We start from the raw sequence: 144,179 nt of genomic DNA on the forward strand, positions 1-144,179 counted from the left end.
TCAAAGGTGGCACACTTGTAACTTCGAGGGGGCGTGGCACCTTTCGCGTCGCCCGCAGCATCAGGCGGCGGCGTCGCGTCAAAGGTGGCACACTTGTAACTTCGAGGGGGCGTGGCACCTTTCGCGTCGCCCGCAGCATCAGGCGGCGGCGTCGCGTCAAAGGCGGCCCACGTGACAGTCCAGAGGGGCGTGGCACCATTCGCGTCGCGCGCAGCAGCTGGCGGCGGCGTCGCGTCAAAGGCGGCCCACGTGACAGGTGGTGGGGGCGTGGCACCTTTCGCGGCGCGCGCGGCAACAGGCGGCGGCGTCGCGTCAAAGGCGGCCCGCTTGACAGTCCGAGGGGGCGTGGCACCTTTCGCGTCGCGCGCGGCAACTGGCGGCGGCGTCGCGTCAAAGGTGGCCCACGTGCCAGTCCGAAGGGGCGTGGCACCTTTCGCGTCGCCCGCAGCAACAGGCGGCGGCGTCGCGTCAAAGGTGGCCCACTTGATAGTCCGAAGGGGCGTGGCACCTTTCGCGTCGCGCGCGGCAGCAGGCGGCGGCGTCGCGTCAAAGGCGGCCCACGTGATAGTCCGAAGGGGCGTGGCACCTTCCGCGTCGCACGCGGCAGATGGCGGCGGCGTCGCGTCAAAGGTGGCACACTTGACAGTCCGAGGGGGCGTGGCACCTTTCGCGTCGTCCGCAGCAACAGGCGGCGGCGTCGCGTCAAAGGTGGCACACTTGACAGTCCGAGGATGCGTGGCACCTTCCGCGTCGCACGCGGCAGTTGGCGGCGGCGTCGCGTCAAAGGCGGCCCACGTGACAGTCCAGAGGGGCGTGGCACCATTCGCGTCGCGCGCAGCAGCTGGCGGCGGCGTCGCGTCAAAGGCGGCCCACGTGACAGGTGGTGGGGGCGTGGCACCTTTCGCGGCGCGCGCGGCAACAGGCGGCGGCGTCGCGTCAAAGGCGGCCCGCTTGACAGTCCGAGGGGGCGTGGCACCTTTCGCGTCGCGCGCGGCAACTGGCGGCGGCGTCGCGTCAAAGGTGGCCCACGTGCCAGTCCGAAGGGGCGTGGCACCTTTCGCGTCGCCCGCAGCAACAGGCGGCGGCGTCGCGTCAAAGGTGGCCCACATGACGGTCCGAAGGGGCCTGGCACCTTTCGCGTCGCGCGCGGCAGATGGCGGCGGCGTCGCGTCAAAGGTGGCCCACGTGACAGTGGTCGCGGCACGCCCTTGTGTGTGCAGAGCGGTTGTGTCAGCACAGCCGGTTCGCACCGCGTAGGCTCCTCGTGAGCCCCTACGGCAGTTGGGGGCGGCGGCGTCAGGGGCGGCGTGTCTGAGTCGGCCTGCCGTATCCACCCGGACGTCGCGTGCCAGTCGTACCACAGGGGCTGGACGGGCGCGGCTTCCTCCGTCTTCAGCGATGTCCTGCTCGGCGTCTCCACCCCATAGGGCGGGGGCTGTGTTGGAGGCGGTGTCGGAGGCAGCGTCGGCGGCGGTGTCGTGGGCAGCGTCGGCGGCGGCGTCGGTTGCAGTGGCGTTGGGAGTATCGCCGACTCCTGCAGCGTGATGGCGCCCGCCCAGTGTGACCACTCGACCTTCGCGGTCGAGACACTTGCGGCACCACCCACGCCCAGTTTCGCTTGGCACTGGTCACACGTAAAGCAGGACGTCCATTCCTCTTCTCGCGCGACCAGTTGTGAACACTCCCTGTGCCACAGATTCCCGCACGTCCCGCAGATCCGCCCATCCGATGTCCCGCCGGGGCACGAGTCCGCACCGCACATTGTCCTACCATACGCCCGGTACTCAAAGCAGAAACCGCACTCGTAATCTGCGAAGTGCTCGCAGCACTCGCCGGGCTCCGGAAAGTCTGTTTCCGCCCATGTCTCGTACGCTTCCTGGAAGTCGTCCATGTTTATCGGGAGTGTCTCTGTTCGGTAATTCAGTCCGTGTCTTCCTCTCGCGGCGTTATCTTGAACCGAAGATCCCTGCTGCGTCGCGATCTCAGGTTCGTGGCGCTCCCACGACACGTTATCTGTCGCGCCACCGATCCCTGTCGCGTCGCCCGCCGTCTCCGGTTCACACCGCTCCCACGTCGCGTTATCTTACGCCGAACGTCTCGAGTTCGCGTCGCTCTCACGCCACGGTATCTCTCGCCGAAACGTCTCGTGTTCGCGCCGTTCCCGCGCTGCGTTATCTCCCGCCGGCGCGCCGGCGCGCCGTCTCGAGTTCGCGCCGCTCCCACGCCGCGCGGTCGCACCTGCTTCCGTCCTGTCCTGCATCTGCGCGCTTGCGTGCGCTTGCGTGCGCTTGCGTATGCTTACGGCCCCACGTTGGGCGCCAAATGACGTCCCTCGGCTTCAGGTCCCCGTTTTCCCGTTGAAATAAATGTCCTGTTATGCCCGTACTGCCCTCGTCGGAGAGGTGTGGGTCCAGGCCAACGTGGCCGGGACCGGGAAAGGCGGGACCTGGAGGGAGAGTGAAGTGATTGCGAGGAATGTTGGTAGGTTGTCGCAAGCAGAACACGGCATTAACGAATTTCACGAGCCGTCTTTTATTAACGCTTATAAAGTCCTGCCGCAGCCTGGCGGAACCGTCGCGGAACAAGTGCCCTACCACGGCGACACGGACTCCCTGATGACGGGGCGGTTCTCAAATACGTTTCGGCGCGAATCGTAAAGTTTATTAATGCTAGGCTGACCCAGTGAGAAAGGGCCCGAAGACGGAACGCTGTACATACGCGGCCCGTTACGTAATGTTCCGTGGACGGCGAAAAGTTCAGAGACTCGTAGCACCACGTTCGCGTTGTAGAAACTGCCCGCTAGACACGTCTCCCGATGACTCGTAAGTTAACAATGCTAAGCTGATTCGCGGTGGCAGCTCAGCTGCCGTGACCGACTGCGGACTGAGCGAACGTTCAATCCCGAGCGCAACGTGCGCGGCTCGCGGAGCAACGAACACGTCTGTCTCCGCCCGAGACCAGGACGCGACTGCCTCTCCCCGCTCGCCCGCGGGCCGGCGCCCGCGGGTGGCGGGGAGGGAGGGGAAAATCGGCCGGCGTGGGAGAGAGCTCCGTCCCGCGGCGCGCCAGGCTGCGATTACATACTACGGCGAAACCCTTCAGAAAGTTATTGAATTATTTACAAAGACATACACGAGACATTAATGAATAAATAAGTTATTTACATTTAAGACCCTTGATCGTTTGCAAATATATATACACAGACATAACCCTCACTGGCATGCTAGGGCGCACGCGGGTGCGTCCCTGGCCGTCGCACTCCACTGGGGACACACAGGGAGGACGTTGACGAGGCATAACGGCCTGAGGGAGCCGAGGAGACACTTGGGTCGACGTCAAAATATATATATATATATATATATATATATATATATATATATACATATATATATTTTTTTTTTGGTATGAATTATGTGGCCTACAGCTCTACGCCAAATGGCCAAAGGGTCAATTTGTTCCAGTTCAAACACCAATTTCAATTCGTTATCAAATATCAGCATGTACATGTTACACCCATGCTTTACCCGGGACCCCTCGCACCGTAAGCCGGTTTGCATCCGATTACGCTACGGAGGCCGGCGTGTACTAAATAATTCTTAATGAAACAGCAGATTCTTTCGTAACAGTGAAACCACCTCAATTGAAGTGGTACAAAAATTTCCTACCTAAATATTTTAAATAGTAACATAATGGGAAAGAAGTCTAACAAATGTTGAACCTGTTAATTTGAAAAACATTTGTAAAACAAAAAAATCAATCTTTTTTCTCTGTGCGGGACAAAGTTGACCTCAAGGGCCAAAGTTGGCCCAGTTTAAAGTATATTTAATTTATGTAGGTAATAAATTGTTTAGTATTAGAAAAATAAAAAAAAATAAAAACAAGTTGGTACTACTTTGTATTGAACTAGAGCCGGCAAATTGTTAGACCATGCTTATAACAATTTAACCATGCCAATTCCTGAACAGAACAATAAAAAAAATAGTTTTCAAGCTGTACTTTAATTTTTTTCCTTTTAACCAGATTGTTAGTTAGGAATAAAACCGAAGAAAAAAAAAACTAGACTGCTTTAAGCCATAACCTTCATTACAGCCATGCGCAATACAAGTGCGAGGAATTCTCTTCTACATTATCAATTTAAATAATGACGTCGTCCCGACCATGGCCTCTGAGCCCGTGATCCGCACTGCTAGTACCCGATCCCATTTTCGGAGCGCACCCCTAGCCCAGCGGGAATGAGTCAGGCGAGCGCCTCGGGTGTGACCCCAATAGACTCAAAGAAGCTTAAGGGCATGGAACCCTGGGGGCTCGAACCCATAAAACAATTATGGGAAAAGACACTAGGACATAATTATTAATCCGCAGACATTAAACAAGTGTGTCGTAGCCACTCCATGCGAGCACCGCACGCCCAGAGCGGACAATGAACCTCATTGAGATTCACCGCGGCCACTGGCCTTAATTAAAGCGCCCGTGACAATGATCAAGTCGGATTAGGAGAAATCCCACTAAAACAATTCACAGTGAGGCAATATGTGAATAAATTTAAAGTCGCAAACTTGATGCCACAATTCAAATAATTAAATTCTCTAAAACCATTGTTAAGCCTTAAGCACCCAATTACCAGGTGCTACCTTTTAATTGGGCACCTGGAACGTGTTTTTAGCTTATAATAGAGAAAATTAAGTTAATATAAGTTTTTGGTGCTGATTCACAAAGGAAGTGAAATTTTACCTCCTTTGCGAGGCGTACATGTTCAGCAGTTTCCAACCACTCCGCGCCGGGTCAAGACGTGTGTCCGTGAGCAGCCTTTCACTTTGTTACACTGATCGATCATTCTGTAGACACTTCAATATCTAACGCTTTTCTTTTTACTTCATTGCTGCTCACGTCGACTCGGCGTGTATTTTGCGGACCCGGGCTTATCTCGACCATTTTCCTGAGTGGTTCCACACCGCGTCGCGGACCGCGCAACTTACGGCACTGGCCGACTCCAGCCAACACGCTTTCGCCAAAACCACCGCACATACGCCTGCCGGCTGCAACCACAAGTAAGGGTAAGGTGTAATTTAGAATCACGCTCACTGAGCCCCCTTAAGACAGTTAACGTTCGGTACTGGCCGTCTCCAGAGCACCAGTAACTGCGCCCCGCGAGACTGCCGCGGCAATTTCATTGTGTTATATTAGTGTCGTGTTTTGTTCTGTAATCAGCGTGTGTTAATTTAACTGTACAACAGCTCAGACACCGCATAGCACATTCGCATAGTGTTTGTAGTGTTTCTGCCACAGCGTAGAGTATGCATAGGGAGTACCTAGTACCAATGCGTACCACCTGAGAAGTCCATTAATTAAACGCAAATCAACATAACTGGTGTTACTTACGATTATTTCGCGCCACCCCGTCCTCCACACGGCCGAGCGGCCTCAGAGAAGTTCAGGTTAGATTTCAAGCCGCGTACCTGGCGGGCCACGCGGGGGCAGAGCACCCACGACCCACCACCAACGGCCTAGTGTTCCACTAGCCTGGCGCCCCCCAGACAACAGCAGTACCGCGACGCCTGTAGCGCCCATCAGGTACTTCCCGGGCCTTCCACAGAGGCCGTGTGACGGCAATAACAATTGTGAAAACATGTTATGGCTTTGGTACATGTTTGGTATTTACCAAGCACCCAAAATAATGCAGAAGAAAATAGTAATCTGGGAAATTATTTCAATAATTGAGGCAGAATTAAAATTAATATCAAATTTTATACGAAACTACTATTTAACACAATGTTAATGGTGGGCCCGCCTACTACTAGTGCCGTTAGTTAACAACCTGTTCTGTGGTTAGCAGGCCGTCGCGAGTTTCACTAATATGTTCATGGCCGGTTTCACCAATGTCCCCTAACTTTTAAGGGCAGCTTAAGGCATGTGTAAGGTCTGCCTAGTTGCAGGATCTATTTAAACCATGCATTTATACTCAACATCTCTTCTCTGGTTCTGGCCGTTTACGTACCCCAATTAGTCATTGTCCACAAAAAGGAAAAACGTCACTAGTAGATAAAATCACAAGGTTAGAAAAAATGATAATATTTTAAAGTTAGATATCGTGTGCGAGTATTTATTTAGAGTCCTGTGATATGGAGAAGGTTAGTCATTTTTACAATTTAATTTCTTTAACATTTTAGTGGAAGTACGAGATATCTAATAAACCTTAACCAATAAACGTAAACATTGGTATAAAGCAAGGAATAGGTAGGCGCCCCCCCCCCCCCTAACCGTGGATACGTGAACCATATGCTAAGCCCCCAATCATAACCAAAACATTGATTATGTCGCTTATTTGTGTAGTAAAGAATGTATTGTAAATGCAGGTCTGTTATTTTTATTAAAATACGTAAATTAGCCAAGTTATGTGGTGCTTGCATTTACATTTTATAAATTACATTAAGTACAGTATTTATATTTGAAAAAATACAATTGCTAATGTTTGTGACGAACGTGACCAGAAATTGGCAGTACGTGATTTCGTTAAAATGTGTTTTACCGCAGTTAAATATTTTTACTGGTTTCCTTTGGATGACTTTCAATAGACGATGGATATGAGGGGTCTGGAAGGAAAATTGCAATTGAATCAGCTATTATATTGTGTTTTGTTAATTTTTAACCTGATTTGATTGCGAGGTAAAAGTTTCTTAATGCTTTATCCGAATGGCATGATCCTGAATACATTAATCCGGTGGTACATGATGTTTGCTGTTTTAATTTAGTACATAGAGAGGTCCTGGCTACAACAAAACTTGTGATGTAACAATGAATAATGATTGTAATATTAGATCAAATAGAAATCTAAAAATGAATTTTTTTAAATTCGTAACATTGTTTGTATTGCAATATTTTGGTTATGTCCAGGATCTTTTGACATACTAAATTAAACCAGCAAGCATCATGTATCACAGGATTAATCATACAGCATTTGTCCGTACAGTAATGAGACTGGCCACTCCACAGAGCTCTAGTCGCCCGTAGGGTGGTTCCCAGTGGGGGGATTGGTGGTGGGGGTCTAAACTAAGCAATGGACCTAGTGGTAGTCGCGTCCAAGCTCTGGCGCAATGAGGATCACGTGTGGCTTACAAGCTGTATTTGAGTTTTTGTCATAGCAGAAACCGTCCAAAATGGAGCGTTCGCTGGAGCAGCACTACGTGATAAATTTTGCTTTCGCCTGAGCAAAACCGCTTCCTTGCCGTGGTTAAGGAAGCTTACAAAGACGACACCCTGTCAAGGGCTCAGGTTTTCCGGTGGTTCAGTGAGTTCAAGAATGGACAGGAGACAGTTGAAGACATGGAGTGATCTGGACACCCTTCAACGAGTGGTTTGGATGAAAATGTGGCCAAGGTAAAAAATCCCTTGTACTCAGATTGTTGTTTGAGTATAAGATTAATTGCCGAAGATCTAAACATGTGCCAAACAAGTTCCCAAAATTATTTCTGAAAATTTGAACATAGGGAAGGTTTGTGTGAAATTGGTGCCAAAAGTGGTAAGTCATGAATAAAAACGATGAGTTGAAGTTTCCTGTGATGATGTTGGTGCCTTTAGAAAGTGAATTGGACTTTCTAGACAACGTAATAACAGACGATGAATCATGGGTGTTCCAGTATGACCCTGAAACCAAGCGCCAAAGTTGGGAGTGGCACACCTCAAACTCCCCGCGCCGCAAGAAAGCAAGAATGTCGAAGTCCAAGGTAAAGACAATGATCAGTGTCTTTTTGTGACAAGCGTGGGGTGGTCCACAAAGAATTTGTACCTCCGGGACAAACAGTCAACTGCATTTTCTATAAAGAAGTCCTTGCACTCCTGCACAGAGCCGTCAAACGGAAACGACCTGAGATGGCAGTTTGCTGGAAGCTCCACCACGACAATGCTCCAGCCCACACCGCCTTCGTTATGAGCGCGTACCTGGCCCGGATAGGGGTTGCAACCATGCCACAGCCACCGTACATCCCGGCTGTGAGCCCCCCAGACTTTTTCCTGTTCCCAAAGCTCAAAAGAATCATGATTAGTCACAGTTTCGAATATGTTCCCACCATCCAACGGGCTGTCATAGAGTCTCTGAAAGAGGTTACAGCAGCTGACTTCCAGGGAGCCTTTGCAGCACGGGAATCACGTTGGCAATGGAGTACTGACGCCCAAGGAGACTATTTTGAAGAATTTTAACAATATGTACCGATCGGATCAATAAATTCTTTTTACCATACCTAGTATCATTACTTTACAGTTCACAGACAAACCCTGTACAGGATCATGCCATCAGTATCAAGGGATAAATTTTGATATGTGATACGGAACAATTACCGATTGCTAGTAGTATCAAACAAGTCATATTAAAAAACAACACAGTTCCTAAGGTTTTTCCTGCATTTCTGGGGCACTTGCAGGATGTAGATTTTTTGCAGAAAAATATTTCTTGATTGTAGTGTAGCCTATATTTAAATTGTCAAGCACATTGTTCAAAACTAGTCACTCGAGAGATATGTGATATTACAAGTTATAAGTAGTCGTTAAACTACTTATAGCTTGTAGTATTGCATTTTTTTCACTCCTTAAATATAAATTTTACATTATTGTTTTCTTAAAATTCAAGAAATTCATTGTAATGCACCAAATTTGTATCTTCTCTCCATCTGTTGTTTGGCAAAAATCAGGTCCATTGTAGATCATTCCCTTCTCTTAACTCATGCTGCTTCTCATGTCATCCTACCATGTCCTTCATACACCTTTGCACATTGGCACATCAAAGTGATCCCCCTATAGTTCTCACATCTTTTCCTGTCTCCTTTGTTAAAAACTGGCAGCATTATCCCATTTACTCCATTTTTCTGGTATGCATTTTTCTCTCCAAATACTTCTCATTACTAGATACAGCCAATGAATTCTTACTTCTCCTTTTGCTCTTATCATTTCTTCTGTTAAGCTCATACATCCTGCAGCTTTGCCATTCTTCATCCTTTTCAGTTATTCCTCTACTGAAAAAATTTCCTGCTTCTGTTTCTTCTTCATTGTCACAGTTTTTTTCCCTCTTTTTCCATTTCCACCATTTTTCTTTATTTATCATTCTGTCTTCTCTTTGCTCCTTCTCCATGCTTGGCTGTATAATGGTTTCTTACTTTCTTCTGCATCCTTTTGTACCATCTCTGTCCATTTTTACATCCATTTCTTTTTCTTCTCTTATCCCCTTTCTTTGCTTCTTTCTTGTTTTCCTTATACATATTCTCTTTTCCTATATTTTAACAGGCCATCTGTGATGTTGAAAGAGCTTGAGTGGGGCACTCTGCTAAGGAGAAGGACAGTAGAAAGACTGGGGAAAGTGTTTAAGGTGATTAGTGGCGAGAGGGGCTGGGGAAAGCTGGGAGATAGGTTGAACATAGGGCGCTGTAGAGGAGGTAGGGATCATATGAGGAAGATTCAGAGGGAGTGATGATGAATGGAAAGAGGAAGGCAAGTATTCGTAGTGAGGACAGGGCGGGAGTGGAATGGGTTTTAGAGGTACTAGATATGAGGGGAGGGAAGAACTAGGAGAGAAGACTTCAGGAATTAGCATAAGATAGTTGGGAGAGGGGGGAACTCCTTGCCATTGGGCAGAATCCCAATTGCAAATGTATCAAACAAATCAAATCTTCTGAAGGCTTTGTTCTTCTCCTTTAATTATGGTATAAACCATAAAGCTATTGAACAATTCAGTTTTAAATAGAACAAAAATACCATAATAAGTAAGACTTTAAGAAACTAAGCAAAATATTTGGGTAAAAAAATAACATTTATCCTACATACATTACAAAAGGTAACCAGGTTATGCAATTGTTACATTAAGTTTGTATTGTTTTAGAATCATAATTCTTTCTATGATACAATTTTTTTTTTTAATTTTATAAATGGTTTGTAATACAAAGTGTATACGATCATAAAACTAAAACTTTTCAGGTCGTATCCTAATCACAAATTAATTTAGAATTATGTATATTGAGTAGGGCTGAGGATGTTGATACTATCACAAGAAACAAGGTAAACTGTTCACAAAAGAAACCTCATCAGTCATCGAATAGTTTTGGTGAAGCAAATAAATCTTAAGCCCATCTAGCCTACCCATGGCCATGGCTTTGATCTCCATATTACCAGAGCATAGCAGGGGACGGGGACTCCCAGAATGTAGCTCAAGCCTGCATTTTGGAGCAACCAGTGAACATATTTTTGTCCATATCTTTGCCAACTGTTTCTGAAATCCAAAATGTCCCATAGTCATAGTACCAATAATTGGGGTTTTACTTTACCTAAGCCTTCGACGAAAACAGGGGCCTAAGTAGTGATCGTCTCTCTACTCTAAGTGTATCGTCAGACACCCCATAACGTCATCATTTTTTATTTGACAGTTTTAAAACTTGGTCCACTGCATGTTTAACCATTATGGTTATGTTTCAGATGGGTGCGCAAGGAGTGATTCCGGATCTAGTGAAACTTATCAGAGTAAAGGAGGAGACAGCCGAGGTACGGTAGATGGTCTTGTCATGTTGTGTTTCTATGTAAGGGACTGTGTGAGAGGTGAATGTATGTAATGGATGTTAGCCACTCCTGACTAGTTTTCCTGTTGCTTATTTTTGTGTTTTGTTATTGGTTAGTTGATAGTGCACTATATTTCAAATAGCTGTTTGAAAACCCAGCCTCACCTGCTGTGATGGTTGTTTAACTCCAGTAAATTTATCTTAATAGCTCTCTTACATGTGTGGTTTGGTTGTAATTGTTTTTACCAGACATTTGCTAAAATTTTTTTGCAAGTTGTAAGATGTCACGTTGTCGGTGATTTTGATCATTTGCATGAAAAATCAGTCGGAAAAACTGAGGACCTCATCTCTCTAGGTGGGATGAAGAGAGGCTGGAAAGGGACAGAATCTAATGTCCCGGCATCCAGCGAATCTTTGTGTAAGCAGCTCGCTTATCATTGGTGCAAGTAGTTTACGCTATTGCTATAGTCGCATGCCACAGTGGCCCCTGGACACTCTCTCTCTTTGCAATATGAGTACACGTGGCAGCATGCATATATATGTCAGCTCCAGCTGTGGATAGTCTTACAAGAGTTGATTTTGGTTTTGAGGTCTAGGTACCAGGAAACGAAAAACTATGCTTAAATTTTTAGGAATTTGAACCTTGGTAATGACTGCAATAAGTATTCTTTATTCAAGAATAAAGCAGCCAATTAGTTAACGTGCATCTCGTCTTGCGGTAGGAAGTGACTGGATACACACGTCACGACCAGGGGGTGAAATATGTGAGAAAACTGATACTGTGTAGGGTGCAGTACTCACCATGCCCATATTTATGGCAAGTACACTATGACATAGTCATTATCGCCAATGCTTTTGGGGCATTCCATGTCATCATCCAGGGGTGTCCATCTCACCATCTCAGATTTGGATGAAATTTGGTACATGGTATCTTCAGACAAATATAAGAACCCATATTTTTTTCATTTTTGGAATATTGGCTCTAGTTTGGATTTTAAATCCCTTCAAAGTCGAGTGACACATCTTGCTTCAACTTACATTTTTAATAACAGTTATTAATGTGGAATAGTGAAATTCACCATACCTACACTTAATTGAGAATTTTACGTAGATTTCAAATAGCACTCGTAAAATATAATTAAATCTCCAGAATTACTTGCAATTTATGTTAGAAGTGGAGAAAATGAATTACCAAAAATTGTATACATCAGTTCAATAATCATATTATAAAGTTTTTCTGTTAATCTGTACAATCTTGGGCTTGGTACCATTAGAAAGAGCACAAAATGGTGAAATAAAATTTATGGATATTTACCTTCTTTCTATATAAAATCAAGTTCTTTGAGAAAGAAGTGGTCAAGATGATTATAAATCAGTTTGAAGGTTACAAAATAATTTTTTACAATTTTATTGCAAAATAATATATATTAGTGATTGCATGTTAAGAATATGTCCTACCTGTCCAAATTCTGAAAAAGTACAAGACGACATAAGAAATATTTTTACTGACTTTGATGATGAAGATGAAATTCAGTTTTCACAATGGGTAACTACTGATCACAGCAATTTACAAACTTTGGTCCTTACTTTATGTGAGACTATTGATCCGATTTTGAAGAAACTTGCGGCTTTAATACCACACTCATTTGTCTCTAAACAGCAGTTAAACTATATGAAACAGAGGAAAGAAAACATTCAGCCATATGAAATACTAGTTTTCATGGACTTTGCAGAAAAATATTCTGTAGTCATGATATAATTTGTTTGATATTGTTTATTTGGCCAAAATCTTTCGACATACAAAATTAAAACAGTAAACCTTATGAACCACAGGATCAGTATCTAGGGATGAAATTGGATATGTTATATGGCACAATACTGTTTTACAATGACTGATTTCAAATTTATTGCAGTATTTCGTAAGAAATCATGATTTTTGTTGAAAATGTTTTTCTAGATTTTGAGTAACAGTGTTGCTGATAATGGGGAAGCTTTGAATTACCAAGTGAAAACAGAAAAAGATTATCCAGCAGACGATTCAACGTCTGGTACTTGCTACGGTGCAAGTAATATTAAGGTTGGTTAGTTTGCTGTGTGACTTAATAAGTAGTGATAAACTGATTGCTTGCTATTGAACGTAATTAAATATTTTGTTGCTAAATTGCATTTCTTTTGAGCAGTGTGGACAAATATTATGTTGTTAATTTTCAGGTATGTATGTTTACAATTCACTTGTCACTGTGGTCAAATGATGAAATGAAATGCATAAGTACGCCGTTGGTGTTCGTGTAAGACAGGCTCAGGCGTGACGGGTTGGTTTGCTACCCCTCCTTTCCCACCGTGGTAGGGGAAGTCTGTGGATGCGCAGAGGAAAATCTGAGAATGCTCTTTTGTTCGTTGTCGCATTATACCTATAACTATTTATACTTTATTTTATTTTTGACCGTAAACACAGAAAACAAAATTTCCTATTACGAAAATAACTTATTTACATTTATTCAATTTTATATGAACCTAAATTATATTTAAGAACCTAAATGAATTAGTATTCAACTACTTTTATTGACCAAAATAAACAAAACCTCTATACTATAACTTTTTACACTTAACTTAGAACAAAATCAAAGCACAATAAACTTAATTAATTTTTTTTAAGAACATAAAGAATGCAAAAGATTATGAAAACTACATATTAAGAAATTACACACGCAAACCAACTACAAAATTAATGACAACAATGTATTTTATGTATGATTCGCAAAAACAAACAAAAATCTTATGAAAAAAAATTGTACTGAGATTGTTCGTTATTACAAAATAAACAAAAGGAGTTACCGTTCTCAGGTACCTAGCTAATATCCAAATTTACAGCAAATAATAATGACGTAATAACATCTAACTAAATTCGAAAGTAGGTAATCTACTTTTGACGAATGAAATAAACAAAACAATGACCCAACTAAAGAAAAATATATTAAATAACCTAACCCAAAAACTTAAAGTTATTTGTATTTCCCGAAGAACATTAATTAAATAAACAAAAAATCTTGTAAGAAAATCGAATTGGAATCAATTTGCAGTGAATAATAATGAATTTGCAGCGGAAAATATCAGTATTCGCATGCGTGTGGCACAGTCGTCTGCCAAAATTTTAGCTGTAAAATTTATACATAATAATATTATAAAGAGAAAGTGCAAGTTAGTTTGTTTATGAGAATAATACTGAACTTATTTCAAAAAAATTTTCACTGAAAGCTACTTCATTCCAGATGTGGAGGTAAGATATGTTTTATTTTTAAAGAAATTTATATTTTAATAAATAGTTATATTTTCTAACTAAAATCTGAGAAAAACATCCGAACTGACAGCATTTAGCTTATGCAAAATAAATTGTTACAGGTACATCAAAATAACCATGTTGTGTTGGCATTGCCGTACGAGCCTGCACGTAGGTTCGAAATATGCAATCTTATGTATTTCATATATAGTTGATGTATCTGAAACATAGTATCTAGCAAATGATTGTAATTTTTGGATCTTAATGCAGTCATTCTGTAATTACCTTTTCCATGATTAAATAAACTTGAATGTGAAGGCTTGATATGAAAAAAATGTTGTAGGTAGAACTTAACCTTTATTTAGATATCAGTTCTTGAAAGTGATTGGCAAAAAAATTACACTGTTAAAAATCTTTATGTATTTGTGAAGCCGGTTACCATTCCAGCTAGTATTTTATATTTTCAGACTGAAGTGAACCACAACTATATGTTTTACAACGACCAAATAAGTAGTGAGGGAGAAGAGTTTCTAGACATAAATGATGTTAAAAATCCGCTCAGAACAAATACAAATGGAGCATTTCAGCAGGTATGTAATATTTGTGCTGATCCATGTAAATGTCGGAAGCTGGCATCATTCTCAGTTGTGATCAACTTTCTAAATCTACAAACAAAAGAAAAGTGCATTCACGTGCATTACATCTCTTATCTTTAGTAATATTGGCTTAAACCTCTTCTGATATGCTCAATCTGGGCTAACTTTGGTGGTTGTTAGTGATGTGTGGGGTAGTTTGTTGATACAAAAAATGTGCGTGTTGTTTTAACTGGCATTAGTTTATTAAATAAAACACAAACTTCATTGACTCTGTTCGTTCAGATAAAAATGAAAATTTATATATTTTTTAAAATTATTCCTACATGTTCAAGATAAATTTTTTTAGGAAAGGTAGATTCAACATCTTGCCTTATCCTTTCCTCTAGCATTTCGATCTAGTGACATGGTCTTGGTCTTCTGATGTTGACAGATATGTTGCTAGACTGCAAATACAGGGAGGGAATGGATAAATAATGCACGACGAGGGTGGACCCAAAAACAACCTGAATCAAAATGTTGTGCATCACGTACGTGTAGCACCAGTTTTTGCCTCTAGGGAGCTGTTATAGGACCTCTCCTGAGACAGTCTGCCAAGTGGAGTCACCCAAAAATGAAAAGTGTGATTTCTATGGCATTTCTGTGTGTGTGTGTGTGTGTCTTTAGTGCACTCGTGACACTAGAAATGGCTTTTTTTATATAGGTATATACTTGGCAAAAACACAGCAGAAACTTCACAGCCGCACGTTGTTCGTGAGAATCAGCCATTTTTCCGTGTCACGAGTGCACACAGAACTGCCAGAGACTGCGGCGGACGCCACTTGGCAGACTCACTCATGAGAGGTCCTACAATGGTTCCCTAGTGGCGAAAACTGATGCTACAAGTACATGAAGCGCAACATTACGATTCCGGTTACCGTCATAGCAAATCTTCTGCCGTAATTTTTTGCATAAGGAGGAGAAATAATGAACTAAATAAGCAATTTTGCTTCCTTTCTCTTCCCCCTTCACAGTAAGTGCTTACAAATACATATTTATGTAATTTACACGTGGTTTTTGTGTGTTAATGCAATTTGTACTGTATATAATTATTGCAATTGTTCATTTGCTCAATTTTTTTATTATTATAAAAGTTAAGTGTAAGGGTAAATTTTATGACAGCAAATTTTTTTTTTCTTTTTCTTTCAGTTTCAGAACCATCCAAACAGAGGCTTTGCACCAGAAAATATTAGCTTTCTGAATGGCAGGTCGTCACACGTAACTAGCGTTCAAGAAGAGCGACAGAGTTCCCAAAGTCGTGGTGACTTTTGCGAGTGTGACGTGTGCGGTTCATTTTTCCGTGACACAGCGGGGAAGAACAGTAGTGACAGGTCACGTGGTTCTGCTAACATGTGTCCATTGTGCAGGATACAAGAAAGCAATCAAACTATTCCAAAATTGGTAACCCTTTATGTTTTTCCTTTACTGTATGTACATAGACTGCAGTGCTCAAGTGATCCATGAGAAACTGTGTGCTACCAAGTCGTAAAATGTTGTTTATATTTGCCAGAACTAAACAAGGATATCAGTTAAGATATGGTAGTTAATCTTTTCTCATGTTACGGTTTTGGTGACTTTGTGATAATAATATGATTGCAAAAGCAAATTCATGTTTAACTATTCATGTATCTCTGAATTTGTAAATTATTAAAAAAATCTTCATGTTTTGATTATGATAGTTTAACTTTTATGCCGAAATAAGTGCAGCCCTATAAATCATTTTGGGAAAAGGAGAGGGTTGTTGATACTGTCAAATAATACTTATACTGCAACATACATATACAATATGCCATTGTTGCTGTACACTTCTTCACCTGACCCGCAGAACTCGTTCCTTTAATTTGTAAAGAAAAATGTCCAGCTTATGTATAAACGCTGTGGTTTAATTTTGCATTGATTTTTGATATTACAAGCCATTTTACACTGTGTTAAAAAATCCAAAATTGTTTCATTGTTTTTTGATCTAAAGATTGTTCATAAAATTTGACTAGTTAAAATGAAATAATTTAAATTTAAAAGCATCATTATTGTGTGTGTGTTTGTGTGTTTTTTGTTTGTTGTTATTTTACATGCTTGAAGTTTGTTGTAGATTTAAGATTTTAAATGTTTTTGTGTTAATTTTTACAGCTAAGCACTAGTACGTTCTCACCAACATGCAGACATCCATGTGTTAAGAAATGGTTTGGGCAGTATGACTTCAATGTTTGTTTATGTACAACAAATCAAAAAATGGGTTGCACGGTAAGTGATAATAAAGTATACCTTAGTACATCTGCAGCAGTGGCTTAATGAAAATGAGAAAATTGACATATTTTGTTTCGTAATTTTTATTTAAATACTAATATTTGATAAAGCACTATAAATGTAATTTGATAAAAATTCCTCTCATTTCAATTGTCTTGTTAATTACTCTTATTTATGTATTTACACTTCTTTTTTGTGTGCTTTAGATCCTTTTTTTTAATCCTGGAAAGGAGCTTTATTTTTTGAAACTACATATTTTTAGGATTGTTTTCTTAAGGAGTGCCATTTTCTGCCATGTTGGATTTTTAAAATGTGTTTGCTATTATTTAAATTTTGACCTATTTATCCAAATGTTAAATTTATGGGCATGATAAGGCATAAACCATGTATTACTGTAGATTCTCAACTAACTGAGCTTTGATTAACTGAGGTTCTGTATTGTCAGAGCCGATCTAAACCACCATTACTGGCAAAAACTGTTGAAATATTTGTTTGAGGACTTAAAAAATGATCTAACTGTTGTCGAAAGCTTAAAGAAAATTAACCTGAAAGATGCAATTTGCTGGTTGGGCAAATGTGGAGTGACATGAAAGAATCTACACTGAATAAAAGTTGGGGATAGCAACACCCCGAAAAATTATACCACAGGGCCAACTGAAAACTAAGACAATTTTCTTATTCCATCAGTGTTATTTGATATTTTGCTTATCCGAGGTTCCCGTGGTGCTCATTAATGTAGTTATTTAAAACTCAACTGTATTCCCAAACTATCATTTATTGTTTCAATCTGTTGTCCACTGACATGCACCAGCTGTAAGTTCTAAGGAGAACAACTGGTTATATATTTGCACGACTACAATCACATTGTTACACTGATTGCACCGTTTACAATTGTTGCCTTTGACAAGGGTCCAAAGCTGGTGCTATGCTATTTGAGCCAAAAACTCTGTCACCACTCACCACCTCCGGCTAGCTCAAATTAGGTGATGAGTGGAACATACAGGTTAGAAGGTCACAAAGAAAGAAGAAATTTATAAACAATTTTCGATGTATTACCTGTTTTATTTATTTATGTAAAAATCACACTATATTCCGTACAATAGAGCACTCAACAAAAAATTAAATGGTACCTCCATAAAGGAGAAAAACACGTAGACTTATTACAAATTACATTATATTGCCCGAATAAGTTCCGGGCAGCGACGGCTGGACAAAACCCTTTGTCGCCTCGCTGTGGGCTTTGCCTACGACTACGGTCAAAAAATTCAAATTAATTAAAATGTCCGAAAGAAAAAAAAAAGTTCTTAGGCGTCGCCCGGATCGTAGCCGCAAAGTTGTACTTCAAAATAACATTGCTAAATGATGCGAGCCATCGCCCAACCACGACCTCTCGTCACGGTGCTCGGACAATGACTAAATTACAGCCTTCCTTCCCTTTGTGCGGGCAGTGTCCTGGGCTCGCTGACGTAATTTTCAGCCAATCACGGCGCATGGTAACAGAGGCTTCCACGAAATGCTTACTTCTGTTCCCACAACGCAGCAATTTTGTATCTTTCTCGCACTCCCATGACCATGACTCACACGCCTAGTGTGTGAAACAAAGCCTCTGTCGTGGAAAAAATGAAGGAAAATCATGTCAGCATGCCTTCCCACACAAAGAAGCCAGCAAAAAAATACTTGAAATATAAATTTATGAATTTTAAAAATTAAAAACAATAAACCTGGAGAATTAGGTTTAAAATAACTTTTAAAAGGAAAAAACTTTGCATCCAACCCGAAATATGACAAAAAATTTATAACATACTATTACTAAGGGATTGCATGAGGAAGGATATAATATGGGTTGTTACAGCTTTATTATGCAAACTATTTTGGATGCTAGGGTGAAATATTTGTAAATCCAAGATGGTGTTAACTGAACATTCTAAAGAAAGCCATTTGTAGAATTCTTAAAGTGTCACTATGGAAGCAGAGAGTCTCATTAGTGTCTGCAACTGAACCCTGGTGGGTGAACACTCATGTCTGTTTTAATATGTATTTGGTTCACATGTTCAAGAAACGATCTGACCGTTGTCTCTGTTGGTTCCAGTTCTCGCCACTGTTGAATAAGCTGTTCACCGTCATGAACTACCCCATTGGCATTCAGTTCAAGTGCAGTTGGGCCAGACCGGACCTCTACGTGCGGGCTGTTCCCGTCTTCCTGAACGACGTCGCTGAGCCCGTGGTTCGATGCCTCCACCACATGCGGCCTTCAGAAGAAACGAACACTGGTGAGTTCATCGGCGAGTTTAGCCATCTGGAACTTCATACACTGACATTTTCAGAAATCTGAATTCAGGAACAACTACAATTTTTTTTTATAGGGCTGTGAGGTTCTGGTTTTCAAACTCAATTTTAGCATAAAATGTACAACGATTATGAGATAAAACACAGTATTGTATTAGAGGATAAGCAATAGCTACAGCCTAAAAACTGTTTGGAACCAGGATGGATGTGTTCCGGTTCCTATCTCTTCCCCTTAAGGGCTCTTATCACTGTCCTCCAAAAGGAAAGCTTAACTTTTAGGGGTTCCTTATGAGTAGGAACCTGAAAAAGAGGTGGTTATTTGTTTCTTAAATATGGTTTAAGTGTTTACAGATTCGCACAAAAATCAAGTTTTTTTTAATGTTTTGTGGACTTTTATTTGTCTGCATAAAATTAAAAAAAAAAAAAAATTATTGCTGTACTGCAACATGTTTGTTTTGACAGTTTATTTATTTATTATTATTTACGATTTATTTTATTTTGTTTGCTCTATGTATAATATTATTTATTTTCAGAAACGGCAATATTTTGTTATGTATGTCTATGGAAAAGTGATTCTTTGGATTTTTACCGGACTATTTAAACGAGGTATTGTTGATACCCCTCTAAGGACTAATGGACTTGGAAACTGTAAACGGTAAAATTGACGCCGTAATTTTATTATGGAAATTATGATTCTAATATTTATGTATTTAAAATATAAGTGAAATTTTGTTATCCGCGCAATTGTTGCGTTCGGAGTTCACGTTTTCGGTAAGAAATTAAGTAACAGAATTGGTTCTTTTGGCCAATCACGGGCCACCATTTAAAAGTTGAGTCTTACTGGTTTATTTGAGAAATTAGTAAGAAAGAGAGTTCTTAATGGCCAGCTGAATGAGCGGCAACTTCGTGACGTCGGCGATTTTAAATCCTGAAAATTAGCTATTTAGCATCAGGCATCCCGGATAGAGGATGATAATTATGAACCATTAGGGAGTTCTAAATATTGAAATAGGATTTATCTAAAAAGATAAATAATATAGGAGTGAATAACGTGAGTAATAAAAGTGCCCAGATTTTTGTGTCTCTAATCTTATGCACGAATCACGCAACTCCCGTTTTTATGTCGCATCGTCGCCGAAACTTAATATAAACATTGATTTCATGAATTAAATTGACTTTATAGATGATTTAAATAATACTTGGAGATAGATTTTACGAATTTACACATTTATTAACAGACTCAGTGGTCCTATAGATGAGAGGCTCTGAGCTCTGCCGATGACTTTTGAACCTAACTAGCCGAGGTAAATTGATTTTAAGTTCCCTAAAACATTAATTAAAAACTGTGTAGTGTCAACGAACCCGAATAAAGACTCTTGAAAATATTTTAAATGTGCGCAACATAACTCCTGGTAATTGAACTTTTATTGAATTCCTATGATGTCAATGTTAAGTTAGGTTATTGTTTGAATATGAATAGAAATTAAATTAAATATATTAATAAGATTGAAATCTTTTAAATCATTTTTACATTGGGAATAAAATAATTCTATATTTAATATTCAAAGTGTTGTGTTATGTCATTTGTAATTTCACCTACTCCAGTGTGTATTTATGTATGTTCCTAACCAATCAAGTAACACCTAACTGTGACCTACATTATATCAACACTACCAGTGGAGAGTCACACTATTAAGAAATAAAATTTATTACACAGTTTTAATTCAGCCCAACGTTTTTCTTTAGTGTGTGGGGCCTAAACTCCTACAGTAGCTCTACATAATTAATTGGCGACCCAAGTGGAGCCTATCAAGTAGTAAGGAAGTTTCCCCACATAACAATTTGGCGCCCAACGTGGGGCCTATACATATATCAGCTTGGTAAGTGTGTGCGTGAGGGCAAAAAGGGCTCGCACAGACTAATTTGGAGCCCATACGGTGGGGCCGATTTTGAGGTTAAGGGACACCTCAACATTTTTTTCTGTGTGTAAATTCTGTACCATCTAAGTATTGTGTGCAAGTGCACTATTTGTGTAACATATTATCTTGCTGATTATTTCATTGCACACCATTATGGCCGACGAGCAAAACACTTATTTTCTGAGGGACAGATCACGAAGTGTAGGTGAGGAGTATGCTACTGCACAAACTTCCAGTAGTGAATCACATCCTACATCATCTGCAGGGAATTCGCCTGTAGTCACCTGTGAGGAGAGGTTAGGGCGGCCCACATCTCCCCTAATCATGGAGCAGGAAAATATGAATGACACTGTCCTACACACAATTGCACCCCAGGACAGTACTCCCACAACACCACCAGTGACCCTAGAGGCATTAATGCAGATTCTGCTGCAGAACAACACAGAAATGAATCAGAGTAACACAATCCTTAGTGAGAAATTGGAACAAAACAACACCGTTCTCAGTGAGAAACTGGAGCAGAACAGTACTGCCATGGAGCTGAACAACACTGTGCTCACTGCAAAGTTAGATGAGGCCAGCAACAGTATAAAGAATCTCGAACACAGCATCGAGGTCAGACTCTCACAACAACACGAGGAGATTCAACAGATAGCAGAACAGGTCTCCCAGTACAACAGCAGGGTAGATGGGTTGGAATCCCATGTCACTTCACTCCGAAACATGATGGCCAACGAGCACCGAGGGCAGGCCAATGCCAGGGAAGAGGTGCGCGAGCACATCCAGCACCTGGAGAGCAGGCTCAGCGATATTGAGGTGGCCACAGCTACGCTGAGGGACAGGTTTGAAAATCTGTCTGTCCAACCGAGCCCTACAGCTGAATCAGCTGGTAGTATAGGCCAGGCCCAGGCAAGCGAGTGCCATGGACCTACCGTCCCAACACTGCCCACCACAGGCAAGCGACAGGGCGGCACCGAGTGCTACACTGAGCACCAGCCCCAGGAACAGTCACATGTCACCCCCACCACTCATTGGCCATGTAGCAGGACGTTCGTGAACACGTCAAGTATGGACCCCGCTACTCTGATCCACCACCCGGCCAAGCATTGGGCAGAGGCCATGCCCACGTTTTCAGGAAGGGTTACCGAGAACCCTATACGGTTCCTGAAACGCTTCGAGGAATATGCGGCCACGTTCAATCTCAGCGAGACTGAGGTACTAAAGTGCCTCAACAGTGCATTGAAAGGGCAGGCTTTCTACTGGTGGGAAATGCTGAGTGCAACCACCAGTAGCTACAACCACTTCCAGGCCATGTTCCGCCAGCAGTATTGGAGTCTGCGAATCCAGAGCAATCTGCGTGCCCAGCTCCATACTGAGAGGTATGACCCCAGGAAGGGCACAACGCTGGAGGCCCACCTCTCCACAATGTTTGAGAAAACTAGATACCTCGACTTGCCCATGACGGACGAGGAGTTCGTAGCGGCAATACTGACTCAGCTGCCGCTGCGCTACCAAAAACAGTTGTCCGGCCTGACGTACCGAGACATCACAGAGTTCAGAGAGAGGCTCCTGAACTACGACAAACTGGAGAAAATGGACAGGACGCCAGCACCCAAGGAGGACCACGACAGGGTACCTCAACAGAACCGCCAGCCACCTCTGAACAACTACTGGCAGAACCGAGACAACAAGCCAAGGGACAACCGTCAGGCAGCTGTCCACACTATGACGTGGCAACCCAAGGGCAGGGAGCAAAGTTCATATGGCCGTTACGCTGCGGGTCAACGCAAAGGCCCTTACAACAAGAAAAAGACAGGGTGGTCAAACGCAAGAAACTACCATAGCGATGAAGAAATGTACCAGCGCAAGAGGAAGGACGACCGCAATGACAACCGCCGCCGCTCCTACTCGCCTGAAGTACGGCCTCCCAGGGAGTCCCGTGACCGACGCCCAAGATCCTCGTCTGAAGACGAGAGAGAGTACGCGAGGAAGTACCGCAAGACGGAGGAACCTCGATACCAGGGCCGGCACGAAGAAACCCGAATGCCACCCCACCATTATTCCCCCCAGACGACAGAGAATCATGGCGGCCAAGCCCATAATAGCCAGTTCTCTGGAAACAAACGCTACCAGAACGCGACGTTTCCACCACCATTCCAGGCGCAGCATTCAGGACATCAGGCCGCATACTACCAACGAGGGGAAGTGAACCCGGTAGCAGCCGAGTTCAAGGCTGCAGTGTCCAGCGTCGCAGGACCCAGTAATTGGAACCACAACGAACAACAACAACGTGTTCCAGGTGGACGTGCCAACCAGGGCACGTTAAACTAGAACGGGTTTCAGTTGGATCGCCCCGAACAGAAACCCACTATTCAGGTTCAGGGGTACAAAAACTAAAAAACTCCAGTATCTAGTGGCATCAGTATCAACTGAAATATGTAAAACCAACCCTAAAATCCGAGATATCCTGAAGGATATAAAATGTAAACAACAAGCAGATGAGTACTGCAAAAACACCATCAACCAGCTGCAGAAGCAGTCAGCTGATAATAAAATTCACCAACATTTCTGTTTGTCAGCAGAAAATGTTTTGTTTGCCCAGTCAAGGAAGAGAGGCATTTTCGAAGATCACTGGAAACCAGTGATACCAGCTGATTTGAGGCAACCAATCACCTGGGAACTACATGTAGCCTTGGGACATGTAGGGAGCAAGAAGCTCATTGAAGCACTAAAGAGGCAAGTGTATTGGCCTAACATATCACGCTATGTAAGTAAGGTCACAAGTGCCTGTGACCTATGTCAGAAGGTGAAACCACCTGGACAACACCTGCATAGAGAGTTGCAGCCCATCATTCCAACAGCACCATTGGAATTATTATCAGTTGATTTATTTGGCCCCCTACCACAGTCAAAGGGAGGTGTTAAGTATGTTTTTGTGATGCAAGATGTTTTCACAAAATTCACAAAATTGTATGCAATTGTGAACCCAACTGCAAAAGCAGTTATGCAAAAATTAAAAACTTTCGTTGAAGAAATTGGTTTACCTAAAGTGGTATTGTCAGACAGAGGTACCCAGTTTACCAGTGATTTGTGGCAAACAGGAGTCAGGAAATTAGGTGCAATACCTACAACCATCAGTGTACGACATCCACAAAGTAACCCTGTGGAGAGACTCATGAGGTCGATAGGGAGTCTTTTACGTACGCTATGCCATAACTCGCAGCAATCATGGCGAGATAAGTTGCCATATGTAGAGTGCGTTATTAACCATACTGTACATGGTTCTATTGGAGTTACCCCTGGAGAAGCTATGAGCCTGAATAGATCGGTGGCGATCAACCCGAAGTATTTACCCCGATGTGAACACACCCCTAATGAAGAGGAAAAACTACCTACAGGAGAAGAGGTAGAAGCTCTAGTGAAGAGGAAGTTGACAGCAGAAGCTGACATCAGACGCAAGAGGAAACCAGCATCAAAATTAGCAAAATTTAAAATTGGAGACCAGGTACTGAAGAAAACAACTCCAGTAAGCAAGGCCTGGGAACATGTAACCAAGAAATTGTTTTTGTTATTTGAAGGTCCTTATGTCATCACAGACATAGTGCAAGAGAATTGCTATTGTGCTGTTACTATTTTCATAATGCACAGAAAGTTATGACTTATTTTAATGATACTATTATTTATAAAGTCTTATTATTTTGATTGTTATTATTATTATTATTATGAAATTTTATTATTTAATTTGTATATTGTTCGCCCGCAAAAGTTATTTAAATATATTTTTTATTAATTATGTATATCTACGAGAGCTATGCTCTATGACCTGAAATGGACTTATATGGACAGCCAATTGAGTATACCCCTCTAAGGACTAATGAACTTAACGAATAAACGATGATTTTATTCGGGGTATTACTTAAAGAAATTTTCATTGTTGGAAATTTTCGTTTTAAATTTACTGCATTTTTGTGTTTTCAATTGTATTAATAAGTGTTATTTACGGTATTTATATTGTAAATTACGCTAACCGATTTTGGTTTCGGCCAATGAGAGGCCGTGTTTTAGATGTGAGGCGTCTAGAACGTATTAATTAAGAGGTTGGTTGTATGAAGGCGTCTGATGCCGACGCAAAGGCGCGAGGCCTATTTTAAATTTGAAATATAGCTAGCTAGATTATGCCATCCGACACTCAGGATGAGCTTAAACGACGTATAAATAAATAATGTATAAGATTATAAGGGCATATTCTGACGGATATGTTATTAGGAGTGAAAATCTGTAAGTAAAGATCTTGCATTTTGTATCGCCCATAGACATACCCAGCTGTATGTAATTTCGTCGTAAATAACTCCGATTTGACTACAAACTGATTAGTTTTCACGTAAAAGGTGTCAATTATCCTGAACTACGTCATGAATTATTAGTTCCAAGATTTAAATTATTATTTTATTTTGTGATACCCAGAGGTGAAATGGGAGTACAAGTTTCGTGTCTCTACCATATAAACTGAGTTAAGCCAAGGCAAATACGAACCCAAATATAAACATAAACAGTAATCATACTAATTATTAATTGTGCTATGATTTCAAACATTTTCTGGTATGTAAGAATGCGTCCGTAAAAACATCATTTGATTTATTTTCTGAACATACACTAACGAACTTTTCTGAACGATTCATGTGTGCTACGTATTTTCCTGATGTTTTAATTTACATAAGCGCATATCCACGAGTCATGTTCAGTATCGTTAGGATTGTTTTTCTGTGATTTTTTTTATCTAATTATATTAATATTGATTTTTATCTCTACACATATGTTAGTTGTCCCTGATGAATAGCAATTTTTATTATTAATAAAAACCTGAATTCTATCCCTATGTGTTGATATATGTTACCTAGCTACCTGTGTCCAAGAGTGTGTGTTTTATGATAAATAACATTTTTTTTTTGCATGTTTCTAAGGGTCAGAGTACAAGAGCATAACAGTACCATTGACACATATATATATGTCTATATATATATTTTGAAAAATAGATGACAGCCAGTGTATATCGTCCCGACAACACACACACAACAAAAGGGTCTATATATAAATAAACGAGTACTATTAATGGTACTGGCACCAGCAGTAAGAACACACCGAAGAAGTTTAGCAGCAGTATAGTATAGAAAGTGGCGCACATAAACGTGGGGCCCGAGTGTGTTGACACTGAGTTGTCGCACCTTAATTCAAGTTGTCATTTGATCCTGCATTGTGTATCTAATCCATTATAATAACATGGCACACAACCACCCCACATACTCGCTCAGGAGTAGGCATGACAGTATGTGTGAAGACTGCGATAACACAGGGAATTCAGGAAGTGACACGGCGACATCATCAGCAGGGGGTTCACCAGGGAACACTTGTGTGGAGGGACCTAGTGATCACTCTACCACCGTGGCTGAGAGGTTAGGGCGGCCCACGTCACCAGCAACAGGGGAGCAGGAGGAAAGGGAGGCCACTGTCCCTAACATCACACCATTGCCAGATAATACTTCTACATCACCTGTGACACTGGAAGCACTCATGCAATTATTACGGCAGAGTAATACTCAACTAAATGCGAAATTAGAACAGAACAATACTCAAATGGAGCAGCATAATGCATCCCTAAATGCAAAATTAGAACAGAACAATACTCAAATGGGGAGGCTTACGACTGAGTTGGGAGCGCTGAGGGATCAGACCAACTCAGGATTAAAGAGCCTGGAACACAGCATTGAGGTTAGGCTGGCCCAGCAACACGAACAGGTCCAGCAGATATCTGAGCAGGTATCACAGAACAGTAGTCGTGTGGACAGTCTGGAGACTCATGTAACATCCATACGAAATATGATCTCAAATGAACACCAGGGACAAGCTAGTGCTAGGGAGGAGGTGCGAGGACATCTCCAGCATCTCGAACATAGACTGGAGGACATGGAGGTGGCTACTGCCACACTACGAGATAGAATCGAGCACCTTAGTGTACACCCCAGTCCCAGGAGTGAGTCAGCTGACCGCCAAGCTCATGTACCGTCACACACAGCCCCTGTGTCAACTGTACCGACTGCCCCAGTAGACAGGCAACCGTACCCCAGTGAGATGTACACAATTCCACTGCTACCCATCCACAATCATCCTACCGTTCAAATGGATCTGCCCAGAGAAACCCCTGTATTGAGCCCATCCAACATTGATGCGGCCACGCTCATGCACCATCCAGCTAAGCATTGGGCAGAAGCTATGCCCACGTTTGCTGGCAGAGCTACAGAGAACCCCATCCGTTTTCTGAAAAGATTTGAGGAATACACCTCAACCTTTCATTTGAGGGATACAGAGATACTGAAGTGTCTCAACAGCGCCCTGAAAGGACCGGCATTTTACTGGTGGGAGATGCTGAGTGCATCAACGCATAGTTACGCCCAGTTCCAGTCCCTGTTCCACAACCAGTATTGGAACATCCGAATACAGAGTCACCTCCGTGCACAGCTTCACACGGAGAAGTATGACCCAAGGAAGTGCGCGTCCTTGGAAGCGCATCTATCAGCAATGTTTGAGAAGACACGCTACTTGGATCAGCCCATGACGGATGATGAATTCATCGCGGCCATCCTCACGCAGCTTCCACTCAAGTATCAGAAGCAGTTGTCAGGCCTGCCGTACCGTGATGTGACAGAGTTCCGCGAGCGCCTTCTCAATTATGATAAACTTGAGAAAATGGACAGAGCACCCAATACCAAGGAGGAGAGTGAGAGGGTATCACAGCCCCACCGACAACAGCCAGTCCACAACTACTGGCAGAATCGCGAGGGAAAACCCAAGGAGCTCAGACAGGCAGCGGTAAACACAATGAACTGGCAGCCAAGAGGAGGAGGACCTAGCCGGAACGATCAATACCAGACAGGCTACAGGAAGACCCCCTATTACAAGAGAAAGACGTGGTGGTCCAACTCCAGGAATTACCACAGCGATGACGAAGCAAACCACCGCCGGAGGCAGGGGGACTACCGACACAACAAGCGAAGATCATTCTCGCCAGAGTCACGGCCACCCAGGGAGTCAGCAGACCGCCGCCGGAGAGCATCGTCAGAAGACGAGCTGGAGTACTGCAAGAAGTACCGCCGTACCGACGAGCCCCGCTACAACGGCAAACCTGAGGACTACCGCCCGCCATATCACTATGCCCCCAGGACTCACGAGACAAGTGGCGGCCATGCCCAGAACAGCCACCTCTCATACAACCGGAACACACAGATGACAACATTCCCACCACCATTTGCTGCACCGTCTACATCTCAGCAGACGACGTACTACAACCAGGGACCAGCAAATCAGGTGGCAGCAGAATTCAAAGCTGCTGTGTCTGAAGCAGCAGGGAACCGACAGTGGAATCGTCAAGAAGGAGCCAGATCACCAGCTCCAGGTGGACGTGCCAACACTGGCACGTTAAACTATTAAGGATCTCTGTACGATCAACCCTGAATTTATACCCCATTGTGACAAGGAGCCCGAAAGGACAAGACTACCCACAGGAGAAGAAGTGGAAGCATTCGTAAGGATGAAGCTCACAGCAGAAGCTGATGTACGAAGAAGAAGGAAACCAGCATCCAAATTGTCTAAATTTAATCTCGGCGACCTTGTGCTCAAGAAAACATCTCCTGTCAGCAAGGCATGGGAGAATGTCACCAGGAAATTATTTTTGCTTTTCGACGGACCATATGTCATAACTGACATAGTTCAAGAGAACTGTTATGCTCTGGAAGACCCATCTACAGGCCGACCAGTAGGCCGGTATAATATTTCGCAGTTGAGAGCCTACAAGAAACCTGTGTCCCAGTGAACAAGTTCGGCACAAGCTAGTGAAACACCTGTATAGTACGAGTATAGGTACTATAACAGCTGAGCGCAATCGGAATGTCTAGGTCAGAGCCAGGACCAGACCAGTATAAATGTGAAAGGTATTAAATGGTTACTGTGTAATTTGATACGCCATGTGAGGCGTATTGCAACCACTGACAGGTACCTAATGTGTAGCGGAAGTGTGATACCCGCTTGGTACATTATCGTCGCGTCGATGCGGAAGTGCAATTCCCGCTTATTATTGCCTGTAGTGAGGTGAAGTGAAATGCCACCCACACAGATGTAATGAATCTTCGAATTTAATAGTGTATTATGTGTATAATATTGTTTGTCAGTTGGTCTGCATTATTCTTCGTGTGAGTATAAGTTCACTAACAGTAATATCTGAATCTATGTAATGAGATGCGCCTATCTGTAAGTACTATCATACTAACTAGCAAAAAGAAATGTCAAGCTTATGTGTTGTCGACTAACTTGTGTGAGAGAAGTATGGCCTAGCTGTGTAAACATGGGTGAGCACTGTTCTACAAAGCATCTAAGAAGCACATGAACACTTTGCAACTACTAGCATAACAATAATAATAATAAGGTTACCTTGAATTACTGATGTGGTTACTCCATTTTTTCCGAAGCACAACACACCACTGAATTTATTAAGAATCGCCGAGATTTATCATTTTCTGTTATTAAACACTGCTGCAGAAGAAGATAAAAAAAAATATTCTTTTTTTTGCAAATGTAATACTTTTGTTTTACACGAATTCTATGATTGAAGTAGGGCTTTGCAAACGATCTCATAGGGTTGCATTCTGCCCTGAATGCAGAGTAGAAAAGTATGCATTCCTTTCGCATACAAATCCACTCAGTATTAGAAAGCTATTTCTTTAAATTAATTTGATTGGTTATTTTAAATAATGATATTTATGAAATGATAACAAGATATATACGAGCGACTTTGTGTTATTTATTGTGAAAAAAAAAAACTATACAAAAGACTTGTAATTTCATTCAACGTGGCACTTGAGATTTTGTTTGTTTATGTTTGTAATCGTCGAGTAGGCGAATATGATGTCAAACGAAGACCTGAAAAACTCAATGTCTAACAACTATGTCGCGGACTTAGTACACTGTTGCAATAAATGTCAGCAGGCTGTATTATAAACAAGTACTAAGTTACTGCAAAATTGAGCCAGCCAGAAAAGAAAAAAAAAAGAAAAAATAAAAAATTTGCAAGCTATCATGAAAGCATTTTTTTTTGTTTCACTTGGCTTTGTCAGGATAGAATTATCCTTTTCATCGAGATCATGAATCTCAAGTGATTTTAACAAGAAACAATTCCTATCAGAGAAATTTCTGAATGATATGAATACACAGTCAGGATCCTGCGAAGCCTGCATCGGATGCCTGAAAACGAAACTAATGGTTGAGATGAGAGGGAGACTGCTATACACTTTCCAAACAGCTGTTTGCGTTATATGAGAACCCAGCTGATTACAGAAAAAAAATACTACCTTGCGAGAAATGGTAGAAATAAAAGTTCACCAGACACTCGAGTAAAATAAAAGAAAAAGAAAGGCCGCCTTCGCCGAGCGAAAAGCTGCGATAAAAGAGAGATAAAAAAAAAGGAAACACTGTGCGTTCCCTTTCCAAGCACAAGTTACACATGATGCGTGTACTTAAACGAAATCCAAACTATTGTTGATTTGTTTGCTAACATAAACAAATGCTTTTAATGATGTAATATATTAAATGTTCCTTGAAGTGATATTGTAAATATGATTTTATGTATATGATATGAGATGTTAGTGAGAATTATTAATTTTATCAATTGTTGATATTATGAAGTTATGAAAGATTGTGAGATGATGCTTATGGAAATGTACGAGATGCATAATGAAATTGTACATAGAATAAAACAGGTACAACCTGAAGGCATAAGGATGCTTAACAATGATGTAAACAAACCATTTCATTAACATGAAAATCAGTTTAGTTAGTTATGCTTGAATGTTATCTAGCTAATGATACCTATTGTTAAGATGTAACAATTTCACTTTGAAAGTTATTGAATGTTTAGCCTAAGTTACTATACTTATTATTTAATATCTGATGTTATTTGATCCCATTAGTTACTATTTGTTTTAATAGATTTAGTTTATACTGAACTGGCTTGTGGATAGGCTACGTTAAGCACAGAAGATGTCTTAGCCTGCCGACATTTGTGCGTTACAAGTGCACGATTCACACATGAGTGAAGAGTTTTAAGACTGTTTAATGACCGGGACACTTGTTAGTTAAAATGTACACAATACGGTTCGCAACGGCTGTGTACCTATCAGTGATGGGACCCGACGAGTGCGTCCTTGTGAGATGGCGGTTCCGCCGACACGAGCAGCACCGCAGACGTCCCGACGCCGCCTCTCACGTGTTCGTGGGGTAGGGCGGCAGCTGCAGCCGCAGTTCGCCGCGGAGCTAGGAGCCGTGGTGTCCGGTGCTGCGAGCCGCCACACGCCAAACCCGCCGACGTCTGGTGTGGAGCAGGTGTTGGTGTTGGCCGCTTTGAGGTCGGGCGCTGTCCCGATGCCTCCTCAGCCGCCGCCGGGGATGTCGTTTGCACCGCGGGTGGACGTTGATCCACTGCCGTGACGTGTCCTGGAGAACGTCACATTGTTGACTCACATGTACATACACCCGTTACAGCCATATGAGATTGCTACTTACAGTAAGTATGTCCTCCCACGTCCCTCTCAACAGGAGCGGCTAAAGGGAGTAGACGCCGTCGGAGAGCTGCAGCAGGTCCAGCAGAGAAGATTTTGCGCGGGAAAACCCGTGGACCATTCGAGCGCAGGTCTGCTAGCGGCGACGACCCGTTGCAAAGTGATTAAAATTGCGCGAATTGTCTGGTGTAACGGGCGAAATGACGATAGAAAAAAAAAATAAAAAGGAGGAGAAGAAGAAACTCAGTCGCTCCAAGTTTTTTTTTTTATGTGTGGTGCGCGCGCCGCTAGGCGACAAGGCTATTCGTTGTACACAGTGCGAGAGAGACGGTAAACTGCCAATCACATTGTACTGTTTTGAACAGGTCAACGATTGCAGTTCAATATGATTGACAAGGGCGGCAATTCTGTGCTGTTACTATTTTCATAATGCACAGAAAGTTATGACTTATTTTAATGATACTATTATTTATAAAGTCTTATTATTTTGATTGTTATTATTATTATTATGAAATTTTATTATTTAATTTGTATATTGTTCGCCCGCAAAAGTTATTTAAATATATTTTTTATTAATTATGTATATCTACGAGAGCTATGCTCTATGACCTGAAATGGACTTATATGGACAGCCAATTGAGTATACCCCTCTAAGGACTAATGAACTTAACGAATAAACGATGATTTTATTCGGGGTATTACTTAAAGAAATTTTCATTGTTGGAAATTTTCGTTTTAAATTTACTGCATTTTTGTGTTTTCAATTGTATTAATAAGTGTTATTTACGGTATTTATATTGTAAATTACGCTAACCGATTTTGGTTTCGGCCAATGAGAGGCCGTGTTTTAGATGTGAGGCGTCTAGAACGTATTAATTAAGAGGTTGGTTGTATGAAGGCGTCTGATGCCGACGCAAAGGCGCGAGGCCTATTTTAAATTTGAAATATAGCTAGCTAGATTATGCCATCCGACACTCAGGATGAGCTTAAACGACGTATAAATAAATAATGTATAAGATTATAAGGGCATATTCTGACGGATATGTTATTAGGAGTGAAAATCTGTAAGTAAAGATCTTGCATTTTGTATCGCCCATAGACATACCCAGCTGTATGTAATTTCGTCGTAAATAACTCCGATTTGACTACAAACTGATTAGTTTTCACGTAAAAGGTGTCAATTATCCTGAACTACGTCATGAATTATTAGTTCCAAGATTTAAATTATTATTTTATTTTGTGATACCCAGAGGTGAAATGGGAGTACAAGTTTCGTGTCTCTACCATATAAACTGAGTTAAGCCAAGGCAAATACGAACCCAAATATAAACATAAACAGTAATCATACTAATTATTAATTGTGCTATGATTTCAAACATTTTCTGGTATGTAAGAATGCGTCCGTAAAAACATCATTTGATTTATTTTCTGAACATACACTAACGAACTTTTCTGAACGATTCATGTGTGCTACGTATTTTCCTGATGTTTTAATTTACATAAGCGCATATCCACGAGTCATGTTCAGTATCGTTAGGATTGTTTTTCTGTGATTTTTTTTATCTAATTATATTAATATTGATTTTTATCTCTACACATATGTTAGTTGTCCCTGATGAATAGCAATTTTTATTATTAATAAAAACCTGAATTCTATCCCTATGTGTTGATATATGTTACCTAGCTACCTGTGTCCAAGAGTGTGTGTTTTATGATAAATAACATTTTTTTTTTGCATGTTTCTAAGGGTCAGAGTACAAGAGCATAACAGTACCATTGACACATATATATATGTCTATATATATATTTTGAAAAATAGATGACAGCCAGTGTATATCGTCCCGACAACACACACACAACAAAAGGGTCTATATATAAATAAACGAGTACTATTAATGGTACTGGCACCAGCAGTAAGAACACACCGAAGAAGTTTAGCAGCAGTATAGTATACTATGCACTAGCAGAGCCAGCAACAGGCCGACCAGTAGGCCGTTATAATATAACGCAGCTAAGGGAATACAAGAGCCCTACTACTATGTAAGCAGTACCGACCTAAGCTGTGAATGCCTCGTGATGGTACAAGGTATAGTACCATAAACAGCTGAGAGCAGTCTAAGTGTAAGTTTCAGACCAAGGATTTGAACTGTACAGAGGAGTAAGTGTATGTCACTGTGATTATGTGATCTAGTACGCCATGTGAGGCGTAGTGCAGCCACTGTAATTTGTAATGTTAAGCGGAGGTGTAATTCCCGCTTGTTTCTGTGTAAAGGTGAAGTGAAATGCCACCTATGCAGATATTTACCCTGTGGTTATGCGGAAGTGTAATTCCCGCTATATTGCTGTATTTGAGGTGAAGTGAAATGCCACCCATACAGATGTTATTGTAGCCTGTGAAGCTACCAGTGTACAATGTATATTGTATTTATGTATCAGTTGGCTTGCACAATTCCTCGTATGAGTATGAACTCAAATTTCACTAAGATATATATTTAACGCTAGACTAGCCTATACCTATGTGAAGCTGTATGTACTGTGTACTGACAAACGAGAAGAAATTAAGCTTATTTAGTGTCGATGTAACTATGTGGTATGATACCCCATCCTGCTGTGTAAACATAGATAAACACTGGCATGCAAAGCATCTCTAAAAGCACATAACACTTCGCAACTACAAGCAGAATAATATATTATGCAGGTTACCTTGATTTATTGATGATGCTGAGTAATCCAATAGGCGTAGTGATGTTGATGATGAAAAATAGAAAATCACTAATTTTTCTAATATTTATAGAAGAACTCACTAAGATTTTAAAACTTCACTATTTTTTTTTTTCACCATTTCTGGGATGAATTTAGGGAAAAGAATGATCTTTAGGATTGCATTCTACCCAGAATGCAGATCAGAAAAGTATGCACTCATTTCGCATACAAATCCAATCAGATTTAGCTGAAACTTTTAGTTTATTAAACTTTGGATGTCAAGGTATTGAAATTTTATGAAATGAAAACACGAAAATTTGGAATCGATGATTTTTAAGGATTTATTGGGAGAAGCCCCTATACAAGAAAATTACGTCGTTTCAACACTATTCACTCGCAGCACTGTTATAGTTGCTTGAGTAGTATTCTTCGAATGATGTGAAGAATAGCGAAGGATGTGGATCTGAAAAAGTCAGGATCTAAGCCCTTTGTCGCGAGAAGTGAAGGTACTCCGGCAAACAAGTGTCCACAAGCAACTTCGCCTAACAGAAGTTATAAAATTGAAAAAGCAAGAAAACTTTCCTTAAAAAGAAATGAAAAAAAAATATTAAACAGGTTATACCATATGTTGAAAGCTATCCTGATACAGCATGTTTGTGAAACAGCTGATTGGTAAAAGGAACCTTAGCTACACTGAAGCCAGGAGCCTCAGTAGGTTACAAGACTCATGTTACTGATAGTAACTAAGATGAGATGAAATGTGAACACTTATTCAACCCAGCGAGACCGCTACGGGAGGGAAAAAACAAGTAATGAAAGATGAGAAGAGGAAGATAAAGCCTCTACAGCTGTTGAGCTGATCACAGCAAACTGAAGTTGGAAAAGTTACTAAGTTGGTAATTATGTAAACCAACGATTTCTCTGTATAGGAGATGATAATGTAAACAATGTGTAAAAACACTATGAAATTTTGATTGTACAACCTGTAAACATAATGAAATGTAAATGTTATGATTTGTAAATGTTATTATATATATAGTTATATATAAATGTTATGTTTTATGGTCAATTGCTAATATGTACTATACAAACATAATAATGAACTATTAATTGTCAGTATGTACATGATCTGATATATATTCATTAATGAAATGTTAACAAGTGTTGTGAAATGCAAATGTAAATTGCAAGCTAAATATGCTATAGTTAAATGCAAATATTTTTGATAATGAAATGTAAACATGTGAGTTACAAACATAGAATGATGAATAACAATCATGTTAGCTATCAATATGTTATTATGAAAAGTAAAACTTGTGATGTTTAATATCCAATAATGATATGCTATAATGATATGTTTTGTGAAATGTATAAAATCTCATGAAATGAGAACACAAACAAGCAAATGCACTGTGATGCATATTAATCAAGTACGAACTAACAATGTGAAATGTTAGTAGCAAGCAAAGTCCTAATATTGAATTTATTGGTTATTGATAACCATGCATTGTTATGCAAGAATTGAGCTTTAATAATTAATTGTATTTATTTTTTTTTCTAACAATGATGTTAATAATGTGTAGGAATGTTAAGGTTAATTTAAGATATTTTTGTTTTAACACTGACATCATAGGGTTCCGCGGCAAGTACACAAGTTGTATTGCCTGCAGACACTTGTATTTGCAAGAGTACAAGTACGCACATAGTGATTAAGTTATCGATTAAGACCCGGACACCTATACTTAAGTCAGGTGCGAAGGTTACACCAGAGTGAGCTAGACATAGTGCGGTTCGCAACGATTGTGTACCTAACAGTGATGGGAATAGACGAGTGCTTCCTTGTGGGAAGTGGTGACCTCGCCCCACGCAATCAGCACCGCAGACGCCACGACGCCGTCTCGCGCGTAGTCGTGAGGCAGGGCGGCTGGACGCCGCCACATCAGCAGTTGATGACGTCAGCTGCAGTGCCAGATGCCGTGCTGTCTGGTACAGCATCATCGCCCCACGCCAGACCCCGTCGACGCGTGGTGAACCAGGCCAGGTTTGTTGGTCGTTTTGAGGACAGGCGCCGTCTCGACGCCGCTGTCCGCTGCAGGAGGGAGGAGTCGCAGCAAGGATGCAGTCATCACCGCAGGTGGACGCTGACCCACTGCCGTGACGTGACCTGGAGAACGTCCTATTGTTGATCCACTTGTATATTGCACCCCTTCGAATCCCTTTAGTGAATCATACTCACAGTAAGTAAGTCCTCCCGAATCCTTCTCAACAGGAGCGGCTCAAGGCAGAAGCAGTCGGAGAGCAGCAGCAGTTCCCGCCTTCGAAGATTTTTGCACTGCAAAATCCGTGAACTTCGTCGCGCAGGTCTGTTAGCAGTGACGACCCGACAAAAAGTGTTTAAAAAGGCGCGATTTTCAGGCACGCAACGGTAAAAAAAAAACTAATCCAGGAGGAGAGGTAGTCGCTCTCAAGTTGTTTTTTTTGTTTGTCGTTTTGTGCGCGCGTTGCTAGGCAACGAAGAGTGTTGTGTATTGTGCGACGGAGAAAGGGAAGTGCCAATCACATTGCACCGTTTTGAACAGGTCAAAGAGCACTGTTCAATGTAATTGACAAGGGCGGCAAAATCTGTACTGCAACATGTTTGTTTTGACAGTTTATTTATTTATTATTATTTACGATTTATTTTATTTTGTTTGCTCTATGTATAATATTATTTATTTTCAGAAACGGCAATATTTTGTTATGTATGTCTATGGAAAAGTGATTCTTTGGATTTTTACCGGACTATTTAAACGAGGTATTGTTGATACCCCTCTAAGGACTAATGGACTTGGAAACTGTAAACGGTAAAATTGACGCCGTAATTTTATTATGGAAATTATGATTCTAATATTTATGTATTTAAAATATAAGTGAAATTTTGTTATCCGCGCAATTGTTGCGTTCGGAGTTCACGTTTTCGGTAAGAAATTAAGTAACAGAATTGGTTCTTTTGGCCAATCACGGGCCACCATTTAAAAGTTGAGTCTTACTGGTTTATTTGAGAAATTAGTAAGAAAGAGAGTTCTTAATGGCCAGCTGAATGAGCGGCAACTTCGTGACGTCGGCGATTTTAAATCCTGAAAATTAGCTATTTAGCATCAGGCATCCCGGATAGAGGATGATAATTATGAACCATTAGGGAGTTCTGAATATTGAAATAGGATTTATCTAAAAATATAAATAATATAGGAGTGAATAACGTGAGTAATAAAAGTGCCCAGATTTTTGTGTCTCTAATCTTATGCACGAATCACGCAACTCCCGTTTTTATGTCGCATCGTCGCCGAAACTTAATATAAACATTGATTTCATGAATTAAATTGACTTTATAGATGATTTAAATAATACTTGGAGATAGATTTTACGAATTTACACATTTATTAACAGACTCAGTGGTCCTATAGATGAGAGGCTCTGAGCTCTGCCGATGACTTTTGAACCTAACTAGCCGAGGTAAATTGATTTTAAGTTCCCTAAAACATTAATTAAAAACTGTGTAGTGTCAACGAACCCGAATAAAGACTCTTGAAAATATTTTAAATGTGCGCAACATAACTCCTGGTAATTGAACTTTTATTGAATTCCTATGATGTCAATGTTAAGTTAGGTTATTGTTTGAATATGAATAGAAATTAAATTAAATATATTAATAAGATTGAAATCTTTTAAATCATTTTTACATTGGGAATAAAATAATTCTATATTTAATATTCAAAGTGTTGTGTTATGTCATTTGTAATTTCACCTACTCCAGTGTGTATTTATGTATGTTCCTAACCAATCAAGTAACACCTAACTGTGACCTACATTATATCAACACTACCAGTGGAGAGTCACACTATTAAGAAATAAAATTTATTACACAGTTTTAATTCAGCCCAACGTTTTTCTTTAGTGTGTGGGGCCTAAACTCCTACAGTAGCTCTACATAATTAATTGGCGACCCAAGTGGAGCCTATCAAGTAGTAAGGAAGTTTCCCCACATTGCATTAAACATTAAACTCATGTTTATGATTAATTATACAGCTTTTTATTTAGTAAATGACTCACCTTTCTGCATTTAATACTAAAAGTGTAGGAAAATCTTAATGTCAATATTAAATGTAGTCATTAAAGGACAGCATAGTGAACATTTAAACATTGGCTTCTTTGTGGTTTTGTGGTATGTACAAGTCCTTTTCTGGTTCCTCTTTCATCAAGTACGGGGATTTACATGGCCTTTTTTTAAAACAAATAATTAGGAAATATTGAGAAAAAAATTGAGTTTTGTTACTGCAGCATTAAAGCTATCATTCAGAAACCAAACTTACATAAAATAAATACAGGAAGGTTGATTGAGGAAAGGGAGCTAGCAGCCACAGGGAAGAGCAGAGCAACTCTCTTTCTGTTCCTCTGTCACATCGGTGGTGGTTCAGGAAGAAGTTCATGAGAAAGTTATAAAATGAAGAGAGTTTATTTGTTGGAATTCATGTTAACAAGGTAAATGATTTATGAAATTGTGTTTCCGCTTAAAACCATAATAAATGGTCTTTTTTCTAGTTTATTGATGGTACAAATTTTTTTTAAAGTTCTTTTCCGATGAGTAACAAATATCATGAATGTGGTTAGATGTTGGATGTAGTTAAAAAATTTGTTTATTAGGTTTTAAACAGGCAAATGTTTTTGTTCCATGAGCTACATGACTCCAGACTTGCTGAAGGTCGGTTGCAATGTGCGCAGGATTCCCGCATGTGGACCACGTGATACGCTGCGAACACGACACGTGCTCGTACGAGCGGGACGAGAGCAGCGGCCGGCTGAGCGTGGTGGCGCCCCTCGGCAGCCCGCCGCCGGGATCGGACGTCGTCAGCTTCTTGTACAGGTTCATGTGCAAGACCAGCTGCCAGGGGAGCATGAACCGCCGGCCCATTCAGGTCGTATTCACCTTGGAGACTCCCGAGTGAGTGTGTCTGTGAAGCCTTATTAACCAGGAATATTTCTTATAACATTTAAAAAAATAAAATTTTAATATCCAGTTCTAAACACAAAGTAGAAAAACAAGTTGGCGCTTCTGAACAGCTTTTCACTGGCAACTATAGTTTCAGTATCATAACTAACAGTGACCTGCTATTCAATTTCTTTAGCTAGTATTTACTTATATTATTAGTAGTTATTACTTACTAAATATTTCTTACTGAATGTTTACAGAAAGAAAAAAATATATATTTAGTACAATGAACTTAGAATATACATATATAAATAGGAACTTAGGAACGTCGCTGCTTAACATTACTTTGATAAATCATTGTGTTACTGCTCCCCTTATCAGAGAAGACAGGAGTGAGGCACAAGAAGGTAAAAACTGGCAGAGAAGGTGTACAAAGTGCTAAGAGGTAACAACAAAATATTTATTATAAATGTCACAACCCTTTACAAACTGAGGATAATTAAATATCTGTGCAATGCATATGATATCCTGTGTTATGAAATCTTCGCACAGCTCAATTCCATGAATCTGTATTCTGCGGGCAAACAGTTTAGCAGTTAGTAAAGAGCTTAATACAAATGTACTCATTAGCCTTAAAGAAGCAGTTGTGTTATAACGGTTCGTTATATACAAAATAAAAAATGTTCAACGCCGATTGTAATTTTGTTGTTTTTATTTTTTCATACTAGGATGCATAGACAAATTGAACACAATGTTTCATTCACTCGTTTCACACGTACATCTGCCCGTCGAAAACTGCTGGTAGCTCGCGCGAGGAAAATTAACGAAAAATAATATTCTTCAGTAGTCTTTGACTGCAAGTACACAAAATTAGTGCGGCCTTAAACATGACCGCACCCGGCGAAAACGAATTTCGCCCCGAGCCAAAACGCCTACGAAGGTGGCCGTAATTTCTAATTATGTCCGAACGAAAATATAACAAAGAATTTGGTTAATTTAAGAATAGGCCTGGCTCCGACCACCAACGTGAAATAATCTCTTCAAATGCTTCTACATCATCTGCGAGAAGCCACCGAACGCGACCTACTGGTGCAGCTATCGGCAGACGACTGGTGAAGTCCTGCCACACTCTCCTCCACGCAGGGAGTAGACGTCACATGACCTCACTGACCAATCACACGCACACTTCATTTCACTCTTACAGATACAAGCCAATCACAGAACAAGTTACAATACATGAAAAACCCTTTTACATACAAAACTCTGGGCTTCCCCTGATCTATCTCTTTTCAATTTCACATCGAAATCGGGGACTCCCATTCTCGTTCTCTCTCCCACACCGTGAGAGAGCAGTTATCACTCAGTTCCCACGCAGGGGGGAAATTACCGTCTTTATCTCGGTTGGCGGGGAAGCACTGTTTCTTTCTCACTCCCACTTACAGGCCTCTCATGCCTCTCTTTCTAATCATCACACCAGCCCAGACACAGTCCCGTGATTTATAATTATATTACAACATGTTAATAAAAATTAAGAACAGCAATCATAATACAAATTACTTTACAAAAATTAAACTTATTGAGAAAAACCTGAAAAAGTAGGCCTAAACAGGTAAAAATCTAGTACAGCGACTTCTTTGTGAATAATTACATAAAAAATACCGATGATTAAAAATGTCTAATAAAATACACAATACCTTCTTAAAACTCTCAGCAAGTTAAAATAACATATATTAATAGCCATAACGTCTGATTCTACTGTTTCACAACCTATACATCACTCAAAAAACATTGACTTATTACTGCTTACATATACAAAAAAGAAGTTTAAAAGAAAATTATTTATTTAGGAGGGCAGGGTCTTGCAATGCTACATAGTGCCTTTATTGCTTGCAAATGTACAAGGCACTACCATGAGATACACAGCCTAATTAACTGTCAGAATTACTGAACATAATTAGGTTCTTACTTTGATCACTCGTGAGCAAAATATAACAGCTTATACATATATGGCTTGCACAAACCAATAAACAAGTAGCTATTAATGACCAAGAGACTATATAGGCCCTATATTTACATTCAGAATATTATGTTGGGCTATAATAAATATAATATAAATATTAATAAATACACTCTAAAAAATGTTAATCACAAATTACTAATCAACATTCTTTATAAAACGGCTCTGAAAACTAGGACCACTGCTTAGCTAATTACTAGTTGTTAAAAATAACAAAAGTTACTGGTCTCCATATCAATTTACAGTTATGTGACAATCTATTATAAACCATTTAGTTGTTTTACACGGAGGCTATGTATATGGTATCGTACATGAATATTCAGTGTGTCTTTACAGAGAAGTCTGATATGAATGCGGTTCTAATCTGGACGCAACTCACCTCATCTTTCATGGGTGGACATCTGGGGGATTATGTCATGATGTCCAGGGCCGTTGGGGTAATGAGGACAGCTCCGCTTAGCAAGTGAAGTCACAGTTCAACATATATCCCTTAAAATTCTAGCTCCTTGGACTTGCTAAGTAGGATACGTGCCGCAACTCTAGGGTGCGGAAGGCAACGACCCAACTCACTGACTCCCTAGGGATGGCTATTGCAACAGTCGTGACCTAGTCTTAAAACAGGTAACTAGGACATACCAAGATATTACCTCAAGCTGAAACTCTTTCCAAGTCCAAACGAGTATCATAGATTGCTAACCTCGTTGACTTCACAAATTCTTCCAAGTCCTTGCAGCAACACACAGGACAAGTCCAATACTTCGGCAAGTACAAAAACAGAAGGGCTTACCAAAGTCCAAGTCCTGGAAGTGGTAGCAAGGGCAACGACAATCATCGAGCTTCTTTGATAGTGTTCATGGGCGGCAGTAGTGTCTCGGCAGGCTTTTCTCTCATTCGCCTCTCAATGGGGTTTTTTTAACTATAAAATTGTCCATCGAGAAGGTGGTAGAACTAACTGAAGTGTTCCTGCAAGAAGTGACCCTGGGCCGATCTGAAGACAGCCGAATACAAACGAGTAGCTTCGATGCTAGCCCGCCCCAAAATACTGCGTGCTACAAGCTGGGTAGGTGGCGCTCATTCGTAGACAGTATCTTAATGTACGTTAACACTGTTAACATAACAGTTGAACTTACAATACACGTATCCCTCACTTAGCACATCTTAAGATTGCACAAATTCATTTAACCTGGATGTTAATGTTACTGCCCCAATCTTGAATAGCATGTTCGTAAATTTCAGTTAGCACGAAATCATGACAGGCAAAAAAAAAAATTTGTGCATGATGCCACAAAGTCTGTTTCAACTCGGTAAACAACAGATGTGCCATGGCATGCAGTTAGCCATACGGGGGAGGAAGAGATGGGCGAGCAGGTCTGACTACGTTATTGGCTGTTGTACAAACATCAGCTATTGCAAGTTAAGTTGCAGCTATGAAATGAAAAGTACCATATGTTTTAATGTCCATGCTAATGTCTCGTACTGTTGTCGCCCGGCCACAGACCTGGCCGTGATGAACTCAGTCTAGCCAGTGGCAGGGAGCTCGCACAAACACAAGCAACGTCTGCCCATTCGTGCGTAAGCACCTGCAGTTGGAATCATAGTGGAATCATAGCTTCCAAGTGAGAGCATAATTCATCTTGTTCAAATATTTAAGACAAAATAAGAAGTATTAAAGCGTATAGAATGTCATGAAGGCCACACTTATGTTGATCACATTTTAGTTTTAAGAAAGTCAACAGTGCGCACAATTATATATATCAAACGTTTATATAAGTCTGTGCTGTTGGTTGTACTAGAGGGAATATATTTGACATTAGATACCGGAACAGAAATGAACAGATCATTTACATGGAAAAGGTTGTTAGATGAATGGTGCAATGAAAAAAAATCAGGAGCCTGACTGATTGGTGTGAACCAAGTGGAGATACATGAACAAGTAGATTAATTTTTGAAAAATTGAAATTTAAATATCCGGACAGTAATATTGGTTTCACTGCCAGTAAAGGATGGTTTGGAAAGTTTGTGGAAAGGTACGCAACATGAGTTGAAGGTCATGCCCGGGCGGGCAAGTCAGCCAGCCAACTAATGATACATAACTATCTCCTGTTACACTGTGTCATATTTGTAATACAAAGTATTCAATGGTAGGCTTATAAAGATAAATGGTGAGACATATGTATCATTGAGTGTAATTCTACTTATTTATAGTATGTAAAGAATATTTCCCTACACATTTTGGAACACATTAAGTAAATTAGCCTTGCTATTTATGGAGACCAACGCTCCAGAATATGCTATTTCGGATAACCTGAACATTTTTAGGAACACGTTAGTCATGCTAAGTGAGGGATTGGTGTATGTACTTTTATATGTGTATGTTTTATATATGTAACTAGATCAACAAAACAACCTTCAACTTAAAATTTACTGGTTTAAAAAAAAATGCATTTGCCAGGATTAATTTTTTTTTAATTTCCTCTAATTTCCGCTCTTTGTTTTGGCCCATGTATATTACACTCTTTTTTATTTTACTGTATTTTAGATCAATTTTTATTGGACAACTGTATAGTACTGTATAGTATTATATATATATATTATATATATATATATATATTTTAATATTTTTACTCAAATTTTATTAATTCAATTTTTTATTATTTTAAAATTTTTTTCCATTAAAATCAGATAATAGATAAAAAAGTTAAAGATGGCGGGCATAACGGAAATTGCAACGGCGACGTCATAATTCAAAATGGCGGAAAACAAAATGCCGGAATGTTTGAGAAAACAAAATGAAGTCATCCAAAATGGCGGATCCAAAATGGCAGTCAAGGTCAAAGGTCAAGGTCACACATCCAATATGGCCGCCGTGACGTCACAATCCAAGATGGCGGACCGACAATCATCAATCCACACCCTGAACCCTGATCCAGTAGCCCCATATATATACATATATATATATATATATATATATATATATATATATATATATATATATATATCGCTGTATTTTAAAATTTTATGCTACTGATGCAAGTGTGCAGTTGCCCCTTGAGTGAAGTGGTTGCATAGAAACACAAGGTTGTGTTTTTTAGTTGTGGATGTAGAAAGGAAGTGTTTTGTCGAGATCGCTGCTGGCGCAAGTGAGCAGTTTCCTCTTGTGTGAAGTGGTTGCATGAAAACACAGGGTTGTGTTTGTTGGTTGTGGACGCAGCAAGGAAGTGGTTGGTCGGGACACGCTGCTGGTGCGAGTGTGCAGTTGCCCCGTGAGGGACATGAGGAAGGAGGAGTGTCGAAACACCACGTGCGCCGACAAGCTGCCCCTGCGAACCGGGAACCTCCCAGCACTGTTGCAACCTTGTGAACTCTGCAAGAAACCCAGACTGGAAGAGGATGGTCTAACCTATGTGAGTGCGGTGTTCGTTGCACCTCTGATTTAATCCCTCAGCTAACCAGTAATTGTTTTCATGTTACACCATTGCTAGTGCGTGAATTTCTTGTTATTTAATTTGTATGTTTTGTGCCCTAAAATTCATTGATATTACATTTACTTGAACATAAGTGTTTAAAAACAGCACAACCTATTTAAGTATAAATAGTAGTTAAACTTTTCATAACTATCCGTAAGTATTGACTCAAGCCTATGAACAAAACTTTAATAAAACAAAATGATTAAATATATTATAAGTTAAATTTTTTCCTCACATGTTGCACGCACTTTTGTAATTAGTTTTTTTTTCCCCAAGAAAAAAGGAAATATGTGTCAGCATACCTGCTAAAAGATAAAATAAACTGAATATGCAGTTTTTACCTATGATTATAATATTCTTGACCTTTCCTCTGGTTTCACAAATGTGACTGGTCGCGAATTGAGAAAAGTTCTGACATTGTTAAAGGTAGCTATTTATCTTAGAAATTATGTTAGTCATGGGGCATAATGTTTACAGAGAGATGATGAAAGAGTCAGACAGTGGGCATTAATGGTTTTACATAGAAATAGTTTTTTAACAAGTACAGCTAACCCTTTACATTAATGAGTTATACATAAGTCTAAAGTGCGAGGGAAGCATCAATGTTACACATATCATGTTATACCTCCTTTCTATCTGAACTATACTTGACCTGAATGGTTTACTAACTCTTAATTTCATGGCAGCTGAGAAATGATATCGACCAACGTCTCCCTTCTGGATTCAACCTCAGGCTGCATCTTGTGCAGTTCCTTTTTTGCCATCCAGGTCCGGTCTCATCGGAGTCGGGCTCTGCGACGGCCCGCTCACTGTATCACCAAGACAAGGACAAAGACGAAGACCTCGTTTCGAGGCGTGTTTCCTGGGTTTATCAACTTGGGCACATGCTGAGGGTCATTGCTTCCACTGTCGTTTACCTGGCGGTTAGTCGTGGGATTCTGAGCATTGCCGCTGTCGGCGGCCCATGTGTACAAGGCTTATGAGCTCTGTCTACTTCGCACACCAGTACTTGGAGACCTGTCTCAAGGTCAACAACGCATCATTCGTTGCAACCAGTTTGGATGTTGGCCAATGAAAGTTGAAAATTCAGATAGAAGAGAGGACAATGCTGCTCCGACTTGTTTGTAAAAATAAAACCATAATGTTTTTTAGTGTAAGAGAAATGCTCATAGCACGACCAATGACGGGTTAAGGCCCTGGCAGCAGTGCTGACCATTTGCCGATTATGGTATGGCACCAGATCTGCAGCAGATAGGAGGCAGAGCCATGCCAAAAAGAATTCATTAGTTTTATTTTGGTCAGCTGCTGAAATTTGTAGATCATGTGATTAGCCATTAAGAATGGTGGGAATTAATCAAATGTATGATGTTTGCAGCCATGGTTACAAACAGAAAGTCAACATTTATTTGTAAAAAAAAATGAAATTTTTTTACAATGCTATTAAACTCAAATTTTCAAATAACTATGTTAATTATTATATTAAATTTCCCATGATACAAACAGATATAACTTCATAATACTCCCAAGCTACATATGATCTAGGCCACCTTAAATAGGGCCAAAGAACTAGTCTCATTGGCCAGGCATCAGCAATTACATTGTGCCGGAGCTCAAGTGTTTTTATCTTGTGCATCCAGAATTGGAAGCAAATATTGTTTAATTCCTATTGCTGATATGATTTTATAGGCACTTATACAATTACCTCATAGGGCTCTCTTTGTATTACCATGTTTTATCGCATAATCATCTCACATTTTACACTAAAATCAAGTTTGAAAAGTAAGGGTACGATTTTTATGCTAAAAAAAAAAAGCATTTTTTTAAGGTAAAGTTATTTATAAAAACAAAACCTATTCATGGAAAGTATATTTATTAAAAAGTAGAGTATTCAAAAGCACACCAAACAATTTAAATTAATAAGTCATGCATCTAAAACTAATTTTTATCAACTTTACATAGAAAATCTAAAACCGTGAGCCATAAGCATAACTAAAGCAACTATTGTCGTAGTACACGCCATGAAAGAGTGCGGGCTATCAAATGTAGTTAACTCGGCACTAGACAGAGTGTGCGCATTGCATGCAATCGGCGAGCTATCGATTTTGATATTTGACTACGTGCACAATTCTATGCGGAAATTAACATAACTTAACATGAATGATGCCAACTAGCGCTGGCTACATTTTTATAAGTGGTACACAGTTGCGACAAAGACAAACAGATAGGTTATAGTTTTTGAAAACGTCTTTAAAAGATAATTTACACATAAGACAACTTTGTATTTTTGTTAATTAAATAAGTAAATGGTAATATTCAAATGAATAATAGATTTTAACTTCAAAATAGATTGTTTTATACGGGAAATAAGTTTATGGGCAGCATCTTACATGGAAATAATAATGTATATCTTATTAAGAAAATGGCTGCACCTAAACATTTGACCGTATTGAACGGAAGATCATATTTTGCAGATACATACATCTCAAACGAGTTTTGTAATTACTGTATTTTCCCATTATGACTACCAATTTAAATAACAGCAACTTGAAAACTGATTACTGTTGCACGGTGCTTTATCCTGTCATGTTTACTACCTACACAAAGCGCTCGGAATCTAACAGCGGGACCAAAAACATCATGCTACGTTCATGTGCAAATTTTTTCTTCAAATTTTGACGCACGATTGTGTGATAAAACGAGGTAACTAAAAATTGTGTGACATTTATGTATCAATAAATACAGTTTGTTCTATCATTCTATGCCACTGTTAGTTGCGAGGAGATAAGTAATTTGGTCAGGTTAAAACAGCGTAGAGACTGATGATGTGAACTTCATAAATAAATGTCGTTGGCATTCAAACCTGATGACCTCAACCGGCGACAGATACAAAGTTTGGAAACTGATACTTTGTCCTTGTTGATTTTGATTGAAATTCTGATAAATTTGCATTTTATTGTCGTGTGTATTGATGTAATTTTTGGGTGTTACCATAACTCACCATACTGATAGTGATAAATAATAGTATTTGTTTTTCAAGGCATGCCACAAGGAGGCGACGTATTTGCATCAGGTGTGACCTAAACTTGTTACTTTGCTCTCTTGTAGATTCCTGTGTATGGCGACAGTAGCGTGGTGAAGAAAGCTGCCTCGTTGTTGCGTGCCAATTTGATTGGCGAAAAATTGGCAGAAGGTCTGGAGTTGACCAAAAAAGACAAAATGAATTGGAAGATCTTCAATCAGTTAATGTGAGTGGACATCACTGCTCCTCGTTTATCTTTTTATATTATGCAATGCAAATGTTTTTAAAAAAACTTATATCTTGCCTTGTTTCATTGATGTAGTCATTTCTGCAAGAGAATACAGCTGCTGTGTTGTTTCCGGTGTATAAAACAACATGGCATTAGATTTTCATTAATGAAACAATTTCCCCTGCAATTCACAGAAATTCCCTGACATTTCCTGTTTTTTTTTTTTCCCCACTTTCTCCGCCTGTAATAGTTTGTAATATAGTTTGATTAATACAAACCTTGTTATCGCAAAGTGACAAATTTATGGTCCCATCAGGTTTATATTATGAGATTGGACTCTATGTCAAGCGAAACTTTGAACACAAAAATCTGCATGCACAAAAATAAAATACAAACCTAATACAGTATGTTGTATGTAAATAAACAAGCTGTATTATTTCCACACATAAAAATGTGGCCATCTCGTATGAAGGTGCAAATTTATTTTCCTATTGTCATTAATGAAAATGTGATGTCATGTTGTTTTATTGTATATCAGAAAAAACTGTACCAATAACATATTTGGAGTTTTTTGGTTTTTCTTTTAACAAACATTTGAAAACTAACATGTTTCAGTGTGATTTTTTTTACTGTGTGGTTGTCACAATTATTTACACTCTGCAAATCACAAACAAATGTGACAGTTTAATAATCATTTGCTTGTTGAAGTGTGGAAATTATGAGTTTGTTTTTCTCCTTCTTCTCCTTCTTTCACGTCATCTTGTTTTACGGTTACCTCACTTCTTGTCTATGGCTGGCATCGTTACCAGCATGTTACACCACTGTGAGATGATAATCAATGCTTCAGAACAGAAAAGAGACCACATCGAAACTAAAGTAAAACGTGAAAGCTACATATAGGACTGACTACTGAAGCTGACAAGTGTGACTGTAAATGACGAGTCCTGTGACTGTGAACTGTCTCTGTCAATTCATTTAGTCATCCCCATCACCCTTCTGGTTTTTCTTCTCCCCAGTATTCAGTATTCAGACTCTGTGCAACCGTCACGTAGGTACCGATAGGTGTGTGGAGTGTTGTGGACTCTATGCAACAGCAACTAAGTGCTGTCACATAAGACGGCCTGTCATGTACCTCAAGCAGCTTCTTATGCTTTGTAGCTCTTCAAACTTTCATAAATTGCTGTATTTTGTGCGGAAAATATGGTATCATGTTTCCTGGTGAAGGTTGTGGCAAAGTATCATTCAAAGTTGTCCGTGGCTTCCTTTTTTTTGCAGTTGTGATGGTGCGGGGCCATCGGGAAGCTGAGTTTATCACACATGAACAAAGAGCAAAGATACATTTATACCTGTCGCCTTAAATACATACATCTTTCTGGAAGATCAAACTACATTTTTGGAAGAATTTACGTGGCAGCATTTGATAGGTAGTGTTGAGTGACACTGAACAATTATGTGCTGACTAATGTCAGCTATTAGAGTTTTCTCCAGTTGTACAACATGCGCACAGAAAAACATCCACCGATATAAACACAGAATAACAGGGAACATTCTTTTTTGTTGGATTGATTATGAATTAGATTAGTCCCTTTAGTTTCACTGAAGTAAAGTGATCAGAATACCGTGGATTTGAAGCAACTTTTAACCAATTTTTCCCAGTGTAATAAATTCTCAATATTATCCGTTTCATTATAATAAATTAATTTTTATTAGTACTACAATAATAAAATTTCGTTAATTTACCAATGTTTTACTTACTGAATTTCTATTATTTTAAGGTTACTCCCAACATGGTTATGTTACTGCTAGGGACAAATTATATGTGAATTGCGATAAAACCGAAATAACATTGAAAAACATGTCAATAAACCATATAATACTGAAATGCAAATTAATACACCGTAAAATACTTAAATGCAGCAAATATATTAAATAAATCAGCATTTTTAATTGAAATATTAACTCAATTCACAAAACCATAATTTTTCAATATATTAAATTCAAAGATTTTAATTTATTTAGCATGATGTTTATACCAAAATGTACTTAATAAATAGATTTCAAATTTATGTTTACTTTTTTTGATACTGCACCTGTTATTAGTAACTCATGCTTATTATTATGAAGATGGTACATCATCCAAATACACAAATACATTACAATTTATTTTTATTTTATTTTTCCAAGTAGTTACATAAGCTTACTACAAATCATTTTATTGTAATTCTTGCAAAAGTGTATCATTCATCAGTCAAGATGACACCATTTTGATGAAATAAGAATAATTAAACATTTAAGTGTCAGATATCAGATAGGTTTAATAGTACGCTATCTTTATGAGTCAACAACATTCATCAAAAAATAAAAACAACAACAATCATAATTGTTTTAAGAACAAAATTGATCTAAAAATAAAACCATGAAATCATCTCTCTAGTTATTACATATTTGCTATAACAATTAATTTCATGATGAAGACTTGGACAGTTGTCATCAAAGTTAAGTAAAATACTGGATTACCAACATCATTGTCATTAATTTATATGCTACATTAATTATTATCTGTAACTATATTGCAAGGGAATGTATTTTTTTTAAATAATTTAATTATTTGATTTAATTTTAATGGATAATCATAGCAAAATTATTATTTTTTTAATTACTCAGAGTAATAATGTTGATATTTATGGTAGGAGAAAGTAATGCTAAATTTGGTTTTGTGAGTTTTTGAAATTTTGTTTTCTATTTATATGTTTGGAAAGTTAAAAAAAGTACTAAAATTTAAAATGTACATATGTTGAAATTATTAACATAACAAAAATAATATTTTTGCTAAAGTTTATAAATATATGGACAACATTTTTTTTTTAGATAAGTTACTGTGTTCAGTTAATACATAGTTTGATAATATACTGTTTTAAATTTAAAGGCACTGGTTTTTGATTCAATGAAAAGATTTTCTAAGTATTAAAATAAATTCTCCCTTTGTTTTGATCATCATTGGCTCTTTAATTTAGGCAAAACATACAATTTGGTGTAATAATAAAAGTATTTTTTTATTGTGTTAATGGTTTTCGGTTTTCTACAATCAGCATGTACTGGAATGGAAACAAATATGTCAATCAAGCCTTCCAAATGTTTTAAGCTATTGATCTTTAGATAATTCCACAGATATTATAGCTCCATTAAAGTCTAGTTTGTACATATATTATATATATTATATATATTATATATATAATAGGTATATAGGTATATGAGAGAATATTTTCTTGAGTGCTGTGCAAAGGTAATTGTGCTTCAATGTAGGCCTAATTTATACAGAGGGATTTTCTTTAGTTTATAAAAAAACATTTTTTTAAAAATCCTCATTATTTGCCTAGTATATTGTTTTTTTTTTTTTTTTTTTTTTTTTTTTTATCACTTACAGTGCCACTACATTTGGCAACTCAAATAAATTAAAATCTATGATTACTGGTAGACATGTAATTCTTGTGTAAATATTTCCTAATTTCTTACTCAAATGTTATATTCTGTATTTTGAAACATATTGTACAAAATATTTTCTTGATAAATCAGTAAGTCTGATCCCCAATAATGAGTTGCATCAACTCAGACTTGTGTATTTTCTCATTGTAATTTTTTTTTTTTTTAATTAAATATTCTGCCTTTTTTTTAGGTAAAATATACAATTTGGTGTAATTGTAAAAGTATTTTTTTATTGTGTTTCTGAAGTGTCATCTGCAAAGTTAGTTATTATATTATACTGTGCATTATTTTTAATAATAAAATATTATTATTGTTATTATAGGTAATGTTTCTTTGTTATTTAGACCATAAAATCCCAGTAACCTATTTCTTTTTGGTATTTTATTTCTCTCCCTAGTAATTCATTTGTATGTTATAGTAATGTTTACTGAGCTTTGTTTAAGAGTTTAATTCTTGTCATACATACGATCATAGAAACAAAAGTAAAAAGAAAACACAAGTACTATGTCCACTTTCAGGTAAGTAGCTACCAAATTCACCTGAATGCTAGGGGAGGATTTTTTTCCCAAGCTTAACATAAAAAATTCAAACTCATTTTGCTTTGAGGAATCATGACAATATTATCTCTTTCAGTAACTTCAACAATAACCAGTATGATTGAATGAACTTAACATGTATTGGTAAATATATAGTGTACGGATTAGCGCCAAAAAAAAATCGTACAAATCTGAAATAACTTTCATTATATGCTCTTTTACGTCCTCTTTTCATAACCGCCTGCGGAGATAAGAAATTCCAATTACTTTTGGAGATATCGCCATTCTTATTTTGCAATAAAAGACCTATGTAAACATTCCACCACTGCCATTTTATATCTTGCCGTGTGCGCGTGAATGCCTAAATAACAAAAATTTTCCATTAGGTAAGGTTAGTTACATTATAAATACTTCAAATTAAATGGAAATTAAAAATAATATCAATTTATTTTACTTGTATAGTTTTAAGTATTTATAATGTAACTGACCTGAACTAACAAAACGGGACAAAGGTAGATTTAGGTCAGGTCAGCTACATTATAAATACTTTGAAACTGAACGGACATTAAAAATAATAAAATTAATTTTAATGGTGGTTTAGTTTTAAAGTATTTATAATGTAGCTGACCTAACCTATCAAACCGGAACAAAGGATTAACAGTAGGAATGAACGTAATTTTTTAAAGCATAAAAATTTGAAACGTTAAAAACTCACCTAAGTTGGAGGCGGCCTATTGGTTCATTTGAATATTGGCCTATCACGAACTATCATGTGACAACATTATCCAAAAAAACAATTGATACTCGTAAACAAAAAACAATTGTGAATGCTGTGTGAATGTGCAGGTATAGTGATTAAAATTTAATAATTCGATATCTCCAAAAGTAATTGGAATTTATCACCACAAGCTGTAATGAAAAGAGGACATAAAAGAGCATGTAATAAAAGTTATTTCAGATTTTTATAAAAAATTTTTTTACAATAATTAAAATTTAAAAATTCGATATCTCCAAAAGTAATTGGAATTTCTTATCTCCGCAGGCGGTTATGAAAAGAAGACGTAAAAGAGCATATAATGAAAGTTATTTCAGATTTGTACGGATTTTTTATGGCGCTAATCCGTACACTACATATTTACCCATGTATTTAAAAACAAAACAAACATACTCAGTATTAGCATCCCACACAGCCTGTATCAGCTTATTTAAATGTTGTTTAGTTAAGTGTCATAAACTAAATGAAAATGAGATGCAAAGTAAACAAATCCATTTTGTGTATTCTAAAGTTATACCCAAGAGCTATTTTATGCAAAGGCAATTGCAGTCTTACCATGTATGTTCATATATATAATATGGCACCAAAACTAGTGAAAATAAACAAATGGCTAGTTAGTATGTAGGAAGAAATTCACCAATTCCAACATTAAAATCAAATGTATCTTTTAGTTGCATAAAAAATAAAAGTGGAGTATTGAGGTTAGGAAATTGAATGATTCTCACCAGACTTCTTTATTTTGATTAATTTACATAATTACACTTTGGTCATTAAAAATTGTAAGTCCTAAGGAAACATTTTATCTAATTCCATATCATATGAGGTAAAACATATTTTTTTCTGATCAAAGAGATTAAATTTAGAATTCATTTTGCATTTGAGTCGCTTTGCATTGTGGTGGGTATGGTATTTGAAGCAAAATATACAGAACAAATTTTATATCCCCCGCCTTCACCTTTCAATTTTAGTGATGCTAATAATTATCAAATTGCAGTAGACTGAGTATGTTTAAGTTTTGCCATGCTCCCCATAATTCCTAGAAATGATAACAAAAGAAACATGTCAGCCACCACCATGGATTCCTCATTTTGTGTAAATAAATTGAATTAAGAGAGTTGTAACTATCGAAATAAATATGTACTTGAATTGGTTTTAGTACAGTGGTATCTAAACATGAAAGTAAATCAATTTCGATTAGTGTTTCTCCTTGTATTTTACTTATTTTAAACGAAAATCTAATTTTGATAACTGTGAATTTTAAGACGTTTCCAATATAATTCCCAGTAATGTATATACTTCTCAAATATATTATAATCTTGTTCACAGAATGCTTGCAAGGTCTGCCCACATAAGTTCGACTAATACTTCTATAGGCTTAGCTTGTTGATACAATGATTACTTTTGAAAATCAACCTGTGAACCCCCTTACATGCGTGTGTGTGTGTGTGTGTGTGTGATGCTACAAGAACATAAAAGTAAAAATATATAATATAATAATAAAAATATATATAACTAAATATAAAAATAAATACTGATATGATTTTCTTCAATTTCCCATTGTTATATCAGCTAAATAAAATTTTGCGCAGCACTCGCAAAAATTTTACAGAGCTGCTACTCCACATCCTAATGAAAAAAATCTCTAGTTTCCGTATACAGATTTTATACACGTTTTAATTTTTTTTGTATACCTACATAGAAGGATAGCATTTAAATATATAGTTTATGAATAACCCACAACATTTATAGACTTGTGATCCTTTTTTTCTAAATGAAAATCTTGACAAAACCGCACTATGTTTGTCAAATTTTCTATCTTCTAGCACAATTATTGACGAAAAAATTCAGAGATTCAATAGCATTGAATTTCCACTCTGAACAGTTCTTTATTGACTCTTATGTGTTGACCATGGACATCATTACCAGATGTCACCATTCAGCATGGTATGAAAGGTAAGGGGAATAGTTGTTGCCTGGATATTGTCTACCAGCAATTTTATAAATAAAATAAGTAAACATCTGCTAGCCATGGTTGTAACAGTGGATACAAGCATTGCATGCAGAAACTGCTATAGCCAAGAGCCAAAGTCATCAAGATGGCAACTTTCGTGAACATGGGAGGGATGTACTAAGATTAGGTATTGGTGTGCCAAAGTAAATTTTATGGTAGTGAAACTATTCTGGAATACATTTTGTAAAACTTGAATAGTCATAACAAGATATAATCGCAACTTTAAAAACATTTATAATTTACTAGCCAGGAAAATTGTATTGGAACAAATATGGCATCAAAGATATTTAACATTTTGTTGGTTCTCTAAAATATTACGAACACGGCGCTATCTCCAAGTATTTTTTAAACTAAAAGTTGCTGTCCAAAAGATACATTAAAAAAATTAATCTGAAATATTTAAAAAAATATATAATACTAAGTATACATATATTTATTTTTGCTTAAATGGCAGAAATCAGTCTGTAAATAGTTCCTACAAACAAACCTTAACCTTACTTAGACGACTCAACAGTTAAATATTCATCACAAAATACTTATTCAACATGGTGTTTATATGTAGACTAACAATATGTAGTGTCTACACATGATGAACGTTGCGTCTTTACATTTCAATGATAACTAAAATTGTAATGCCTGCATTTTAACGTATTTTTTAAGTTTTCATTCTTTATTTTTATGACTATGAATTAGAACATAGTATTAAGGATAGTTTTACTATAAAAAAAATTGTTTTTTAATACCTATGTGCTGTGTAAATTCTGCGATATTGACAAAAGTTAATATATACGAATGAATCACACAGGTCCGCCATCTTTACGAGAATTCTGAGACTCCCGCAGATAGCAGCACCGTTTTTACACATTTACATTCCAATCGACTTCCATCCCACTCACAAAATTACTCCTACCAAATGCTATATGCCAAGAGCTAAGATGTTAACACATAAAAAAAGAATCAATCGAAACTCTAAAAGCTTAACGTGCTGTATCTGTGCGATTATTTAACTGTTGGTGCTCTCGCCCTTTACCCTTTTTTTGGCTTGTTACTCGCCATCCAGGATACAATCTTGCCACATTCACTCCGATCAAAACTTATTGGGCCCGTTCTACAATGACACGGAAACGGAAATGGATCTCCCCGAACAGAGTTTCTACAATACCTACCACGAAGTAGAGGTGGGTTGTTACAGCAATTTTCGGTATCTGTTCCAACCTGATACTGATACAGTAATGTACCTAGTTACAAGTATCTGATACTTTTGTATCAGAGCTTTAGCGGTCCCAGGAAGCGACAAGGTATCAGCATTCTCGTTACAGGGTACACATCCTCCGTGCCGTCATCAGCAGCGTAAAAAGGTATCGGTGTGTGATACATTATTTATCACGCCCGGTAATTCTCTACCTCTGTTACTCTCATGCCCGCCTGATACAGCCAGTATCAATCAGTTTAACATTCACTGCAGTTCGTCCTGGCCGTGTATTAATTACCACCATGTACATTGTTGCGGGCTGTCATGCTTTGTAGTTAGTATCTTTATAGTGAAATAAGGAATGGATAAGTGCAGGAAAAAGACTTCATTTGTGTGGAATTTTTTTACGGAAAATAATGAGTTTGCTAATTGTAATTTGTGTAAACAAAAACTGAGTTATAAATCATCATCGACTAATCTGAAGAAACATTTGAAATGTAAACATTGATATAGTATGCTCACTAATGTACGTATCTGTTTTTTTTTTTTAATTTTTAATTTTTGATAAAATCGTAATCTTTTAATGTATGAAAACACTAGTTACTAATTGTTTTCGGAAAAAAAAAGTCCTAATGTTGATTACATCTGTTATTAGTGTCAACTGAGAATTTATTTGCATTTTCATAGATGTTAGGTGCACAAATATAAATATTATATCTTGTATTAATGTAGTTTTTAATATTAAAATTTCATTAGTTTTATTATTGAACGAGACTGTGTACGCACTGCGCACTGAGCGTAATTTGATGTGGGACAATAACCAAACGACTCGTAACAATTTCGCTTTGCACCTCTCCTTCAACGCCTTCCCCTGCGCTTCCTCCCCTACATTATTTCCCTTCTTTATCCCTTCGTCGTTCCTGCTCCCTCCCCTTTCACAAGCTCCGCCCAAGTGACCGTAATCTGCGATCGGGTTCTGCGCACATTGGCCGTGGTGTTGTTCCAGGCGAATTCTGAACTGATACTAAAGTACTTGATACTTTTCAAGTGTACTCGTTTGCCGTTCCTGATACAGGCGCGTATCAGTGCCAAAGTATCTGGTTGATACTTTTCGACTCACCTCTACCACGAAGACGGATACGGACCCGTACGGATTAGCTCGGCAATGCTGAGTTTACTTTGCTCCGTGCGACAAATAGAAGCCGAGTAGGTACTTGCCTGCGGAGGTAGCCATGTTTGTTTATTTTCTAAACACGTTGAAAATCGTGTCAAGTACAAGAATATGTAGCTTTCTATTATAATTTTGTCGTTCATTTTTTATTACACATGTAAATTCTTTCCGTGCTGCGATCTCGATGGTTGTAATTTGTTACGTTTCCTTACATTATGGAAGCAGCAGAAGCGATAGTGAAGTGTTCCGTTAACGTGATCCGCCTCGTTTCCGTGCCATTTGTACAAAGGGCCTTTATTGAGAAGTAGAGAGAGTGAGAATTCACAAGAAATACAATATGCATGATTCCTCTTAAGGGGCCTGCCTCGTCAGGGGTGTAGATGTGTGAGGGAGGCGGGATGAAAAGCGCGACGTTTGCTGATGCTTCTAGCGCGGTATAGCCTCTAAGCGCAATACTCTGAACTGGCGCGCAGTCTTCTCGTCGTCACAGGATTTCTGTGAAATTTGAGGGGTGACCGTAGCATTATATGGCGGAGAAATGAAGATAAAGGTGTAATGCAAGTCCCTTAAAAGCTTTCAAGAATCTGTACCGGTTGTTTTACGTATAAAAATTACTCTGAAAACATGTGTTTTAGCCATTTTAACTGTTCTAAAAATACAGTTAAAAAAATCAATCCAAAATCAAAAGTACTTTTCGGCCCTCAGCGAACTCTTAAATGCTTTTCGTAAGCAGATCCCACTCGGATATCTTGAGAAGTTTTAAAATCGCGTTGTTTCCCCTGAAGCTCTGCGCACCGTGTGTGTGCCCGGGTAGGCGTACCTTTGGCTCGGGGCGGGGGTGAAGGTGAAGATCAAGGGTGCAGGGAGGACGACAGGTGGTCGAGTCACGCGGGAGCTGTCTGACGTGGTGTTGGTGAGGGAGGGGCGAGGACACTCGGCGGGCTGCGCCTCGATCGATACGGCGGGAGCCGCGAGGCTGGGCGCTGCATCTCGCAGTTTAGTTGCCGTGTGGCGTCGCGGGCGCCGTGGGTAGCTCGCCCGGGAGCCCCGGGGACAGCAACAGGTAAGTGGCGCGGTCACGGAGACGGATCCCTCGGAACATTTCACTACCGCCTCTGCTGCTTCCACAGTGCACGGATACGTAACAACTTGCAACCGCAGTGAGATTGTGTTTCAAGATTACGAAATAAATAAGTATTATGCTTAGAGATCATAGCACGGGCAGAATTTAAGCATATAATAAAAAATAATAAACCAAAAAAAAATAACAATAGAACACTAGATGAAGCCATTTTTAACGTATTCAGTGCATAAACAAACATGGCTACCAACGCAGGCAAGTACTCGACTTCTGTTGGTCGCACGGAGCAAAGTAAACGGAAGAGCTCGGCATTGCCGAGTTAATCCGTAAGGGTCCGTCTCTGTACTTTTGTAGAAACTTGTGTTCCTTGAGGTCGGTCTCCGTCTCCGTTTACGCAACGGATGTCCCCCCCCCCCTTCCCCTCCAACTTGGAGGTATGGAAAAAAATATACGAGATATCGGTGAAGGCATTGTTTTATTTTGAAAGATGCACGGCCAGCTGTTACAAAACCTGGCACTTCAAACCACACAGAAAGTGTTCAGAATGATAATATAACTGTCAAAAATCCTTGTTTTTTGACGTAGTTTTCTCAACAATTTTTTTTTTTCAAATCTCCTTCCGAAAAAAAATTCTGTATCCTCCAATGTTCGAAACAACATTACGTAATTTAATTTAAATACAGAATGAGCCTGGATTCGACCGACAAAATTTGGCTGCAGATTCATTAAGAAAAAATAAGTTGGGATACTCTCTCTCTCTCTCTATATATATATATATATATATATATATATATATAACTTATAATGGTCTGTAGTGTTTCCAAAGACTGGAATATGTTTTTGAAGTTCAAGCTGCACCGCCGGTTTACTGCAAATTAAATATGAAGTATTTAAGATGAAGCACGAACGTCTGGTTTATGTTTAGTTGGGAAAAGTTATACAATAACTGCAAAACTTGTACGCCACGCAATAGTTTTCGAGAAACTCTAGTATAAAAGTTAGAGAACAAAATACAACGCCTGACATATATGTAACACGCACAACAATAAGTACTCAGTAGCTGCTTCTAATAAGGGGCTTTTATTGATAAATTAGTTACGTGCCAATGAAGGTTACATACTTAGAAGAAAACTATTAATAATAAAACTGAAACAACTGTTGACAAAAATTAGTATACGAAATCATGACGCATTACATAAATTACCACAAGAGAAAAATAAATTTGATAATTGTGTGACGCTAATTTCTATGCCACAATTTACAAAAATAGAAGTCTCTGTTAATTCTTCATGACTCCTGCTGAATGCATGAAAATGATGTATTAAGACATGTGTTCACCGAATGTTCGAGGATAAACATACGTATTGGCGTTTGAGACACGTGCTTATGTGGTGTTTGTGACTCAAGTAAAATTATCATCAGCAGTAACGTCTAAGTAATGTTACTGCTGCACCGTACTGGGTTCGAAATCCGATCTTAATACGCTGCGAATTCTGCCAAAATCAAATGGGATCCAAGATGACTGCAAAAGGTACGCCATGCTATAGTATGGAGCAGAAAGGTAAAACTGGTGTGTATCATAAAAAAACTTATTATCATTCAGGGATCACAATTTAATATCTCGTACTAATTTCGTATCACACTAAAAGAGTATTTAAAATCAACAGAGCTGTAGCAAGAAAATTATTAAAAGGCAGACTAGACGTTACGAAGCGCTCTGAAAAATATTGAGGTATAAACGTGTTACGGTACAAGTGATACTAAACAACAACGAGAGTTTCAAAGATTAAAATCAAACTTTACGTTCGTTGCATGGCTCAGGAACAGTGAAATAAAGCAACTTGCCCTTACGTATGATAAAACAACAATGCATTATTGCACCGTGTCAATACCAAAAAGGACTTGAATGTTGAAAACGTACGTATCAGAATATAGGGTTAGTAAAAAAAATATTAGCTGACACAAAAACTTTCAGATTGAACAGCCATGATTATACGACAGTATTATCTGTCCAGGGAAAAGTTACATTAGCTGTATACAAAGTTTAAATATTACCGAGGGCGAAATCACAGACAAGATCACTCAACTGTAAAATACCTCAAGGAGCAAGTGACACGAACCATGTCTAGCGTCGAACCAAAGAAAATTATCCCTACCAAAATTGCAACAAGTGCCTCTCTAGGCGCTGCGTGGAGGATTATCATTGCAAATACGAAAACTTAACACAAAATAAGTTGACTAACTACTTAACCAAACAAAATTTAGAGAGTGGCTGGCAAAAAAAAAAACGTTAATTTTGCCATCACCATTTTTTTTTTTTTTTTTTTGCCTGCGGTCAGATCAACTAACAGCCCGTGCGTTCAGCGGACGAAAACATGTAAATCAGACTGATTTAGACTTACGGCATAGACCCTCCAAGATGTGCTATAAGAAATGTGATCCCTGACCAGCTGATTTACAATGTTTACAAGCGCCGGTCCTAATATCTTAATACGACAATATGGGAAACTCGGGCCAATTAGCACTGTCGAAGCGCGAGACACGTTACTGGATTGCTTTCTAGCAATTGATTAACTTGTCACTGAATTTTTTAGTATTACTCTGTAATAATAATATATTCTTGTCAGTAAATTTTAATATACCTATATATACACACACATACATATGTGAGCCTCAGATTGTAGTTGTTTTCATTTCTGTGCTTAGTGTCATAAAAATTATTATCTTTTTTGTCTTTGTACATAATATATTTCGACTAGGCAGGGCGCCACAACAAAATACTAAACCTGTAAGCGCGTCGCGAACTGAAAAATGTTGGGAAACCCTGCCTTAGGGGATGAATATTCAAAAACCCTTTCTTAGTGCTCACGTACGTCATGTAAGGAACTCCTGTGCAAAATTTCATCCTTCTAGACCCGCCGGTTTAAGCTGTGCGTTGTCTGTTAGTCAGTCAGTCAGTGTTAAGAGTTTTATTAATGACACTACCAGCAGATGTCGGATACATCGTGAAATTCAATTGGCAAAAATTAACACTAATATTTTTAATGTGAACGGATTTCACACAGATATGTAAGTGAAGTTAAGATATATTTATTTAGGCGCATTATAAAAAATTATGACAGTAAATTTTTACGATGCGCACGCAGCATGCAACAAAAGTTGACAGGATAAAAAAAAAAGGCTGTGTGTGCTTTTAAATACAATACTTTAGTGATTGATATTGAATACTGGTCCATATTATATGTATATGTATGTATGTATATATATATATATATATATAGTGAATATTAGTGATAGAAATTGTTTCTACAAACTTTTTCAAATGTATTTGTATCTAACTTATAAGTGAGGTTATGTTCCCGGATCCCGGATGTATAATTTGGCTTATAAATTATCACTATTATGTAATAAATAATTAAAATAAATAAATTAGAATAAAGACTCGGCGTATTTATTGATTTTCATTACTAATTATAATTCATCTCGTTTATTTTACTAGATTAAATGATTAATTTTATACGTGTGTTTATATTAACATTGAATACTGAGTATTTTTTTTTAATATGATTGAATTGATAATTAACCAATTGAATTTTTACTATCCCTGCAGTCGTTTTTGTTAATTAAAGTTGTTTTTTTTTTTTTACTACTCCGACTAAGTAGGTATAACTCCTACCGTCCCCTGTTGTGAAGCCAGCCTTGTGCGGGGCTGCGGATCGGGGTCGGCGAACAGCGGCATGAAGAGGCAGAACGTGCGCACCCTGTCGCTGGTGGTGTGCACCTTCACGTACCTGCTGATCGGCGCGGCCGTCTTCGACGCCCTCGAGTCGGACACGGAGCGGAAGAGATGGGAGTTCCTGTCCAGTGAGTGCGACCCTCCACGGCCCCGCGGAGATTAGTCCTCCTCAGGGGCGTAGCCAGGGGGGGGGGGTTAAGGGTTCAACCCCCCCCCCCCCTCCTTAGCACCAAATCTTTAATTAATTTCTTATTCATCAATGAAACAAATTTCATATTAAAATTAATAAAAAATTTACCATTACAATATTTAAATTTAAGCACCGAAAACTGCTAAAATAGCACTATTTTACACCTTAAAATCCAAATTTTCCCGGGGGAGGACCCCCGGACACCCCGCTTTAATACGGGGGGGGGGGGGCGCATGCTTTTTAACACCCCCCATACACAAATTCTGGCTACGCCACTGGCTCCTCCTGCATTCTTTACAAAAGATTTCTTTGGGATGCTGCAAGAAATATATTGTATCTTTGCACAGCACGTGGCAGTGGTTATTTTTTTTTGCACGTATGAAATACGGTTTTCGATATAATACTAAGTATTTCTTAAGAAAATTGGCGCATGATTGATGTTTCACTCATGCAAAAAAAATGGTTTGTCTGTAAAGTCGGTTTATGGACGATAGTTTAACGTGACAACGTCATAACAAAACATTGATGAAATTATTGCATACTTTTATGAATAAAATTTAATCATTTTTATTGAATTATCACTATTTTGTATGGATACAAAGAAGGAGTGAAATGAAATCTACAATTTAATTGATAAATTAACTTTTATTTGCACTCATTAATTCAAATATGTTTATTACTTTAACGAAGAGATTATTTTAACAATAACTTTTATACATGTTTGCTATTTAACTTCTTCCAATCTGTATTATTGTTAAGGATAGGACGATGATAGGAAAAGTAGGAAACGAATGGGAGTAATTCAAGTTTAATGTGCCTCGAAAAAGTCACTTCGATGGTTGTTCCAATTGAGTGGAAGAGAGATAGATGCGGCGCAAGCGTACAATGAGCGTAACGGGACACAGCGTAACGTGACAATGTGCGTAACGGGGCACTTTTTCGTGCGTGCAGCCGGCATTCATCGATTTATTAGACGTTGTCACGTCAAAAAAATTTAAACTATGGAAAAGTTAAATTGAATATTCAAAATTTTGACTTTATTTTGTTGTGACATGCTAATTATGTGCGCAGTTAATACTGGAAAACTATTCAGGGAACGGTTTGCAAATAACCTATTTACTATTGGAAGTAGTACTGTGATAACACAAAGAATAACTGTCCGGGTAAGTATCCGAACCCAGTATTACTGCTAACACTTTTTTGTAGTGATATAGTTTTCATGTAAGTAAATGTACGAATGTACGAATATCTGAAATTTTACATTAATATTTCTGTTTCACTTACAAATAAGTTTACTGTGCTTTAAAATGTTATTTTGCTTATGATCGAGTAATCCTATTTATTGCAAGTAAGCCAAAGTTCTTTAAAGACCAGTGGGTAGTCCTATCAGTTTAATCTTTTTACTCACGAAATTAATTTACTTAACTCCAAATCACCCATCATTGCCGTATATTTTCATACGGGCAGAATGTAACACATGATCTAACGGATTAGAGTTTGATATGCTATCACATGATCAAATTCAGTTAAGATTTTATTAATGTGGGGAGAACTGGGTTCGTAATGGATAGCCCAATTAGTTTTTACTGTACAGTTTTATTGACAGGGCCGGAACTAAGGGGGGGGCATGGGGGGCATGTGCCCCGGGCGGCAAATATCAGGGGGCGGCAAAATATGAAAAGTGGTTCACTAAAACAAGTTGAAACTAGTCATTAAAAAAAGTTTTGAAAGTGTACATATCGCAACCAATAAGTTAGCCAAGAAATTAAGAAATTCTATTTAACTTGATTATGCATAATTTGTAAATATATTCGTACTTCAAATGTGTTACTTCACTCTAAGAAACAAGTATTACCATAATTCGTGGTCTGGAGTGAGTAAAACCATTGCGATGAAAGCTGGCATCTCAAGGACCCGTTGCGCGGGTGATCACTTGGCTGAGCAAGATGTAGCCCTTTCTATGATAAAGACCCTCATTTTTCCAGCCCCTACTCAGTCTCTCCTGTGTTTTCGTACCATGTGCGTCTCTGCCTGAGGAAGGGAGCATATAGCAGTTCCCGAAACGTCGCTTGTTTCCTTTTTTGGAAAAACTATGGTGTTTGTTTCGTATTTTCGTTTTGTCGTGTTATTGTCTCGTTTCAACTGTTGTGCTGAATTTTTTTGGGTTCAATATTTTTGTGCTGTCATCATTTATGGGGTTTTTATCGTTCTACTCTGTTTTGGAAAACTATTGTGTTTGTTTCGTCTTTTCGTTTTGTCGTGTTTTTTGTCTCGTTTCAACCATTGTGCTGAATTTTTTTGGGTTCAATATTTTTGTGTCGTCATCATTTGTGGGTTTTTTTCGTTCTCTTAGTAAATTTTTGTTTGTTTTTCTTTGTTTGTTGACCATATTCCTGTTACGGAATAGTTTGGGGTGTTTATATCCTGTTGACAACAGCAATTTTTTGCTTAATTTGTGCTTTTTGTATTTTGGTTATTTTTACTTATTTATTTATTTTATTTTTTAGTTTTCTTCTACAGAAAAAGTGCTTAGCAATGGCGTATGTCCAAAAAACTTACATCAAGTAATGATGGAAGTCATTGACAGATTAATTATGTAACTGAGAAACAGGTTTAAGGCTTTGGAGAACATTAACAATAAGTTTGGATTTTTAAGTGGTGTTCAAATTCATAAAATGGAGGTAGAAGATTTAAAAGTCAAGCAGCAGAATTAGGAAACACAGTGCCGATCTTAACAAAGAAGAATTCGTATTTGAAATTGAAAGTTTTAAGCACCATGCATTAACAGTAGACTATGAATTAAAAGATGCTACAGCATCAACAATGTTGAGCCTTATCTACAAAAATAAACTGGAGGAGGCACATCCTAACATTAATACTGCTCTGAGAATGTTTCTCACCCTTCCAGTTACAATTGCGTCAGGTGAAAGAAGTTTTAGTAAACTTAAACTTATTAAAAGCTATTTGAGAAGCACGATGGGCCAGCAGAGATTAACAAATCAAAGTATTATATCTATTGAACACAAACGAGCTGTTTTTATCAATTTTGATGATATTATTAACACTTTTGCAGCTAATCATGCTCGAAAAATTAAATTTTGAATTGAATTTCTTTGTATGATTATCAATACAATATTATACTTAATTCAGAATCACATGTTCCTTATGTAATTTTAGTACTTAATAAACTTATTGGTAAGACATTAATTTTCACTGTAGTGCAAACAATAAACAATAGTTAAATAACAGTCTATTTCATTATAATAAAAAAATGTAATTGTATTAGTTTTCCAATTTGTGTACTTGATAAATAAAAGTTCTCAATTATGTATAAGTGAATGGTATCATTTCAACCACCGCTTCTAACGAAAAAGTGTATTATATAATGTTGGTAAGGAGGGGGCGGAAAATTAAGCTTTGCCCCCGCCCCCCCTAACGAATCTCCTAGTTCCGGCCCTGTTTATTGATTACTATTATTTACAGTAATAATAAATAATTCTACTCAAAAATGTCTAATCACCAATTTCTCTCAATCAAGAATGTTTATTCCCAAGTCACTCAGTGTCTCAAGTTCTTACACATCGCACCTCTCGCGCAACTCTCGCCGCAGCACTTGTCGCACTCCGTCGCCGCCGTCGCACTTCCCTTCGCATGGGATCCGCTCGGAACTTCCGTGGAGGCCGGCGTCGCGGCTTAAATAGGGTCCGGCAGCCTTTCCAGAACCGACGAGTGCAGTCAGGTCCAGTCGCGTCATCCCGCGCCAACCCAACGCCCGAAGCGTCGAGAATTGCGTCGTCAGCCCACGCGACGGCCCGTGGAATTCCCCAGGCTACCCAAAGACAGATAACGACGCCGAGGCAGGACGATCGATATGCGGGGTGCAGAGGGGGAGGGGGTTAGCGACGACCAGTGGCGTAGCCAGGATTTGTGTATGGGGGGTGTTAAGAAGCATCCCCCCCCCCCGTATTAAAGCGGGGGGTCGGGGGGTCCTCCCCCGGGAAAATTTTGATTTTAAGGTGTAAAATAGTGCCACTTTAGCAGTTTTTGGTACTTAAATTTAAATATTGTAATGGTAAAATTTTTATTAATTTTTAATATGAAATTTTTTGAGTTATGAATAAGTAATTTAATTAAATATTTGGTTCTAGGGGGGGAGGGGGTTGAATCCCTAAACCCTCCCCCCCCCCCCACACACTTTCTGGCGACGACCCTTGTAATCCGGCCGGGACGCGTGGCATGTCTTATGTCAATGGCGGCCACGTGATACGCGCCTGACGCCAGCCAGCACCGAACATTGGTTTGTTGAATCCCTCCATCACTCACGTGATATATAGCCAATCACAAGGTAATTTTTTTTTATTATTCGTTTGACAAATCCTCACCAATCCATGGACTGCATGGATGAGCATTCGCGGTTTAAACAAGCTTCAGTTGAAATCTTATTTTTGAAAATGCTCTTTTCCAAGCAACTTGTATTCAGTCCTTACAGCGGTCCTAACTTTTGTGTGTTTCCACTAATTGACGTTGTGACACTGAACGTGCTGTTTTCGGGAAGATTGTAACAAGCAGTCCCTACAAAACTAGAACGTCCGTGTGATTAACTGGTAGCACTGATGTTTCCGAGTATAGACGGACAAACGGACGGACAGTCGATGGTTGTGAATACGGTGAAGAAACTCTTGCGTAGGGCCCATTCATCTACCCTCCAGCTTTTACCGTGCGGCATTGGTTTGATTAGTCAAGATTTTAAAATTAACATTATTAGAATATTCTTGTAACAAAATCAACAGACACACTAGCGAATAATATAATTTTATATTTATTTATGTATTACGATTCTATTTTGTGGTGTGAAAATCATATATGTAGCTCTTATTGAAAAACATAACTTGTACCCACCCATTCCCGCACCACTGGAAAAATGAAACGGTTTTGGGGCCCACTGTTTACAAGAGGCTAAATCAGGTTTCAAATAGTTTTTGATGTGTAAACATCTTGGCTCTTGGTAGACGGCATTTGGTGGGAGTAATTTCGTGAATACGACGGAAGTAAAGGAACTGAAATGTGTGAAAGACGTTGCGGCTATCTGTGGCGGATGGTGTGAACCAAAGTTCGCAAAGCCAAAGTAAAACTTTAAAGTATTAACTATTAAATTAATTTTAACAAGATGGGTAGTATTTCAATTAAAAAAATAATAATTTATTTCTAAAATCAGTTACAAAGACGTTTCGTTATTTTTTTAAAGTTATTTTTTTTTTTTTTTCGTTTTCATCGCAGCAGTTTCATTAAATAATTTAAAATTGTTGTCTGCAAATCGAATGAATCAATAGTCGACGTAGCTGCTGTGGCAGTGAATTCTAACGGCGGATACGAAAACTAGGGGTGTTTCGCGTCCATAAATGTAGTTGAAAACCCAATTTACACACACATATATAGCTCGGTATTACTTTAAAGAATTATACGTTAAATTTCGTGTCCGAGTTTCGTATTATATAAGAGTATCTGATACATGAGAACACTTGAATTTGCTCGTTGCCGAGGTTAGATATTTACACATCACTGACGAGTACTGAAACTTAGCTGTCAGCAGCTGCAGTTCGAGAGCGACGACCGGCTCGAGACGTGAGCCCCCCGTGTGTTGTTCCAGGCGTGAAGGAGAACCTGGTCAGGAAGTACAACATCACGCCTGAGGACTACCGCATGATCGAGATCGTCATCATCGAGAACAAGCCCCACAAGGCGGGCCCGCAGTGGAAGTTCGCCGGCGCCTTCTACTTCGCCACGGTGGTGCTGGCCATGATCGGTATGGAGGCCTGAGGTCCGCCCCGAACAGTTCCGAACAGTCCCGAACATTCCCGAAGTAACGCCGCTCGCGCGTGCAACTTCGCCTTCCGAATAGAAACATCCCTGGTTACAAAACCCAGAACTGGACAAAATATAAAGCGGACCACGAGTCCAAGCTCCCAACCCCAGCATGGTAGACTCTATCTATGTACTCTGTCCCAACTCTTAATCCAGACCATCCTCTGTCTCCTGTGTGCTCCTACACTGAATGCATGCAAACTTGTACACCCGCATGACAGTGCCCAGGGTCTTCTCTGTGTATATGCAGGTTTTACCTGTGCCCAAATTACCTAGTACATAGTTATAGTCTATAATTAAGAGTGCGGGGACTTAGTCACGGCTGTCCAATCCCCTCCTAGCACACGATGCATGCGACCCTCTCCCTGCATGGCTAGAAGTATAGGCTTCGGCCTGAGACGCACCAAGGTCCCTCCCCGACCCGGGCTCATCTTACAAATAAAACTAGTTTTAAGTTAGTTTTAGGGGGGGGGGGGGGGTATTTTGCGACTTTTCCATTTACAACTTTAGAGAATTTTAAATGTTGTTGACAAAACGAAACCAACCTTTCATTACGATCACAAAAACAAGCAAAACCCTACTCTCTAGAGGAAAAAAAAAAAGAACGATATTTTGGAGAGAATTTTATTTATGTTACACCTCTAAGCTAACCATAACCTACATTTTACGTTTACAACAGAAAAATAAAACAATCATCTCGATTATATATTATTTTTCTTAAAGAAACTATTCATTCCAACATGGCGAAACAAATGTATCACCCTTTCCCATGTTGACTTCCCCCCCTCCCCCTCCTCTAACCTTCCGCCTCATCCACCACAATTAATAGTCCGGTTTTATGTGAATGTAAGTAAAGCTGTCTCTTAGGCCCGTTCTACAATGGCACGGAAACGAAGAAGGATCACAGAACAGTTTTTCTGCAACAGCACGAAGACGGAAACGGACCCGTATCGATTAGATCTTCCTTTAAGTTGCTGCGTGCGACCAATAGAAGCCGACTACTTGGCTGCGTGGTAGCCATGTCTGTTCATGTTCTACATACGTTAAAAATGGTTTCAAATTCAAGAATATGTAGGGTTCTATTATTACTCTGTCAATTATTTTTATTATATATGTAAAATTTGCCCGTGCTATGATCTTAAAGCACAATACAGGATGTTCATAAAATAATGTCCAAAGTTTCAAAGGTATATTATAAATGTTTAATTTGGACTATTTTTAACAAATATACATCAAATTGAAGTTATACTAACCTAGTTTTTCTTACAAATGTTCAATATAGTCACCTTTAGTTATATGGCACACATCCAACCTAAAGTACAATTCTTCCCGAACACTTTAGTTAACACGCCCGGAGTAATGGAAGCAATAGCCTCTTCAACTATATGTCTCAACTCTGGCAAGTCATTTGGTTGCGGCGGAAAGTAGACACGATATTTTTTTTTATAAAGCCCAAATGAAAAAAAAAATCGCATGGCGTTAGGTCAGGTGAACGTGGAGGCCGGCGAAATAATAGCTCCGTTGTCCCGGATTGCCTATACCATCGGCGAATGTTTTTGCCACCTGTGCGATCGCAATTAAACTTTAAACGAAACGCACGTTGGACGGAAATTACAGATTCGTTCTTAGCAAATTGCACAACACTAAAATAAAACGCTTTAACGCTCAGGAGTCGCCATTTTGCGTAGGTGGCGCTAGAAGCGAGAAAACAACAAAGCAGTACTTACTCGCGCATGCGCTTGTCTAACAATGTTTGTGACAGCCGACCTCCGTAGCGTAGTCGGATGCACACCAAGCTTACGACGCGAGGGGTACTGGGTTCGAATTCCGGGTAAGGCATAGGTGTTAAATCTACGTACGGATAAATGATTGATGATATGACAATAGAAGGCTTCAATTAAGAAAAGGCATCTAGTGCTGGTTGTTGTGGGCGGAAGCCGATAACAATACAACCAATTTAAAAAAAAAAATTGTGACCTTGTATCAACACACTATAACGCTTTTACAGTGTTACAGTTGATACTATTAAACATTATAACTGGGACATTCTTTTATGGACATACTGTACTTTTTTTTTATTAAATGAATATTTCGTAACCTTGTAATGCAATGTCGTTGGTTGGCATCTGTTGCGTTTCCGTGCCTTGTGCGAGCAGCAGACGCGATCCTTCTGCGTCTCCGTGCCGCCTTTGTGTGTGTGTGTGTATATATATATATATATATATATATATATATATATATATATATATATATATATATATATTGAAGAGTATATATATATATATATATATTGAAGAGTTCGACACTTGTCCGCTAGGGACCACCACAAGTAGATGCCCTAGAGATGGTGGCGATTGCGGCGGTGAATTAACCAACTACCTCAAACCGTATTAGAAATTTTAACCTGGGCTGGCGACTTCTATACAGTGTATATGCGTTACGACAGCGCACTGCAGCGGCGAAGTTCCCAAGCTGCTCATCATATGTTCCTGAAAAACGTAGAGTAAATCCTATCCACTCGCGACTTCTATACAGTATATATATATTCAAAGGGTGCCACCGGCAGAAGGGGTGCCCGGAAAGAGACGAGGAGGCGGCGCGGGGCGACTGTTGCAGGCTACGGCCACTCCACGCCGGTCACCATCGGCGGCAAGGCGTTCTGCATGGCGTACGCCATGGTGGGCATCCCGCTCGGCCTGGTGATGTTCCAGAGCATCGGCGAGCGCCTCAACAAGTTCGCGAGCGTGCTGATCCAGCGCGCCAAGCGCTACCTGCAGTGCCAGAAGACGGAGGCGACGGAGATGAACCTGATGCTGGCCACCGGCATGCTGTCCTCCGTCATCATCACGACCGGCGCCGCGGTCTTCTCCAAGTACGAGGGCTGGAGCTACTTCGACAGCTTCTACTACTGCTTCGTCACGCTCACCACCATCGGCTTCGGCGACTACGTGGCGCTCCAGGTCGCGCACTCTTTACAGGGGCCAGGGACGTCGCGACGTTTTCTTGATGGGGGGGGGGGGGAGGGCAGGGCCGGTGCAAGGTAAATTGGCGCCCTAGGCGAAAAACCTTAATGCCCCCCCCCCCCCCCGGGCCGGACACCCAAAAAAAAAAAAATTTTCCTTGCCTCAAAATACATCACGTAAACCTAAGATTTTGTCAACAATCAAATATAAGCAGGCTTTGTGTTTTTTTTTTTTACTTTTTTACTTATTACAAATCATAAACAGGTGTCACCGTGGACTTTAAATAATTATTACTTATATCAATATAAACATTCCAAACTGTTACAAAAATCCATTTTCATCTAGTTTCAATAATCGTTAAACATATTACATCAGCTGTTGTGTGTCGTGCTGCGCCGCCCCCGGTTACTTGGCGCCCTAGGCTACTTGCCTAGTTCGCCTATATGGACGCGCCGGCCCTGGGAAGGGGGGGGGGGGCAAAAGATGTATCACACTTACCTCAGTCCTAGAGCGGAGGGTCCGGGGGCTCTCCCCCGGAAAAATTTGGAATTTTAGATGCAAAATGATGCTTTTTAATGAGTTTCCGAACCAAAATATTAAATCTACCATTCCAAGAATTTGATGACGTAGTATGTATTAAATATGGATTAAAATATCGTGGGTAATGGGTGACAAATAACCTAAACCCATGTGATTGTGATCTACCCCTTAGATTCAGTCTTGGAATTTAATGTCAATAGATATTTCTTTGGTTCCTTAACCTGAGAACATTGGTAGCTTGAACATATTATTTCTAATCAATGTAATCACCAATGCAACGTTTGTAACTACTGGTTGAGAAAAATACTACTAGGACCAAACATCTATTCTGGGAAAAGGAGGGGGGCGAAATGCTACTCTCGCCGCCCTCCCCCCCCCCCCCCCTGTTCCGACGTCCCTGAAAGGGGCCAATTGGCTACATACTACCATACGTACGTGATCAAGGGACCGGTATTGGTCTGCATTCAGTGAATTCATGTGGTTTTTTTTTTCAATCATGAATAGGTAATTTTACATTTTTAGTCAGAACTGAAGATTTTTGTATTTTGAAACCCAGTTGCCACGAAATAGTTCGCAACACTACTACAAACACATGGCTATGTTTGTCTTTGCATGTATGAAATACGTCTTCCGAGATAATACAGACTATTTCTTACGAAAGTTGGCGCATCATTTTACATTTCAATTATTGCTTGAATAAATCATTTTTTTTAAAACCCGGAAAAGCTAATCAAATATTCAATAATTTGAATTGATTTTGTCTTATCGTGCTTATTAATTTGCGCAGTTAATGTTGGAAAGATATTCAGGGAACGGTTTGGAGCATTGTAGGTACTGGGACAACAGAAAGCACAAATTCCCGGGTGATAATTTATTGTGTGTGTACAAATTTACAAATGTCTGTAATTTTACATGAATATTTCTGTTCCATTAACAAAATGCACCGTACGCCGATTCTTGTGTTTTGCGCATGAAGCTGTAGTCTATTGTGATATAATTAAGGATTATGATCTTCAGATGAATACCTACGAATGAAAAAATTTCCTCAAGACCTGAAATCGTTTGCTCGCATTGTGATATGCGAGTTTTTGTTTGACCAGGATCTTTCGACGTATTAAATTGAACCAGCAAGTATCATGTACCACAATTTCATGCTATCAGGATCAAGGAATAAACTTGGATAATGATAGGGAACGTTTACCGTAGAATTAATAGAAAACCTTACGATTTATGCGATCACAGATACAGTTATGACCACAGTAACTTTAACAACATGAGAATTTTTTTAAAGTTGGACATTAAGTAATAGCGAGAGGACCCAACATAATTATTTGCACCTGGCTCTGACTCTCTGTCATATAATTTCTCTCAAATTTGACAATTCTCAATAGTAACACCAGTGGTACACATTTACAAATTTTCACTTGCAAAGCACTACATGATGTTTATTTGCGAACACCGATAACCACATGAAGTTGTTTACAAACACTGTAGCATAACAGAACAACTGTAGCATAACAGACTTTGCGGATCCCTTGTATTTTAGATAGGAGCCTTACCGCAAGGCCTGTCCTTTTCTAAAGAAAAAAAAACACGCGATTTGAAAGCTTCTCAATATATCCGAGTGATGTCTTTTTACGATAAGATGAGTAGTTATGTTTTCGTATTTGGTTTTTTAAATGTATGTTTTATCAGAGTTGAAATGGTCACAACACGTGTTTTCAGGATAATATTTAGGCATGAAACACCTCGTGTAGATTCTTCAAACCACTCATGGGACGTAAATTACACCCTTATCTTCATTTCTCAGCAATATAATGTAATGGTTACAGCTCAGATCTCATAGTTGGCCTATGCACGACGAGAAGACTGCGCGCCAGTTCACAGCCTTGTGCTTAAAGGCTATACCGCACTAGAAGCACCAGCGAGCATCGTACTTACCATCCCGCCTCACTAACACAAATAAACCCCTGACGAGGCGGGCCCCGATTGCACCCGGTGGCATTCGTTGCCTAGATAGATAGATGGTATAGTGTATAGATTAAGTCTTAGAAACACAGCACCCATTAGCTTATTAGGTACTATATTTCTTATCAGAAGTTAATTATCTCTATACCACATCTTCCTTCAATTAGTCAGTAATGATGTTTCTTTCGTTTGACTACATGAAGCAGTAAGAAATTCACATTTGTTCGAAAGCTCTAAGAACATCATTGTTGTGTTCATACTGACAGTTAACATCAAAAGTGAATTTCTTGTTAGTGACGTGAAATGTTTTCGTGTTGCAGAACGACCAAGCGCTTATCAACAAACCTGGATATGTGGCACTCAGCTTGGTGTTCATCTTGTTTGGACTGGCCGTGGTTGCAGCTAGCATTAACCTCTTGGTGCTGAGGTTCATGACCATGTAAGTAGGCTACACAAGTTGTATAAAAAAAGGGTTTCAGGCGCCATGAGGAGCCGTCCGCTATAATGGATTGTAACGGCCGCCATCTTGGATGACATTGCACCTGACCCAGTCGCCATTTTGAATTACCTTTACCCCAGGCGCCATTTTGAATTACCTTTACCCCAGTCGCCATGTTAGATTCCACTATCTCGGATTATTACATCACGGCCACAATATTGTTTTCCTCTGCTGGAGAATGCAATCTTGTAATATCTGCGAGAGATCACCATCGTGTATGATGTAATTTCCGCCATATTATTTCATTCTGCTGGATGCCGACATCTTTATTTATATTGCTTGTGCCTAGAATGCGCCAGCATCGCTCCGTTTCATGCACATGAGATCGATGTTTATTACCTACCAGTGTTTTTATTGCCCTTATTGATATATTAAATAAAATGTTTTCTACGAAATACATCGGAAGTGAAGTGATTCGAACCATGACAGAGTGGACCTATTGTTAAAATTTATTGCACAGTCTATTCTATAAAGTTTCCCTTTGTCTTTGCGAACTTTGGTTCACACCATCCGCCAGAGATGGCAGCACCGTGGCAACATATTACCGTTCCATGCAACTTACGTTCCATTCACGAAATTACTCTTACCAAATGACAAATACAGAAAGTTAAGATGTTATACATAAAAAAAAAAATATCTTACGAACTGACAAAAGCTGCATCCAAATACTAGTCTCATGGATCCATTAGCTAAAGGATCCACTCTATAAGTGCATCGTAGTGGACGCGGCCATCTTGTCGTTGCTTCCGAATTCTCACAAGGGATGCATCGGCATCCCTATGTAAATGCGTACACTCGCATCCACTGATGCGTCCTTACATCCATTACCTTCGGATACATGTTTTATTATGTTTATTTATAATATTAATTTAGATTTTTGGCATAAGATTTGTTACAGAATTCTATAAGCATAAGTGATAACTCAAATAAGAATTACCGAAACGAAAACTTAAACTTAATTATATTTATAAGTATTTTTAATATTTTGAAATTCATAAAAAAAAATTATTTTGAACGCTATAATTTATAACATCTATGCCACAATAAACATTTTTTTTAAATTGGTTGTTGTTATTTACGTTTTACTAAATATTCGTAGATATCACGACTCAAAATGGTTGCATGCACATTAGTGCGACCAACTGTTAAGAGGTGGTTCTAGCAGTAAACGTATTCGGATACCATCCATCCATTATAAATGCATCCTTTACACAGGGCCGGTGTAAGGTAAATTGGCGCCCTAGGCGAAAAACCTTTAAGCCCCCCCCCCCCCCCCGCCTTTTGCCGGACACCCAAAAATAAATTTCCTTGCCTCAAAATACATCACGTAAGCCTAAGATTTTGTCAACAGTAAGCAGGCTTGTGTTTTTTTTTTTTTTTTTACTTTTTTACTTATTACAAATAATTAGAGACCGGAAAAATTCGCAGATTCATTCGGCGATAGGCTAGAATTCAAATGCATATACGTCTCAGATGATTTTGCTATTGGCTTACTGTTCATGTGGACGAATCTCAACCAGTTATAAAACCTCAACCAAAGAAGGATCGAATCACAGACGAACCAGCCGAGACGACTCACGAGTCCGCAGCCAATGAACTTGCGTTATTTGCCCGAGTGTACAGGGGGGATGTGTGCAGTCTATCCGGAAGGCCATCGAAACCGCGAATTTTTCCGGTCCCTATCAAATCATAAACAAGGTCACCGTGGACTTTTAAATAATTACTTATGTATCAATATAAACACTCCAAACTGTTACAAAAATCCATTTTTCATCTAGTTTCAATAATCGTTAAAAATATTATATGAGCTGTTATGTGTCGTGCTGCGCCGCCCCCAGCTACTTGGCGCCCTAGGCGGTTGCCTAGTTCGCCTAAATGGACGCGCCGGCCCTGCCTCTACATTGTGGCTTACGTGATGCAGTGGCGTAGCCAGGATTTGTGTATGGGGGGTGTTAAGAAGCATGGTTCCCCCCCCCCCCCCCCGTATCAAAGCGGGTGGTCCGGGGGGTCCTCCCCCGCGAAAATTTGGATTTTAAAGTGTAAAATAGTGCTATTTTAGCAGTTTTCGGTACTTAAATTTAAATATTGTAATGGTAAATATTTTCTTAGTTTTAATATGAAATTTGTTTGAGAGATGAATAAGAAATTAATTAAAGATTAAGTGCTAAGGGGGGGGTGGGGGTGGTTTGAACCCCTAAACATCCCACCCCTCCCCCTGGCTACGCTCTTATCAAAGCCCCTTTCTTCAAAAATGTGCATAAATTATGTTTCAAACCTAGACAAATACACTTATGCATATTAGTAAAGATTAGTATAAAACCATAATTTATGCACGGTTTTTCAAGAAAGGGGCTTTGATAACAGCATCGTTGTCTTACATATCAAGCAAGCAAGCATCATTTCGAAATCTATATTAGTTAATTAGTTATAAGCAGAATGAAAATAGCATTGAATCTTATGAGGTTAACGCGGGTTGCGTAGTGCCCCTGAAACACTGGAGTGGCCTCTAGCCACAATGTAAAGGATGCACTTATAACGGATGGACGGATGGATGGTATCCGAATGCGTTTACTCCTGGGACGGACACAGCTGTGAGGGTCGACGGGGGGGCTCGGGGCGGTTGTGCCAGGAACGCGGAGGACGTGCGCCGCGAGGACAACGAGCTGCAGGCCGCCTCGCACCACGTGCTCACCCTGGACGGCGAGGTGGTGGCGGTGAACGGCAAGCTGCTCGCCGGCCACGTGCTCGTCGGCGCCAGCGACGACCTGGACCAGGTGTCGGCGTGCTCGTGCACGTGCCTGGGCCCGGCGCGCTGCCAGAACCACCTGCTGGCGCTGGAGCCGGGCTACCGGCCGTCGTCCCTGGCCAGCCTGCGCATCAAGAGGGCGTCCGTCTAGTAGACGGACCTCTCGCGTCTCCCGCTTGCACAAGTCGCGGCCAGATATTCATTTCATTATATATATATACATGGGGCAGTAGCGGATCCAGAGGGGGGGCTAAGAGGCTCAAGCCCCCTCCCCCCCCCAAAAGCATCTGGGTCCACTATTGTTTTAGTGTTTGCCTTGATAAAGCCTAGCCTCAGCTGGGTCGAGCCCCTCCCAAACCAAAATCTTGGATCCACCACTGACAGAGGGGGCAAGGGTATTTGGCCCCCCATCCGAAAGCTTGAAGTGGGGGCAAACGGGGGCAAAGAAAGTGCTGTGTAATCAATTTTTTTTAGATAGTAAAACTGCTTAAAAAGCACCATTTTCCACCTTGAAATACAAATTTTTTCCCGGGGGAAGGACCCCTGGACCCCCCTTCCTCCCCCCCCCCCGCTTCAATAGGGGGGATCGATGATTCTTTATAAAAAATAAAGGTATATTGCCCCCCCCCCTTTTGGAAATTTAGTTGTTGCGCCCCTGTGTGTGTGTGTGTGTGTATATATATATATATATATATATATATATATAGAGAGAGAGAGAGAGAGAGAGAGAGAGAGATAGAGAGATATAGTGAGAGTTACGAAGGTGGAAAAATTGGTTCTATGGATAGCCCACAATTTTATACAGTTTCATTTACTACTAAATATTCACATAACTAATTAAATCAACACACTTTAATGTATGTTCACAAATCACTAAGGCCAGTAATCCAAGACACAAAAATAAGAGTGAATGTTGGTGTTGGAATATGCTGCACCTGTACCATACAGCCATATTCCTAGTGCACGTCAGGACACTGCCAATCTCTCTTTTTTTTTTTTTTTTTTTTTTTTTTAGGCAATGGATTTCGTTGTCCTATATGTTTGCCGTTCTGTTGTTGCCCAAATTCCGCGCATGTGCAGAGATCTTTTTTTTTTCTCGTTGATTTCGTCCAGTTGGCTGAAACCGCAGTGACGTTACAAACGGTTAGAGACAGGGATAGATGCGCAACAGCACACCATCATAGTTTCACGATGCTCATTGGCTGAATGGGTCCGACGCCACGTGGAGGATGTCGAGCAGGCGGAAGTTGCCCAGCTAGCGCAGCAGTGTGCTGTGATAAAATAAACTCGTCATTGTGAAGAAACTATAAGTAGAGATACGGAAATTTCGCGCATTCATTAAGTCGCAAGCTAGAATGCAAACCTTCACACTCTCGCACTGTGTTCATGATTGGACCGCAGTTATTCTGACACGCCCCTCTACGACCCGTGAGCCAGCGATGTCCAGCCAGGAGAGAAGTGAGCGAATCAGGTAGTGACAATTAACAAGGATAAAAAGGTTCTCGCTAAGTAATCAACAAATGGGAAAGCAAACATTGGTAAAGCACATCCATGACTTTGAATTCTACTCTGAGACAAGAAGAATCCACGAAATGTCAGGGTCCCTAATATTCAAACTAAGTAACTTTTTGTACGTTTTATTTATTAATGCACATAGACTCTAATAGTTAAGTTTTTAATACAGCAGGAAAAAAAGTCACACAGTGATTTTAAGGTTTGGCAGGTGATTTGGTACAAAATAATTACGCAATTATACAGCTTGGGGATGAAATAGATTATTCCATTTTTTACTTTGAATTTCCAGTTATATCATGATAATTTTGTTTATTTTATATTTATTTTATTTGCAGTTACTGTATTCATTTCTAAATGATGTGAAACCCATTGTGTTTTGATTCAATTCACTGTGACCTAGCACTGACCAGAATTAAATGGGTCTTTGGGCTGAATACCTCCCATGGATACGGTTATACTTTTTACAGTTTGTGTACTTGGCAATTTTTCCTTTTAATATCTTTTCAAAGTTTTGAAAACTTTTTTCTTTGTTCAGTTTTCTTAGTATTATGTAGGTCCTTACTCTTGTTAAACACAAAATAACTACAAAGGGAACTTTGAGTCTAACAGGTTCAGGGAGTTTTGTGACTTTTTTTTAGCGAGTTTGTCAAATAAAAGATCTGTATTCAAAAGATTTTCCTATGCATACTATAAAATTCTGTTTCAAGCTGTGTTGTAATTTTCATTAGCTCTTCGCATGGATACAATTAATTACCTCATGATATGTGATGGAACCAATCTTAGTTCATTTTCACCGATTTGGTTAGCAGACTTTACACCAAGGTGGGTACATTTATCCCGAAATTTATATGCAATGTAGCCTGCAATATATTTTAAATGTGAATTTTACTATTTCTTTTTGTTCGAAATTTCCAATCAAACTTTACAGTTCTGTTGTCATTTCAAAAATTACGAGTTGACTAGTGCACAGGTTGACATCTAAAGAAACATCACTTGCTTCAGTCATGTTGCTACCGCCCTGTTGCTTTACTCCAGCAACACCGCGGTCAACAATCTGTCCTCACACTCTTGCCCCAAGGAGGGTCAAACTTCGCGCGGGTGGCACGATCCCACCGCACGCGACTGTACAAAATATAGTTCCCCTTTTCGTTCCGCAAGTGTGAGATGCTTTAAAACCCCAAACAATGTAAGAGCAGGATTCAAATTCTTCAATTTTCTCATGGCTGTTACTGAGTAGCATGATTCAAACTAACTCCTAAGAACATTAAACTATAACTCTATATTTACATGTACATTATTTAATTCACTTGATTGGCACAACAAAATATTAAATGAAAGGTCCTTGGGTCTCTATAGTTCCAGTGCGTGTACTTTTACGGTATTGTGCATGAACTCGTTTGCTTTCTGTCTCGAGCAATCACGGCCTAAGTGGGTATTGTTGCACCTCTCGTAAAAAGCATCCAAAAATAAAGTACGTCCAGTTCAAAAAAACTAGTAAGACACGGGCCCGCCCTTCACCTATTCCGGCAACAAGGTGTATGTGAGTCGACTCCTTACTTGATATGCGTTGACCGGGCCCCAGCTGGTCGCCCACGCGTGTCGCGGCCGCCAGCTCTCGCCGGCCATGTTGCTGTCGTCGCTGGCTCGCAAGTCCCGTCTCACAGGCTCGCGCGCCACCGCTCTGCGCGTCACTCCGCCATGTCATCGTCGCGCACCTTCGACCGTCCTCGGGATTGCTCGGAACACCCAGTACCCACTCAACCCTTGGCGTCCATTTAGCAAACGATTTCAGTTTTCTAATTAAACACAAAAATAAGTACTTCTTCAAAGAAAATAAACCCACGTAGGCAATAGCTAACTAAACAATGAAGAAAGTTACCGGATCCGGTAACAATGTATTCATCAAGATATGGCTTGTTCCTTTAGTGATGAGTGTTAACATTTTCTGTATTATGCAGATTTCAATGTTTTTATCCAAGGGCTCAACTAATTTTTTTTTCTGCGTTTGATTCTATATTCTTGCTTTATGTGAATACAGCAGAAGAGTTTTTTTTTCCCCCAAGAATTTACCATTTTAGTCTGTATTTGAAATCAAGTGGAGTAGGGTGGTCATTTGACCCTCCCATACCTCGTATGTAGGAAAAGAAATTTTCTAATGTGTTAATTTGTTAATTTCTAATTTTCTGTATGTTAACATATAGTTAATGCCACAGTAAGAATGTAAATAGGTAAACATTTACAGCAAAGAAATGTTGCTGACGATAATTACTTTTTGGAACTGAATCAAGGAGGACTTGGTTACCCACTTTCATAGCAGACACTACTTGAGTAACTTCATTCACAAGGGTGGTTTTATTGACGGTATCTGTCCCGAAAGCTTTGCACCCATCATGACTCCCAAATTTTGATTTAGAATTGAAGAGATTCTGGCTTGGACTAGAACTCTCTCTTGGCTCATCAATGTGAAGTTCACAAGCTAGCAGAATCTTTTTATGTATTTTTTTAAAATTTTTTTTTTCAATTTTAAATTTTTTATTAATTTTTATTTATTAAATATTTTTTTTTTGTAATTTTATGATATCAAAGAAAACGATTGGCAGTTTTATCTGTGTGCTCCCGATTATTCTTGACAATATTATGATGGTTTTCTCCGTGTGCTCCTGATTATTCCTGTGGTTCCTTCAAGTGCTTCTGTAATTTGAGAAACCGCTCTCTGCATGAAGGATTTTTTACCTAATGAGTCATGACATTTTATTTGGAGTTACGATTAATTCGTGAATTTCTGCTAGTAAATCAGCACTTGTAATATTTTTGTCAGGTGGAATTTAAAAATAAACAACCATTACTCAGTCAAATAATAAGCTCTGAGAAATCTGAGAAACACTAACTGGAAGAACAAACTTCCTTCTCCTTGGAGTCTAGCGAAGCCATCCTTTTGTGATCGTTAGAGAACATCCAGCATCCCGCATAAAATAAATAAATATTATTTACCTGCAAGCGACACGTGGCGACATCTGTTGTTGAAAAGCAGAACTACTTACAAAAAGTACATTTGCATGAAATAACTTAACTCTCGCTGACTAAATATTTAAAAAATTCTATTTAAGTAATGGTTTTAATTTAAAACTCTTAGTTTGCATCTGCCATTAGTCGTAGAAGCTAACATGTACCCTGGTCCGATGTCTGTAGCTGTATCAAAACGACATCACTGTAAATGCTGTAGCAAGGTGTTTACCTTGAGAAAGAATGCTAAACGACATGAGAGAAGCGAGTGTAATTTGGGTCCTTGTCAAAACCATTTCATTACAGTCAGTGTCAGAATTCCTTTGGTAGAAGATATAACTTGGATAGACATTGCAAGACCTGTACAACTAAGATGAATAAAGATAACGAAGACTGGGCTACAACATCGCGGAAGAGGAACGAAGGCGAAAAAGCTAATGCTAAAAATGCTGATCTACATCATGATAATAATTTAAAATTTAAAACAAACGAAGAAAGTTGCAACCTCATTAGAAATGAAAAGATATTTACACCAATATCTAGTCGTCTCCATGAAAATGTGAAAGATGGAGAACCACCTGAAGCTGACAAGGCCGAAGACTTTGATGAATCGTCTGAAGATGACATGATTGAAGATTGTGGTGACACATCTGAGGCTGACATGATCTATGACTGTATTGACACATCTAAGGCTGACATGATTGAGTACTGTGCTGAAGCACCTAAAGCAGGCCAGATCGAAGACTGTGATGGCGGTCTGAGACCAAAACTATGGAAATGTCGTAATAAAATAAATTATCCTGATCAAGTTTGTGATGCTGACATGATTGAAGACTGTGGTGACACATCTGAAGCTGACATGATTGAGTACTGTGTTGAAGCACCTAAAGCATGCAAGAGCGAAGACTGTGATGGTGGCTTGAGACCAAAACGATGGAAACGACATAATAAAATAAATTATCCTGATCAAGCTTGTAATAATCACTGGCTCGATGACGAAAGTGACATTGTGGTTGACGATAAAACGGAAGACACCAGAGATAATAATATTTATTATAAACGTGCAAGGAAGATGGTGGCAGAAGAGATTGATTATACCTCATGGGAAGATCCTAACATATTGGTTGACAGGCTACGACTACTACATGGTTCGCTTTGTGCAGGAAACTATTCGAACATCAAAGAAATATCCTTCATACTCAAAGAACTGAGGGAAGCTGGCTACATACAATAATGGCTTAAATAAATTAAAAGCATGTGTAGAAACTTGAAGAAAATTTAATTTTTTTAAAGATGGTATCTACCATTTCTCGAAATCTTATTTCTCAATAAAACTTATAACTTAAAGGTGTAAAAAACGACACCCCTGCCAGCCAAAATGTATACTAATAAAGACATGCAAGTAATCATGTCAAGTTCGATAAAAAAAAGTAATTTAAATAAGTTGGAGCCAAATGAAGATGGAGCTTTGAGCGCATTTTGAGCTGTTGGAGCTGTTGGAGCTTTGGAGATGTTGGAGCATTTGGAGCTGTTGGAGCATTTGGAGCCTTTTGGAGCTTTTGGAGCTTTTGGAGCTGTTGGAGAATTTGGAGCTGTTGGAGCATTTGGAGCCTTTTGGAGCTGTTAGAGAATTTAGAGCATTTGGATCATATGGAGCTTTTGGAGCTGTTGGAGCATTTGGAGCCGATTGATCATTTGGAGCTAAAGACATTTTTATTTTTCTTGAGGATATCATGTAGAACATAATCAATCAGCTTACAGATGAAGTAACAACGTACGTACCTTTAAATTATAACTTGTGGCTGGACTGTTTATATGGTAAATCGTATCCGTTCGAGGACCTAAAGAAGAAGTCCTCTCAAGATATCGGCTGTTACAATTTACAGTTCTTACGATGTGAAGCAAACTGTTAAAAATGGTATCCAGAAACTCTGACAAGAAGAGGAGGACTATGTTAGTAAAGGTTCTGGTTGGTCTCTGTCTAGTATAAACCGACTGGAGGTAAGAATTAGTAATTTCGCGCCAATGCAGGGCTAAATGATTATAAGATTGCTGGCTTTCGCAAGTGATCCTGTAGTAGAATAGAAATTATGTAATAAATATTATGCTTGTAAAATAACTTGCGGTGTTTTTATTTTCTCGAACCTGTCACTTTTGTGGTATTTTTTAAATTTATTTTTAGCTTCGTTCAGATATCGATCCAAGTAACGAATCAATCTTACTTGAATGAGTGAATTTTTTTTATTAATTTTGGAATTTTTTTCCCCGAATTTCTAGCATTAAAATTGTGCATTTTCAAGATGGTGGACATAACGAAAAGAGCAACATTAATAGGATCCAATATGGCGGTCGTAAGGTAAAGTGTAACGATGACATCATCTCAACCAAGATGGCGGGCGTAACGAAACACTAAACATTTATATAATCCAAAATGGCGACCGTAATGATGTGTGCAAGAATGGTTTATAAGTAATATTTTATTAAATTTTTATTATTCAATTCTATTAGTTAATTTTTTAATGGTATTTTTTAATTTTTCCCATTTTTCTAACATAAAAATTACGGATTTTCAAGATGGCGGACATGACGTCATACTAGGTGATGATATATTTACTTTTACATCAGTGGTGGGGGTCAGTCTGCCTGCAGCCACCATGAGGGAAGGATTGGACGCCATTTTTATTTTTTTGCCCTCGCCAGGTTTGAACCGAGGACTCCGAGCTCAATGTCGAAAAAGAATGTTTTTTAAATATTTTTTATTTAAATTTAATTAATTTAATTTTTTTATAAATTTTAAAAAAAATTTCATTAAAATCGGAAAATAAATAAAGATTTTCAAGATGGCTGCCGTAACGGAAATAGCAACGGTGACGTCATAATCCAAGATGGCGGTCATGGTATCCTTATTCCTAAAGACAAATTGACTTATCGGAGGCTGTAGACATGGGTTCTTAAGCCGTTTTTAGGATTTTCAGTTCTTTCTAAGGCAAAACGACTTTTGAGGTTTTTCGAAATCCTAATTTTTTAATTGTGGATTTTGTTAAGAATTTTCGGCGGTATTTTTTTCCGGAAAAAAAAATTTAAATTTGGGCGATTTTTGGCTAATTTTGAGGAATTTTGGGCAAATTTTGACAAATTTTGAAGGTAAAATTTCAAGGTCAAAGGTCAAGGTCATACAAGATGGCCGCCGTGACGTCACAATCCAAGATGGCGGACCGGCACTCGGCACCACAGCCTGAAGCCTGTTTCCGGAGGAACTATCACATACTACTACCTTGTGTTCGGGAAGCTTTGTAGTCCTGTAGCCTCGCAGTTTCGTAACCTTGTGTTCTGGAAGCTTCGTAGTCATGATGCCTTGGAGCCTCGTAGCTACGTAACCAAGTAGCCTTGAAATCACGTAACCTTGTGTTCTGGAAGCTTTGCATTCCTGTAGCCTCGTAATCACGTAACCTTGTGTTCTGGAAGCTTCGTAGTCTTGTAGCCTCGCGATCACGAAACCATGTAGACTTGCAATCGCATTGTCTCGTAACCACATGGCTCGTAGTCACGTAGTCATGATGCCTTGGAGCCTCGTAGACTTGTAGCTACGTAACCAAGTAACCTTGTAATCTTTTAACATAATGTTGCTGGAGCAGTTGGAGCTCTGTAGACTCGTAGGCAGTTGGAGGAGTCTTGTAGACTAGTAGAATTGAATATTTGTAGCCAAGTGGATTTGTAGACATGTAGCCTCACAGTCATTTGGAGCCGAGTAGACTTGTATCCATGTAGCTTCATAGCCATGTAGTTTCGTAGCCATGCAGTCTCGCAGCCATGTATAACTCGTAACCTGCTAGATCCTTGTAGACTCGTAGTCTTGTAACCTCATAGCCTCTTAGACTCGTAGCATTCTAGCCAAATATCATTGGAGCTGTTGAAGCAAAAGGCAGTTGGAGCCAATGATTGTTGAAGCCAATGACTTTTGGAGCCAAAAGACTATTGGAGTCAATGACTGATGGAGCCAATGACTACTGGAGCCAATGACTTTTGGAACTAAAAACTGCTGGATTCACAGACTGTTGGAGACATTATATCCTAACTTATCATTGACGATCGTATCCTACCGAGTTGAATGAAAGAACTCGTTAAATGTGTTTTCGTTTTGTAGAATTTCCGTCCAAACATGCTTCGTTTTCATTAAATGCTTGTCCTGCGCGAACGATGCGTAGTTATTGTGTGTACATTGCGTATATTGCGTACATTGCGTGTACTTTGCGTGTATTGTCCGTCAATTGCGCGAACATTACGTGTTCGTTCCATTTACTGTGTGTACTGTGTCTTCATTTCGTTTCCCATGTGTACTGTGTGTTCATTACATTTATTGCGCGTAAATTGCGTGTATTGCGCGTACATTGCGTACATTGCGTGTTGGAGGTTTGGAGCTTTGGAGCTGTTGGAGCTGATTCAACATTTGGAACTGTTGGAGCTGATTCAACATTTGGAGCTGTTGGAGAATTTGGAGCCGATTGAGCATTTGGAGCTGATTCAGCATTTGGAGCTAAAGACATTTTTATTTTTCTTGAGGATATCAGGCAGAACATAATCAATCAATCAGCTTTCTGATGAAGTAACAACGTACGGACCTTGTAATTATAACTTGTGGCTGGACTGTGGACTGTTTATATGGTAAATCGTATCCGTTCGAGGACCTAGAGAAGAAGTCTTTTCAAGACATCGGCTGTTACAATTTTAATTTCTAACTATGTGAAGCAATCTGTTAAACACGGTATCCAGAAACTCTGTCAAGAAGAGGAAGACTACGTCAGTAAAGGTTCTGGTTGGTCTCTGTCTAGTATAAACTTATTGGAGCTAAGAATTAGTCATTTCACACCGATTCGGAACTAAATGTTTATGAAATTGTTATCTTTCGCAAGTGTTTCTGTAGTATAATAGAAAATATGTAATAAAATGTATTTTGAAAAAGAACTTGTGCTGTTTTATTCATCGAACCTGTCACTTTTAGGCTAAATTGATGTTATATTAATTTTTATATCATCCAGGAATCGAACCAAGTTTCGTATCAATCATTACTTTAATGAATGAATGTTTTGATGAATTTTTGATTTTTTCCCGAATCTCTAGCTAAATAATTACACGATTCCAAGATGGCGTCCAAATTTCCGAATGGCGGGAACCTCAGTAATAATAAATGATTACTGCACTCTAGCGAGTTAGAATAAACTAGCATGATGGTAATGCACTCTATAAGACGAGTACACACAAGATGGTGTCCTCCAGCAGACGAAATAAAAGATGGTGGCAATGTCCTCTAGCATGTGGTAGCTCCTGGTAGCATGTACTGAACACAAAAATGTTGGATCCATGATGGTCGTCAAGGTCAAAGTCAATTTTCAAGGTCAAGGTCAAATTTTAAGGTCAATTTCAATGTAAAAGTTCAAGGTAAAGGTCAAATTTCAAGGTCATGGTCGAAGTTCAAGGTCAAGGTCAAAGTTCAATGCCAACAGTCGAATTCAAAGGTATGGTGAACAGAAGATTATACTAACATGTCGCCAGCACACTCTAGCAGACGAAGACAAGGTGTCAGACACGATGTCATACCAGCTGACGATATATACCTTGTTATTGGTGGTGGTAGGTCAGTGTGTAGGTGGCTTCTGTGGAGGAAGGATCTGTCGTTTTTTATTTTTTGCATTTACCGGTTCCGAACCAAGGACGGGAATCGATCTAATCAATCAGTATTCTAATAAGTTAATTTTTTGGTGAATTTTGAACTTTTTTCATTAAAATCGGATAATAAATAAAGATTATCAAGATGGCGCCTTTCACGATAATTGATACAAGTGGGTACATAATTCAGAATGTCGCATGTGGTGTAAAACATTTTTATTACTTTTTATTTAGAATTTTTTTAAATATATTAATAAATTACTGGTTTACTCTCGCCGGGAATCGAACCGAGGACCGAAAACAATAAAGTAACTAAAAATGTGTAGTATGCAATTTTTTAATATTTTTTGGAATTTTTCGGAATTACTAGCATTAAAATTACGGATTTTAAAGATGGCGGCCAAAACGCGAATTGCAACAGTTGTGACTTAATACAAGATGGCCGTCGGGGTCAAGGTCAAAGTCACGGTAATCCAAGATGGCCGCCGTGATGTAACAAATCCAAGATGGCCGCCGTGACATCAGAGCAATCTGCAGGCTCCATGGCTCCCGCTCCACCGCCTGGCGCCTAGAGCCGGACATACTATTATATACTACTCACGCCCCACACACCGCCTCGTCAAGCTAGGCTGCTATGCAAACGACACGGTACTGTATAGAAGGTATCACAACCTCCAGATAGCCACAGACAGACTACAAGTCACACTCACCGAGTTCCAACTCTGGTGCACGATCTGGCGAATCAAAGTTAATACAACTAAGTCCGAAGCAATTGTGTTTACCCGCAAACGTATTACACCTCTCGACAACAGGCCACAACATTAGTTTGTTCGACGAAAACATCCCTCACAAAGACGTAGTCAAATATTTAGGCGTACATATGGACATAAACTGCTTTGGCCAAACGAACGCAAGCGCAGGCTAGAATCAGCTCCCTATACCCAGTCATGATTAGGCGACATGGCAGTACAGTCAAAAATGGCTTGCTGCTTTACAAAGCTCTTATCCGCCCCATCATAACATATGCAGCCCCTGTCTGGGCAACCGCAGCTCACACACACTTGCAGAAACTACAGCGAATTCAAAACAAATGTATTCGAATCGTTAAAGACGCCCCTGTATACAGTCCTGTAGAAGCCTTGCATCGTGAAACGGAATCGGAAACTTTGCAAGACTTTTACATTCGTACAACACAAACATTCTACGATAAATGCGTAAACAGTCTAAATCCGCATGTTTCCTCACTCGGAAATTATGATCCCGACATAAAACAAAAATACAAACGCCCGAAATCAATCCTCGCGCATCGCCCCACGTAGCGATGCGCGAATGGCCGGGCAGCCGGCCAATCACAGCCGCCTGCGACGGCCGAGGCCGGACCCCAACCACGTGGTGGCGGACTGGCTGGTAAATTCCACACATACACTTGTATTGCTGACAGTTCGTCATAAATAGATTTAGTATTTAGCAATTATCACACTAAAAATTTCGCGTTAAACATGCGAACACCTCCCCTACCCCCCGAACCAGTAGCGGATCTAGGAATTTGGTTTGGGAGGGGCTTGACCCAGCTGACGCTAGGCTTTATCAAGGCAAACACTAAAACAATAGTGGATCCAGATGCTTTTGGAGGGGGCTTGAGCCCCTTAGCCCCCCCTCTGGATCCGCTACTGCCCCGAACTACACACACAATCGCCATAAACAATAGTGCGAAGCACGCAGGTGTATGAATTGACCTCCTCGGGTTCTCTGCTTGTCGTGTTAGGGCTGACCCTCATATCTGATGGCATGGCTCGCCTGGCTGGTCTCACCTCCAGTGCCGGCTGTGTTCTGAAGGACATGAGATTTTGAATCGCACGCTGCATACCACACATTTGCAGGGTTTAAAACCGTCGTACAAAATATAATAATAAAGTAGTTTTAAGCACTTAGTTTCTAATACACTAAAAATTCGCGTTAAACTTGCGACAACCACCGCACATCAGCACTTCTTGTGACATATAATCACAGTACTGATTCAAAATAGTGCGAAGCACGCAGATGAATGGTTGGACCCCTCGGGTTCTCTACCTGCCGTGTTAGTACTGACCCTCATGTCTGATGGCATGGCTCGCCTGGCAGGCCTCACCTAACTAAATAATTTTCTTTCTTCATAATTTAAGTGGACTGGCTGGCAGCCGGGGGGGAAACGACTAAAGTCCAGTGCCACCCAAACCAATGCGGACAGCAATGTCCAAGGCCCCCCCCCCCCCCCCACGCATGGTAGACTCTTTTCTACTCTGTCCAACTCTTCTTCCAGATCCATCCTTCTGTTTTCCCGTAAGCCTCCTGCTTGATATTAAAGCATGAAATTTTGCATCCCGCAAGTCAGAGCCCAGGGTTTTCCCTGTGTCTATTCAGGTTTTACATGGGCTCAACTTATCTAGTTTTAGTCTAGTATAGTCAGTGAGGGGAGTTAGTCATGGCGCCAATCGCTGCCATGGCTGGCCAATCCCCCTCCTAGCACATGATGCATGCTACCCCTCCTGCATGGCTAATACCCTGCATGGTTAGAGCATATGGGCTTCGGCCTGAGACGCACTTAGTCTCCCTACCTAACCCGGAACCCTCCACAACACAATTAGTTTTAATTTAGGTTAGGAAAAAAAAAACACCCAAAAGCGCCCTAAGAGTTCACCTTCGGCCAACTTCGGGATTTTATTTGTCTTTTAACAAAACCCATTGGAATGATGGTGATGGAGTTCAACGTTAACATGGCACAAAGAATATACCTATTCCTTACTGATGGCCAACTTATGGCATGATCTCTTATACAGTGTACCTGTGGTACATGTTGCTTGATGTTTTGATTTGGTACATTGAAATATCCTGGGCATAACTAACTTGTGATATTACAGAGGTGCCCACCCCCCCCCCCCCCAAACACTATGACTCACCCCCCCTAACCTAATGATGCGCCCCCCCCCTCCCCCTTCCCCGAAATTTTTTATACAATTTTCTCAATGATTTACTCAATTATTTTATAATATTATACTTTTTTAGTATTATATTTTATCACATTTTGCATTAATTTAAACTGATTTTCTAATAATAATTTTGGTCATATCAGGTAATATTTCCATCCTGAACTGACAGATAACTGCTTTTGTTGAGGAAAGTGCGGGGTTGCCAATTTGATTTACAAGATCCCTTTCAATTATCAAAGCACCAGAAACGTATTTTCACATTAGAAGCTATAATTATGTAAATAATATATATATTTTTCTCGTCTTTTAACCACCACCCCCCCCCCCTGAAATTTTAATGACGCGGTCTGCGTCGTTACCCCCCCCCCCCCCCCCTTGTGGGCACCCCTGGATATTACAATTATATATTAATGTAAAACACAAAATAAATAATTTCCACAAAACCTGAGATAATTTGTTCTTTTTTTTTCTAGTATTTATGTCCGTACTCTTTAGACGTAACAAATTAAAGCAGCAAGCATCTTGTACCACAGAACCAAGAAATACATTTGGACATGTGATACGGAAAAATTACGTGAACCTGTGCTAAACTTTAAAACCTGAAAGAAAAAAATTAACTTGATTAATATCACGTAATTTTAACGAAAATCTGATAGCTAGTGAAAAGTTCCGTATCACGTATCCAAGTTTATCACTTGACCTGAGGCGGCTCGCAGTTAAATTAGTTGCAAGTCCTATGCATCATTGTTGCCGGCAACGAAAAGGATTTGAATTAATGACTATAGTTACCAGTAGTGAATTTCAGTGGAGACAAAGGATGAAGACTCCCCGTGGGACACACGTCCGCCCCGGTCCGCGAGTGGCTCGGTACTGGCGTTTGCCCTTGGCGCGAGGGGAGGCCTCAGCGTTCTCTTGCGCCAAAGTTTCTAAAGTTCCGTTATTCGGAAATTATTTAATTAACAAGAGATTGAAAGTGGCTCTAAATTCATACATTAAATAATAAAGATTAACCTAATTTGCAGATACTCCTCTAAGAATTAGATTTAACAAGTTTACATAAATTAAGTTTGAATAATACGAGTCACACCAGAGTATGTTCGTCACTTGTTGACTGCTCCAGTGGCGAGTTATACACAAAAAACGGAGAGGTCATAATTACGTTACACAATGCTCTAATTAATTTAGGCTGAAGGCCGCAAGGGAGACACTCACAAATGTATTCATGTAATTCCACACGTAAGTGACCCGGGCACTCCTACGTCGCACTTTCCTTGGGCGGGGTCTTTAATAAAAAGTGGCATTACTATTAAAGTGTGTATGATTTCTAATGAACTGGGGTCGAGGTGGCTGATTAATTTAGACATGGCCCTTGGTTATACCTGGTCCGCAGAGGCTTGCCTGACTTGGGTGGGCCATGGCTAGGGGTGCGTTCCGTTAGCGGGGTCGGATACTGGCGGTTGCAGGTCGGGCTTTGGGGGTGGTCTTCGGTCGGACGACGTCAGTACATTATGCTTGCTGTTTTAATTTAGTACGTCGAAAGATCCTTCATATAACAAGCACTTGTGATATAGCAATGAATAATTATTTTCAGTTGATTACAAAATAGACTTTTTCTATGGGTTCATTCGGGTAATGTCGAAGGATGTGGTCACCAGGCGACACTCGCAGACGCAACGTACTGTGTCCGAGTGGACGATCCAGATGTGCAGGGGGTAGGTAGGCCCAAGCGAAAATGCCGCTACCCGATGCGACTGCAGGACTATGTAATGGACCACAATGCCCCGACTGCATCCACACCACCAAGCAGGCCAGAGAGGACGAGACAGCCCTACCAACTACGACCCATGGACAACAGGGCACCTACAGCTCCACGGTATCACAGAGCGCGAGAGGCGACCCTACCAGCTGTGGCCACCCCAGGCGCCCCAACTCTATTCTGCTGCCAGTGCTAGGGGTGCAACCACGCCGCAGGGTACTGCTTGCGGGGCAAGACTGGGCTTCTCCAGGAGAGGGGCGTTTAACGTCGTACCTACTGCGGCGGTAAAGCCCGGTCCCCACACTGTCAGCCCCGAATCCCGCTGGCGGAACGGCACCCATCGCGCAGCCCGCACAGAGGAAGTTCGTGATGCTGCCGCGAGGCAGTAGCCAACAGAACGCGGCCTAGGACGGACGCTCCGTCCCGCGGAAAAGAACATAACTGTGCGTCTTGATAAGGATTACAACATTCATGATTGTGCTCCACAGCTACAATTTTGTGTGGTGACATCCACCCTTTTGTTCCAGCTACCACAACAAGCAACAGGTAATTATCTGGGAGAAGAATCATATTTACTGTGTAAGAACAGTGTGCCTGAACCAGCTTTATTTGGAAGCTCTCGTAAACTCGTGTAATTTATTCTCTGTTGTGCGTGGCCAACTGTACAATCCCCACGATAATGGGGGCCACTCTAATTGAAATATGTGTATTATATGGTATGTGGTCAACTGCAAATAATTATTGTTCTTGCGGGGTTTTGGCACCTATTCTCTCCGCAGTAGATCTCGGGAACGCTGCTGCTGTATGGATTACCCAGACTGCTAATTCAGCTAGCACGTCACTGCATTGTACTACTGTCAAGAGAACAATTATTAAAAGGAAATTTGGTAGTGTTGTGTTACTAGTGTAAATTTGCATCACCTATGACCAAGTCTGTCTTATAAGTAACTGACATTTACGGTAAATGAAATAGTAATAACTGGAAAACATACGATTTTAATGGTTTCTTTGATATTGACGTGAAGTTACTGTTAACATTTAATTCAGCGAGACGAACAACCAAAATAATTTACTGTGTATGTTATCATTTTGCTCAGACCTAGGTGTCAGTAAGTAGATGTAAATGACGTCACAGGAACACATCGACTACCATGCCGGGTCTAGCTATAATCTGTCGAAGGCTTGAGGATCTCTTCCTAGGACCTCCAGGTGGTCTGCTGCTACGCTGGAACACTGGACGCTGGAAGCTGTAATTGGCGAACTACAGAAGATCTGATGTAGCCGGGGGTCTGGCTGAAGAATCGTCTTCCCTCTCGTCCTAAAAAGTCTGTTTTAATATAGATCGGTCTCACCAAAAGTCGTGGCCGATCATAGCTGGCGCTGACATCAGTCGTCCGGAACCACTACAGGGACGAACGGGACCGACGCGGAAGTGAGCACTAGATGTCGCCGATACTCCCTATCTTAGACTTATTCAGTCCAGAACTATTCTCACAAATAATAGTGTGGAGAATTCTAGATGGCACACGACCGCGGATGACGCGAATCTTCAATTCCTCGGGCGGCAACCAAGGCTTTGGTTCACCCCAGCCCGAGAAACATCTTCCCGCTGCAAGATGGCGATGGCGTCTCCCCTTTCTTCTTCCTCCTAACTATTTATTTTCCGTCCCTAGCAACCAAGGAGCTATGGAAAAAATCAGCAAACCAAATTAACTACATAGTGAAATAAAACTTGGATATTAGCGTGTAAGAGTGCTGAACTAAGGCAAATGAATAAAGTTTCCAAAGAATAATGCTTAGATGACCCTGAAGTTGAATAGTATGTTGTCTCTGGCAATTAGATGTGTTATATAGGTTAACTTTGGTTGTCCTCTTTACAATAAAATAATTAAATACATAATATCGGCTTATGAAATATACAATTAATGTTACAATAATAATCAAAATAATAATATAACTGTAAACAGTTGTACTGGTTACACCCGTAAAGTTGTTTCCTTGCCCAAGTTTTATAAATTAAAAATCCCGCGAGTCCAGTGACCCATGCTGGGGCCGACGACTCACACAATCACAACGGCTAGCCTGGCGCCCTCTCATAAAGAAAAGAACTAAATAATTCCCACCAGCAATCACTGGGCTCATCCCAGGTGTTGAACCTCGAGACCTCGTGTGATGGCAACCTGTAAAAAAGAAATGGGCTGCTGTAAATATTTCCTTCCGCTAGTGCCGGAGCTTTGGCTAGGCCAGCGGGCAGCCTCGGTTCTAGCAATAGTTACAATGGCAGAAGGCAGCAATGTAAGCCCTGCAAGCTGGTAAACTCGCTGATTCGCTGGTAGCTAAGGGCTGGCTCGATGGCCGAGAGCACATAAGCTCTCGGCGGTGGGCAGACGCGCTAGTAACCCGACTCGAACTACGGGTACAAGGGGTTTCAGACAGCCTAGCGATGCTCCATCTTCATATTCCTTCTTTCAGTCAACAGCCAATTATCTTTTAAGCCAGGGTGGGAGTAAGTCTTCCAGGCGAATGAAATATCTTGCCATTTCTGGACCCTCTTGTCCTCCAAAATCCCCAGGTCGGTTTCAGGCCGTGCAGCCTGGGGCTAACACTGGCTCCAACAGAGCTCCAACTTGAAGACAACCCCGTCTCTTCCTTCAGAGTTCCGATGCTTTTCAGTTCTGTTGCGCGCGCAGCATTCCACAGCTCCGCCAGTTCCAGCCCGCAGTTCGTCTACACTTCGCATTTTTTCAGCACATTGAGCTTCCCTGCGATGCCTTCGCCGAAGAAACCGCTTCCAGTTGCGCGCCGATCAGCATCCAGGCTACCTTTCACCCTGATAGCAGTAATAACGACTCCACCATGCCGGCCAGTGGTCCGTATACTGCTATTGGTTATTCACAGTCACTCCAGCGAGATTGCAACTCTCAGGCTGGGATTCCCATATCCACCACCCGCGGGATGTGGTCGGTAGCAGATAGCACTGCTAAGTCGCCCCCAGGCAACCTACAAATCACCCACGCTCTGCCAGGTAACCCAAAAGTTCGCAGGGTACATACTGGCCAACAGCCCACAGGTGAGATGCGCGTACCTCGAGAGATGACAGCCGATGTGAATAACTATTGGAGTTTAGTTCATCTATAAAGTGCTTCAATGTATTCACGAAGTGAAAATCAAATATCCCAGACGATAAAAGAAAATAAGGTACTATGCAGTTATTGGTGTTTTGGGAACTAATACAATTTCACTGGAACTGTTGCTATTGGTGGAGCATTCACATTTTTCAATGAATTGACGTGTCCTGGCAACAGCGTACAGTGCTGGAGTGGCTTGAACACCCTCCTGGCGTGTGATGTCCTCAGTCGCACTGTCGAACAGCTCTTGTAGGCAAGCAGTCTGCCAGGCAGAGCGGGGCTGCAGCCTTCCCTCTTGCTGGACAACAGGGAAGAGGAGGGAGGGAAAGGCTACTCCAGAGGGAGGGTCCTAGAGCATAATCCTCAAGAGGACACTCCAGGAGAAGAGGGATATTAGTGCATAATCCCAAGGGCTGCTCCAGCGAAGAATTCCAGGTCGTAATCCCGAAGGTCACTCCGGAGGAAGGAAGGAGAGCAGAAAGCTCTAAAACTAAATTCAAAATTCCTGCTTTATTTCTGTAGATTTCTCGATAACTAGCTTAGGCATATATATTAGGTAAAATTACCCTGCGGTGTCGGGGCAGCCATGTTTGTTTCAGGGATGAGCATGCTGCACTCGCACAAGGGGGCCGAGGCCAAATGCAGGACACGACAGAATGCGACTTTGTCATTGTTGTTACAGGAGCAGTCGCAGTTTCTATACACAGTTTAGTGAAAGCGGTCTTGCCATTGGTGGTCTATAAGAGCGATCTCAGTTTTCATATCGACTGGAGTGCTAGAAATTCGATTGCTCGATATCACAGGTTGTGATTTTATGAGCTACATCTGCGCGCTGCTATTGGTTGTTTGGGAATAATCACAGTTTCAGGGTACCTAAAGCTGCCTGCATTATTATAGTGGCTTGAGAGCGATCACAGTTTGCTGAAAGCTGCTCTGCGTTGGTGGTATGGAAGCGATCACTGTATTCAAACTCCTGTATTTGCCACCTTGGCTTGAGCGCTAGTTTCGCCACACATAAGACTGCAAACTGATGATATTACTACTCTGATCACAGATGCTTCGTGAGATGAATTACAAAATATGGCGCAATTTTTTGACACAAGAGTCTAGCGGCAGCACCGCTACTTCCTGCAACTGGCTGCAAATGCCGAGCCTTTCCGAAGTTGGTCGTTCGGGGCGCCTACCCCCTGGATGTTTTTTTTTATTTTTACGCGCGCGTTTTTTTCTCTCCAGTATAAAAAAAGCCACACAGACTGATTAGTGTGCGTGCTTTTTACTAAATGTTTCATCATGTACCAATGTTTGTTTTCAGTTGTTACAATGAGTGTTAAGCTATGGGAAGCCATCATTTCACAGACGAGAGAGCCACACCCGAAGTTCCCCAAAGTTCATGCTCGCTTTTTTTTTTCTGTTCTATCTCATTGTATAAATCGGTGTGGCATTAAATTTTGCGGTCGATTAGGATAGGTTAGCTACATTATAAATACTTTAAAAAATTTTGTGGATGGTTGGTTATATAGTATTTGGTTATATTAGGTGAGTATAGCTACATTAAAAATACTGTAAAATCATTTTATGGTTTCTTAGCAAATAACTTTTTTAATATGTAGCTATCCAGGGCTAGGAAACCGTTTACATGATTTCAGAGTATCTTTAATGTAGCTATCCTAACCAAATCAACCGTCCACAATGTTTTAAGTATTTATAAAATATTCAATTTATTAAAATAAAACTTTAGAAAACAATATGCTTTATAACGTTATTTCACCACACTGGTCGGTGTTTGATGAAGCTCAGTAAACTAAATTGAAAATACTTCAGTATAGTGTCAGATCCTGCATTACACCGGCACACAAAAAAATTAAGTAGAATGTGCATTTGACCGGACCTACCTACGGGTACGTATTTTGGTACGCTGAATCCGAATTCGAGGTCAGTTTGACCCCTACACCCTCGAAATTTCGAGAAAACTTCGAAAAACCGTAAAAATGATTAAAATCAGCAGTTTTAATGATAAAAAAATTTTTGGAACCAACTAAACTGAGCGTGATTTTCATGTATTTCGATCCGCTGAATATGAATCGAATATTTATTGAGACCACGAGCCGTTTTAAATGTAAACAAATCACACAAACCCTCCAAAATTCCGAAAAAAATCATTTCTTTCTATCTTTCTTTTTATCTTTTTATGTCTTGTGTTTTTCACAGATTTCAAGTTATTTGATATATCTACGTTATAGAGTATTTATTTTAGGCATTAAATCATATTCAATCAATTTTTTTCTGTTATGAATGGTACTTCTTACAATTTTTTCGAATTTTTCCAGCTTTAGAGGGTGAATAAACTAAAAAAATTGAGATGCGAATTGAAGACATCAAAAGATATACAATTTTATCTGAATTGGACCAGAAGAAATTTTTTTTTATCATGAAAACTATATTTTCTCGGAATTTTCGAAAGTTTTGTGTGATTTTTTCACATTTAAAATGGCTCGTGGTCTTAATAAAGTTTCGATTCATTATCAGCGGATCGAAATACATGAAAATCACGCTTAGTTTAGTTCCAAAACATTTTTTTATCATTAAAACTGCCAATTTTAATCATTTTTACGGTTTTTTGAAGTTTTCTCGAAATTTCGAGGGTGTAGGGGTCAAACTGACCTCGAATTCGGATTCAGCGGACCAAAATACGTACCCGTAGGTAGGTCCGGTCAAATGCACATTCTACTTAATTTTTTTTTGTGTGTCGGTGTTATCATTGCGCTCGCTGAACGTCCGAGCTCCGAGCACGCCGCCGGCCCCGGAACGAGCGTGAGCGGTGCGGCATTTGCAGCCAGTTGCAGGAAGTAGCGGTGCTGCCGATAGACTCTTGTTTTTTTGACAGGTTGTAATTTTACGACCCATCTCTAGCGCTCTGAGAGGAGAACTTGTGGCGCTGCACTGGCAAAGGGCTCTATTGTCGTTGGGTCAAACCTTGTTTGCGAAAATTATGTGGACCAGCGTACCAGAACCACTTGAACAGTTTCTAATTTACATCGTAATTAATATATTTCTCATTCTTGGAGATTTTTTTCATGTTATATCCTTTTTTATACTGTTCATCAAAGTCTTCAAGACAAGGTCTACTAGAGGTTAGCATGCAATTTTTTTTATGTTTTTGCTTTTCTCTCTCTCCCCCCCCCCCCCCCCCCCCCCACACACACACACTTGCATTACTTGTTTAATCGCTCTGAACTGTACGGTATTTCTTGCCTACAAACTTCTCTTCAAGTTATTCCATTCCCTTATCCTAATAACGAGCGAGTTTTGGCCCCTTTTCTGTTCTCTTTCTTAAAACTTTTCTGAAGTTCTCTTTCCTATGTGTGGATTTCCCTTTCTCAACTGTGACCCAGCTTTCCTCACCCTCCCACTCTATGCAAAATATGGTAATACAAACTTACCTCACTGTCTGCCTATACCATTTAAACATTCAACTTATTACTTCCATTAGCACTGACAGGCTATTTATGTGCTATCCCTGTTTACTTACCCTTCATCCATCTGGCTGGTTGATTTCTGGTAAATTAAAATTTAGTGGCTTTTCTGCAATAAAAATGAGAAAATTCCAACAATGTATTCTACAAAACTACAGATGGTCATCTATTTTTCCTGGACAGACTATTTCAAAATTCCTGTTGGTTTCTGAGGAATTATAGGTTACATTAGGTAACCTGTGCAGTGACTTTGCTGCTGCTGTTGTGCTATACCATTGCAACTTGATACTGTGGTTCTTTATTTATAAGTACGTAGGGCCCAAATATTTTGTATTTGGATTTTGTGATGCAATCAGTGGAAGGTCAATAAAAAGTAAAAATATATATATGTTCTTTACGTACGACCGCGGGGCGCCAGGGTGTGTGAGTCTGTACTGGCATCCAATCCGAAGTGTTAACCCTTGACAGAGTGGTATTTTAGGAGTGTGGAGGAGCAGAGCGCTGATTTGTGACGTGCACTAGCACGTAACCTGACGTAAAAATAAATTTTCATTCAGTTCAATGTTGCTACACTAAAGCACAATGGCGGTGGTTATGTCACTGCATGCAATGTAACTTATAAACTGTAATTTTCTCAGAAACCAGTAGGAATTTGGAAATGCTCTCTTCAGGGGGAAAAAAGAGGAACGTCTGCAGTGTTGTAGTACACCATTTGGATTTTTAATATTTTTAAAACGGAAAAGCTGCTAATCTCGTAATTTTTGTCCCTTTCAAGCAGTGCTGTGTATGGATCCCACACTCCCACAACATAATCTTAATTATGTTCTGTAGTATGTCTTGTCCTTTATAAATCTGAAAATACTCACATTACCTTGTATTTTTATATTATACTGTTTATTGTATGTTAAAAGTAATCTACAAACTTTAATTTTAAGAAATAATGTACATAACTATAAAACCAGAAAAAGATATTTAATTGATGTCAGTTATAAACGACTATGTAAATCATATGAGTTTTGAAAATGTAAGTGTAAGTTTTTTTAATAGATTACCCTTGTGTGCAAGGACAGTATCTTTTGATAAGTAAGTATAAACAAATCTTAGAACAATGGCTCATATCCAATCCTTTATACTCACTTGACGATTGGAACAATTTAAATTTTAATGACCTTAAGTTTGTGTAAAGTTATATTATTGTTAAGATGTTTTTTCTTTAAACTTAAAAATGTGTATTATTATTATTATTATTATTATTGTGTATTTTCAATGACAATGTCTATTGCACCCTTGTGTCTAATAACAATAAATATGATCAATTATCAATTATTTATCAATTATCAATCTTAGATTGCAGTATGCAATTTAATAAGCATTTACTCTCGTTTCAATGCACAGTATCTGCCATTAGCATTGTACTTGTTTCATTGTGCTCTGTTGCCAGATATACTCAAAAGCGCACAAAAGTTTTAGACACAACATAATTAAGTACCTATGTAGTGTTTTTTTTTTTTTTTTTTTTTATTTATTCAAAAATAGAATTTTGGAAATAAATGCTGTATTTCATCAAGAGCATCATCCAAGAGTATTAAATTCTTACTTCTAAGGAAATGTAACTGAAAGACACCAGCTTTGTTTAATCCATTTTGTCATCAAAATTTGTATAGCTTTAGATTAATTTATTTTTTTTGCTCTGTTTTGAAAATAACAATTTTTATTATTGAGACTAAATACCTACTACAAATAGCTTCTCCTGTGAAATAATAATTGATGTTTTTACTTTCAGAACGTATACAACTGTAATAATACTATCAAAAGATTTAATGATCTTGGAAAAATTAAGTAGTAAAATTTAAAATATAGGTACTCAAACTTATTAAAATTTTTGATAGAATACAAACTAAATATTTAAAATGTTAAAATGTCAGGCAATATCAATCTGACATCAGTGGGAGCCATTTGCTCTATACTGCAATCTAAGCATGAGGCATATTATAAAAGGTGTAAAATTCTAACTAGAATTTAAAATAAGTTAATGCTACATTAATTAATTAATCATCCTGAATTTCTGACGTGAAACCTTCTACAGCCGGTAGAGTCATTTCAGAATCACAGGGTAACGAACATGAGTAGGTAACAGAGTTAACGTAACGTATATTATCGCTCGATGGCGGTGGGTTTAAAAAAGAAAGATTTTGAATTAAAACAACTTTACAGCCGTGTACACATGGCAGCAGCTGCACATTGTTTTGTATACTTTCAAATAATTTTGTGAACGTTTACATACTTTTGCATACTTTACCATACTTTTTGCATACTTTCGTAACTCATAATTTGCAACTCTAAGCTCTCAACTGTGTGATTGGATTTTGTGTTAGCGTTAGAATTGTGACAATTTATATAGACATTTCAAACAGGGTTATGTATCATATTTTAGCCTTAAAAAAACCATTAATTAATTCTTAGATTCGCTTGACATGGGCAGACACTAGTTACTAAAGGTCTATTTTCAACGCATGATTACACGTTTTCAAAATAATGTTAAAAAAGTTCTGCAAAAATTCCTGTCCTTATCTGTGAAGTTTTACTTAACGTATGTTTTGGCCACACACCTATGTTTTTTTGTTAAATAATGTAGCCCCGCTTCCCTGATCATGAACGGATCTAGTTAGGACACATGCTTCTGCCTACTGCCATTATTGATTTTTAATTGGCAATTGGGCTTGGGTTAGGGACAAGGAGGTCCTAGCTCCACTTATGATAAATGTGAAAACTAAATAAAATATTTTTTTACAGGCATATCTTGCAAGATGTTCATCCTGTTTGTGCTGGTTTTCATAACCCGGTACCTTGATTTGCCGATGTACATCATATCCGTATACAACACAGTGATGAAGGTTCTGTTCATCACGATGTCATGCGTGATGGTCTACTTAATTCACATAAAGTTTTCTCAAGTGAAAGATGCTGGGGCTGCTGACAATTTCAGGTGAGAGTCTTTAACTTTCCCCCTCCTCTAAATTAAATCTGATTGTATTATTTGAAAAAAACATATCAGTTCTGGTTTATTGTAAATGTGCGTACAACATTTATGTGTATCAGCCAGCTGTAAAAATATTTATTTTCTGTCAGCACTGGTTTCGTTTGCAAATAGAAATTATATCAAGTTACATAAATAATTGAATGACTAATGGGACGCAGTTATGCAAAAAGGAACCAACCCTCAATTGTGTATAAAGTGAGTTTTTTATGTTGGAGTGATCAGCTCAGCTGGCTTTATTTTTTTGCAAAAAGAACCAACAATCATGGAAACTTTTTATTTTACAATAATGCCTTAAAAATTATGTAAGTATTGTTGGGTTTTCCTCCATGTTCAATTTCGCAAGATACAGCCAAGTTCTTTTATAATTTTTTTTTTTTTTTTTAACAAAGCTTAACATATAACTATGAAATTTGGTTCTTTTTGCAGTTAGGATTGTTGCAATGTGAAGGTGTAACCATGTCATGTGGTTCTTTGTAAAAATTGGTTTACTTGTAGCCATTCAGGATATGTCATGTATATATTGTATATGTTTTAAGTGTTATTTACTTATTGTAATGTAGGGGAGAGGGGACACATTTCAACAAATTTTATTGTATAATTTTTTTAAATTAAACATTTTATTTTTTATCTTGGTAATTAGCATCATTAGTTTTAATAGTATGTTGAGCAGCTTGTTAATTTGACTGCAGTCTCTAATCTCAACTATGAGGTTATATTTTATATTTTATGAACCGCTTACTTACCTTTGTTGAATTGTACACCTACCATGGGGCACATTTCAACAGGTGGTGGGGTACCTTTTTACAAATAAATAATATTTGTTTTTACTTAAAAATCAATAAAACATTTATTAGAATAAGTCAAATAAAAAATATAAATAAAATTAATAGATATGGTTAAATCATATTATGGACTTAAAGCATAACATTTATGTTTTACATTATTTTCTTTTTAACTGAAGGTAAGTTTACAGCAAATGCCATAGAAGAAATAGCTCGAGATGTTCATCCACTCATGGTTGGCTGCGGGAGTTTCATCATAATGTCACTTCTGTCAACAATGTAATATCGTCTTTTTCGGGGAAATAAAATTTCTACGAGTCTTCATTCCTTTGCATGAGTCTAACTTTGTAATTGTTTTCTTCTTGGTCTTCTACTTGCCCTACAAATAGGACTTTGTACTTCTTTCCTGCAAAAGAAACTAGCACAAAATCATTTATTTCAATTACGGTATCATTATTTTCCAAATATACATTTTCTTCAAACTCTGACGTGGAAATCAAAAGTTGATCTATATATCTTTACAATCAGACTCGTCTTGCAAAAGAATTTCACTACCTTCACTATCACAAGATTCATCATTGAAACATTTTCTTGCAGGCTTGTGTTTTCCAGTTTTGATTATTTTCTATAATTATATTTTTTTCGTGCCTAATTTTTACTTCTTTTCTAACCTTTTCATTGTTTCCTCTTCAACTCTGTTTTTTTCCGGTAAGTATTGATTACTTCTTTTTCTTTCTTCTTCGAATTTTTCTTCGTGGTTCTGCTTTTGGAAAAGGCCAAACATCTTCAGGTGTCAGAATTCCTTCAGGTCTGCTTGTGTTTATTTCACAGTGTTTTGATTTTTCTGATGTGAATTTTGAAACAGCAGAATTGTTGTAAGACGAGACACTTGTCAAGTACATGTTGCTTTAAAAGCTGTTGTGATGTTTTAGGAGTAAATGAAGCAATATATGCTGTGTTCGTCAAAGCAGCTAGGTTATGAATGGTTACCGTTTTGCCAGGATTTGATAACCGCCAATCATTTTCTGCAATTTTCAGTTTTGATTTAAATGGTCAATTTAGTTATAATGTAAATACACAGTTAATCCATTATTGTTTAACCCTAATTTTTATATTTTATTATAAGTTTGAGTTGGAATACTGAGAAAACAAAAGGTATAAGTATTAACATTACATACACATGCCTAATATTTTAATGATAGTTAACTTATTTTAGGCATAGCATTTGACTCAGCCATTTTATTATCAACAATGTTGAAATCTACCCCCAGCAGTTTGTTGATATCTCCCCCATGAGCAATCATTGAAGTTATAGTAATGTTACTACTTTTAGAAACTGTTTTTAAAGATGTTCATATTATTTTTAGATGCAGAATTTCTTATTTAATTGGGTAAATAAATCCTACTTACATCTATCAAAGTAGAGACTGTAAAATGCAGTGCTGAAAACAATAATCACTTTTTACTTTGCAACACATAAAACAGTGTTTACTGAATCACAAAGCACTTATGAAAAGAAATGGAGGTAAATCCATTGCTAGCTGTTGTTCTGTTGTGGAACTTGATTAGTTTCCCATTAACCAATCAAAACAAGGCTCCATTGGTATAAAATTCAAGCTTTTGAAAGGTCCCCATGTTGAAATATGCCCCCCTCTCCCCTATATCAAACTGACAAGCCCAATATTCTGTAAACATACTGTTTAAAAATTGAATCTATTGGGTGCAAATCTATAATATAAAAATGAATTGCAAAATGTGTTGGTAAGCGCATAACTCAACAACGCCTGGACCAATTTGGCCAATTTTTTTTTTTTTTTTTAATGTTCGTTGAAGTTCAAAGATGGTTTTTACGGTGAGAAAAATTCGAATAATTGCCGGAAAAACCCTAAAACCAGTCCTTTTCTTTTTCCCATACAAATGTTTTCTAACTAAAACGAGCACTCATTGTTGTTTAAACAATGTAGGTATGTTCCTAACGTCAAAGAGTCAATTTGCACTTTATTACCTCTGTACAAAGTTCAATCATATCTATCAAAAAAGTGTGCTTTGGAGCACAGATAAACAAAAACAAAATAAACCAAAATCGATTAGTTCAATTTGGTCGGCTTGAAGGATTTGACTCCAAGTCATATCAAATTTAAAAAAAGTTGTAACAACAACAAACTGTCAATGTCATTGCTTTTTTTTTCTTGGATTTTAGGTTACCTACCCTAATGAGTTTGCTTTTGTCAACTTATACACGAAACAAATTCTTACCTATATAGTGTTTTGTGCAGTGTTTATTTACCTATGATCGCTAATTATTGCATGTGACAAAATAATCTATAATATAGATATGCCTCCTATTAGATGAATCAATTTAGGTAGAAGAACCCGAAATGCTACAAACCAAGCTAATTACCGATCTATTCATGCACTACAATGAAAATAAAAATAATTATGTTTCACATGATTAACAATAAAGAGATTAATTTTTTTTATTTATCTTTTTATTTATCTGTTTTATTTAATTATATTTCTTATTCACAACACCCTATCACCAGGGTTACGGTTCTGTTCAGGAGAATTTTTTGCCCCCACTATAAAATATGTAGTAACAAAAAAATGTCACATTACAAATCATTTTGACAGGACTTTATTGCAATTTAATTAGGCAGTACGAAGTCTGCCGGGTCAGCTAGTAAAGTAAATAAATAAATAAAGTAACATGGTTCTCTCTTTTGAAGTATTGGTTATTCGTGTTAATTTATATTACAAATTAACTTGGGTTTCTTTTTGCATTTTTTTATGGAAAATTGCAAACAAAGAACCATTCCACATTTTATTTAACATCTCTGAAAATTTAAATTTTTATATAAAAATAATTACATAATTTTAAAAAAAATACCAATTCTTGTGGTAAACAAATTTGTTTCTCCAACTTGTACATTGTTTCTGAAAATAACAATAAACTTTGCACTTGAATATCTCAGGTACAATATAGCGTGGCATGGTTCCTTATTGCATAACTACGTCCAATTGTTTATTATATCCTTCTCTACTACCTTCTTTCTGACCTGTTACACATGTCTTTAAAATTTCCTTTTTATTTATATTTGCGAAGCTGTTAAATACATGATACTTTTCATGTGTTTTTACTACGGCCTGAAACTTGCTCAGATACTGTTTCACTCATGGTGCGCAGAAATGAAGGTGAAACTGTACAGCTACTTGGAATTCGTTAACTACACATCAAAATGTAAGATGACTTTTAAATGTGTCTAGTATGAGATGTGTTCTTCTGTAAAGTTTTATTTAAATTAGTTGTCTCATAACACAGTGACGTGTCCCGGCAACAGCGTCTGGTGCTGGAGTGGCGTGAGGTGGGGCGAAAGGCCCGCTGGTAGGCTGGCAGCTGCTCCTTGACTCTCGGATGTTGGCACTTGCCTGCCCTTTTGCTGGGCCAGGGGTAGAGGAGGGGTGGAGTCAGGTACAGTGAGAGGTTGGAGCCCTAGAGCGAGCTCCCGAAGGCTGCTCCAAGGAGAGGGGGGGGGGGGGAAGTGGGGATCATAGAGCGAGCTCCCGAATGTCGCTCCAAGGAGAGGGGGAAGTGGGGATCCTAGAGCGAGCTCCTGAGGGCCACTCCAGGGGAGGAGAGTCTAGAGCGAGCTCCCGAAGGCCGCTCCAGAGGAAGGAAGGGGAGAGAGTGAGAGGAGAGCAGAAAGCAATAATCCAAATTCCCAATTCCTGTTTTATTACCCCCAGATTTCTCTGGGGTAGGGATGTCTAGCTAGGTAAATTTCTACCTAGCTTAAATACAACTCCTTCAGACATTGGTTACTGATAGAAGCGACACATATTACACACAGGTCATCATTTGCCCTCCCCAGTAACCCGCACACAAGGACACTATTTAATTATTACACACATAGCACTGACACACATTTTATATTGTACATTAATTAGAAAATACATATGCACTGTTATAAATGTCAATAATGTTTGCTGCCATCTATGTTTGGGTTGCGGCACCACTCGTCGCCTATACCCCAAGGCTGGTGTAGAGAAGCCTGTGGGATACGGCTTTCTTTGAGAGGCAGCCATGTTGGTTTCAGAGGGAGGAGCATGAAGCACTCGTATCAGGGGATCGAGGCCAAATGCAGGACACGACAACAGCATCATGCTTTAAGACTATAAGACCTGCCCTTAAAAATGCTGAAAACATGTAGATGTTAATACATACATACCGTGTTTTATCGCATAATCGTCACACGCACGTAAACGTCACATGATGTTTTTGGTCCCGCTAGTAGATGCCGAGCGCTTTGTGTAGGTATCTTTTCCGTATAAAACAATGTATTTTAAAGTAGAAATCTAATATTTATTCAGTCATTACCACTTACTTAATAAATTAACGGAAAAATACGAAGTTGTTTGACGTGTAAATTTTCTTATAAAGGCATTTTTAAACGTTATTTCCTTTATCTGATCGTCTGCGTCGCCGCGGTGTAGGTATAATCTAAAATTAAATTTTGGTCATTACCACTTTTTATTTAATTAACGGAAATACAAAGTTGTCTGACGTGTAAATTTTCTTTTAAAGACTTTTTAAACTGTATTTCCTTTATCTGATTGTCTGCGTTACCGCGGCGTACCGCTTATAAAAATGTAGCCAGCGCATCATTCATGTTTGGTTATGTTGCTTCCCGTATAGAGCGCGTGCACATAGTCGAATATAGATTCTCGCCGATTGGATGCAACGCGCGCTCTCTGTCAGGTGCCGAGTTAACTACATTTGATAGCCCGCATTCTTTCGTGGCAAGTGTGTACTACGACACGTTAATTCACGTCAGATTCAAGTGGCTTGCGTTCACGTTAGAATTTTGGTTTTTGTATTTAAAGTTGAAGAAAGGTTTTTGTTTAAGGAATTATTAATATAGATTGTTTGGCGTGCTCTTGTATACTCCACCTTTTTTTAAATAAACGTTTTTTCCATGAACGTGTTTTGTTTTTATGAATAACTTTACCTAACAAAAAAAAATTTTTCGTCATAATCGTCGCACCCCTACTTTTCAAACTTGATTTTAGAATAAAAAGTTGCTACGATTATACAAGAAAACACGATACTTACATTGATTGATAAAAACTTTTTATCTTATGTTGTATTACTTCACATTGTAGTTGACTAAGTGTTATTGTGCAGATATCACAAAGTGGAAATGTCTTTTGCTTAAAATATAACACAATAGAACAACTGGAGACGGGTGTTCAAATTGTTTAGAATTTGTTAACTTCAAAACTTAACAAAGACATAAATTACTCACTTATCACATTGTTTATTATTTCAACCTTGAAAAGGTTTTGGATGTTTAAAATCATTTTCAAAATCAAAACCCTATATTATTATTTGTGGCATTATAAAAATACCAGGTTAAACTTATTTGCTTGAGATTGTGTTAAAAGTATTTGCACATAATACGTAATCTGTTTGTTCACAGGGTAGAGAGACTGATCATCCCTGCACTGGTGTTGGCATTGTTTGTCAACCATAGAATTAGCTTTTTGGAAGTTAGTATGTTTTAAAATATAAAATAATTCAGTTTTAGTATTTTCAAAATATTTACTGTGTCATGGTTTCACATATAACAATTAATATTTATGTCTGTTACCAAACAAATTATAAATTTACTATGACCATAAAAATATTATATTTAAGATATTCTTCTCATTTAATGTTTTCCATCAGTTGATGGATGTATGTTGTTACATTAGCAGTGAGTATAAACAAATGGTAGGTACTCAAAATTGTTATTAATGACTTCAGTCTTTCATGCAATTATTTATATATTTTTATTTATTTATTTTATTTATTTTTTCTTCAATTTATTTAAGCTTCAAAACTAATATAAAAATGGTATGGGCTTTGCATTTGTACCTGATGGATGGTAATAAATAGTACAACAGAGGATGAGAACCTGTCGCTATTTCTGTGAAACTTTAGTTGCTGGAATGTGTTTGGCTGGACCATATTGAGGATTACATGTCTGTTAGGGTTACCAGATGAATTACACAAGAAACAGACCACATGTACAACTAAATGATAGCAAAAAAGAGGAGACAATACACAGTAGTTGGAAGATATTATGTTAAATGTACTATTCAGCAAAAAAAAGTTTAAACTATTTAAAAGTACATATGTAATTAAATTCAGTATAAAAAAAATTTTTTTTCAAGAATTGTAGTACTTTTTAACAGTGATTACTCATATTATGTAACTCACTTAAACTAACCAAACATTTATATCAGCAAAAAAAAAAAAAAAAAAAAGCTGACGATGCATAAATGTGAATAATTCGGGGACATCTTACTTGGGGTCAGTGACTAGTAAAAGTTTTCCCAAAGAGAGAAATATTAAAAAAGACAAATGATAAAGTGTTTTATCCCACCAATAAAATACAAGTGTAGAAATTGTCTTTCTCTCACTTATATGTACAGAAGAAAAGAGGATATTTCATAAATACATACTTCCCAAGAGTTGAAATTACAATGAAACAAAACCAAAACCCTATATCGTACAACTTCTAAAAAGGGATAAAAATATAAAACCATTTTTATAGTTATTAGTAATGAAACTTCCTTAAGGATGTATTTATTCATGTAGAGTATTTTCCATTTAGAAAAAAATAAATGCTTCATTGCTATGTGAACATAGGTAGTATTAATCATTTTTTTAATACTACCAACCCAGTGTCAATATTGCATTGAAAACAATTTTTTTCTCAGGTGCTGTGGTCGTTTAGCATATTCCTGGAGGCTGTGGCAATTCTGCCTCAGCTGACGCTGGTGCAGAATACCGGCGAAGTGGACGCTTACACCTGCTACAGCGTGGCTACCCTGGCCGCGTACCGTGGCTTTTACGTCGTCAACTGGGTCTACCGTTACAGTCACGAGAACCGCATGGATGACATAGCTTTCTTTGCTGGCCTGATCCAAACACTTCTGTACAGTGTAGGTGTATAATTTAAATCTTGTCTTCTTGCATTCTCCTGTGTGCCGGTTAATGTTTGTTTATAGGACATTATTTTACACTCGTTACATGCAGAGGCTTCAAGCGACGGTACCTTCGAGACTGTAGCAGACTCCGAACCGTGCTCTTGTCTTTTAGTCCTACCCGGGAGCTGGGATTGAGCCTTTGTCCTCTATATAAGTACGGCACGTTAGCAAACACTTCCACCGAGGAACCCTGCTTATTGCCTTTTGCATGGATTTTTAATGTTTTCTTTTTTATATTGGCAAAATTTTCTTACAATACGCACACAGGAAAACCGTCTTAAGAAAATCCCTTTTAAGAATATTTCCTGCATTACAGGTTTTAAAAAAAATTACTGTACCTATAAATACATAAAATTTAACCCTTTAGTAAATTTCCCTGTTAGTACGTCTAATTTTCTAAGTATCTTATGAATTTTCTTAACTGGCATTTACTTTGATTGACACACTGAATGCTTGCAAACCACATTCAAAACCTTAGTACCTTAAACATTTATTTGCAATATAAAACATTAAATCGACATAATCATGTGTTATTAATCTTACAATGATGATTTACACCATTGAGTTTATTATTTGATATTTAATTAGTGGCATTCTATTTGCTTCCATTATTTGAAACCGCTTGGTGAAAGTGAGTTATATGCTTGTACCTGAGTCGCAGCAAGAATTTTTTTGCTACAGAGCGCATTGTGGTGCAGCAGAGTAGCTGACATGAGACACTGTTTAAAGCACTTTGCTCACTGAATGCACTCATTGTAATCTGTATTTTTGTCTGTTTTTGTTTCCAAACATCTACGTACTTAATATTATATATTTCAGCTGTAACAGTGTAGTGAATGCACCATACAGTGATTGGTATTGTGGGTTCAAGTTTACTGTGCAGTACCCTTAGTCAAGTTCACATTTTAAAACTTACCCATTTTATTTAGGTGTCATTGCACAATGTAAAGGAATGTATCTGTATTTTTCTTCACCTTACACTCTTCACTGCTGTATATTTTTACTTGTTTACATGTTTGCTGTAACGTATGCACCATATTTACCTGAATATAAGGCAAGAATTTTTACCAAAACTGTTGAAACTGAAAGTAGGGGTCGCATTATAATCACAAACTTGTATCTTGCCACTCGGAACATGTTAGTTGAAAAACTACCTACACTGTATGTAAACTGCGTAACGTATGCCAGTTTAGTCCAGAGCTTCCCGAACCTCTGAACAGGTGTGACGTGAGAACATAACACTTATGTGGGATGGGGCAGAGGGTGCGAATGGAGTTAGTCCAGGTTTCCTTTTGCTTCTCTTCACTGTAGCAGCTGGTGAAGGTAACGCCTCCCTATCCTCTTTCATCCTCCCAGATGAATTTTGTATTCTTTGCTTTTTGAATGGCTGCTTTTGAACTACTGACGAAAGAGGCACCAGAAAAGGTCTAGTAAATACGGAATAGATGTTATAATTTAAATAATTTAAAGTGCTTAGGGCTTGGAATAGTGATTTACACTCCATAAAGTATTTCCATGAACTCACAATCAAAAGGTTTAGGGTTGCATTATGTTCAGTGTCACGTTATTTATAGGTTAAAACGGCATATTGTCTGTTGTGCTGTTAGGCCACGTTTCTTGTGTTGTTGTACTTGTAATGTTGCTTGCCGAACACCCCAGGATCTGTACTGCCAGATACTGCTTGGGTATAATTAAAACCACAATGTGTAGGTGCAGACAAACAGGGAAGACGTGTTTATCCATGAAACAAAACAAAGGTGCTAGGCACAAAATAACACAGACTAACCAAATTTAACAACAAACGATCCACAGAAAATGTCCACAGTTATAACAAATAAATTAATCAATAATTTCACATAAAATATATTTGTCAAAATTAAGATTTCCGCACACCGTTCAGTAAACTTTGCCAGGTGATCCAAGTACTATGTGCCCTAATCCTATTTCAAACTTTTGTGTATTACGTGTAATGTATGTATTTACTATATATGCAATTTGTGAAATTTTTCAGTTTACGGCTGGATATATGATACTTCAATACAGAAAGGAGACCCAGACATCCAAGCTATCCTTAATAGACAGTTTGAAGCAGGACATAATCTTCAAGGATAATGAAGCTGAGAGTATATTACAGGAGAAGAATGCTTTTTCAGGTTTGACTGACTTTACTATAAAAGGCATACCTGTAATTCAACTAGTAACTATCAGACTCTGTTATAGTGGGGTAGGATAGCTGAAAAAAACTTCACAACTGGCAACCAATGCGCCCCTTTGGATTCAGATAGTACACGGGTAGACGAGTCTAAAAAGCCCGGGACACAAATTTTCTTTGCCCTCTAGCGGTGTTGATGAAGTAATCAATATGGCCGCCAAGTTTTTGTGTTAAGCTTCTACATTTCCTTATACAACTCGGGTTTTTATTTAGATATTAACCTAAACGTAAAGTGATTATTAATCAGTAAAAATGACCTTTCCAATGGCATATTTGACATCATTGTTTAGGTTCATAAATCTTAAATATTATTTATTTTATTAAAATTTTGTATTTCATTTTTCATTATTTGAAATATTTTGCTAAATAACCTGGAATCTGTTACATTTAGCTGAAAACTTGCCCTATACGTTTTTGTTTGTCAGAAAATTATCTTGTAAACGGTATACATGACTTCTATTTTATCAAAAACAGTTGCTGAAAATTCGCCAAAACAATGTAGTGTTGCACAGCTAGTCGTTATGGCAAAATGTAATTTATAAGGGTTCCGAAAAGTAATAGAACTTTTTTTGTAGCTGTTTATGAGGGAAATGTAATAATTATAATTTTTTATGTTTATGTAAATATATAAGTACTAGCTTTTTAGGGGGTATATTTTTAAATCCTAGGCCTCCTTGCCTATTGTATCGTTTGCTGCATTTCATGCACAAAATGAACTTGGTGTTAGAAAAATAAGGTCTAATGCATCATTACTTCCACTTTTAAATGACGAAATTGCGACGCCAGCAATGGTACGTCATATGATGGATATCATAGTAATGGCTACAGCAAAATTAAATGGAAATCAAACACCCGTGATTACATGTGACAAACCAGTATATGCTATTGGGAAGCAACTGCAATGGAAATTTCCTGACAATTATGGTGAAGATCACATCATACTCATGATGGGTGGCTTTCACATAGAAATGATGGTCATTAACTTACTTGGCAAGTGGTTAACTGGAAGTGGGTGGACTGAATTAGTAACAACCGCTGGTATTGCAAGTTCTGGTGTTGCAGAATCTTGCCTTATATCTTCGCATGTAAAAAGATCTCGGAATGCACACAAAGTTTCTTCAACTGCCTTGCATTGTCTACAGGTAAAAGCATTCAACAAGGCATGTGAAACAAATTCCAGCATCAGCAGCGAAGGCATTGAATTGTGGATTTTGTCTAAAACATCTGAATGTCAGTTCCAATACTGGAACACAGTCATCAAACTGGAGTCCCTTCTAGTGCAACTTGAATTGAGTATTCGTACATCTAACTTTACAATGTACGTCAATACTTTGGCTCAGTTATGTCCGTGGACATTTGCGTTGGACGCAGTCCACTATTCTCGTTGGTTAACAGTATTTGTATGCACTCTACAGGACCTTCCAGAAAAACATCCAGATATATATGCTGAATTTCTTTGTGGCAACTTTACCAGCATCAAAACTGCTACACTGTTTTCTGCAATATCTGATGATCAGCTTCATGAACACAATAACAAAGTTATAAAGGGTGGAGGTGGAACTATTGGAATCCTTGATAGTGAAAATGCTCTGCTTAAATGGATGGTAGCAGGCCCTAGGATCAGTTCTGTAATTGAGGAATTTGAAGAGAAATCAAATTTAAAAGATGACAAAAATGTGGACACAAAGCATCATGAAGATAACAATGCATTTGAGAAAAGATTCTAGACACATGCCAAATAAATGATTAACTTCTTGACAGAACAAGTAAATCCGTTTGAAGAAACCAATTTAGTGTCAATAGGGAGCTCCAAAATAATTCCAAATGTTAAGTGTGGTATGGAAGCATTTGCTATAGAGCTAAAACAGTATGATATTTTGTGTCCTGCCTCGATCAAGTTAAAAATTCAATTCATGAAATTATTCCGTGAACCAATATTCACATTTTCAAGACTAAAACAAAAAAAACAGATAAGGCAAAATCCAAGATTGCTAACTTGCGTAAAGATTCAAACTTGTTCTGCAGATTGTATGTTGCATCTGAAGCAAGGAATGGCAACATTAATGATTTCTTTGCGCATGAAAACCAAATGTACCCACCATATATTTCAGATTATGGAAAACTCCGAAAACCAACCAACAAGTCAAATATTATTGAATGCATTAAAAAAATTGTGACATTAGCTTTAATCACAGCCAACCAAATGTAACAGCAAAATTATTTGATGGAGCAGACGTAATACATATGCTTAATCCTGGTATTGCTACAACATTTTCCGGATACTACGAACATGTTTTCAAACCGTATTTCACTAATCAACTGAAGAATAGTTCACAAATAGATATTGTATTCGACAGGTATACTAGTAGCAGTTTAAAGGCAGATACCCGAGAAACGAGAGGAAGTGGCATAAGTATTAAAAGTCTCAGACTCAACTGCAACTCCAAAAAATTTTTAAGGAATTCCTGTGTGTCAACGAAAACAAGACACAATTGTTCCAGTTGCTAGCTAAGAAAATGGTGGGAGACGAGTACCCAGGAAAACATGTTGTCTGTACTTATGATGACCGAGTCCTAACATCAACAACTATGGATGTATCAGGTATTTCTCCCGCCTCACACGAAGAAGCAGATGGCCGCCTACTTCTCCATGTTAATCACGCAGTAGAAAGTGGACATACTCGCATCTCAATACAAACTGTGGACTCAGATGTAGTGGTTATTTCAATATCACTGTTCCAACAAATACAAGATATTGATGAACTATGGATTGAGTATGGTTGTGGAAAATACAGGAAATTCGTTCCAATTCATGAGATTTGTGTGAAACTCTGACCAAAAATTTGCAGAAATTTGTTGGCTTTTCATTCTGTAACTGGTTGCGACACAGTTTCCACTTTTTGTGGTGTTGGCAAGAAGACTGCTTGGAAGGTCTGGATGTCATTTCGCGAAATTGATTGTGTATGGCATCAGCTCTGTACAGGCACCTGTGATATTGATGATGAATGTCATGATCTGTTGCAGCGATTTATTATTCTACTATATGATCAAGCATCAGATCTTCAGAGCATCAATGACTGCAGACGAGTGTTATTTACAAGAAAGTATAAAGCAATCAAAAACGTACCTCCTGGGTCATTCCATATGAAATCAACCAGAGGCCTTAACCTGTACACCTTAGATTTTCATGTTTTTTGTATATTGGTAATATCAACTAAATACATTATAAATCTATTTTTTCTAAAAAAAAAAAATTTTATTAGTTTTTTTTGTATAAATTTTTGAAATTTGCAAAAATAACCAATTTTAGCAATGTTTTGGATCACTCAAATACTTGTAGGTTTCCAACCAATGGTGCAAGAAGGCTGTTTGACAGCTAATTTTAAAGGTCATTGAATGGGCTTCAATTTGATAGGTAACATGACCAACTTCAGAAGAAGAAAAAATGTAATTGTTTTCAAAAATTTTAATATTGAATTTGTAAAAAACACCATTTTCGATTTTTTTTTAAAAAATAAGTATGTTATTCCTACATATATTGGTTAGATTTGTGCCAAATATCAAGGTGGAGAATCGATGGGATCATGAGTAAATAAAAATGAGAAAATTAGTAGATGCTTAAGGGGGCGTAGTAGATAAATAAATGCTTTAAGCATCAGTTGGACGTTATAGGTTTTTGGAAGACAACATTGAAAAATTGCAAAACAACAATCCTACATAATGTTATTTACCAACTTTATTAGCAGACGTCCCAAAATGACAATTATAGAGCGTTGTTTCTTCCTCAGCAATTAAATGTTAGAAATTACCAAGGCAGAAGTTTTGGCTTCAAGTAACATTCAGTTTTTAATTAATGCATTTAGCTCTGGTTTAGATACCATGCCGCCTTAAGAAATAGTTGCAGCAAGGAAGAGTAGCATAATTTTACATCAAATTTTGACTTAGTAAAGTAATCAAATTTTATTGTTATAGACTAAAATTTTTTACAAATTAGAAATTACGGATAACAAATCTTACCTTACATTCATCCAGTGTTCTTTGATAAAACATTTGATCAATATGATAATACAAAGCACGTGATCTTGCTGAACAGATGTAGCCTATGTTCAAAGCACATGATCTTGCTGAAAGGATGTAGCCTAAGTTATAACTGACAAAACATGTTACTGTGAAATACAATAACTGGTGGCTTGCGTGTATATTGGCAAAAAATAATGAGAATAATGAAGTTAGTCAGTTTTTTACATCCCAAAGGACCTGCTGCTTCCTTTTTTTATCCAACACCAAGAACCGATATAATAGACATTAGAACTGAAGATCTTCTTAAAAAGGTTGAACCTTGTACAACAACTGGGAGAACTTATACACTCACTAAAGAAGAGATTGTAGAGACATTACGCCTGCTTGAACGAAGTATGCCACAACCTTAATTAAATATATACTAAACAGATTTTTTTCATAAGCAATTATGTGTTTTGTCAGTTATAACTTAGGCTACATCCTTTCAGCAAGATCATGTGCTTTGAACTTGGGCTACATCTGTTCAGCAAGATCACGTGCTTTGTATTATCATATTGATCAAATGTTTTATCAAAGAACACTGGATGAATGAAAGGTAAGATTTGTTATCCGTAATTTCTAATTTGTAAAAAATTTTTAGTCTATAACAATAAAATTTGATTACTTTACTAAGTCAAAATTTGATGTAAAATTATGCTACTCTTCCTTGCTGCAACTATTTCTTAAGGCGGTATGGTATCTAAACCAGAGCTAAATGCATTAATTAAAAACTGAATGTTACTTGAAGCCAAAACTTCTGCCTTGGTAATTTCGAACATTTAATTGCTGAGGAAGAAATAACGCTCGAGAATTGTCATTTTGGGACGTCTGCTAGTAAAGTTGGTAAATAACATTATGTAGGATTGTTGTTTTGCAATTTTTCAATGTTGTCTTCCAAAAACCTATAACGTCCAACTGATGCTTAAAGCATTTATTTATCTACTACGCCCCTTTAAGCATCTACTAATTTTCTCATTTTTATTTACTCATGATCCCATCGATCCTCCACCTTGATATTTGGCACAAATCTAACCAATATATGTAGGAATAACATACTTATTTTTAAAAAAAAATCGAAAATGGTGTTTTTAAGAAATTCAATATTAAAAATTTTGAAAACAATTAAAAAAAATTGTTTTTCTGAAGTTGGTCATGTTACATATCAAATTGAAGCCCATTCAATAACCTTTAAAATTAGCTGTCAAATAGCCTTCTAGCACCATTGGTTGGAAACCTACAAGTATTTGAGTGATCCAAAACATTGCTAAAATTGGCTATTTTTGCTATTTTCAAAAATTTATACAAAAAAAACTACTCGAAAAAAAAATTTAGAAAAAATAGATTTATAGTGTATTTAGTTGATATTACCAATACATATACAAAAAAACACTGAAAATCTGAAACATGAAGTTTCTAAATTAATATTTCATTGGTTGATTTGATATGGAATGACTCTCCTACAGCAGATGCTTTAAAACAACACATCAAACGAGCTACTCTCCAAGCAAGAATTTGGAACAGTCTCGTTGCACAATACGCAATACCCTCGCCAACCCAGTGGGGATGGATCGCAACTTCAGGAGGATCATACCGACCTGTGTGGACAACAATACCAGAAGTGTCAAAACACTGGGTACAACTTACCTCCTGTACTTGCCGCAAGCGATGCACATATTGTAAATGTGTTAAAATGGTAATACGATGTACGAAACTCTGTGAATGTGATGGACAGTGCTCCGACAGTGATCAGTAATCTCAAGTGAATTTACAGAAATCATTAAGGTATTATTTCATATGATAGCAATATATTATTTTATTTGGATATTATGGCTGACATTAGTGTGTTTTATAATGTAGAGGATATTATTGGATTTGGATGTTAAATTGTATCAATATTGTATTGTAGTACATTCTTGTGTTTCTCATACTTGTACTTTTAATGTTGAAAAGCCTAACTAAGCTTTGGAGGCGTGAAGGGAGGCCAGAACCTGGCATGGACTGGGGTATACGTGAATGGAGCAGATCAGGTATGCAAGGTAAATGGTTTCAGGTACACAGACATTTTATTCAAATTCAAATCAAAACATTACGTTAACATTACTGATAATGTTAAGTGAAAACAATTTAGGCCAGGCTAAATACATAAATCGGGAACAATTATTTCGACAAAACGTGCTTGTTAACATCAATAAATTTCAAAGGTAAGCCGGCTACACCGTAAGCGATCCAAACAACGGACCATCAAAAGGGGACAATGCACAGTTGACTCTTAGCAAAAGCAGTGCCAAGTATAAAGTTAAATTCACATCAATAAGTTTTACAAAACTACTGCAAAGTGCAGGTACAATTAAAGAAAGAATTTACATTATTACATAATAAACAAATACGTGCGACGACGTCTCAGGGGGAGACAGTTACAAACAAAAACGGAATCGAAGATGAAGTTAATTTAACGCAATAATCCAAACATGTTTTTCTTGGTGGCGGCCGAAAAGGAATTTAGACAGAACAAATTCAAGAATAAATGACTCTACATTAGGGTGAGGGCCACCGCCTCACTCACGACTCAAACCAACTTACATTATTCCCCTGAGGTCGCACACGCACGTAGTTCAAACAGAACATAACGGACTACATGCTAGTAGAAGTACAACAGATCAGCTACCGCTGACAACCGAGCCTGACTAAACAAACCAGCAGAAGAAGGCTCCCCACATGGTTGCAGCTCAATTTATAAGATTGCGCCGCATGCGCCGATCAAGGGGGGGGGGGGGGGGGGAAGGAGTACAAATTGAACAAGCACTAGGAGGGGGAAATGGAGGAAGAAGGAGGAGGGGAGCGGAGTGCCGGAAGCCCGCGGCGGCGCGCGTAGTTCAAACGTGGCGGACCTAACCGCTACAATGTAACTGATTTTAAAACGGCAATGAAAATTTCATAGCCCTAAAAAAAGATTGTATTTATTTCAATGTACATAAAATTACAATAATTACATTTCCTACATAAACAGTTATAAAGCTGCTCTATTACTTTTCGAAACCCAATAAATTACATTTTGCAATAACGACTCGCTACATTGTTTTGGTGAATTTTCAGCAACTGTTTTTGATAAAATATAAGTCATGTATACTGTACAAAAGATAATTTTCTGACAAACAAAAACGTATAGGGCAAGTTTTCAGCTACATGTAACAGATTCCAGGTTATTTAGCAAAATGTTTCGAAAATTTAAAAAATAAATAAAAAAATTTAATAAAATTAAAAATATTTCAGGTATTATGAACCTAAACAATGATATTCAATAAACCGTTTGAAAGCACATTTTCTACTGATTTATAATCACTACAAATTTAGGTTAATATCAAAATACAAACCCGAGTTATATAAGGAAATGTAGAAGCCTGTCACAAAACTTTGACGGCCATATTGATTACGTCATAGAGTGCCAAGAAAAATTGTGTCCCGAGCTTTTTAGACTTGTCTACCCATGTACTATCTGAATCCAAAGGGGCACATTGGTTGCCAGACGTGAAATATTTTGGTATAATTTTAAGCTAACCTACCCCACTATTAAGGTTTCATGCTAGATGCTGCATGTTGGAGGTTCTAATTTCATTACAGTACTGTAAGATTATTATATGTATATATATTTTTTTCCAGATTATCCTGTAACCCTTCAAAATACAGAGATAATGAACCACCTCGGGCCATTTGATGTTAACCAGGTGAAAGTTCACAGCTGTGTTCCTAAAGATGGTTATCAACCACAAGTTTGTCTTCAAGAAAAGAAAGAAGAGCAGTTTGTACATCATGTATGATTTTTTTTTATATATAACTTAAAGAAAGTGTTCTGTTTTCACTGCTTCAAAACTTAAGTCATAAGTAGTGCCTTAACATAATTGTGATAAATAAAATGTATTTTGGCTTGTACATACATAAGAGAAGATGTAATTAACTCATCAGAAATGTTTGTGTGTGTGTGGGGGGGGGGGGGGGAAGTGTGTGTGAGGGGGGGGGGGGACATGCCTGTGTGCATACATTTTTATGGCTAATGTGTTTCAAAGTGTACGTGTTAGCATGACGTAAGTGAGTGAGGTGCAACTGTGTGTTTTGTTCTCAGATATGATGGAGTTAGTTACCTCATCATGGTCAGTTTAAATTGGCACAAGGCTGGCTCAGCAGGATGATTTGGTGATGGTTTGCTGTTGTCATTTGCAGTTACCAAGGTTACCATGTAGCGATACTTCAGTCAGACATAAAACTGTTGTTTTACGATACTACTGTGATATAATATGTAATCTTTGGTAAACCAGTATTCTAATGACAGCCAATGACATATACAATTAATAATTATTGTAACATTTATGGCAGCTAATATTTAATCTCATTGTTATTTTTAAATAAACTTAAGCATCCAGAAACTGCTCTTTTATTTAGGTAGTTATGTTTTTTTTTTTTTTTTTTAATTTGTAAAACAATAATTGCAACTTGAAGTGAATTGTACAAAAAAAAATCATTCTATAATAGTTTATACAATATATGCAAATGATTGTAAATGGAAACAAGAAAAAAGGACAAGCAATGTGAGATTGAGAAACTGCTAATTCTGGTCTAGGTTTTGATGCATAGAGCAATGTACTTTTTATACAGTAAAGTCTTATTTATCCGAAATTCCGTATTATCCGATATTCCACAGGAAAATCTCTGAATCATCACAGGGTTGAACTTTTTAAGTATGTACTTTATATGTATAAGTTTAGACGATTCTGTAGCTGTGACAAGTTCATTTTTTACATTTTTTATAAAACATTGACGTCGACCAGGGATACACCCTCCCTATCCCGATGTGCCGCACGCCACTGCCGACCCCCTCTCCTCCCACCGACACCCTCTGTTTAAAACCTCCCGCCAACAAGTGCGTGCGTGTGTGCGTGCATTCGGTCGCCCTGCGCGAACCCTTTCGGCACCCACCCTAACTGGAGCAGTGGAGACTGCATCGTTTTTGAATACTGTGGTAATACTTAAATATCTGTAATATGTAATCCCTAAATCTAAATTAACTTGTAAATTTAAAAGGTCTAAATAGTTATGTTTAATTGTCTGTCATATCAATTTACTAACGGTAAGTTCAGCACTTCCTGCGGCCATGACTCCTAGGGCCCGGGGCAGTCTCTTCTCTTCGCCGTGCGGGGTAGGACGCATCTCAGCACCTCGTCGACTTCAACTTTTGCTCGCAACTGATTCGTTAACATACTCCATCATAACTATTTTTAAACCTTTTTTTTTTAATCAACCTTCGAGGCCTACCTAGTTGGCAAACTGTGTAACTTAATTAATTAAAGCTCCCCGGAGCATTTTGGATTAATCGGCGGACTTGTACTTTCGGAGCCGGGCTATGCGGTGTCCTGGTCAGCATAAAAGCTGGACTATGTTGTAACTGGCTCTCGTGCTACTAATTTAATGTAAATGCCCAAGTGGGTGATTAAGAACTAGAAGTGCGTGAGCAAAAAAATAATCTAAGTAAATATACCATAAGAGGGAGCAACGAGAGGGGCCAGACAAACTAATTTAGATTTTCCCCTTAAAACAGGTGGGGGAAAGAGGATCGTTATTCGTTAAAGAGATACTGCAAACATGTCTCTAGGCATCCTGGTTTATTCCTTAGAATTTTCTTTTTCTGTTAAAGATTAAATTCCAAAATAGCACTCAATGCACATATCATACACACACACACACACACACACACACACACACACACACACACACACACACACACACACAAAAGAGAGAATGCTAAGTGCTGCGAAAAATACGAACGGGCCTGAAACCGTATTACATGTTAGCAAAAATTATTAAATTAAATACATTATATTAATTTTATAAATGTGCAAAGACAAGCTATCAGTGAATTTACTTTTAGTTCCAATCATAAGACATTACCCACACAAAACAATAAAATTATTTGGTCTTGACACATATATATATATATAAGTAAGTTCCTGTTACTTAAGTTCACATCTTCCTATAGGCATGGGTGTCGCAAGGATATATTTTGGGGGGGGGGGGGAGGGGGCCCTTCAATTGATTTAGTTGTTGAGGAATATCCATCCCCTGGAGGAAAAAAAAGTGGGGGGGGTCCTCCCCCGGGAAAATTTGGGGTTTGAAGGTGCAAAAAGGTGGTTTTTAGGCATTTTTCTTTCCTAAATATTCTAATTATAGTTGTTGCAATATATAATTATTTTTTCAAAAAAATATTTTCAGAGAACAAATTTGTAAAAACACCGTTAACATATCTGTATTCGGTATCGGACCTGATTTTGATTTTACACGAAGATCGAATTAAAAAGTGCTCACATTACCACGATTGGACTAAATGCACCATGTGCAACATATGGGTTATATTACAGAAATCATATTTTTAATATAACTACGAAACTAAATATTTTATTAGAGGGGACAAAATTGAAGACTTTTACTATTGGGGGGGACGTGTCCCCCCGGTTACGACGCCCATGCCTATAGGTCTGTAAGCTGACACTTTTAAGCTTGTTTTGTAATGCCCCTCGTGCCCCAAAATTATATTATTTTTATTTAATAAAAAATTGTAGGAAACAGCTGAGCTAAAATATAAAGAAAATACAAGTATTACCAGAGGTGATGAACAATACAATTTGATACTCCCTGCAAACAAGCAACTTGGGAGCTAGTGGATCGTATAAATAGATATAGGTTAGTAAGGAATAAAAAAATCACTACATAAGTAGATTGGTCTATAGGTTATCTGGTTTATTTAAAAAGCATTAAATTAAATCTGTTTACTATTTGTTTTAGTTTCACTAAGAAAGGTATTAACAAGTTATTAAAAGGAGGGCCGGCCCGATATGATTAACACAAGTCATACTATCTTTTTAACAACAAATCAAGCACAGAAAAACAATTTTAAAATGTCCTTCCTGACATATAGCATGTTAGGTTCGTCTACTCATTACTGTAACAATTTCACATATTCTTATTTGTTAAGTTCTCTATGGCACTGCTCGCTGGTATTCATTTAAATAATTTCTTTTGTTTGTTGTAGGGAGAAGTTATATTTTAAATATCACCCGGGGCTTCAAAGTTGGACGTCTGGCCGGGATAAAGCTCTTCTTAAAGAGACTCGTAGCTCGAGGTCCTGGACAACATGATGAGTGCAATTTCGGCGCCCAAACGTTGGACCCTGTCTGAAACATAAGTCAAATTCCGGCGAATTAGACCTGCTTCCAGACAGTCAAACACAGTCAGCACGAAAAGGCCAACAAACGGGAATTCGGGGAGGAAAAATAGACCGAAGTACTCACCAAACAGGGTGTAGCTCATGGACTCAGGAAATGTCTCGCGCCGACATCCGAAAGGCGCGGACCGAGAATAACGCGGATGACGCGGAAGAAACCATTATTTAGGAAGATAAAAAAAATTAATAAAATATAAACTAAAACATTATTTGTTGCCTAATTACAACAACTGACTGGCTACTACTAAATTTAGAAACTGGGATCACAACACCGTTGACTACATTCCTAATTCGAAGGAAGAATTCGTCGTTGCCGCGAAAAAGCCTCTCGACAGAGGAGACGCCGAGATGACGCGGTAAGTAGCCATAGTCTAAGTGCCGCAATGGTGGACAAAGCTCCTAATTAAAACGGGCGTTCGGCCCTAGGGAAAAGAGGGGGAAAGTTCAGCTCTGGACCGAAAACGTCCTGAGGTGACTGGGGTGGGCGTAACTACACCTTCAGTAGTTGCGCAGAGGGACGACCACTGCGCTCTCTACCAGCGAGCACAGAAAGGTACATAGGATCGACTTTTACAGAACGCGAGTAGAAAGCATAGAGCCTTATGGCGCAGCCGGTGCTTTCTGTGGTAAATCGTCCTTGAAGTAGGCCACTGCCTGGCCCGTTCTCGTCAGGGCAATGATCCTGGGCCAAATTTTGAGAACCAAGGTGGGGAGGCTGGGAAAGAGCGTCCTAACGTGACGTTCTATGAGTGAACCTAAGACGTATGCGTGACGGGAAGAGCTGTTGTAAGCTCATCATCTCTGAGAAATGGTAACAACTCGTCCAGAGCTGTTGTGTGCAAATTTAGTCATGCAGGGAATTAAAGTTACAGGCCCACGGGCGTGACTGCAAGCGGGAGAAATTACATCCGGGCTGCTAACGATGTCTTAGACTTGCAAAATATCAGATTGGCCCCTGAGAAAATGTGCCCAAGGCCCCTGCAGCAAAGTTTAACTAAGTAGAGTACACTAGCCTAACAAAGAGTAAATCACCCTTTTGTAACCAATAAATATGAAAAACAAGATTTCAAAAAATAATTTAAAATTATAATAAAAATTTAAAAAGAAATGTGCCGAAATACCTAATTTCCGGCACAGTTTTCACTCACGAATCATTGACAATTTGGTGGGGAATGGATCAAAAGGTGGCCATAGGCCCTTAGAGGACCAGGGCGGTAGTCCCTAGGCCACTGCAGGAAGCAGAGCTGGGAAGACTTCCAAGAAAAACATACCAGAGCTCCGGGCCTGGCTCTAGGAGTGTATCTTGAAACCGTTTCTTGGACTGACTGATCCTTGGGGTTGGTTACCCGGACTTGGGCTCTTGGATAAGTATATTGGACCCTTTCAAAACATGGTGGATGATGCCGTGACTCTGGAAGGTGTCGCATCTTGGCTGGCCAAATCCCGACATTGTACATATAGAATAATTTCATAATTTAATATAATTTAAATAAAAGAAGAAGTACTGAAAATATAACACTAATTTTATTACTGGCTGGCTATATTATAGGTACTATCTAATCTAGGGATCTCATCCCTTGTCCGCATGGGACAGCCTAAGTTTCACCCCCATAGATCGACATGCCCTTCGGGCTGGTTCGTACATGTTCGGGTTTGTTTTTTATTTTTTTTATCTGTACGTTCAAAACAAACATTGCATTATTGATCAAAAAATTGTTGACCAATGTTATTTTATATTTTTTTAAGAGTAAAACAAATGTACACAAATATTTCCTTGTTACTAATTATGAGATTTTCAGGTAAGTTATTGAGCTATTTCTGTTTGATTTGTTAGGAAATTAGTTTTGTCCGTTTACAAGTTAACATTGCTTGTGTTATTCTTGGCAAGTAATCATTTCTTATATAAATTTTTGTACACTATAGGCTTATCTTTTTAAATTTTAGGTAGCGTGTGGAGATTTCATCTTATGTTCATGAGCGCACAACGTATAAAATCATAAGAAATGTTTTCTGTTGGTGTGTAGCAGTTAACCGCATTTAAGTAAAAATATTTTAAAATAATTTTTACCAGAGCTGAATTACATTCAGGTGAGTGCACTTAATATAATTTGGGGTATTGCAGGAAAAATTATAAATTCCTAAAGTGTTTTTTCTTCCTGACATGTTTAAAATTATTATTCTCTATGAGGGTTGTTTGATACTGCAAGTAGTTTATCATGTTTAACATGTGGATAGGTTAGGATTATTTATTACAAATCTGTAATATTGAGATACTGCCCTTGGGTTAGCAGGATTAAAAATACAGTGAAATTTGTTAGGTTAGTAACATTATACGTACAGTGATTCTAAGTACAGTGGAATTTACATTTGGTTAGCTTCGGATAGCGCCAATTAAAAATTCTGTAAAATCAATTGAACGGTTGGATGTTACTAACTTAATCTAACCAACCAATATACATTTTACAGTGATTTTTTAATTTATCATCTCACGTTGCTGCTTTTTGTATGCAAAATAAACTTTGGACACTTTTTTTTAAACTTTAAATATGTACCTGTATTTACTCTGAAAAAGTTTTTCTAAATTCAGACTGGGTTTTGAGAAATCACTGTTTATAGGTTACATTACATTACCTGTGCAGTAAAGGGCCTGTCACCATGTTGTTCTTTAATTGAGTTGCAGATCCTGTTTTTTTTTATACACAAATTGTATATTTTTTATTTGGATATTGCAATGCAGAAACGTAAATTAACACATTAAAAAAGTTATGTGACTCCTTATTGTGCATTCCAAACCCAAAGCATCAGTCCTTGAGAGCGATATTTTTTAGCAGTTTATAGGTGCAAAATTCTGATTTTTTACGTGAGACAACACATAACCTGACATATAAAATAAATTTTCATTTTGTAACAAATGATTCCTTTTATATGTCAGGTTACGTGCTATTGCAGGTAACTAATCTGCGCTTTGCGCCTCCATACTGCTATAAAAAATCCCTGTCAAGGGTTGGCGTTTTGGTTTGGATACACATTAGAGACTCGTAACTTTTTTAAAACTATTATTTATGTTTCATTAGGTTATAATATTCAAATAAAAAATAAATACATTCTTATATATATGGAAAACCACAGGATCTGCAATGCAATTAGAGGGAAAAATGGCGACAGCTGCTTCACTGCATAAGCTATCTAGTGTGACCTGCAAAATGTGATTTCTTGAAAACCAGTAGGAATTAAGAAAAACTGTTTACAGTTTTAATAGAGGAAGGTTTTTAGTGTCTGAAAAGGTATTTTCAAAATTTTATAATTTAATTTATGGATAAGCAGCAACAAAAGAAAATTACCTTTTTTTAAATTTAGCTAACCAACCATTCACATGATTTTACAAATTTTGTATTGTTTATACTTACCTGCTTTAACATTAAACTACTGTTAAACAATTTATTTCAATTTTTTAAAAATATCTTTGGGAATTAGCGCAGTATAATCGAAGACGTTTACTGTATTGATGATTGATTTACTTTATTGATGCACAACGAAGTTGTATAATTGTTGGATTGGTTAAGCAAATTCAAGCATCAAGGGTACTGATCAATGGTTTTTAACATTATATTTTCTTAATGAGTCCATTGGTAAAACGTTAAAACACTGGAATGGCTAAATTTCCATCGACTGCTTATGTTTTTTTCCGCATGCTCACTTGAAAACAATTACAGGGTTATACTGTAGTTCACAGTTGCAATACTTGGTTAGGTTAGTTACATAAGTGCTGTTAAATCATGAAAATGGTTAGGGAAAGGTAACTTCTTCATAACTACTGTAAAATGGTGTAAGCAATTATTCTTTAGGTAAGTTTTACCTAGACTTTAAAAATAATTTATTTGGCGAAGTACATAGTACTAAGAATTACTATTTATCAAATTTGGTTTGTGTGGAAAAGTTGTTACTCTAGGAAATTTCTGAATCCATCTTTGTAGGAATATAAACTAATATTATTAGAAACAAAAAAAAACAATGTGTGGTATATTTTAATTTTCTAACACCCTCTGAACTCTGCAGTTATGCGATTACCGATAATAATTGTAAATCATTGCAATATACATCCGACACATTTTGTAGTGATTTCACAACTGTACTATGAAGTAATGCCATCGACTGCTGCAAAATAACATGCTGACATCTATTCTCGTGTAGGCATTTTGTTGATACGACTAAAATATGACCATATAGGATATATATATAGAATCTTACAAATTTTGATAACCTACCTACTAATACTCTCCCCGAAGACTTTGGTTAGATACTTAAAAAAAAAAAAAAAAAAAACTGCTTATGTGACATGCATTACGTGAAATTAATTCAACTTGTAAACATTTTGCTTGAGTCAAAGCCTAGATTTGCTTAAGCTAATAAGCAATTACATCACTTGAGGCCCTGAGAAACATACTTCTGAAATTGTGTAGTTACTTGGATTGTTAAATACCTAGTTTTTCTGCAATAATGGGCACAAGAGCAATAGAATTATGTTTTTCATATAATTTTTTTCACATAAATGAGTTTTTGTCAAAAAGTATTTGGAAAAAAATATCTGTTTGAAAGGACAAAGAAAAATGTTAATTGTAGTACATAAATGAGAATTTACCAAAATATTGAAAGTATCAAATTTCTAACTAAAATGGTTTTGAAATTAATTTATCATTCTCGTATGCATAACTTTTTTCTTTGATACATTTATTTATCAGTTTCATTTCTCTTTAGTACAATATCTATCATTTAACTTTGATTTCTTTTTTGTTTCAGGCTTGTGGAGAACAGCTTTTTTTTATCTACTGTTTGGCTGGCCAATGTAAATAAACAATGATTTCATGAATGCAGCGAGTTTATTTGATGTATTTTAAAATCACTGATAATATTTATTGATGTATTTTAAAATTACTGATAATATTTGTTTTGTGGCTGGAAGATGGTAACCATGGTGACTTGTGAATTTTTATGAAGATTAATAAAAAGCAGTAAAAATTATTAATGGTTGAGAAGGAATTTTTTTTCAATAATCAATCAATCATCTACACTCTACAGTAACAATTTTCCTTAACTCAAATAATATTTCAATACATATCTTATAAAGTATTCATATATGTACAATAAGACCAATTTTGAGCTAGTCTGATATCAGTATATTAGTTATTATGAACATATACTATCAGAACTACCATTTGCATATAGTGCACATACATACATAACACTAGCCAACAACCATTAAAAAAAAACACTATACACTTACATAAAAAAAACAAATCATAGACAAGTACAGATTATTCACTATTATATTCTAGAGCCAATTCCAATAAGTGTATTATCAATAAAAGAAAATAATTTTTTTTAAATAACAATATTTCGATATGAAGGAAAATCTGTATTCTGAAGTTCTTGTATATGTTTGGTATCAATCAATGTAAATTAATCAATCTTTGATAATAAAAAAATCCCGAAAATGATTAGTAAATTAAAAAAATTATTGCCTACCAGCTCTGGGTTTTGCATGAAGGTTCAACTTCTCTGACTTCTGAGATTACAGACAAGATTTTAATTAATAATACTATTGGCTTCATTACTAGATTATCTTTCAACCTATAATTTATTATTTGAATCAGTTCATTGAACTGAAATATTTGCAGCAATTTCTTTAAATGTTTATGAACTTGGATTATTTAAAATACAAATGTAGGTAGGCTTACTAGACCTTTAATGCCATAAGATTGTAATCACATAGGCCTAATTTCACATTTACAACTTAAGTCTTGGAGCTGATTTACATTAATATTTGTGCTAGACTTTGTAATTCTTAAAATTTTATTTTCTGCAATGTTCCAAAGAGCATTGCTCTATTTTGGAACAAAACAATTTAATCTGACAGTTTGTTACAACACTATTCTTCATAAAACAATGCACATTAGCCTGTATAATATGAATTAGATCTAACATAAGAACTACAAACTGCACATTTGCACTTAAAATATTCATCAAACCGTTAGGGAAAGAGATTAAACATAACATTTAACTCTTAAATTGCCATACTTCATTTTAGTTATCACACTTATGCTTGTATGTGAACGGGATCAGAAATTAGCACTGCAAATGCACTTTTAACACTAATAATTAATTAAATCAAACACAAATGATATCAGTAACATCATACTTCATTTTTGGTGTTACAGTAAGCTTCCATAAATGTTTCTTTTTCTCAGAACATACATCAGAAAACTTTTCTTGAATTTAAACATTACAATAAATTTTTAAATACCGTACCTAATGATTTGTTACATAGCAAACCTTCAAAATATGATATACTTCCAATTTTTGGATAAACGGCATTGAAGTTTTGCATTGTTTGCCATGGAAAACTATGGAAATAAATAAACAAATAAATAATTAAAAATATAAAGAGACAACTGAATCAGCTGTAGTTGAACGTACAGAACCAGCGAGGAGAATAAAAATATAATATGTTAATATGTTCACTAAAGGTATGCAATGGATGGAGGATGCCCTACATTAATAATAATTAGTAACAGAGAACAAAGCAAATTTGTAGAGAAGAGACTTTTAACAGTAGTAGAATAATAAAATTCCGAAAAGGGCTGTTTCAAAAATTGCAAACATTCCTACACATAAGCCCTTAATCTCAAAGACTTCATTCAGTATACTGGTCATTACCTGCTGCTTAAGATCTGTAAAGGTAAGGTAATTAAATTAATGGTGGAAAAGGTAATAAGCATTAGGTTTGTGGTCTTATAAATGTGGTCATTAGAGGCAAACATTAGGTCTCTGTTTTTAAGTGCTCACTTTTCTGTCACCAAAGTGATCTGGGTTTGATTCTCAACAGGGTCATTAATGGATCTTTTGATAGTGGGGAACATAGCAAACATTGCAGTGGTTAGTTGGTTTTCTCAGAGTTCTTACGTTACTTCACCCATCCATTCTGTCATATCATTAGCATTTTATAGCCATTCATTTTTTTGTAATGATCTAGAGGTCACCAAGCTGAAAGCTCAATTAATTTCCTTCATTGACAGATATAAGGGTTGAGGATTTGAAGCAAGCAAGATAAACATTTTAATGTTGCTTGCTTCGTCTTCTATAGAAAATTTAAATCTAATATTTTGAATTGCTCCTGTGCTGCACTACTTCTAACAGAACAAGTAACCTGCACTTTTTAAGGCATCAAAGAAATTGTTATAACCGATTTCACTGTCTACATATCCCGGAATAGTGTTATCTTTATCACTTTTAGTACAATTTTGCAATTTATCTCTTGCTAGATCAAAAAACGATATCATTGTTCACGTTCAAAAGCTGTAGCTATAGCCCGCGCTTTTCTACTACCGAAGTTACCCGATCGAGCGACATACTTCGGAACTGTTCGTGCATGTCGATCTATGGGGGTGAAACTTAGGCTGTCCTGTTGCATGTTGACTACATTTCTCTGCCGGAAACAGCGTCGATGATAACCGTTTACCAGCCACAAAGAGCAGGTCACGTGCAGAAGTCCCGGGGCGCGTGGAAAGTGTCATAATTAAAAACAGGGTTCAGCCCTGGAACCATGATGGGGGGTGGGGTGTACCGAAGGTACCCGAAGATGCTTGAAGGGGCATTTAAATCCCGAAATAGATATACTTTTTGTAGGAATGAAATTTACATAACCTATATAAGGTTGCCACTCTAATTCTGATCCAATTAAAAAATGACGTTTTTGTTAAATTTAGTGTGAAAAATGAATTACATTATACAGAAACTATATGTAATATTACTTTCACAAAACAACAAATACGTATCAAATTTTTACACAGCGAAAATTTCCATATTTGTCATGTACAGTAGGGATAATGTTAAGTACCCTAACAAAAAAATTCTAAATTTAACTTTCGTTAATATTCATTATGGAACTGACATTGCCAATCACAGAAACAAACATAATATTCTGAGACTTTAAATTGTAGTTTAATTACATCATGAACACACAAATTTTAAGGGTTTGAATGGCACCTGCGTTGCAATATTTAAATGCAGTATTGGGACATATTCTTAAACCCTTCGCATGTGAGTTTATTTCAATGTTTTGGTTTCCTTCATGAATAAATTTAATTTAAGTGAATCTACAAGACTCTGATAGGTCTACTTGCAGTATCACGTAGGTGGTAGTGTAACAATGTCTAAAAACGTTAAAATAATTTAGTGTCTTACCTTATTGTAATATCATAATAAAAAATATCGGGGTGGGTAGTATTACTACACTCGTATTTTTTTGTATATAATCTCTCATGGACCATCAGGTATAATTTAAGGGGGAAGAAATGAAACACCTCTTTTTATGGATTTATTTTGTTAATCTTAAAATTATATTATACTTGTATCAAGTAAACATGAATTTTTACTTTACAATTGATAAATTTAAAACAGACTAGAGAAATGAAAAATATGAGACGTATGGTTTGCAAATCAAATGCATGTCGTGCACGTAGGTCAGATCATCTGATCGGGCTTGGGGTGAATATACGTAGATATTGGTTCTTCTCATCGTCAACATGTTGCCTGTTTTGCACAATTTGAGACAGTTGCAGAGCTAAAAGTTGGCCACATTTTTGCTCGGAAAGTATTGACGTCGACCCAAGTGTCTCCTCGGCTCCTTCAGGCCGTTATGCCTCGTCAACATCCTCCCTTGCGATACCAGTGCACCATCTGTTAAGTGCGACGGCCAGGGACGCACCCGCGTGCGCCCTAGCATGCCAGTGAGCTTCTTTTGTGTGATAAATAATTCTGTGTTTTATATATTTTTTTCCAAATGGTTACGAGCCTCGATAACTGTGGATATTTTGTAATCATATCCAATTAACTGATGTGTAAATTCGCTGTTTGATTAATGTCTCGCTAAGTTGTATAAATAATTTTGTAACTTTTCTCAAATGTTTCGCAGTGCTAGTAATGTAATCGCAGCCTGGGGCGTCGCGGGGTGGGGCCTCTCCCACGCCGGCCGATTTCTCCTCCCCTCCTCCGCGGACCGCTGGCGGGCGGGGAAGGGCAGTGGTGTTCAGGGCGCGATCAGAGACATACGTGCACGCCGCTCCGCGATGCTCGCGAGGCGCGTCTTCTGAGCTCGTGGTCCGACGACAGGGTAACTTCACGGGTTGTCGCGGGAGCTGTGCTGCATCCGTCGAGTCGCTCGCCCTGTAGAGTTTTACGAGTTTTACGAGCTACATCACCAGTCGAACGTCTTAGAATGCGTAAGCGCAGTTACGAACCGCCGAACCTTCGCAGCCAGTACGAAACTTTTTACGTAACGGACCGCGCACGTGTTGCACATCTTTGCGGAGCAACCTTAATCGGGGACATTGTTACGTGGGAAAATTTCCAGTTTGTGTCAGGACGTGTTAACGGACGGGACGGTCTTCCGGGAGTCCGGGTCGTCGCGGGAAGGGCGCTTGTTCCGCGACGGGACCGCCAGGCTGTGGCAGGCTCTCAAAACGTCAATAAAAGGGGCTCGTGGAACTGGTAACAACGAGTTATCCTTGGAGCTGCCTACCATTCTTCCTCCTCACCTCACTCTCCCTCCAGGTCTTGTATTTCCCGGTCCCGGCCACGTTGGCCTGGACCCACACCTCACCGATGAGAGCAGTACGGGCACAACAGGACAATTAAGTAAACGGGGAATCAAGGACCTAAAGCCGAGGGACGTCATTTGGCGCCCAACTAGTGTGGCCGTAAACACACACGAACGCACGTAAGCAAACGCGGATGCACGTAAGCGCACGCAGACAGGACGGAGGCAGGTGCGGCAGCGCGGCGTGAGAGCGATGCAAACCCGAGACGGCGCGCCGGCGAGAGATAACGCGGCGTGAGAGCGACGCGAACTCGAGATGTCGGCGCGAGATTACGCGACGTGGGAGCGACGGGAACCCAAGACCTCGGCGAGAGTTATCAAGGCGCGGGAACGTCGCGAACTGGAGATGTTCGGCGCAAGATAACGTGACGTGGGAGCGGTGTGAACCGAAGACGGCGGGGACGCGACAAGGATCGTTGGCGCGATAGATAACGCGACGTGGGAGCGCCACGAACCTGAGACCGCGACGCAGCAAGGATCTTCGGTGCAAGATAACGCCGCGAGAAGACACAGACTGTATTTCCGATTAGCCAGACACTCCCGATAAGCATGGACGATTTCCAGGTAGCGTACGAGACATGGGCGGAAGCGGATTTTCCAGAGCCCGGCGAGAGCTGCGAGCACTTTGCAGATTATGAGTGCGGATTTTGCTTTGAATACCGGGCGTATGGTAGGACAATGTGCGGTGCGGATTCGTGCCTCGGCGGGACATCTGATGGGCGGATCTGCGAGACGTGCGGGAATCTATGGCACAGGGAGTGTTCACAACTGGTCGCGCGAGAAGAGGAATGGATGTCCGGCTTTACGTGTGACCAGTGCCGAGCGAAGCTGTGTGTGGGTGTTGCCCCAAGTGTCTCGACCACGAGGATCGAGTGGTCACACTGGGCGGACGCCGACACGCTGCAGGAGTTGGCGATACTCCTGATGCCACTGCAACCGATGCCGCATCCGAGGCCGCCTCCAACACAGCCCCTGTCCTATGGGGTGGAAACGCCGAGCAGAAGGACATCGCTGCAGACGGAGTAAGCCGCACCCGTTTAGCCCCTGTGGTACGACTGGCACGTGACGTCCGGGTGGATATGGCAGGCCGACTCAACACGCCGCTCCTTACGCCGCCGCCCCCAACTGCCGTAGAGGCTCACGAGGGGCCTACGCGGTGCGAACCAGCCATGCTGCCATAACTGCTCAGCACGCACGTCAACGAGGGCATGCCACGATCGCTCTGCACGCACAATAAGGGCGTGCCACATCCACTCACCACGCACATCAAGGGCGTGCAACTGCACGATACCAAGGGCGTGCCACGACCGCCACCACGTGTGCCACCTTGGAAGCGACGCCGGTTGCTGCCGCGCTCGCCACTGAAGGTGCCACGCCCCTTCCACCTGTAACACGGGCCACCTTGGAAGCGATGCCGGTTGCTGCCACGCTCGTCGCTGAAGGTGTCACGCCACTTCCGTCTGTCACGCGGGCCACCTTGGACGCGATGCCGCCGCCTGCTGCCATACGCGCCGCTGAACGTGCCACGCCCCTTCTGTCTGTCACGCGGGCCACCTTGGAAGCGACGCCGGTTGCTGCCGCGTTCGCCGCTGAAGGTGCCACGCCCCTTACGTCTGTCACAAGGGCCACCTTGGACGCGATGCCGCCGCCTGCTGCCGCACGCGCTGCTGAAGGTGCCACGCCCCTTCTGTCTGTAACGAGGGCCACCTTGGACGCGATGCCGGTTGCTGCCGTGCGCACCGCTGATGGTGCCACGCCCCTTTCGTCTGTCACGCGGGCCACCTTGGAAGCGACGCCGGTTGCTGCTGCACTCGCCGCTGAAGGTGCCACGCCCCTTCCGTCTGTCACGAGGGCCACCTTGGATGCGACACCGCTGCCTGCTGCCGCGCGCGCCGCTGAAGGTGCCACGCCCTTTCCGTCTTTCAACGAAGGCCACCTTGGAAGCGACGCCGGTTGCTGCCGTGCATGCCGCTGAAGGTGCCACGCCCCTTCCGTCTGTCACGAGGGCCACCTTGGACGCGACGCCACCTGCTTCCACGCGCGCCACTGAAGGTGCCACGCCCTTTCCGTCTGTCATGCGGGCTACCTTGGATGCGACGCCGCCGCCTGCTGCCGTGTGCGCCGCTGAAGGTGCCACGCCCCTTCCGCCTGTCACGCGGGCCACCTTGGACGCGAGCCGCCGCCTGCTTCCGCGCGCGGCGCTGAAGGTGCCACGCCCCTTCCGTCTGTCACGAGGGCCACCTTGGACGCGACGCCGCCGCCTGCTGCCGCGCTCGCCGCTGAAGGTGCCACGCCCCTTCCGTCTGTCACGAGGGCCACCTTGGACGCGACGCCGCCGCCTGCTGCCGCGCGCGCCGCTGAAGGTGCCACGCCCCTTCCGCCTGTCACGCGGGCCACCTAGGACGGGACACCGCCGCCTGACGCAGAAGGCGCTGCGATGCTGTCGCCGCCGCCCACCTCGGCCGGCCCCATGGCGACAGGTACGGGCTGCACCGACAAAACGAGGGCGCCGGACTCAGCAGGTTAGTGCTCCAGTGCCACGGCCTGGTGTATCACGTCCATGTGAGTAAATGAGAGGTGTTGACGAACATAACGGCCTCGTCGGAGGGGGGGCATTTGACGTCGACTTAAGTGTCTCCTCGGTTCCTTCAGGCCGTTATGCCTCGTCAACGTCCTCCCTTGCGATACCAGTGCACCATCTGTTAAGTGCGACGGCCAGGGACGCACCCGCGTGCGCCCTGGTATGCCAGTGAGCTTCTTTTGTGTGATAAATAATTCTGTGTTTTATATATTTTTTTCCAAATGGTCACGAGCCTCGATAACTGTGGATATTTTGTAATCATATCCAATTAACTGATGTGTAAATTCGCTGTTTGATTAATGTCTCGCTAAGTTGTGTAAATAATTTTGTAACTTTTCTCAAATATTTCGCAGTGCTAGTAATGTAATCGCAGCCTGGGGCGTCGCGGGGTGGGGCCTCTCCCACGCCGGCCGATTTCTCCTCCCCTCCTCCGCGGCCCGCGGTCCTCGGCCCATTGGCGGGCGGGGAAGGGCAGTGGAGTTCAGGGCGCGATCAGAGACAGACGTGCACGCCGCTCCGCGCTGCTCGCGAGGCGCGTCTTCTGAGCTCGTGGTCTGATGACAGGGTAACTTCACGGGTTGTCGCGGCAGCTGTGCTGCATCCGTCGAGTCGCTCGCTCTGTTGAGTTTTACGAGTTTTAAGTCACCAGTCGAACGTCTTAGAATTCGTAAGCGCAGTTACCAACCGCCGAACCTTCGCCGCCAGTTCGAGACTTTTTACGTAACGGACCGTGCACGTGTTGCGCATCTTTGCGGAGCAACCTTAATCGGGGACATTGTTACGTGGGAAAATTTCCAGTTTGTGTCAGGACATGTTAACGGACGGGACGGTCTTCCGGGAGTCCGGGTCGTCGCGGGAAGGGCGCTCGTTTCGCGACGGGACCGCCAGGCTGTGGCAGGCTCTCAAAACGTCAATAAAAGGGGCTCGTGGAACTGTTAACACCGAGTTATCCTTGGAACTGCCCACCATTCTTCCTTCTCACCTCACTCTCCCTCCAGGTCCCGTATTTCCCGGTCCAGGCCACGTTGGCTTGGACCGACACCTCACCGACGAAAGCAGTACGGGCACAACAGGACAATTACGTAAACGGGGAATCAGGGACCTAAAGCTGAGGGACGTTAGTATATGGTGACAAATGCTGCCACTGTCACATTTATCAGCTTTAGATCTTTCTTGAACAATAATATATTGCATATGCTTAACGTGTACCCGAATTCATTCTCGATAAACTGGCACCAAAAATGATTATTAGTACGATAGTGTGTGGAATGAGCTCATTGATTGTAGACTTGTATCGGAATCCCTATCCCTAAGAACACGAGGGTCCATATTACCCCTTGTATCGGCTTGTTTCATTTGCTTTGTCTTCGTCCATTTGTATCGGATCTTCTAGGTGAGAGTTGATTTCAGCTATCCTAGCCTCTACTGTTCGACACAATCGGTGGCCCTACAACAGCTCCCAACACTCGCAAAGGCATCTCACTGGTTCTTTAGCTCGTTTGATTCAGTACGAACCAGCTTTGAGTACCTGGTCCTTTTCCCGCTGCCCCTGTCGAATTCTTCTGTGATTGCGCGGCAATACCTGAAACAAGCAATGTTAGAATGTTTTGTAAATGGTCTCCTGGCACAACTTTTCAATCGGCAACTTCTTTTTCTGCTTATCTAACCTTTTAGCACACCTCAATATCCATATGATGATTAGAGCCACGGAATTTTCGCGCATTCATTTAGTCGCAAGCTAGAATGCAAACCTCCACACTGTCGCACTCTGTTAATGATTGGACCACAGTTATCTGGACACGCCCCTCTACGACCGTGAGCCAACGATGTCCAGCTAGGAGAGAAGTAAGCGAATCAGGTAGTGCCAAATAACAAGGATAAAAATGTTCTTGCTAAGAAATCAACCAATGGGAAAGTAAACATGGATCGACCACACCAATAACTTTGAATTCTATCCTGAGGCCAGAGGAATCCGCGATATTTCCGGGACTCTAATGATGATGCATGTATAAATTGTGTAATCTTTTTTGAAGCAGAGTTATGCAATGATGGCGCATGATGACATAAGTGCACTAACAGGCAACGTACAGTGGTCTATTTTCAAAATATTTACATCATTTCGCGTTAAAACCCTTGAGTAAAAAGATATATTAAAAAATTGTTCGCGACAACAAAAGCCTTTTATCGCTGACTCTAGCGTGACCTTAGTATGGCAGCTTTTTTTAAAAATTTTGACATCGTTCCGCCGAAGGCCACAAAGCCCGGCCTCATTCCGTTATATAATTCCGCTAACAATTGTTCAAGCATATGGTTTAGCAAATCTGTGTCTGCATCAAATAATATTGTTAGTGGAATTATTCCAACACATTAAGAATAGACCTGACAATGACGGTGAGCATGGGCGTTGCAACCGGTGGTGTCGGGTGGGACATGTTCCCCCCAATAATAAAAGTCTTCAATTTCGTCCCCTCCAACAATATATTTAGTTTCGTAGTTATTTTAAAAATATAATTTCTGTGATATAACCCATATGTTGCACATGGTGCATTTAGCCCAATCGTGGTAATGTGAGCACTGTATTTTTACAAATTTGTTCTCTGAAAATATTTTTTATAAAAAATGAATTATATATTGCAACCAAATATAATTAGAATATTTAGGAAATAAAAATGCCTAAAAACCACCTTTTTGCACCTTCAAACCCCAAATTTTTCCGGGGGAGGGCCCCTGGCCATGCCCCCGCTTTTTTTCCAGGGGATGGATATTCCTCAACAACTAAATCAATTGCAATCCCCCCCACCCACCCCCAAAGAATATATCCTTGTGACGCCCAAGACGGTGAGAATGCTTTTTAGAATATGGCGGTCATTTATTCCCTTAAATGGACAAAATAGATAATATGGCATAACACTTTGTAATTTCTTGCTTTGTTTTATATCCTCTTAAATTATCTGTCTTATTTTTCCCTCCAACCACCCCACGAAATTTATTTTTGGAAATACGGATCATAACCGAACCGACAACAAGAATTGGAAAACATTCCGAATCATTGTATTGTATTGCCTTTCTATGGTAGCGCTTTTTCCCGAGCGGTGGGCATTATTAGAAGGTTTTGAATTTTATTTATCTAAGGCTGTGAATTTTGGATCAAGTTTGTGCTGCCATCTACGTTGCGAGCCACGTCACTTGCGTACGTGAATTTAGATAAAAATATTTAGGGGAAAAATGAATATCTTTCGGCTTCTTGGAGATTTGGCGCATCTTCTTGCAATCATCATCCTGGTGTTGAAAATATGGAAGACAAGATCGTGTGCTGGTAAGCTTGTCAACTAAATACTGGTTGTGTTTATGCCGGCAACTTATTTCGACCAAACGTCTTGTCAGTTCAAGACCCCTCACAAGAGTCTTTAGATCATGAACTGTGGGGATAGTGTTACTTTAACAAACGAAGCTCCTTTTTTTTTTGTTTGTTCTATATTAATTTATTTACGGCCTTATCTGAGTGTTAATCATAAACAAATTTCTTTTGAGCAGGTTGTTTTGATTCCAACGCAATGAATGGTTATGCCAAACAAATGTGAAAGGTATATTCTACTGTAGTGATAAAATTTTACTTCTAATGCGTGTTATTATGAGTTTTTCAGTAATTATCTAGGAGAGGAGCGTATATGATAAATAATAAATTTATTCTAAAAAAAAAAATTACTTCCTGACGACACATTCTAATCATTTTGTAAAACGTCAGTGTAATATTTCTAGTAGTTTACAGTTTTCTTGGTTGTTTAGGTTATGTTAGCTTCATTTAAAACGCAAATTGTGTAAATGCTCAGGTTAGGTTAGTTACTTTTGAAGTACTGTTATAATATGTGAATGGTTGGTTTGGTTAAATCTGGTACATTAGTTATGTATTACGAATTCGGTAATTCTGAAGGAGAGCCTATTTTCCATAAAAATTATAATTCCTATAAAAAATATTTTTACTCGTGCATGTTTTCCATAAATGTTCTAAGAGGGTTTTGTGATACTTAAAGTAGTTTACCAGTAATTTATTATTTTAAAGGGTGGTTTGTTAGGTTAAATACATTAAAAATAAAATAAAATCGTGTGGATTAAAAAATAGCGTAAAATTGTGTGGATGGTTGGTTAGGTTAGGTTACCTACGTTATGTAAGCTACATTTTATATTTATAATTCATTATCTTTTTAAAATTATTTTACAGTATTTTTAATGTAACCAACCTAACCTAAACAACCATCCATACTATTTAAAAATATTTTTAATAATTGTTATTCTAAGTAACTGCCCACACTATTTCAAAATATTTTTATGTTAGCTAACCTAACTGACATCACTCACAATATAACAGTACTTATTTGCCATATGTAACCTATCATAACTAGCTACTTGTTAAAAGGTGAAAACTACTGGTAAACTACTTACAGTATCACAACGTCCTTTTAGATAATTATTGGAAAATGTCTGGAAGTAAACAAAAAGCATTTTGAAATAATTATTATTATTTTCTGAAAAGTGGCTAGCCATAAATGTGTTACAAGTTAAATAGGTATGTTTTATCAATGTAGCTGATCCAATGCATCAAAACTCTGGTTTTTGCCAGAATTTTTAATGTGCGAAAATCAACTTTAAAACATATAATATTTATCAAATCAAACAAATACCAATTCTAAGAAGTACAAAAAAAAACATTTAATACTCACCTTTGCAACAAGTAAACACTGCTCACATTATATACATTTGTCAAACAACATGCAACTGTCTTGTTCTAAGTATTCAACTAGCGGAAATTATATCCTTCCATGAACGTTCTACGGGAAAGTTATTTTGACTCTGATAACAAAATGCTGTTTTACAGAATGGTTAGATGATATGTCAGGAAATAAATAATAAGGAATTAAAGAATAGGCCCTATTTATTGGTTGTTTATACTCAATAATAACCATTCTTTTGTATTTTAAACTTGTAAAGTTAACCACAAAGATGACTTGTGTTTGAAGACATCAAAATTATGTTTGTTTGATCAGTGCTAAGTATTAGATGATTCCATTAAGTGCTGGGATCATACTAAAACAAATGTGACTAAAAACTAAATAAAGTTAAGCCTGTTTCTTAATAACATAGAGGCATTCTTATCCATAACAAGCATATTAATGTGAAAGGCCACATTCCAATTTGTATTACGGGTGCTGAGGTTGTGAGAAATAAAATAGGCCCAAGTTGATTTGGTAAACAGGTTTACTTTTTTTTTACTGTAAAATTAATAACTAGTATTTATTTGTTTTTTTGATTGCATAATTATTATTGCAATGTTTTAAATTTAATTTCATCCATTTGCCTGAATAATTTCTCCTCATGCCTAACATACTATTACACCCCTCATTCAACAGTAATGACCACCATATCAATCCGCTGTTAGGCTCATATTCCTTCACTACTCATGCTCCGTGTATTTTTGAGCACTTTTCCTTCTTGGCAAAATTCCAGGGTTCATTCAGAAATTTAAGCATTTACTTAAAACCATTTTTTAATTGGTATTTTTCATTCAGTTTGTTTATTGTGTTTAATATCCAAACATCCTGTAAAGTACCTACCTATTATCATTGTATTTTGTTTGCATTCAGGTATATCCGGGAAGTCGCAGATTCTATTTGCTCTTGTTTACACCACACGATACTTGGATCTGTTGACGACATTCATCTCAGCATACAACACATTTATGAAAGTAGTGTTCATCGGCACATCGTACGCTACTCTTTACCTTATGTATGTCAAGTTTAAGGCAACGTATGACCATAATCATGATACCTTCAGGTGAGTTTCTTCGTTGTCCACAGACACATTTTCAAATTTTTTATTGTATTCTTTATTAAATGATAAGGTTAATGAAACTAAATGTATGCATCACTGGTCTTAAGTCTTCTGCAGTGAAGTCTAAAATGTTGTACGAGAAGGTTGAATTTTAAGATTTTTTTTTTGCAAATAATGTTTTTGAATTTAATAACAATAATATCAATATCAATAATTGCCGATTTTTTTTCTAAATTAATACATTAACCAGTTGAGTCACAAATTGGAAGCTTAAAAAAGGTGAGGTATACATGCAATTAATATGGAGGATATTGTCTGTGTACTTTTTGTTTTTGTTTGGAATGTGCTATTTTGACATTCTGTATTTATTAACAAGACTACAATATGAATGAGAGTACTTACATTAATTGTGAGAATAATTAATTTGTACACTACTAAGTTATCTCTGTTTAGCCGTCCAGGAAGTAGTTAGGTAAGATAATGTATTATCTCTACTTCCTGGGAACTGATAAACAAGGGTACTCAATGAAAAAAGAAATTGGGTTGGAGGGGGGTTGTGGGGTATTTGGAAGATGTTCAGTTCATTGTAATATTTTTTTACTTTTTTTGTTTATTGAAATTTTAAATAGTACTAATTTTTTTAAAAAAAAGTATTCCTTATTAATAAATCAATACTTAATAAGGACTAATTTTTTTAAAAAAAAGTATTCCTTATTAATAAATCAATACTTAATAAGGACGTAAACACAAAGTTTTGCTGAACTTTAAACGAGTGGCCATCGCAAAGTCCATTTTCAGTAAGTAGTCTGTTGTAAGAAATAAAGTAATTTTATTTTTAATTTATATATATATATATATATATTTTTTTTTTTTTAGTTAGGTAGCCTACATATCTTATGAACAAAAAGATACCACAAGACATATTCAGCATATTGTTGTTGCAAAAACTAGGCATAAGAACCAAGTGACAAATATTTTTTAACAAAATGGGTGTGTAAAATATAAACTCAAAAAACATTTATTTAAGGAAAGCAAGTTTCAGCTATGTACATGCAAAGGTTATTTTCCATGGTGTCTTACAATAAAGTTAAAGAATATTTAATGGATAGTGTAAATCAAGGGTGGTTATAATATAACCCCTATTAATAGTTGTTAGCTAGCAAAAATTTGTCATATAATTTTCATGCTATTTCTTCCATTTTTTATGGGATTTAAAATGTCAGAATCTCCCAAAAAAAATCTGAATGTGAGTGGCTCGATTAGTTTTGGATTACAGAATCAATTTAACCCAAGAATCAGTAATTAAGAGTGCCTACTGTATACATTTATCCCATGTGTTCATTTAGCTCTACCTATTTTATTTTGAAGTTACTTTCACCTTCACCATACCATGGTAAACATTTCTGTTATTTGTATCTGTGATGTGATGTTCACAAAAAAAAAAAAAGTAGGAATATTTATGTAGGTATTGTAGTAGGCACTATGGAAAAGATATCAATACCAAGGAAATGCTCATATAATTGTATTCTGAGGTAAAAAATCTTTTTTCTGTTTGTCTTTCAGGATTGAGTTTCTGGTTCTCCCAGTCGTCGTGTTGGCCCTACTCATCAACCATGAATTCACTGTTCTTGAGGTTAGTTATTCAAATTTTGATTCGGTAAGCTGATATTTTGAGTTTCATACCATTTGATTAAAAGCAGATACTCATGTCTAACTGTTGTGTGTACTGACATTATTTTTTGTTTTTCAAAGTGTGTGCTGGTGCAATTTATTATAATAATAGTTTGAAAGAATTATTATTTTGTTTTTATAAATGATATATCTTTTGATCATTTACTGCTGCACTGCACATGAAGATTTCTATAAATAGTTTCTGCACATATCAGCATAATATTGGTAATCATAATTTCTTTTATCTTTTATAATTTAGTCAATTTAAAAAAAAAGTTCCACTTTTCAGTTTTATTAGCTGTCAGAAAATGTATACAGTGTGAAATTTTTATTAAAATGAGTTCCTTACAATTAGCGATGAGATTTTATGGTATTATTTTTAATATCAATTTTGTTTTGTAAACAGGAGATTTTGATGGTGGTATTTTATTTTTATACATTGTGTTTATTCATAAAAAAATGGTGTATTATTTAACAAATATGAAACTAAAATATTTCTTAATACTTATTTCACCAAAATATTGTCAATTTGACTGACACATGATGTGCCAATAAAATAATTTTAATAAGTATGTCTCAAAATAGAAACTATGTACTCAGAAAAATATAAATAAATCAGAATTATTTTTCAGTGTTTGAAAAATGTGCCTATGTAATGAATGTAAAATATGTAACAAATAAGAGATATAAGATAAAGCAACATAATATTATTTTTCAATCTGTTTAGTTTATACATTTTGCCACAAAATCATACTAAATAATTACATTCAATGAATATACAATAGAATAAGATAAAGTTTCTGTGATTTGAGTTGAATTTTGCCAAATTATTGATTGATTTTTTTTAGTTACATTTTGGTGCTAAATGGCTTATTAACTTGCATTTCGTTGTTGTGTTGTATTGAGATGCTTTCCAGTTTTATTTCAGTTTTATCGCAATCCACCACGTATCTTACCCCTACTTATGATTTGAAAGTGTAATGTGGTGTTTGTTAAAACAGGAGCTTGCACAGTGACAGGTTTTAAATCTGGCACATTCAAGGACTACTGCCATGATGGATTAGCAATTTTGCAGTATTATCGAACGTCAATATAGTTTTAGCAGGAATACCAAAGAAAAATCAATGTACAGTACAAAATTATTTAAAGCAAGTTGTAATAAGCTGCTCTAATTAAAGAAAAGCACATATGAGCATTTGTCTCCTTCAAAAAAATCATTATCAAACTATACCCGTAGAAAATGTAACCTGCTAAAAGACAGGAAATGCTGTACTTAAATGAAAACCAGCAGTCTCTGAAAACGCTGGATCAACAGCCAGAATCCACCCATTAAATCTGAAGAAGAGCGGCTCAATTTGCTGGCAGATAACAGAATGTGCCGAACTATAGAATGCTAGAGTAAAGACCGCTCAGTATACTAAGCATTTCATTCAAAAGTACATTTTGCAGGGGAAAAGTAATTCATTTTCCCAAGAAATTTGTTAAATTTACCTTTTATATTATCTTGAGACATAGGAAGGTCAAGATGGTCACTAATTTTAATTTTTTTCAATCCATTTTACATTTTTATTTTGCTTTGTAGATAAACACCACAGAAGAAAATTTCCCCTCGTGAACTGATGGCAATAAAGCTTGGAATTATGGAGGTTAGAAGAGGGAGGGTAAAACAGTTTTGTGAATGTAAACTATAAGAAGTGGGTAAGGGAGGATTAAATAACTTGGTTTTTATTTTATAATATACAGAATATTTTGTAAGTTTTGGTTTACTTTGTTATCTGTATTGTTGAATGAATAATGTGTAGTTCCAAGAAATAAACGGTTTATGGAAGTGGCTCCGGTAATGTAGCTACCGCCCACAGAGTGGGACACTTGAAATAGATGAATTTGGGCTTATCTCATCATCAT

General features: G+C 38.6%; 4 protein-coding genes across 12 annotated transcripts in view; all 4 read left to right on the forward strand.

The window, feature by feature from the left end:
- The first annotated feature begins 5,958 nt into the window (after window positions 1-5,958).
- Window positions 5,959-49,958, forward strand: LOC134534824 (cellular tumor antigen p53-like). 9 transcript variants are annotated; one of them, XM_063373441.1, is made up of 13 exons: window positions 6,004-6,128; window positions 7,143-7,374; window positions 7,635-7,721; window positions 10,453-10,518; window positions 12,490-12,609; window positions 14,277-14,399; window positions 15,591-15,842; window positions 16,569-16,682; window positions 18,775-18,955; window positions 38,953-39,172; window positions 44,389-44,581; window positions 47,750-47,889; window positions 49,168-49,958. In XM_063373441.1, exons 3-13 carry the CDS (start codon window positions 7,707-7,709, stop codon window positions 49,196-49,198), a joined length of 1,455 nt encoding a protein of 484 aa, XP_063229511.1. In that variant the 5' UTR covers window positions 6,004-6,128; window positions 7,143-7,374; window positions 7,635-7,706; the 3' UTR covers window positions 49,199-49,958. The 9 variants fall into 9 exon arrangements, with proteins under 9 accessions (XP_063229514.1, XP_063229517.1, XP_063229515.1 ...); XM_063373439.1 differs by having other exon boundaries at window positions 6,003-6,128; window positions 7,143-7,721; XM_063373444.1 differs by lacking the exons at window positions 7,143-7,374; window positions 7,635-7,721 and having other exon boundaries at window positions 5,959-6,052.
- Window positions 49,959-61,878: 11,920 nt separating this feature from the next.
- Window positions 61,879-76,796, forward strand: LOC134534831 (two pore potassium channel protein sup-9). The gene is made up of 5 exons (XM_063373456.1): window positions 61,879-62,005; window positions 67,715-67,870; window positions 70,546-70,889; window positions 73,721-73,839; window positions 76,529-76,796. Exons 1-5 carry the CDS (start codon window positions 61,879-61,881, stop codon window positions 76,794-76,796), a joined length of 1,014 nt encoding a protein of 337 aa, XP_063229526.1.
- Window positions 76,797-97,450: 20,654 nt separating this feature from the next.
- LOC134534826 (ER lumen protein-retaining receptor-like) lies at window positions 97,451-119,692 on the forward strand. Its single transcript, XM_063373448.1, has 7 exons — window positions 97,451-97,808; window positions 100,944-101,136; window positions 107,450-107,519; window positions 108,735-108,959; window positions 111,016-111,157; window positions 118,932-119,083; window positions 119,392-119,692. The coding sequence occupies exons 1-7, from the start codon at window positions 97,667-97,669 to the stop codon at window positions 119,395-119,397; spliced, it is 930 nt and encodes a 309-aa protein (XP_063229518.1). The 5' UTR covers window positions 97,451-97,666; the 3' UTR covers window positions 119,398-119,692.
- Window positions 119,693-137,891: 18,199 nt separating this feature from the next.
- The window catches only part of LOC134534827 (ER lumen protein-retaining receptor), a 20,505-nt gene continuing 14,217 nt past the window's right edge, over window positions 137,892-144,179 (forward strand). Inside the window, exons 1-3 of the mRNA XM_063373449.1 lie at window positions 137,892-138,093; window positions 140,417-140,606; window positions 142,167-142,236. Coding sequence (XP_063229519.1) covers window positions 138,003-138,093; window positions 140,417-140,606; window positions 142,167-142,236 — 351 coding nt within the window. The 5' untranslated portion in view covers window positions 137,892-138,002. The remainder of the gene's footprint in view (window positions 138,094-140,416; window positions 140,607-142,166; window positions 142,237-144,179) is intronic.

This window comes from Bacillus rossius, chromosome 8 (genome assembly GCF_032445375.1).
Source record: "Bacillus rossius redtenbacheri isolate Brsri chromosome 8, Brsri_v3, whole genome shotgun sequence".
NCBI lineage: Eukaryota > Metazoa > Arthropoda > Insecta > Phasmatodea > Bacillidae > Bacillus > Bacillus rossius.

Coding starts and splice junctions, on each gene's coding strand:
- LOC134534824 (XM_063373439.1), top strand. CDS start 7,524: ATGAATAAAAACGATGAGTTGAAGTTTCCTGTGATGATGTTGGTGCCT. Junction 15,843..16,568: donor ATCAAACTATTCCAAAATTG/GTAACCCTTTAT, acceptor TAATTTTTACAG/CTAAGCACTAGTACGTTCTC. Junction 39,173..44,388: donor TTCACCTTGGAGACTCCCGA/GTGAGTGTGTCT, acceptor TTGTGGACGCAG/CAAGGAAGTGGTTGGTCGGG.
- LOC134534831 (XM_063373456.1), top strand. CDS start 61,879: ATGAAGAGGCAGAACGTGCGCACCCTGTCGCTGGTGGTGTGCACCTTC. Junction 67,871..70,545: donor GGTGGTGCTGGCCATGATCG/GTATGGAGGCCT, acceptor CGACTGTTGCAG/GCTACGGCCACTCCACGCCG. Junction 70,890..73,720: donor GCGACTACGTGGCGCTCCAG/GTCGCGCACTCT, acceptor TTCGTGTTGCAG/AACGACCAAGCGCTTATCAA.
- LOC134534826 (XM_063373448.1), top strand. CDS start 97,667: ATGTGGACCAGCGTACCAGAACCACTTGAACAGTTTCTAATTTACATC. Junction 107,520..108,734: donor ATAGAATTAGCTTTTTGGAA/GTTAGTATGTTT, acceptor TTTTTTTCTCAG/GTGCTGTGGTCGTTTAGCAT. Junction 111,158..118,931: donor GGAGAAGAATGCTTTTTCAG/GTTTGACTGACT, acceptor ATTTTTTTCCAG/ATTATCCTGTAACCCTTCAA.